Source organism: Lampris incognitus, chromosome 3 (genome assembly GCF_029633865.1).
Source record: "Lampris incognitus isolate fLamInc1 chromosome 3, fLamInc1.hap2, whole genome shotgun sequence".
NCBI classification, from domain to species: domain Eukaryota; kingdom Metazoa; phylum Chordata; class Actinopteri; order Lampriformes; family Lampridae; genus Lampris; species Lampris incognitus.
This window is the reverse complement of record NC_079213.1, coordinates 16,985,358-17,129,536: the sequence shown is the minus strand read 5'-3', so window position 1 is coordinate 17,129,536 and position 144,179 is coordinate 16,985,358. Positions and strand designations below refer to the sequence as shown.

At 42.8% G+C, this 144,179-nt stretch overlaps 3 protein-coding genes across 3 annotated transcripts in view; 1 reads left to right on the top strand and 2 right to left on the bottom strand.

Annotated features, from left to right (window-relative positions):
• The first annotated feature begins 25,420 nt into the window (after positions 1-25,420).
• Positions 25,421-132,523, top strand: ccdc146 (coiled-coil domain containing 146). The gene is made up of 25 exons (XM_056276674.1): positions 25,421-25,557; positions 37,880-38,090; positions 64,349-64,431; positions 65,205-65,420; positions 68,573-68,630; positions 71,952-72,037; positions 72,924-73,017; positions 73,230-73,303; positions 73,407-73,476; positions 74,190-74,362; positions 77,969-78,196; positions 78,582-78,671; positions 79,699-79,795; positions 89,215-89,307; positions 89,631-89,789; positions 90,513-90,601; positions 91,380-91,544; positions 92,148-92,223; positions 93,858-94,006; positions 94,199-94,427; positions 114,811-114,939; positions 121,239-121,376; positions 124,111-124,236; positions 125,688-125,804; positions 132,338-132,523. The coding sequence occupies exons 1-25, from the start codon at positions 25,421-25,423 to the stop codon at positions 132,521-132,523; spliced, it is 3,273 nt and encodes a 1,090-aa protein (XP_056132649.1).
• fgl2a (fibrinogen-like 2a) lies at positions 40,193-52,290 on the bottom strand. The gene is made up of 5 exons (XM_056277518.1): positions 51,451-52,290; positions 50,265-50,469; positions 43,076-43,295; positions 42,150-42,320; positions 40,193-41,226 (listed from the first exon to the last, which is right to left on the bottom strand). The coding sequence occupies exons 1-5, from the start codon at positions 52,039-52,041 to the stop codon at positions 40,911-40,913; spliced, it is 1,503 nt and encodes a 500-aa protein (XP_056133493.1). The 5' UTR covers positions 52,042-52,290; the 3' UTR covers positions 40,193-40,910.
• A 9,288-nt stretch (positions 132,524-141,811) lies between the features above and the next one.
• Positions 141,812-144,179, bottom strand: part of gsap (gamma-secretase activating protein) — a 58,906-nt gene continuing 56,538 nt past the window's right edge. Inside the window, exons 32-33 of the mRNA XM_056277517.1 lie at positions 143,217-143,316; positions 141,812-142,525 (exon numbers count right to left, since the gene is read on the bottom strand). Coding sequence (XP_056133492.1) covers positions 142,425-142,525; positions 143,217-143,316 — 201 coding nt within the window. The 3' untranslated portion in view covers positions 141,812-142,424. The remainder of the gene's footprint in view (positions 142,526-143,216; positions 143,317-144,179) is intronic.

Sequence of the window (144,179 nt, the reverse complement as noted above, 5' to 3'; positions counted from 1 at the left end):
GTAATTTGGGTTTTGGGAGGGTTATCCTTGAGGATTGAACAAAAAAACCATCCTCGCTACATGTAAACAGCTCCAGCCTGTCTTTGACCACAGCAAGAGAAAATCGCTCAGAAATATGCTGCGGATATTGCATAGCTTGCAATAAAACCAAATGTTGAGCACTTCAAGATAGCGCCGCCGTCCATGGAAAATTACAGTCTTTCTCAGTGGTTTGTACTTTCAACATAATAAGAAATATAAAAACAAAATAAAGGAACCTAGTATTTTGGGACTCTGGTTTTAGTGTACTGGGAGGAGTGTGTCTGGATGGTAGTTCAAATCTCTGATGCGGTTAAGTAACTGTGTAGAGGAAGTGGGAGAGTATTGCTTGCCTCTCGCCGATCAACTATTGCATTGGTGCGCTTAGGCAATGCATTAATCCTAGCTTCCCACATAGAGCTGCTCATTAGCACACATTATAACACCATGGCTCCGTTTACACCTGACTTTAAAACTGCATTTCCTATCAGGATGATGTCTACATATGATTGAGATGCATTACATTCACATCTGGCAATGTCTCCACTGTCCATACTGAGATACGTCTGGGCTCTCCTGCACATAATGCAGATAACCATCAGTTACTTCCTCACCAAATTTCTTTCTTTTTTTCTCCTTTTTTTTAACTGCATTCGCTAAGTCTACCATACTGTAGCCATGGAGTCAACATTGTGGGGGGACCAAATTTGTCAGGGGGGGACACACACACAGCGCAAAAACTCCATCCATCCATCCATCCATTATCTGAACCACTTATCCTGCTCTCAGGGTCGTGGGGATGCTAGAGCCTATTCCAGCAGTCATTGGGCAGCAGGCGGGGAGACACCCTGGACAGGCCGCCAGGCCATCACAGGACAAAAACTCCAAAAAATTCCAAATTTGAAAACTCATTTCCTGCCATTCTAATAATTTGAAAATTCACTAACACACGGGATGAACTATTGTATTACATTGCTCTGTTTTTTTTTCTTTTAGATTTTCTTATTTTATTGTATGTTAGACTGTTGTGACGTCATTATTCTTTCTTAACCATCAATAAAGTAAAATATTATTTGAGCCGTGCCGAGTCAAACCATGCTGCGTTGATTTGCATCACCATTACCAGTTTAAACATGCTGAGTTGTGCAGAGTCGCGCCTGAGATGGACCATCTCCAGGCATGGACAGATTAATGCATGGGCCGACGGGGCCCGGGCCCAAGGGCCCCGCCCTTCTGGGGGCCCCCAAGATTAGCGAAATTACGTCCTCTGAAATCCGCCCAATGATTACCCCTTCTATAAATAATCATTACCTTCCCAAACGTTTTTATCGCACTGAAACTGTTGCTGACTTTACCCGTCACGAATTGTGAAGGTGAACGTTCCTTTTCGCGATTAGCGCATATAAAAAACGAACTAAGATCAAAAGTGGGCCAAAAGAGGCTGAAAGCATTGTCAGTTATGGCTATCGAATCAGACCTATTGAGATCCATGGATTTTAATGATGTCGTCGAGGACTTTTCCAGGAGAAAGTCAGGGAGGAAGACTGCCTGAGACAAGGAGATAATGCTTAAAGCCTTGTAAGACCACGGGGGTTTCTTACTTAATGCTGTGTCTGCTGATTTGGCGTTTGGAGATGTAACTTAAAGGCCGGCTCAGGCAGGCTAGGTAACCATCTTCGCCGTGAGATGATAATTGGGTTGTCTATCGGTCCTATATCGTGTTATCTTGTGCGCTCGTGTTTGCCGCAGTTATGGGCACTATTTGTTGCTGTTGTATCACGAAAAATCACTGTCACATCCTGATTGGCTTGCTGATAACTTTTTTATTTACTTTATTATTCACGCGTTTTCCAATATTGATACCAAAGCGTGTATTCCGATTCTTTTCGGTGCTTGTATAAATTGTTGGCACGTGTGAGGTGTGTAAAATGCTTTTTATAATCTTGTAACCTTACTGGTTATGCTAAGCTAATTAATTCCTACTCAATATGGGCGCAGCCATATTTAATGTTTATGTCAGTAGCCTATACTGTAGTTTGTTACACGGCTTTGTTGAATACTCGATTCTGATTGGTCAATTACGACATTCAGCGGAGTGTTATTTCTTGATAGACACCGCTGCTAGGTATAACAGACCGTTGCTATGTGTAGAACGTAGAAATCTAACGTAATCTGGATGAATGGAAGCAATAGCCTACAATAATTTTTAAATCAATAAAAACATTTTTTGTTATAGTTTGTGGCAAATTATTGATTTATTTAGTAAGTAGCTGTGTAACAAGCAGGATAATGTACAGCAAGCTGGTTATTATTACGAAATAAACCCTGTCGGGGTTTATTTTGTAATAATAATCGGCTCACTGTACATTATCCCTTGCATATTCAATGCATTCTGGGAGGTAACGTTAACATGACGTTTGCGCGCCTTAGCAGTTAGTGCTGGTGACGGGTGAAATAATAATAACAACAACAATAATAATAATAATAATTAATAATAATGTAACGTTTTGTAGGTCCTTTAATAATATCACATGCGTTGCGTTGTTTCCGGTGATTACTGTAAATCACATGACTAATCAAAACTGCTTGGTGAAATTGCATTCAGACTCTCTAGTGTTGTTATAGGGGGTCCTCGTGAATTATTGTGCCCCGGGCCCCAGATTGGTTTAATCCGTCCCTGTCTCCAGGGTCAGGTCAAAGCGCGCCACACTTGCCTCCAAGCGGGCTGTGGTGATGTCAGGAGGGCTTTATCCATTCAAAGACTCTTCTAGATAAATTTCGTCATCCCATCTCCATTTTTCAAGCAATAAGTGGTAGATGCCAAGCAAAAATCATAAGAACCACAGGTGCCAATTTACATGTTTTTGTCCGTGGGTACCTAAATTAAGTGAAACTACCAAGGGGATGGTTGTCACAAAATCACTTTTATTGTGCTTGCTTTAGTAATTACCATGATGTAAGCTTACTAAGCTGCTGTCTGTCGAATGTAGACACAAACCGCAAGGAATTGTGACATTGCTCTGCTACACATAATACCAGGCTACACACTATACCAGCACACAGTCTTGAGGGGGTAGTATTTACATACACATTGGCCACAACATAATCATCAGCGGTCACTCGGGGTCGAGTATGACCGTCCTCCCTCTGGATCCCTCTGGGTCCTCATGTGGGTGTAGAGGCCGATCCTGGAGCTGCGTAATGGGGGGATGCCTGCATGTGAAAGCTTTTTATGTGGAGTCGCTGATGCACCTGCAGGCACCACATGGTCCTTGGCAGGGGGTGGCCAGAGTCCAGTGGCATGGAGAACCAAGAAGATTGGGGACCACTCTATGTTGCAGCCTTCGTCTGCCTTCACTGCCATTGTGACCTGGCGACATCTTCCCACCAGTTCCACTGCTGAGGTCTTTATTGGATCGTGCTTTGTCTGGAACCTCCTCCTTGATGTGTCCGCCTTGGGAGACCCTACCATGAGCCAAACTCCAGACGGCATAGCTCTTGGGGTCATTGATACACACAAGCTTCTCCACCATGGCAAGGTGGCGATCCAGAAGAAGAGCCACAGCATAATACTACATTGCTCGCATGTATAATACAACTGCCTAACTAAGCAAAAGAAAAAAAAACCCTACATAAATACCATACCTTGGTATTCATCATGTAGTATTTACATACACATTGGTCACATTCACAGCTTAACACTACGTCATGTGTGTAATAATGAATAGATGCATTTTTTTAAGTTATCATTCTTATTTATTTAATAGTTGATTTTTTGATTGGCCTTCCCCGTGGGTGCTCAAGTATCAGACCACCCACGGGATCACCGCTGATGGTAACAATAGCCTGAAATCCATGATAATAAGAATCAGAATTATCTTTATTTGGCCATGTATATTTGCACATACATGGAATTTGACTCCAGTTTAGTGGCTCTCAATTTACATACATAGAACAGCACAACAATCTTCAGGAAAATGTACAAGGAATGACATATATGCGTGAAACAGGATGGCTATAGTGCAATGGTACAGATTGCAAAGATGCTGGAAATATACTATGTTGTTTTTTTTTTTTAATTTTCCCCCTTTTTCTCCCCAATGTATCTGGCCAACCCCGCTCTTCTTTTTTTTTTTCTGAGTCGTCCCAGTCACTGCTCCGTCCCCTCTCTGCCGATCCGAGGGGCAACCCAACCGACCAGAGGAGGCGCTAGTGCAGCAACCAGGACAAATACCCACATCCGACTTCCCACCCGTGGACACGGCCAGTTGTGTCTGTAGGGGTGCCCGACCAAGCCGGAGGTAACAAGGGGATTCGACCTTGGCGATCCCAGCTGGAAATATATGTTAGCAGGTTATTTATGAACATGAGGTTGGTGGATATGACAGAATAAACATGTGTGCTTACAATATACATTTTATACAGCATGCTTAGATTTATTATGACAATGTTAAGCATTCATCAGAGTGACAGCCTGCTGAAAGACACTGTTCTTGTTATCTGGTTGTTTTGGCCTACAGTGGTCTGTAGCGCCTACCAGAGGGGATGAGTTTGAACAGGTTGTGAACAGGGTGTGATGGGTCCGCAGTGATGTTCCCTGCCCGTTTCCTGACTCTGGAGATGTAGAAGTCCTGAATGGGGGGCAGGTTGGCACCTATGATTTTCTCTGCAGTCCTGACTGTCCACTATAGTTTGTTCCTCTCCTGTTTGGTGGCTGATCCAAACCAGGCTGTGATGGATGTGCAGAGGACAGACTGGATTATTTCAGAGTAGAACTAAATCAGTGTTCCTGACGCAGGTTGAACTTCCTGAGCTGATGGAGAAAGTACATCCTCTCCTGGGCCTTTTTGATGGTTGTGTCTGTGTTGGCCCGCCTTAGGTCCTGGGAGATTGTGGATCCCCAGAACCTGACGGCTTCTACAGCAGACGCAGTGCTGATGAGTATAGTGAGGGGGCAGTGTTGGCAGGCTCCTCCTGAGGTCCACTGTCATCGCCACAGTTTTGAGCGTGTTCAGCTCCAGGTTGTTACGACCGCACCAGAGGGCCAGCTGTTCAACTGTATGCAGACACATCATCATCCCGGATGAGGCCGATGATCGTAGTGTCGTCTGAAAACTTTGGGAGTTTACACGTGTATGGAAAAGTGGCTTTGGTGGCTGGGGAGAAGGAGATTCAGGGTAAGGGTTCTGTCTCAGGTGATGGTTTGCCCGAGCTGACTATGGTTGAGAGAATGGAGACAAACGGTGCTAGATGGATTGATTACGTACAGTGCATCCGGAAAGTATTCACACCCCTTCACTTTCCCCACATTTTGTTATGTTACAGCCTTATTACAAAATGGATTAAATTCCTTTTTGCATTATTTCAGTTTTTTATTTTTAATAAATTTGCAAAAATTTCTACAAAACCTTTTTCACTTTGTCATTATGGGGTATTGTGTGTAGATTAATGAGAAAAAAAAGGGATTTAATCCATTTTGGAATAAGGCTGTAACATAACAAAATGTGGGGAAAGTGAAGGGGTGTGAATACTTTCCGGATGCACTGTATAAGTAGGCTTGCAAGATGATTAAAGGAGTAATTGAGGTGTGGTCCTGTTGTTGAACCTTAGTTAACAAGTTAACTTCATTTATATCAAGAAACACTGACTGATCTCTTGTACTACTGTATACTTCTATCATCTGACTGGCACTCATTTTCTCACAGCTCTCAACTTACATTTCTTCTATAGTGAATCGGCCAGTGGTTTGGGCTACTTTTCTAACAGACCAGACCTAGGTTACATCACATGACAACATCGGAACATGCCCACAGCCTCAACAGTTGGTCACAAAACATAGGCTAGAAAGACAACAGCCACACTCGAAACACAAAACGCAAATGCCTACTGCATTTTAAAACGTCATGGAGGCAACATTACTATGATAAAACACCATAATACAACACCTTGTTCAACACCTTGCAAAAGTACAATTGAAACACCACAGGCCTAAATAAAATGACAATCGATACCACACTAGATACAGCATACAGGATGCAAGTACATAGCACATATGACACACATTGCCTATATTGTAGGCTAGCCTATCCTACATCATGCAAGTCAATCTGATAACAAGCATGAAACCGTCCAGATCCATGGCCCAGTGTGGATTGATACATCCAGCGCTTTACCAGTGCCCCATTCATAGGATCAGTGGTTGTGTCAGGAATGGCATCCGACATAAAATTTTGCCAAATCAGTTTGCAGATTGACAAAACCATTTGGATCGGTTGAGGCTCCATACCGGATCGGTCAAGGCCTGGGTTGACAATGGCCGCCATTGGTGCTGTGCCCTCACAGGGTACTGATGGAAACTGTAAAATGAGAAATAGAATAAGCTGAAAGAAGAATATTTGTATTTTGAGGGATTTAAAAATATATATTGTTAATATATCAAAGGCATTAGCCTTTGCTATATTAACAATATCATGTAACAATATCACGTCATCACGTTACGTCACCACTTGAATGCACCACCACGCATGGGCGGCCATAGCAGGAATAGACACAGCATTGTGATTATTATCGTGGAGACAAATGTTCAGGATTTGAAATGTAATGAGCGAATAAACACAACATTTGCATATTTTTACTATTATTAATTTCAAGAGCCTTAATGTCCAAAACAATAAAACTATAACCCATGACACAAAAATTGATGATGTTTAAAAGCTCCCCCTAAATTTCTCAAAGTAGGCTTTCAGATTCAGACAACCTTATTTATCCCAGAAGGGCAATTCAATTCCACAATCTACCCAGACCATACACAAACTCACAGACAAGTGGCAATCATCCGTATGTCAGAGACAATAGACAGATCAGTACATGGGCAAGAGATGCACACTGTCACCCTCGTGTGGCCTTACATGCAGACTCACATGAGGACCAGGCAAAGGTCAAAAATAAGTTAAAACAATAGAATAAATACATAAATAAATGAAGCATTCTAAGATGCATTGCACGTTACATTCCACCACTACATTCAGGGAACATAAAGGCCCACAAGCCATGTGAAAAACAAACAAGGTATAAACCAACTACTGTGGTTTAAACCAGTATAAAGCATTTATTTAAAACGATTACTCTCTGCATTTAACAGTCTGATAGCAGAAGAAATGGAGGACCTAGAATAGTGATTCGTTTTCCTAGGGGGCGCTACATAGCACCGGCCTGAGGGCATTACAGTGAATTCACTGGACAGGACATGGTCAGATTGGTTAATAATTCCTTTTGCTTTCTGGGACACACGTTTCTCCCAGAGGGTGTGCAAGTCTCTCTGCTGGACTCCGATTATTTTGAAGCAGACCTTAACGATACTGTTTAGGCTATTCCTGTACTTCAAAGTCAACCCGTTAAACCAACAAATAGAGGAAAAAGTTAAGACTTTCAATAAATGACTGGTAAAAAAACAAACATAAGATGGTGTTACAGACATTAAAGGAGTTGAGCTTCTGCAGTAAGTGAATTCTTTGTTGTCCACACTTGACATTTAAATCTGTGTTCACATCGAACTTGAGTTGGGAGTCGAACATGATTCCCAAGTACTTACAAGTGTCAACAATTAGAACATCCTCACCATATATATAGTGCTAGCTTTGGGTTTGTCACTGTTCTTCCTAAAATCAATGATAAGTTCCTTAGTTTTTGACACATTAAGGTCAAGGAAGTTATCATCGTACCAATCAACAAAGGCAGGTAGGGCACAACTGTGATCTAACTCCGAGCCCTGGAGAAGAGACAAAAGTGCGGTATCGTCAGAGAATTTCACCAGATAGCTACCCTCTTTAGAAGACCTGCAGCTGTCTGTATACAAAATAAAAAACGGGGGAAGAACGCATTCCTGGGGTGAGCCGCTGTTTGAGACCAGGACGTTGGACATAACTCCATTAACTAAAACCTGCTGGGTTCTGTCTGTTAAAAAGTTTAAAAGCAACATTAAAAGCTGATCAGGTGAATTAAAATAAGAAGCAATAAAGATGTGTGGTTACATCTTGTTAAAAGCTGAAGAGAAGTCAGCAAATAAAAGTGTCACGTGAGAATCGGGTTTCTCCAGGTGTTTATATACTTTGTCAAGGATAAAGAATTTTGCATCCTCCACACCCTTGCCAGCTTGATAAGCAAACTGCAAGGGGTCTAGTTTGCCATCAACTAGGGTGACAACCTCACCTTTTAAAATGTTCTCAAAGTTTTTCATTGCAAGTGATGTAAGTGCAACAGTTCTGAACTCATTTAGTTCCCTGGAATTGTTTGATTTCGGAATAGAGATTATAGTGGAAGTTTTCCAGATTGAAGGTAACTGGCAACAGTCAGCACACATCTGAAAGAGTTTAGTGATGATCTCACTGAGCTGGTCAGCGCAGTAGTGCAGAGTGCGCCCACAGATGGCATTGGGACCAGAAGCCTTCCTTAAGTTCATTTTCTTAAATAAGGCTGTGACACGTTCTTGAGATATCACAATATTATTCAGAGGTACAAGGGACTCCTTCAACCTGGAAACATGAGTAAAATCAGACCTTTTGAAGCGAGAGAGAAACAAATTAAAAGTGTTTGACAGATCAGCATCCTCCACTTCATTAACACTGAAAAGTTGCTTGGTCTCATTTGCATATTGGTTAAATGGAGGCATTGATTAGATCCCTCCCTTGCCAGGCTGCTCTAAGGTCGCCACTGCTGTATTGCATTTCTATTTTTTCCTATACCTCATTTTGGCCTGAGCTATTTCATTCCTTACTTCTCTGGAGACGGCCTTTTTCTCGATAGGATCGCCGATGTAAAAGATCCTTTTTCTTTCATGAGCTCCCCTTTTCAGGGGAGCTGAGCTCCCCTTAGCTCCCCTGTAATTCGAACCCAGCGTTAACGTTACCTTTTCATTCATGTTCTGGCTGAAGTGAAGAGTTATTATTGGTACGGTGTTACAATAATAAATGTCCCATCAACAACTGATGGAACATTAATGGATCCTTACTTTACTCAAAGCTAGCGAGTGTAATATGTTCAGAAAGTATGGGCTGTTAGCTAGCTAATGCATGGATTGTATGGGGAGTACGTCTATGTTCCCTCAGCCCTATGTTCCCATTTTATTGAACTTACTTAAACTTAACTAACCTATCTTAACCTGACTTAACCTCAACCTCTACCTAACCCTAAACTTAAGCCAATGCTTACCTTAACCTAACCTTAACCAATAGCTAACCTATTTGATAGCTAACCAACAGGGCTGAGGGAACATTGGGCTGAACCCAAATGGATGCTAGCTAGCTAACGTTCTGACAGAAATTTAGCATAACATGCATAACATTGTGAGACAATAACCATTCATAAAATTTTATTTTTCATGACACTTTACAAAAGCTATCACAATCGACAGTGATATAGCCTACATAACACTCATATTACATTCTAGTTTTCCATTTTTTAATGCATATGAAAGTAATGAAATAGAGAGACAGTACAGTGTTGGACATTGATTGTACCTACCAACATCAGTCGAGCAACGGCTTCGGCAGGGGTACGACAACACTACTTGGAAAATCACACGCAGAACTGCAGTACACCATAATACTAGAACAGGTTGTAATAATAATGGCAATTTGTTAAGTTTAGTTATGATTACATTTGCTAATGATAATTTTGGATGGTGGTGCATGGCTGCCTGTCATAGCATAGCATTTTTTTAATTATTTTTTTATATCAATATATTGGGGGGTACATTATGAGCATATTTGAATATGAGGGAGGGGGGATGTGTGCCCCCCTCCTCAATATATATTATAATTATGGCCCTGGGGTTGTTAAATGTAACTGCTTTCACCCCAGTTCTCAGTGCAACCACTGTTTTAAGGACTATTTGGACACAAAAACATTGTATTTTTTGATGTACCAAGTCAATTTTATTTGTATAGCCCAATATTACCACTGTTCACTAGTTTCTTGCCACTTGTCTACCTGTTTTTGAATGCACATGCCAGTGAACATGCATTTCCTCTAATGCAGATTTTAAATGTGGATAGAAAAAGCTATTTGCATTTACTGTACCCTTTATTAAAATGTCCCAATAAGTCAGTCTGCTACCAGTTTCCGTGGTGGTTTTAGACAATCAAGTTGATATTATAGTATATTTAGAATTGATTTACTCCTGTACTTTTCTGTGGTTTACTGCTATCCTACTACAATCTGATAACTTGACACACACATTAATACCAAGTATAAAGGGGTCTTGTGGTTGTTATGGTCAGTTTTGGCTGTGTGTAACTTAGTCAACATCCCCCCTTAAATACCATATGATAAAACTGTTTCTTGTTGCTGAGGAAAGCAAGGGTACATGCAACAAACTGATTTAGATGCAAGAGTAAAGTGGTGTGGATGAAAATGGCAAAAACATAAAAGGCATTACGATGGGCACCTTTATCACAGATGTGTCTCCGAATTTGACCCCCCAACGCCTTCACAAGGGTCAACTGTATATTCTCACATTTCACAACCAAGTCCTTGATCTATACTCTGTCAAGATCAGTCAGATATTTAGTCGCTTACATTACCATGGCATTGTTCCTGCACTTGGACTTTTCTCATCCGGTAATCTCCAACTTCATTTACAATCTCAGCAACAAATAGATAACTGCAGGGCTGGGCTGGAACAGGCTACATACAGGGTTGATTTCATTAGACGTGTTATCTGGGTCCTATTGGATCAGTAGCACCTTGAGGGATATACCTCAGAGTAACTAAACAATATTACCCCGAGTCCTGTTGAAACATCTCATAATGTCTGACCTCATTTAATAACACTTTATGCTCTCTGGGTGGCAACGCGGCCAAACATACTATCACCATGACACACCGATGCAGACGGCTGCACCCACAACATGGCTCTCCAGCAGGAAACACCAGATAACTTGTTTTAGTTTAATGATAGCCTATTATAGGCTCTCCAAAATATGAAATGGCTCTGATTCCCTCAAAGGTTTTTTTTTACAATCCTCTATTAAAAATGACACGAGGCTTTCTCTGTTTGCCAGATGTGTGTGTGTGTGTGAGAGAGAGAGAGAGAGAGAGAGAGAGAGAGAGAGAGAGAGAGAGAGAGAGAGAGAGAGAGAGAGAGAGAGAGAGAGAATGTGTGTGTCTGTGTTTTGGTGGGCCCATACTTGTAAGAGCACTGAGAAAGAGGGGAGATTGAGGAAGCAGAGATGAAAAATAAGACGAATACAGACACAGGGACACAGGTAGAGACAGATACAGAGGTAGAGAGACAGACACAGTTGTAAAGACACAGACAGGTAGAGAGAGATACACACACAGGGTGAGAGAAGGAGACAGGCAGTGCTAAAGAGAGATAGAGGAACGGTAAGAAGACAGACATAGATTGGGACAGGTAGAGAGAGAGAAATGTACATATAGAGGCCGGGAGAGAGAGAGAGAGAGAGAGAGAGAGAGAGATGTTGGAGAGAGACAAACAGGAAGAGGGGAGATGGCTCATCTTGTAAATGTTCTTCGGCCTCCAACCAGACACGGCAGCGATCCCTGAGGAAGTGGCTCATCGGTGGATGATTGTGGTTAGGATGAAAGGGGAAAGAGCTTCGGAGTCCCTGGACAATCCCTCCCTGGCTCTGTGGTGGGTTGTAGGTTGAGATTTGTATGTAACAGACATCAACACACACACGCTCAAGAGTACACATACACGCAGGCACACACACACACACACACACACACACACACACAATGCATACTCATAAGTACTTGTGCAGACACACATGTACATGCACAGGAACTCTCAAGTAACACACACAAATGTACATAAACATATACACATGCACACACATAAGTATATAAAAACATACAAAAACGGAACACACTCTTACGCTGCGTACATGTATGTAAATGAGGGGCTATCTTATGGGTATGGCTAACAGATGGAGTTAATTGCTTCCATCCGGTTTAGCAGACATGCCATACAACTTCCAGGGAAAATTATATTATACTGCACTAACACACATAACAGAGGAGAGCTTTCCACCTTGTCTCCCTCTTCTTTCTTTCTTTGTTTTTCTTGAATTTATTTGTGATCTTTTCCATTTGTTTCTCCCTTTCTTTTTCTCACTCTTCTCTCTCTCTCTCTCACTCTCTCATCAATTTCCACTTTTCTCTCTGCCCTCACTTCATCTAGTCAATGATGTGACCATGCTTGCAAAACGTCATTGAAAACAGTTTCTAGAAGCTATTTCAAAAAGCTTAAGCCTCGAAATTGCTTTGCAAAACCTAAGCTAACCCCCCCACCCCCCCACACACACGCGCTCCCCGAGACACCTAAATACCCCCTTCTCTCCATACATTCCACTGTTTGTCATAAAAAAGGTTTTACCCTCAAGGACAGGTTAGCTGCAGATGTTTCAAGAAGGTTAACCCTCCTCGGACCTGATGAAACACGAGTAGAAAGTATGCCTGGCACAGCAAGGGTTTTGGGAATACCCCTGTTTAATTTTATGTGTTTTATTTTGGAATCACTGTCTATCTTGTTTATGTACAATCCTCTTTTATCTCTGTGAATATCTGACAGTGGCAAAAGTCAGCAATGGATGTTTCTGCACACCCTGTGCATATTGTGAGTCTGATAATGCCAATGGCCAACGATGCATATTTTGCTCTTTGTAAAGTAAAGAGCTATTTCTAACCTGTAGAAACTCCATCAGCATCATGAGATGCCCCATGTCTAATTTTTTCATTTTCTTTCACTTTGTATTTAATTACTTTTAGTACTCGTGTCTTTTTACTGTTTTTCATTTTTTTTGTTCACCACTCTACACTCCCATTGTGTCCACAACAATCTAGCTTTCTTACATTCGTCCTAATCATTCATCTCATTTTTCTTCACCTTATCTTCTGATTAGTTCATTATGAGTTTTCACACGAGGATGATGAAGCATGGTGCACACAGTGCAGCTAACTCTGTTGGGCCACCCAGACACTGTCTCACACCATTGCCATGACAACGACTGGCTCAGATTTGGAGAGGAGGATCAAATTGAATGATGTTTATGTAGCTTGACTCTTGTCTCAGTGAGTCAAGACTTGATTGCTAATCATTAATAACTGGATTTAGTGTGTTTTGCTTTTCGCTGTAAATCTCTACATGGATAAAATTCAAAAACTAGATGAGGTTTTTCAGCTTGCCCTGGTCTGTTTATTTGGGTTCTCAAGAGGGCTGCACCATGGTCCTTTCCATGTTATTTTCTTTTGCCCTTAAATTCTTGACCCAGGGTCCATGAAATAAAAAATACAGTTGTGTGTGTGTGTGTGTGTGGGGGGGGGTTGTTGGTGTGGGGGGGCATACTGTTACTTCTACTCTCCCTCTGTTTTACTACCTCCCATAATTCCCCCTCTCTTCCCTACCCTCTCACATAAACCTCTCTCTTTCTGTCTCTGCAACATTAAATATTGTCTTTCACTCTCCCTCTTTATCCCTCTCTCATGTCTTTCTGCATTTGTTTTAGGAGCTAGGGACAAGAGAGTGCAGGTAGGTTTATCCTAATGCTTACTGACTTTTGTAGGTTGTCCTGGGATTAATTCCACCTCAAAGGTCACATGAGGTCACACAACTGCAATCAGTTATTCTTCTCCACAAACCAGGGCAGGGGTATTCTCAAGGGTTTTGTTTTTTTTGGAGGGGGGGGGTTGCTAAACATGGAATATGATGGAGTGAAGATGAAATCAGAAATGTATTTATTTAACTGTAGCTTTTTTCACATAATCATTTATGGTTTATATCAAGTTATAGCATTATATATATATATGTATGTATATATATATATATATATATATATATATATATATATATATATATATATATATATATATATATATATATATATATAACTTTGATAAAAGAAACACTCAACGGTAGGGAAAATGCTCAACAAATAAGGAGCAAAATAATCCAGCAATTAAATTCTTTATGAGACAGTACAAGCCTGTTTCATGTCATAAGCAGCTGATGATTGCTTATGGCATGAAACAGGCTTGTACTGTCTCACGAAGAATTTCACCGACTCGCTGGATTTTATGTGTGTGTGTGTATGTATATGAATATGTATATGTATGTATATGTATATATAAGAGAGCGAGAGAGGCCCTGTGATGGACTGGCGGCCTGTACAGGGTGTCTCCCTGCCTGCCGCCCAATGACTGCTGGGATAGGCTCCAGCATCCCATGACCCCGGCTGGGATAATGGAGACATATATATATATATATATATATATATATATCAACATGGATCCATTATCCATGTTGATAGTCCGCTCCTCACTAGTTGAGCACTCACAACACGATTGACGGTTTTGGAAAAAAACAATACATATCTCAACCGATACAGGAAAATTTTTTTTAATGCCTAGCAGTACAGGCCTGTTTCGTGCGTCGTACACTCATCAGCTGCTTATATATATATATATACGTATAAGCAGCTAGTGGGTCAATGCTCAAACATCAATAGAAGGAAGATACTGCCACGGCTTGAGATGGAGAGGCTCCAACAAGTTGACTATACCATTTAGCACCCTGAATGGCCACCCAGTAGCCAGGAGATAGATGAGGACAGACCCCAACCATTTGAAATAATCCTACCAGCCATGACAGCTGAAACTACTGAGGTTCAAATGAGAGTCATAGCCAGTAAAGACAGTCAACCCCCGGGCACGGCTTCCACGACTCTGACAAAGTACAATCACAAAGCCTGCTTGCGGATGTGAACACAGCCCTATGCAACATCTTAACTGTCACCATAACAGAGACCAGTGAGCTTGTATATGCCACTGCAACCATAATCCTGGTGATGCTTGGGTACAGGATTAAGAACACAGGTCACCAACAGTACCCTCCATGGAAGAGAAGGCTGGAAGCCAAGATCAAAGCAGCAAGGAGAGATGTTAGCCAGTTAACAGAGATGCAGAAAAGTGTGATGAAAGACAGGCCCTGGTTGAAGAAGTACAGTGAGATGTCCATAAGTGAGGCCCTGGAAACTGTCAAACAAAGGCCCATAGCTCTGGCTGCCAGGCTGAAGAAATATACTACACTCTTTGCCACAACTTTTTATTAAATAAAACTAATTTCATTAAATAAAAATTGAAGCTTTTGATTTTCATCTTACACTGCAATGTAAATTTTACTCTTTTGTTATTTAAATGTCTTTTTATTTCCTTATGTTGCTTCTCGTAATGCCTTTTATGTTTTATGCAAAGCACTTTGAATTGTCTTGATGCTGAAATGTGCTAATAAATTTGCCTTGCCTTAAATTTGCCTTGCTTGCCTTACCTAGAGAAGCAAAAGCCAAAAGATTAAATGGCCTGTTCCTCAAAGAACCATCCAAAGTGTATTCCCAGCTGTACAGTAACAAGGAAAAATCATCAGACCCAACCAGAGCAGAGACCAAGCGATACTGGAAGGACATACGAGAAAAGGAGGCATCACACAACACCAATGCCTAATGGCTGTTGAGCCTAAGAGCAGATCACAGCAATATCCCAGAACAAGAACCAGTTATCATCACAGTGGCCGACATCCAACGATGAGTCTCAAACATGAAGAGTTGGACTGCACCAGACCCAGGCCCTGACATGATTGATACCTACTGGTTGAAGAAGCTAACGGCACTCCATGAACGCCTGATGACACAAATGAACCAGCTGCTAACATTGGGTCTCACCCTGACTGGCTAACACAGGGGAGAACAACTGATCATGAAGGATCCCCACAAGGGTACAACACCTTTAAACTACCGGCCGATAACCTGTTCTTGAAATTCAGAAAAGAATTAGGAACAACACCAGATGGTCAAAACATCAGCTACTTATTGATACAGCAGTCACCCAAGACTCTTAAGACCAGACAGACCAACCTGAGTAGAGTCTGGATTGACGACAAGAAAGCCTACAATTCAATGCCCCACACCTGGTTACTGAAGTGCTTGGCACTATACAAAGCCAACAGGACAATAATAGCCTTCATCAAGAACTCAATGTTGCAATGGAAAACAACACTAAAGGCTAACTCAAAGACAATCACACAGGTAACCATCAAAGTGCTATATAAATGCAATCCATCCATCTATCCATTCATATACCAGGGTGATGCACTATCCCCATTCTGTGTCGGCCTGAACCCCTCAATCAGATCATCACAAAGAGTGGATATGGATCCAGGTTCAGATGTAGAGTTACTATCAGCCACCTGTATGACATCAAGCTGTATGCTAGGAATGAGCGAGACATTGACTCGCTGAGCCACCTCACCAGGATCTACAGTGACGACATCGGGATGTCATTCGGATTGGACAAGTGCGGTCGAATGGTGGCAAAAAGAGGAAAAGTGGTGAGCACTGAAGGGGTTGAATTACCAGATGTCAGGATAACAGACATACAGGACAGTTACAAGTACTTGGGTATTCCACCGGCAATGGAAACCATGAGGAGGCAGCAAGGAGGTCAGCTATAGCCAAATACCTCCAAAGAGTGAGGCAGGTCCTGAGGAGCCAGCTCAATGGGAAGAATAAGAGCCAAGCCATCAACACATATGCCCTACCAGTCATCATATACCCAGCTGGAATAATAAGCTGGCCAAAGAAGGAGATAAAGGCTACAGATATCAGGACATGGAAACTTCTCACAATGCACAGGGAGTTCCACCTGAAGTCCAGCACCCTGAGACTCGACAATAAGCAAAGAGATGGGGACTGAGGGTTAGTGAGTGTCACGGCCACTATCCAGGATGAAACAAGGAACATCCATGAGTACATCATAAAAGAGGGCTCCCAAGGATGAACTACTGAGTGAGTACCTGAGGCAGCAGAAGATAAGAGAGTGCGGAGGAAGTAGAAGAGGAGGTATCATGGAAGATCAAGTCCCCCCATGGGATGTACCATTGGCAGATAAAAGATGTAGCTGATATAGAGAAATCCTACCAGTGGCTAGAAAAGGCTGGACTGAAGGACAGCATAGAGGCTCTGATAATAGCAGCACAAGAACAGGCACTCAGGACCAGATCAATTGAGGCGGGTCTACCACACCAGACAAGACCCAAGATGCAGGCTGTGCAAAGACGTCCCTGTGGCAGTCCAGCACATAGTAGCAGGGTATAAAATGCTAGCTGGTGTAGCGCTATCTATCCCTTTTAACTGTCAAGGACAACGCTCCTGAGTTCTCTATACAACTCGGTATCCAATAAACTATTGAAGTATGTTAACTTCGCTTCTTATGTGTTTAAAGTATGTTCTAAAGGCTCTAAATGCCTTACAGTGTCATCAGGTAACTCCAACTAAAAAGTTGACTCCCTCTTTAAGGCGTTTAAATATGGCATATGACCCCTTTAAGGCAATCTAACATGGTCTAGACATCTCTGGGTGTCACTAGGTTACTTCCAGTAAAGGTGGACTAGCCCTTTAAGGTTGTCTCAACATGTCACTTACCATAGCCTAGACACCACAGGAATAAACACACATGAATAATCCACACCCACACAGGTACATAGAATTATATATACAAATGTATTATGAGTAATTATTATTGGAATGAATGAAAGTAATAAGCCTCAATGGCTGACAAGCATCAGCATTCATATACACACAAATTAATCAGACCAACACATTAGCATACAGCTCAACAACCCTATAACTAAGCCGGCAATAAAAATAAAAGAAAGTCAACCCCCAGTTGCAGGCCTGTTTCTTTATCGGGTACGTTGGGACCCTAAACAGCCCTCTTCGCTCCCCTTGGAAGCCCGCACATCCAACTTGTACTCACAAAGAATGCTCCTCTTCGTCTCGCGCTTCCCACCGCAGCAGAACGTCAGGCCGGCAGCCATCCTAGCTAACTGGCTAGTTAGCCGTTAGCACCATCTCACGGTCGAACCGTGCGCTCGCCTCGGCAGCACAACACGGCAACAGACGACTCCTTCTGCGTTCCTCGATGGTCGCATGAACACAACACTACACTGTAACTGATAACGTTACTTCGCTAAACTAGAAGACGGCCCGACTCACTGTGGGGAGAGCCCCTTACCGCATCCACTCCATTCGCCCGTCTGGCTGTGCTAGCAACGAACACCGACTGGCTAGCTCGCTCCGTAACGTCGCTGGGTCCACATATGGGACTGAAGAGTAGTCAGTTTGTCTCCCAATCTACACAAACAGTTCCCGGCATGGGTCTCGGTCAGACACCCGCACACATCACTGTTCACTAAACTTCAATTACATTTCTCTCACCGCAAAATAGCATATAACAACTCGACATTAAACTGCTCCGTTGCTCACACCAGGGACGAGTGACCTCTTTCTCCCAGTCCAGTCTGCTCGTGCTGACGTTTTCCGCTGCCCTCTCAACCAATCACATTCAAGGTAAGGTATTCTCTCCACAGCCAACCAATCACAACAATGGTAAGTTTCAACACTAAAAGTAAATGCATTTCACATTGGTAAACAACTGTTTTGCAGAACAATATCAACAATATAATATATTCATATTCAACAGGTTAACAAAATAACAAACATAGGCCAAACTCTTATCTAATAGTGCAATATAATATATCTAAGGCCTATAATTTAACCACAGGGTTACACTGGGAAAGCATACACTGAAAGGCATACCCAAGTGGCTGGGAGAGTATACAGGAATATATGTACTGAATACAGACTGGAAGTCCCCAAGTCCAAATGGGAGACATCGCCAAAGGTGGTTGAGAATGATAGAGCTAAGATCCTGTGGGATTTCAAGTTCCAGACTGACAAGCAGGTGCTGGCTAACCAACCAGACATTGTGGTGGTCGACAAGAAACAGAAGACAGCAGTAGCGATCGATATAGCAATCCCGAGTGATGGCAACAACAGGAAGAAAGAGCCTGAGAAGCTAGAGAAACGAAAGAAGAACTAGATCAGATGTGGAAGGTGAAATCCACAGCAGTCCCAATTGTAATTGGAGCACTAGGGACTGTGACCCCCAAACTGGGAGAGTGGCTCCAGCAGTTTCCAGGAACAACATCTGAGGTCTCTGTCCAGAAGAGTGCAGTCCTAGGAACAGCTAATATACTGTGCAGAACCCTCAAACTCCCAGGTCTGTGGTAGATTACCCTAGCTTGAGGAAGGCACATACCACCCGAATAATGGTGTGAGGGACACTTATAGATAGATAGATAGATAGCGGTGTTTGGTTTTTTTTTTTTTTTTTTGGTTTTTTCGGGAAACCGTCAGTGGTGTTGATAAAAGTGCTCAACAAATGAGGAGTGGAATATTAAGATTCTTATGAATAAAATATGTTGTTATATGTCACCATAAATTGCTGTATATATTAATTTTTTTTCTTTGCTTGTTGTAAAGATACTATTCCTGTAGAATTTGATATGTGGATTTAAAATTGGCTTTGAGGAGCTCCCTTAGCCTATGATGACTTAAAATACAGGTGTGATTTGGTGTGATTTGCTCTTTTCTAACCAAACTGTAAATATTAAGAGCCCCTCGAGGCCTGAAAATACCTATAAAACTATTTCCTAGCTGTCAAATACCAGCAGTTGTTGCCATGAAAAATATCAGACCATGAATTTCAAAATGAAAACAAACCCTGACTCCAGTATCACTGTGAACAAATCCAGCATTTCAATATGGACTGTCCAACCATGATTGAAAAATTTGGGCATTTATTGTGAAAGGTCGTGAATAAACATGGTCTACGCCTTTTAATTTCAAAGTGTGCTTGACTGTTCTTCTGAGACAAAAAACACTTGTGGGACCGTTCAGATTCCACTTTTTTTTCATCTTTCAAACTATACCTCACAGAGGGGTCAGAGAAAAAAGTTTGCTCTTCCTTTAGTCTCATTGGATTTCACTAGGAAAGTTGTCAAAACCTACAAGACAAAAAAAGAAAAAGACCTTTCATACATGGAGACCAGATTAAAGCTTGCAAGTAGAGCTGGGCACCGACTTAATGACCATGTTCCCTTTGTACCGACCACATCAGAAGGAGAGATGAAAGAAGGCTCCTCTGAAACTCTGTTGACTTCTTCTAGGACTTCTTGTCCTTCACAGCAGGATAAACATATAAACCAAACAGACACAGTGGGGAGGATTACTCCATGCCCCCTTACGTTAAGAAGTCTTCTGCACTCACTTTCAGTTCTTGCAGCATAGAACGGATAATTTAAATTTCCAGCCTCAATTATTGGCTCATCTGGCTCAAATCATGACATCTTTTGCTTTTGTATTTCTTGTGATATCGTTTGATTCCTTATAAGTCCTGACCTGAATGATGAAGAGTATGAAAAACATGACTCCGAGCAGCAGGTTTGCCGCGGCGGCATACTTCAAGAATCAAAGACTCTCGGTGTGTGGCCTCTGCCAAGAAATGTGCCTCTACCTCCTACTTCACCCATGCACGTGTGTGCCTGCAGACAAATACACACACACAAAGACACACACACATGCACGCACACACACATATGCACAGATGGACCAAGTCTTGTTTCTTGTACAGTGTACCACGATGTAATAATGATAAGATAATGATGAGAAGAGTACCATGATGTAAAAAACAAACGAATTGGTCTGACAGGTTTGTGTCACCCAACAAGTCACATCAAATCAACATTTCAGCAGCCCTGCAACTTGTCAGTCTGTGCCACAATCTGTTATGTTACTAGGTACTTCATGGTACGACACCATGCATTGTTATACGACATGCTACAAATAGACACATTGTTACTTAATGCAAAATGGTTCGAGAAAAACCTTCATCCTTTGTCCATCATCTTAACTTGATTCAGTTCAGCGTCATGCAGAGCTGGAGCCTATTACATTGGGCATTGGAAGGAAGGCTGGACAACACCCTGTACTGGTCACAAGTCCATCGCAAGGCCCACACATATAGTCTTCCACACACCATTCATACCTGTGCACAACTTGGACTCTCCAGTTCACGTAACATGACTGCTTTTGAACTGTGGAATAAAAATCCACATGAACATGGGGAGAACCTGCACACTCTAAATAGAGAGAGGTCTGAGTCGAACCCTCATGCTGTGATGCAACGGTGTTGACCACTTAGCCACCATGCTGCATTAGATAGATAGATAGATAGATAGATAGATAGATAGATAGATAGATAGATAGATAGATAGATAGATAGATAGATAGATAGATCAGCCCTTTTGAAGTGGACATAAACAGTAGCCATATGCTCATATATTTGTGTTGACCCATTTGAACCAAAAATCCAATGATTGCAAATTCTCTTTTTATAGGATCGTGTGATTATGCCCTCCAAATGTGTTAAATGATTACTGAAGGCAAAGGCAGTGAATTAAATTGCTGTATATGAAAACAGGTGTTATCCAGATTGTATGCTATTTGAAGACTCCTGAAAGATCAGTGAGTGTTCAGACAAGTCAAGATATCCATCGGAAGGCATGCACAGCTGTTTCTGTCTTGCGTGTTTAGATCTGGTTGCAGGTTTCTTGATGCTCTTACTGGATTTTCAATAATAAACAAAAAAACAAAGAAAACAGCTGACCAGCATGTCAAACTTCTGTTTCAGACGGAAGCAAGTTTATTTGTGAGGAATATAAGTGGTGAGTCATTAAAATGGAGGGGGCCGATAAAACTGGATTAACGGATTTTTCCTATGGCCCTGTGGTCTTTCATTATCTGCCCAGTGACACATCTTGGCACAGAGTCCTGGAGTCGTTGCATAGCATTTATGCACACTCTATGAAGATCCACGTAGAGCCCACACTGAGCCCTAAGACAGCTGCAATAAACTAGTATAGTAATGACAATGATAGTTGTAAAAATAATCACTTTGATATAATGGCCTGCTAGAATGCCAAACAAAATGACAACATTATAAAAAGTATAGACGAAAGTAAATTTGGGGGAAAAATATAACATTTAAGCTATGATAAGTGTTAGTTCTTAGAAGAAAGCAAAAGAAGTAGCTATGCCTATTTTCTCAGGTTTTCCCCAGGCCAAGGCCTGAGCTGCAAAAGGTTGATCATTTTTTGACTTTAAACTGGATTTGGGAACTGTCATAAGTGTGAAGTCTGTCGATATACAGCAAAGATGAACTGGAAGTGTACGTATATCTGATTTAATTGCATTCTTAGCTAGTTGCAGATGATGCAGAGGTTTTTGATTAAGGTTGGTGTATAGAGTTATGATAGTAAATGCAAGAAGATCTAAAGGCACAAAGTAGAGGCAGAAATGTCTTTATGCATGCTCAATAATCCAGGTAAGGAAATCACAGACAGATGAATGAGTTCATCTGGACACAACGTTTCGTGAGAGAAATGTTTCATCACTCATCCAAGTGACTCATCTCAATTGACTGCAGATATCCCCCCAACCTTATAAACAATGCAGTGGCATAACGACCAAAACAATTGGTTTCATATGCAAATAGGCGTGTCTATTAACTAGAGTTACAATGGCCATGTGTACTATTCACAGGTGCTTGGGGAATAGTTTCAATCACAGCATTCTAACATGGTGACAGATGTTCTCTTGCCCACCCCCCTCCGTTCAGGGACAGTGGTTCCTTCTTCACATAGATGGCCTCTTTGACTACCTGTTCAAACCAGCATTACTCCCTATCAAGGATGTGCGCATCCTCATCCTTGAAAGAGTGTCCACTGGCCTGTAGATGGGTGTAGACCGTGGAGACCTGGCCTGACGTGTTAGCTCTTTTGTTTTGTGCCATTCTCTTGTCCAGCGTCTATTTGGTTTCCCCAATGTATAAGTCAAGGCAATCTTCGCGGCACTTAACAGCATACACTATATTGCTCTGTTTGTGCTGGGGCACCCGATGCTTGGGGTGGACCAATTCCTGGTGCAGAATTTGTTTTGGGGTTTGAAAGCAACCGAGACCTGAACTGAGTGTCCTGACGCATTTGATTAGAGATTTTATAGATGTTTCTTGATAAGATATTTCTTCTTTGTTTCTTCTTTTTTATTTTAAACTAGCTTTAGAGATTCCAACCACATTTTTAGCAAGTTTTTGGACATTTTGTTTAAGGAAAAAAAATCTTAACAGCAACAACATATGTCCAAAAACACCTCTTGAAAAAACACCTGGAGGAGGAGATGAAAGGCCTGCCGCTGGCCATCAGTGAGGAACAGAGGCAGACAGCTCTGAGGAAAAAGTGGGTGTATGACAAAAGAAAACTGGAAAGAAAGATTGCTATCTTGCAAATGCAGGTAGGAAAAGTAAACTTACAATCATCCATATACACACCCACATACATCCTTACACAGAGTCATATATACCCATATACATATGTCCACCCAAACACATGCAGTTACACACTCATAGGCACATATTTGTAACTTCGCAGCTAGCAGAACCTAGGTTTGGCTTTCCTGCTAAAAACAGGTTATTTGTTTAACTTTGCTGCTTTATATGTGCTAGACCTGATGGGTGTAACTTGAGAAGTTGAGTCATTGTAATTCTCTGCCATGTTACATTTAATTTAGTTCTGTGTAGAACAACATTTTTGAATCCATTGCACATTAACTTGCAAGGCTTATTACTGGGCAGATCATAATGTCGTGTGTGTGTGTGTGTGTGTGTGTGTGTGTGTGTGTGTGTGTGTGTGTGTGTGTGTGTGTGTGTGTGTGTGATCTCCTGGATCACCACCTTGCCATGGTGGAGAACCTTGCATGTACTAATGATCCAAAGATCTATGCCATCTGGAACTTGGCTCCTGGTAGGGTCACCCAAGGCAGATAGGTGAAGGGGGAGCTTCCAGATGAAGCAGGATCAAACAAGGTGGATGCAGCCTTCATCCAAGGCGGTGGTCTCCAATAGTCTTGGTTCTCCATGACATTGGACTCTGGCCACCCCCTGCCAAGGACCATGTGGTGGCTGCAGGTGCATCCGCCTCTCCACATAAAAAGCTGTAATGCAAAAGCATCCTCCTGCAAAGGAATCAACCCATAAACATGCTGGGTCAAAGCCCTGTGGTGATCAGGAAGAGGTGATTGGGGCAGGAAGTCTGGCAGCCCCTAGCCACAACCTGGCACCAAGTGGTGGGCGTATGATCAGTAGCTAAGCCCTGGCACTGAGGCAGAGGGGCTTCTTGACTACTGCACCCATGACTGAGCAGCCCTATTTAGGATCCACTCTGCTGACCTCAATTTGGTAGGGGGCTAGACCTCGTGGACCACCGCATGCAGTGGGATCACTACTATGTGGTCAGAAACATAAACTCGTAAGAGCATGAAACATATGACCCCTCACAGACAATCAATCCAGCAGTTGACCTGAATGGTGTACTGCCATCATCGCCTGGGAGCTGAGGAGATTCAGGATTGATATCGCTGCACTCTCTGAAACCCGACTGGCCAGCCAAGGGCAGCTAGAAGAGTAGAAGGATGGTTACACCTTTTTCTGGAAAGGAAAAGCAGCTGATGAGCAGAGGAGCCACAGGGTTGGCTTTGCCATCAAAAACAGCCTCATTTGCCACCTTGCTGAGCTTCCTCTGGGCATCAATGAATGCCTGATGACAGTACGACTGGCACTTGTAAATAACCAAAGCATCACCGTCATCAGTGCATACACTCCAACACTTGACTCACAAGGTGAAGTAAAGGAGACCTTCTTTACCGACCTTGACAATGTTCTCAACAAAGTCCCCAAGGAGGATAAGCACCTCATTGACTACATTATCGTCTGTCAAAGAGACCGGCAAGAGGCACTTACACCAGAGTGATGATCAGTGCAGATGACCGCTGGACTGACCATCACCTTATCCACTCCATCCCATCCATCCATCTTCACTGGAAAAGTAAGGTGCAGAAAAGGCAGAGCTGTCCAAAGCCCAACCTTGAATGACTGATACATTCTCTCATCAACAGTTCCAGGCCATGCTCAGTACATCAATGTCAAAGCAGTATCCAGATTATATTGAAAGCCATTGGGATATGCTCCAGACTGCAGTCACTGGCACCTGTAAAACCACTCTTGGACTTAAGATGAAGAACCACAAAGATTGGTTTGATGAGAATCACCTGGAAAACCAATGGTTAATCAACATTAAGAGGCAAGCCTTTACCATCTGATAGAATAATACTAACTGCCAAAATAAACGAGTTGCCCATGCAAGAGCAAGGTCAGCCATCCAAAGCCGGGTCAGGGAATTGAAGAACCAGTGGTGGAAAAAGAAGGCCCTTGAGATCCTACATTTTGCAGACTCTGGAGATACCAGAGGCTTCTTTGATGCTACTAAAGCAATAAGCGGTCCAAAGATGGGCACACACTGCTGAGAGACAGGTCAATCAAAACGAGGTAGAAAGTGCACTACCAAGACCTTTTAAACCAGGACTCTAGCCCTAAGATGGATGCTGTTCAACAATTCCCTCAACAACCCAAAGAGGAGGACATGGCAGCACCACCTAGTCCCAGAGAAGGCCAGGATGCCATCAGGAAGATGAAAATCAACAAAGCTGCTGGTCTTGACGGAACTCGGCAGAAGTACTGAGGGCAGGTGGACCTAGACTGCTCAGACATATCCATACCCTGCTACTTAAAATATGGGAAAAAGAGGAAATCCCAGGGTGACTGGGTAGCATAGTGGTGTATTCCAGTGCCTACCAACACAGGGATCGCCGGATTAAATCCCAGTGTTACCTTCATCAGCTTGGTCGATTGTCTCTACAGACACAATTGGCTGTGTCTGCAGGTGGGAAGCCAAGTGTGGGTGTGTGTCCTGGTCACTGCACTAATGTCGGTCGGGGCGCCTGCTCGGAGGGGAACTGGGGGGAATAGCATGATCCTCCTACGCACTATGTCCCCCGGGTGAAACTCCTCACTGTCAGGTGAAAAGAAGTAGCTGGCAACTCCACATGTATTGGAGGAGGCGTGTGGTAGATTGCAGCCCTTTCCGGATTGGCAGAGAGGGTGGAGCAGCAACTCGGACGGCGTGGAAGAGTAGGGTAATTGGCCAGATACAACTGGGGGAAAAAATTAAATAAAACGATTTTAAAAAGAGGAAATCCTTGCGCAACTTTGGGGTTGTCTCTCTCTTTAAGAAAGGGGACAAAGCTGAGTGCAGAAACTACCATGGCATTTTCCAGCTTTCCACTGCAGGGAAACTCTGGCTAGGGTCTTGGCCAACAGTCTCCCCCAATATCAGAGAAAATTCTGCTGGAGTCCCAGAACGGTTTTCATCCTAACAGAGGCGCCATGGACATGATTTCTACAACTCGTCAACTCCAAGAAAAAGCCCAGGAACAGAATCAACCATTTTACATGGCATTTACATGCATTTACAGATTTAACTAAGCTTTTTATTCTGTAAACCGCCAGGCCCTCTGGCTAGTTCAAAAATAGGCTGCCCTGACAAAAAAATCAGAGTACTATGACTACTACATTACAATATGTCATCTAGAGTACTCAGCATTTATGAAGATGAGACAGAGTCCTTTAAGTTCCACACATGAGTTAAACAAGGCGGTGTCATTGCCCAAACCCTGTTCTCTCTCTTTATTACTACCATTCTCCACCTCACAGGACCCAATCTGCCTCAAGGAGTTGAAATCATGTACAGAACCAATGGGAATCTTCTGATCATTAACAAATTCAGGGCTAAAAGTAAAACCAACCACCACATCCATCATTGAGCTGCAGTACACTGATGACAACACCTTAGTGTCCCTCATAGAAGAGGAACTAAAGAGCATACTGGATGCTTTTGCAAAGGCATACAAGCAGCTTGACCAGGCCATTAACATTAAAAGACCCATATCCCCTCTCTGTAGACAACACCAGACTCAAAAATGCGGAACAGTTCCCATATCTTGGCAGCCGTCTCTCCTCCAAAACCAACGTTGACATTGAAATACACCATCATCTCAGTTGTGCCAGCCGGGCCTTCTCAAAATTGAGAAAAAGGGGTTTTGAAAACTGCAACCTTCAGGCCAGAACCAAAATTCTGGTGTACAAAGCGGTAGTGTGCCCACCGTACTGTATGGATCAGAAACATGGACCACATATAGCAGGTACCTGAAAGCACTCAAGGCATACCATCAGCGATACCTCAGGAAGATCCTTAAGATCAGCTGGTAGGGATAAGCGCACCAACCTCAGCGTGCTCGAGGAGGCTAACATGCCTACTATAACTGCCACCATCGCACAACGTCAGCTGAGATGGACTGGCCATGTCCTCCGCACATGCAGTGCTGCTTGAAAGTATGTGAACCCCTTGAGCAGTTTAGATTTTTCTGTTATTTTACCATGATTTTCTTATTCTATCATCACCAGTTTTTATGTATGAAATGTCAGATATATGTTTATCAGTTGCAGGTACTTGTTTAGTGGGACTTGTTTAAGTAGCCCAAAAACTACATGAAACATGGAATTAGTGTATGTGCAAAAGTAAGTGAACCCCCAGCTGCATTGGTTAAGTCAAGCAGGTAACAGACTCAGATGAAACACATTTGGGTGCTTAATTAATCATTTAAGCAGACCAATGACATGAGACATCCTTGGGAAAGGGTTTGGCCTGCACTAATTAAAAGAGAGGAAACCAACCAAACCACTGTGGTCCCATACAAATCAACAATGCCGAGAGCAAAGGAGATATCCGAGGACATGAAGAAGAGGGTAGTGATAGCCCATCAGTCTGGGGAGGGATATAAGACCATCTCCAAAAGATTCCAGCTCCATCCATCCACTGTAAGACAAATAATTTACAAATGGAGGGCCTTCAACATGACAGCAACTCTGCCTAGAAGTGGACGCCCATCAAAACTATCACCCAGAAGCACCAGAAAAATAATAAATCAGGTAAAGGCCAACCCACACATCACCTCTAGAGAGTTGCAGACCTCTCTGGTAGCATCTGGGACAAATGTGCATGCGTCTACAATCAGACGAAAATTGAATAGCCATGACATTCATGGGAGGGTTGCTAGAAGGAAGCCTCTGCTCTCAAAAAAGAACAAAGCTGCCCATTTCAACTTTGCCAGAGAGCACTTGGAGAAACCAGAGGCCTTCTGGAAGTCCATTCTCTGGACAGACGAGTCCAAAATAGAATTATTTGGTCACAATCAAAACCAACATGTTTGGAGAAAAGCCAACACTGCATATGAAGAAAAGAACCTCCTCCCAACAGTGAAGCATGGTGGTGCAAATGTGAAGGTCTGGGGCTGCTTTTCTGCTTCTGGACCTGGACGACTCCATATTATCCAAGGAACCATGAATTCTCCGGCATATCAACAAATTCTTGACCAGAATCTCCTGCCATCAGTCAGGGAGTTGAAGCTGGGACGAAAATGGATTATGCAACAAGACAATGACCCAAAGCATTCCAGCAAAACTACAAAGGAATGGCTTCAGAGAAAGAGGATTCGTACTCTGGATTGGCCCAGTCAAAGTCCGGATCTTAATCCAATTGAAATGTTGTGGCGAGACCTGAAGAAGTTGGTACATACCAGATGTCCCTCCAACCTCTCTCGACTGGCTGAGTTCTGCAAGGAGGAGTGGGCAAAAATCCCCATAAGCAGATGCGAGAGACTGGTTAGTGGTTACAGAAGACGTTTGGTTGAAGTAATGGCTGCAAAAGGAGGAGCCACAAGCTACTAATACAAGGGTTCACATACTTTTGCACATGTTAAATTTTCAGTTTTTGTGAAATAAACCACCTTTGTTGAATTAAATAATGAAAATATATCGCTTTTTGTGTGTGTGTCCATTATTTGGAAGGTGTGCTTTACAAATTGGGATTTTGATGTATATGTAATAAGCTTATTTTAATGTTTTTTACAAAAGCAGTGACCATGTCTGGAGGGTTCACAAACTTTCAAGCAGCACTGTATATAACTCTCACCTCCCGAAACAAGTCCTTTACTCTCGCCTTGTGACAGAACGCCATGCCCCAGAAAGACAAAAGAAACGATATAAAGATAACATCAAGGCCCACATCAAAAGGTTTAGCATCGACTTCAATACTTGGAAAAAGCAGCAAAGAACAGGGAGACCTCGAGACTGGCTGTCCATGAGAGTGTTGCGCGCTACAACCATGGCCTCCACTGTGATGCTGAAAACAAGCACAGACTCAGTAAAGAGGGAGTTACCAGAAAGGCCCAAACCACATCCTCAACCCCTCCTTCACACCCTTGCCCACATTGCCCCAAAATATGTGGCTCTGGGATAGGCCTCTACACTCACCTAAAGACCCAGAAGGACCCAGAAGGAGGACAGTTATACTTGACCCCAAGTGACCACGGATGATGATGGTGTGTGTGTGGTGTGTGTTTCTTTGTGTGTGTGTGAGAGTGAGAGAGTGTGTGCCTTAGTGTCTGTATGCATGTATATGTGCAATATATGCATAGTGTATATATGAATATTTTTTGTCTAAAGTATATGTTTGTGTACACTCTCGTGCAAGGACATAGATCTTGTAATAAGTGTGTGTGTGTGTGTGTGTGTGTGTGTGTGTGTGTGTGCACCAGCAGGGTTTGAGTGTTAAAGAAAAGGATCCCAACACCAAGGCTGATATAAAAACAGAGTTATCCAGATGAGGGCCCTTTATAATTACCCCCCATTTCCAGATTTTCTTTTGTTTTCACTACAGTGGGGCAGTAAAAACAAAGATCTGGACACTGCAAGAAGAGAACACAATCATTTTTTCCAAAGACTTGTTTCCCTTACTGTTCAATGGGTGTGTGTAATGTGGGTGTGTGTCCTGGTCGTTGCACTAGCGCCCCCTCTGGTTCGTCAGGGTGCCTTTTCGGGGGAGGGAGAGGAAACTGGGGGGAATAGCGTGATCCTCCCACACGCTACGTCACCCTGGTGAAACTCCTCACTGTCAGGTGAAAAGAACCAGCTGGCGACTCCACATGTAGGAGGCATGTGGTAGTCTGCAGCACCTCCCCGGATTGGCAGAGGGAGCGGAGCAGTGATCAGGATGGCTCAGAAAATAGGGTAATTGGCCAAGTACAATTGGGGAGTAAAGGGGGGAGGAGAGTTACATACAAGAAAACACAGCTGAATAACACATGGAACTTATGGTTGTTCTTTATCCCCTTGGTACACATTTACAAAGAGAGGACATAAATCCACTGAAATGAGGAAGCTCAGTTTTTGTTCATTGTGACAGAACACTGAATCAGAAATCAGATTTCTGTCTGACCCGCTCTGAACTCAACAGGTTCGAGCCTCGTCGAATGCCAGTATAAATAAGAAAGACATATCAAAACATCCCCTTCTGAAATACAAATTGACCCGGCACCTCACAATCAGGAGTGAAAAGTAAATGCACTGCAAATTGTAAATAAGATAAGAAATAAAGGGCAGTGAGTCATAATGAGGGGTGTTACCTCATTTCACATGACCCTCACCCACATACATCTACACCCACCTACTCTCAAACCTTAACCGTTCTGTAACTAAGCATTTCATCAATGTATTCACCCCCACTGTAGTTGTGAGTTTTTTTTGTTGTATAACTAATCCAGCAAGCCTCATCAGCATCTGTTGTGCATTGTCAAGTTTCACAGTGGGCAACTGTAGCGGAATGAATTGGAACTGGATCTGGTGCCATAAATTTTTGGTTGGGCTGTCAGTGGGAGATAATGAAACGGACCAGATTCAAAGCCTGTCTCCCATTCTCTTGCTGTAACTTACTGACTTGCTTACTGAGAGAGCAAGAGCTTACTCAGTACTTTTGACAGATGTTTGTCAATTCCAGCTTGGCTCTAGGTTATTGCGAAGAAATTCAAGAGATTATCACTTAATCATGAGCACACTTCATCATCACCTTACATGATAGCAATGGTAAACACAACAAAAGGTCCCTGGAGAAAAGTTAAACTCTTGGGTTATTTTTACTTTCTAACTTTCATCGTCCTTCCATGTATTCTCACATACATATGCAAGCTTGAGTTTTACCCCTTCAGAAAGCTATAAATAAACTGGGGCTTATTTTGATCGCCAAAGATGGTAATGATTGGAGGGTATATTTTCATAAGAAAATACAACCAGGGCTTGCCAGGATCTTGCATATCCAGATCATTGGAGCGAATTCAAGGTTAATTTTCAGAGCTTTCCGCTGCCAACAACAACCATGATCCCCAAAAGAACTAGTGAATGATTTGTTTTGGTTAAACAAAGGGTGGCAAAGCTAAGTCTGCAAAATGGTTAAGTTTTCTCAGTAACAACACAACAATCAGGTTCCCTTGACACCAACAGAATTTTTCGGTGACCACTCACTAGGGGCGGGGTCGTGTTTTAGACCTCTGGGTGGGACCTGATTTAATTCAGAAGAAGTGGGTCTGCCAGGTTCTGTAGAGCATTTCTCTCATGTTAGCTCATCGGTTATTTTCATCCACAAATAGTGATGGGGCACTACCACTTGAACCTTGTCATGGTTATTTTTTGTAGGAAAAACTGTTGCGCCTATGACATTTACCCAAAAGGTTGTACTTGAAAATGGAAGAGCACGTCCACATTAGTGCATCCGAGGGTCTCTGTGGAGAGGGACATGGAAAATAGTCCGTTGGCTTTATTTTGAGTTACAGGATGAAATAAAAGGCCAAAATTGCTACCCTTTGTTGAGAAACACAATGTACCACTGATTATGAGGTATAGTTTATGCATACAAGAGATGGTATCCAGTTTGATAACCTTTGAATTTTTTCCTGTTGAGTCATTTCAGAGTTACGATCTTGTTTTGAATTACCATACAGTCAAAGACCACTGAATTTTGCCTTTTCCTATCATTGTAATATTGTATTTGACAGCTGTCACCCACGTGACCTCATTTATCAAAGACAGGACAGACCATACTCATCTGTCCAAAAGAAAAATAGAGACCATCAGACTTCAGCCTGACATCAAAAACTTCTTCTTTCTTTTTTTTTCTTCTTTTTTTTTGGCGTACAGTTCATATTATGACATGGATGAATTCAAGTAAACGTTCGCATCACATGAGAAGATCAGGTAGTTTGGTTTGAGCAAAACAGTTTGAACTGGATTTGAATTTGTGAATTTCTTCTGGGTGCTCCGCTCCGGTTTCCTCCCACAGTCCAAAGACATGAAGGTCAAGTGAATCGGCCGTACTAAATTGTCCCTTAGTGTGAATGTGTCGGCCCTGTGATGGACTGGTGGCCTGTCTAGGGTGTCTTCCTGCCTGCTGCCCAATGACTGCTGGGATAGGCTCCAGTGTCTCGCGACCCTTATTAGGATAAGCGGCTTGGATAATGGATGGAATGGAGGACAGACCAAACCAGTCATAATGCATTGTGCAAAATCCCACACCATATGATGGGTAAGTCAGCCAATCACTTCATAAACTGACTTTTCAGTCAGACATTTTCAGACAGGATAAGAACTAGAATCAGTTGACACCCGATTTGGCTTGGTTTGAATACACTAGAAATTAGGTGGGTGTGTAAGCATGCTGGATACTTGCAGCAGAGTGCAAATGTCTATTGTGGTGCATTAGCACTGTGAGATATCGGTTTAAGAGAGAGTGAGAGATGACAGGTTGCAGTGCAGTTATTGAGGGCAGCGGCTTGGGGGGGGGGTAAAGAGGCTATTCTCATACCTTCTCAATTGAAAGGTTAAAATAGCTTGCGACAAAGGTGAGAGCGGTCAGTCATAGAGGTCCTTTTGGAAACATTTCACTTTTCATTTTGGAAAACGAGTACCTTCTTCTTTTGGCTTGTTCCCTGTTTTTCAGGGGTCACCACAGCGGATTTTATAGTTTCCGTTGGTACCATGTGAGGACACAGCACCAATGGTGGCCATTGTTAACTCAGGCCTTGGCCGATCCAGTATGGTTTTGTCAATCCGTATACTGATTTGGCAAAATTTTACGCTAGATGCCCTTCCTGACACAACCACCAACCCTATGAACGGGGGCACAGGTAAGATGCTGAATGCCATCCCAGTATTCATGGACTTGCGTCCATGCCTGTCGCCTAAATTTGGAAAAATTGGAAAATGGGTGTCATTTTGTTAAAACACCCAGCTTGGTGATGAGTGTATGATCAGGTATTCCTGTGAAATTTTTTGTCAACAATCACTATTGTTAGTGCAAAAGAGGTCTGCAATATATACTATGTTTGTACCCCAAAAAAAATGCACAAATATACATGACCAATAGAAACACATACTATAAATGTACGTGTATTGTGTTGTTTCTCTTTGCAACATGCACTGTAGTTGTGTCTCTCAGACGTGTTTATGTAAGCGTGCACATGTCACCCTGGCACACAGACAAACAGACACTCACACAGACACACATATATGTATATGCTATGCATGGCATGCCAGTTTATACATGTTCCATGTGCTTAACCATATGTTGCTGGGAATGTTTGTCGACGAGGATCAAGTAACATGGAAAACACTCTTTTGAAGAGAAGGCTTATTGTAACCGAGCCAGTAAAACTGGAGTAAATTAGGAGGAAAACATAGACTCAAGCTGTCTCCAACAACTCAACTCATGGCGGACATGCCAGTGAAATTTCTACACATCAAAAGAACCAAAGGTTCTTACTCTGATTTACGTTGATATCTCATGAAAGCTGGGCAAAACTTTTCGGGACCAAAGTCAAATCCCCAAGTCTACTTTTGATAATCAATGCTGACCTAAATGACTTGACCTCTACCACTCACTACAGCCAGATTGAATCACACACAAACGGGTAGAGGTCTTGCAAAAGAGGAGATCTCTCTTTCTACACACTAAACACACTAGCACAAGTATGCACACACACACACACACACACACACACACACACACACACACACACACACACACACACACACACACACACACACACACACACTGCTGAGATAACACATCCTTGCAGCTGTTGCAAGGAGTCGATGACAGGATGTGCCAGCATCCCAAAACACACTGTGGGAAAGAAAGAGAGGAGAAAGGCAATCTTGCATCACCATCATTTTTCACTCTTGTTTTGGGGCTAGGAATGATCAAAACCAGAATGCAACTTCATTTTTAATGCTCCCATTTCTCTATCTTCACAATGAACATCATCAACCAACTGGGTTTCATCGACCGCTTGTGAGGCCATGTGGAGACATTCGAACAGATATGGCGCCATCTTGTGGACATTTATGGCAAGTGTAACTTTCCTGAGAGACTTCGGAAATTGTATTTTATGGATTTGTTGTTTACAAACTGGAGAATACTGTTTGCTAAGACGTCGAGTTAACGGGTGAAACAAATTAGTAACCAAAATAACGAATATTTCAGAAAACGGTAATCAGCTTGGTTAGCTTGTCGTTGTCATGGTAACCACACCAAGTTACTCAAGGGACACGAGAGCAGTTGTGATTTGATTTAGCGTCAGTTAAATATCAATTTAAGTTATACGAACGACAGTCGTTCATTACATAGGAAGAATTGTTTTATTTTATTTTGTTTTGCGTCTTTTTAGGGTATACGGTGACCGTTGCGGTTCCTCATACACGGGTATGAGGAATTATTCTCAAACTTAAAGAAGGTGCTGTCGGCTACAAATATTAAAAGGTACGGTTTTTGACGCGTTGCTTTAGGGCTAACGCTAGCATTCTCTATCGCGCTAGCGTAAACATAAGCTAACCTAGCGTTAATTCCGAATTGGGTATCTGTATTCAGCTCAAGTCGAGAATTGGCGTACTTTCCAAATTCTGATATCAACGAATGGCATTTTCGCTTACTAAAACCGAATTTGTGATATCGATAAATACATATCTTGTGTCAACAGCTGAGTTCTGAATTGAACTTTTGATATCAAGATTATAATTTCTGATATCAACAATTGATGTTTACTACTTGAAACTAAAATAGAGTTATAACTAGTTGTATGTCATTCACTTTTAACGTCTGATATTAAAAATGCATATTTTCATTATTGAAAATTGAATTCGATGCCCGAAAAGAGATTAACAGATAAAATGACAAGCCATGGTAACGATACCAACAGTCTGACTAACTAGCTACTCGTGGACAGCTTGACAGCGCTTTTATCTTTAAAAATAGAACGACCGGATGGGCCATCAAAATGACGGCCGGTTTTTAAACTCTACATTCTATCAAGATCAATACCCAATTGAGATATTAATGCATTGAAAATGTTAGTATGTCTGTTAGGAAACGACTGACACCAAAATTAACATTTTAACAACTTTGATACTATTTTTCAAACAATTTAAAATGGCAGCTGTCCAACGCCTGTAATACCGCAACGCCTCGGTGGTAGTCATTGTGCGTCTGAAACGGCGTCTGTGAGCAGACACGTTGGCAATAATCAAAAATCAAGATTAGGTTAGTACGCTGCACTGGAGAACGCCAGCGTGTTTCTAGGACAGAGCAATGAACTCCGCGAAGGAAATGATGCGACCAATACATGTCGTAAATAGTGACATGACGCGCACGATAATGTGCATATTACGCGCCGTCATATTGACGGCTCTTGGTCGTTTTAGGTAGATCTTATCATAACTTTTTGTGTGTAATTGATCTAAAACTCATTTTAATGCAAATATATGCAATTTTAGGAGCACCCACGGAGCGCAGGTCTGTATCCCCCCCCCAAAAAAAAGTTAAACTTTGAAAATACAAAGCCGTCAATATGACGCCCTTGGTCGAGTTCAAGTTCAACTTCATTGTCATGTGTATTGGAATACAATGAGATTATTATGCTCTGGCTCTCTGCCTGAACACAAAGGACACCCCCCCCCCACCCACCCCAAAAAAATAATAATACAGACCTACATAGACTATGTACACAGAATTCATACTGTAACGTGCATGGATAAGAAGACACGATGGCCGCTGGCAGGTGGGTCTGACCCTTTAGTCGAGCGGTGAGCGATGTCTCCTGCGGTGCGGGCGATACGGGTGCGCTTCCCGGCCGCGGCAGTTCCCCCGAATTCGCTACATTGGTGTCAGAAGTGGGATGGAGCGACCGTAAGGCCATCGGAAGCGTACGCGCCCTGAGGCGTGAAGGAGCTGATATGCTTAAACGCGGGGACGCGTTAACTTAAGGAGGGGGGGTAGTGTAACGTGCATGGATAAGAAGACACGCTGGCCGTGACCTTACGGATCTGACCCTTTAGTCGAGCGGTTAGCGATGTCTCCTGCGGTGCGGGCGATACGGGTTCGCTTCCCGGCCGCGGCAGTTCCCCCGAATTCGCTACATTTGCATTATATATCACAGAAAGTTGTACCAGTTCATCTGGACACGTTTATTGAGAGAAACGTTTCATCACTCATCGAAGTGACCTCTTCAGTCTCAACTGACCTCAGGTATCCCCACCCTTATGAACAATACAGTGGCATAATGACCAAAAACAGTGATCGGTTTAATATGCAAACTGCCGTGACCATTAACTAGAGTTACAACGGCCATGTGTAGTATTGTTTCAATAGTTGCAATCACAGAATTGTAACATAGTGACAGATGTACTCTTAGCCCCTCCTCGTTTCAGGGATGTTCGTTCCCTCTTCACATAGATGGCCTCTTTGACTCCCCGTTCCAACCAGCGTTCCTCCTTATCAACTATGTGCAAATCCTCATACTTGAAAGAGTGGTCACTGACCTGTAGATGGGTGTAGACTGTGGAGTCTTGGCCTGATGCGTTAGCTATTCTCTTGACCAGCATCTGTTTGCTTTCCCCAGTGTAGCAGTCACGGCAATCCTCCCGGCATTTAACAGTGTACAACTATATTGCTCTGTTTGTGCCAGGGGACCCGATCCTTGGGGTGGACCAATTTCTGGTACAACGTGTTTTAGGGTTTGAAAGCAACTGAGACGGTATGTTTGGAAAATACGCATCTAAACTGTTCTGACACTCCCGCTACATACAGAATCACCACTGGCTTACGCTTAGTTGTCCTCCTTGCTTCAGTCGGCTGGTGCACAGTTTGAGTGTCTTCCTGGCTTTGACAAAAGCCCAGTTAGGGCCAGGGCCTCTTTAATGTGGGATTTCTTTCTTCTCCAGCCGCTGTGTCGGTGAGGACGTTGTCAGCTCGGTGGTACAGTGTCCTGATGACTCCTAGTTTGTGCTCCAGTGGATGATGACAGTCAAACCTTAAGTACTGATCAGAATGTGTTGATTTACAGTAAACATCAATAATCAAATGTCCCCCATCACCAATTGCAATTTCAAAGTCTAAGAAGGTTAATCTGTCATTTTTCACATTCTCCCTAGTGAACTTGATATGGTTGTCCAGAGAGTTAATGTGGTCGGTGAAATGTGGTACGTCCTGAGATTTAATTTTAACCTAGGTGTTGTCCACAAATCTGAGCCAGTCGGTCGTTATGCCACTGTATTGTTTATAAGGGTGAGGATATCTGCAGTCAGTTGAGACTGAAGAAGTCACTTAGATGAGTGGTGAAACATTTCTCTCAATAAACGTTGTGTCTAGATGAACTGATTTAACTTTCTGTGATTTCCTTACCTGGATTATTGAGCATACATAAAGACATACATTATATACACAATATTGAAAAGTACACGATAATGCTACAATTCAATATGCATATGGGTGCATCAGCTGTTCAGCAACCTGGCTGCATGTGGAAAGAGACTATTACTGAGACAGGTGGTATGTGATTTGATGCTCCGGTAATATTTTTTAGATGGAAGGAGTGAGAAAAGAACATGAGCGGGCTGCGCAGTCCTGGGCAGTCAGGTTGCCAAACCACACTGTGATACATACAGCCTGTCAAGACATTATCTTTCAGTCTGATGTGTGTTTGTGAACTCTCTTTTTCTGTCTGTCTTCCACACTGCGCTGTGTGTCTTTGAGTCTATGTTTATTTTGTATCTCCAGGATGAGCCAGTCTGAGAAGCATAAGAGCAGAGGGTCTCCCAGTGGAGGAGGCCATGGGGAGGAGGTGGGAGATGAGGAGGAGCAAGGAGTGATGGAGAACGGCACACCTCTAATGGCCCCGGCACTGGAGGCTTCGCTGATATTGGAGAAACCCTCCACCAGTACAGATAGCCCTCTCTCAGCTTGCCCAGCCTTTCAGTGCCTAGATGAGGTGAGATTTTACAAGCTTTAAGCACAACTCGGGAAGGTGAGGTTAAAACCACTTCCTGAGCACTGGGCCTTCCTGTGAAGATAGGAGTTTCAAGAGTTTCTTATACTTTGAACATCCCCCTACATTAAGGATGAGGAAGTAGCATGAAAGCACCCCTCATCAGAAATATAGTATTGTACAGCGGCCAACGTGTCTACTTATCCATGCACATTACAGTATATTCTTGGAAAAGATGCAGCCGCAATTTAGTGTTTGGCAATATCTTTTGCATTGTCAGAACAATATAGGTGGTAATATAGAAGCTCAGCAAGTTGGAGAAGCCCTACAAGTTGCCACATAGAGTAAGACATTGTATAGTCAAGGCTCTTGAAGAAACTTGAGAAAAACATTACATATATAGCAGAGGGACGATTTGGTAGGTCTGAGTATATTGTTTTTGTTTTTTGGGGTTTTTTTTCTTTGTCCAGAGTAAAAATACAAGTGTATTTAAAGAGAAAGTCAGCTACCATTTCATCCTTATTATTATATTTTAATACCAAATTGATTTTTAAAAAATTAGTTTCTTAATAATTGTGGCAAGGCTGTCAATGTTTCTGGTATAGCAGACTCATTTGATAATGTTGACCAAGACCTTGCCGAAGTTACATTTGAACCTCTTTGGATCTTTAAGGATAAAGCAAGCACAGACCCATGGTCATGCACTATGGGGTGTATGAAAATTCTCACCTTCCATGTTCAGAAGTTGCTTTCCAACCTGATCAGAACCTTCACAGCCTTCTTATGGCTCTGTACTGTGTATCTCTGTCTCTCCTTTCTTATGGACTTCAAATATAGCAACCAAGTGAGGCAGAGTAGATGTAGCTTCTTAAACCATGTTAATCCATGTTTTATGTTATTTTATGTTGCAACAAAATCAGCTCACAGATGCTAAGCAGTATCAAAGCTTAGCAATCGTCACAAGTCTGTTTAGCTCTACCTGTAACAATATGATATGATGTAGAAAGGATTCATAAACAGCCATGTGGTTGAAACTTTATTCATGTTTTGATATAAAAAGTAAATTCATCTCTCTTTTTTGGCATGCCAGTTGAAGATGAATGATAGAAAAGCTTGACTATGTACACACACAAAGCTCTAAATGTACACGCAATATTATTAAGGATCTAACTACTACACATTCGTCATCATTTCTCAAATATCTCAACTATCAACAATCATAAGTTTGTGTGAGCCCATATATTAGTAATATAAAAGCTATCATACTGCCCAACAAAAATGAAATAAATACTGTACATGTCCTTTATTTGAAAACCATCCTTTCCATTCTTTGAAGATGTGTAGATGGAAGAGGTGATGCTATACCGTACTTTAACATCAGGTAGCAGTATTGTGTAAGTGTAATATCAGAGAACAATTTGGCATCAGGGAACTGGTGGGTCATACAGCAAAATATGCAGTTCTTCAGTTAACCCAAAGTTATGTACAGGGCACAAGTTTGAATATTGCAGCAGTGTTAGGGGTCCACAAATTCTCTCCATGGTTGTTATAACTTTAGGACTCCTAGACAGCTGGTTGAAGAATTTATAACATCTTTCCATTATAATGTAACATGTGGTATTAGTGGTCAGCATTTTAAGTAGAATTTGGTTAGTCTGCAAAATCAATCAGTAGGTCAAAGTGCAGACCCAAACCCTTGGCAGACCCAATAGATATCTATCCAATCTAAGTAACTGTTAATGATCAAGATATCTAATTGATATTTATTTATAATAGAAATCTTAACTCTGCCGGCATGTGAACATTGGGGTGTTGGGCTACATGTAGTGTATTTAAAATTTCCTCTGTACCTTGGGCTGAGGGTTTATTTCCTGAAGCAGTTTGAATCTGATTCAAATACACAGTGAAACATTCTCAAGTTGCTGGAGATTGTGGTGTGTCTTAAAAGTTTTTTTTTTTTTTTTTTGCAATTCTATTGGTATGGTTAGCCAACATATAGTTACCTTTTTACAATATCTTGAGAAAATTCCCCAACTTATAATTCTTGAAAAAAGGTGGAAGTATCTCAGTCCATTGCAAGACCCTCTCCTTCCTATGTTTAAAGGTTGTTTTTTTTTTGCATGGGGTATAAGCACGTTCACAGATTCCAACAGAAGCTGAAATTATCTCATAAACTCTCACAAACCTCACTTCAGTGGCTGCCATTTATCACGAGATCGCTTAGAGCAGTAAAAATGATAGGTCATTAGATTTTAGCACTACTGCGTGCTGTTCTTTTCTCTCAGTTGTGTCACGGATGTATGTGAGAGCTTGTGACATGAAGCAGTGGGATAGAAAGTGCAGAAATGACAATGAAATAGTTAAAAATCTCACATTGTAACCTTCTGCATGATGTCAACACACATGGAGTCTGTTTATTTTTTCTTCTTTTTTCTTCTTTTTGTATTAGCTCATTACTATCCATGGTCCATAGTCTCTAATTTTCCTTATCTTTTAGTTAAACATTTTGATGGCCAAATTTACTATACTGATAAACGAAATAGCTTTCTTGTTTTTTTTGTTTTTCACAGTTTATATTACTACAGTATCTGCACTGTCTTTGGGGCTTTTAATCTTTTTTCAGTTTGAGTACATGTATGCATGTGTATGCTCATCCGTGCATGTGTGGGTGCACATATGCATGCTTGACTGCGTACGTTTTAATGAAAGTCTATGCTTATTTGTTGGTTTGTTGTCCATCTGTACTTTTGTGTCCATGTTCATTTGTCTGTCAGTCCATCTGTCTATCTGCCATTTTCTCTCCATTCATTTCTCCCAGTCCTCTTAAGGAGCGTAGTTCTTGGGCCTTATCATCATCTTGACTGTCTTGAAAGCTTGCCTGTAGTTGGTAGGGTAGTACTCCGTGGACATGTTGTGCCAGGTCCCCCAAAAGATTCCGTTCCTCACTCCCTTGTACCTCTTGTGATAGTATTTCCCGTTAAGATTGGCGGACATGCAGGCGTCAAACCACCAGCCGGAACTGTAGTAGGAGCCACAGTTTCCAGAGGGGTACATATCGTTGTCGCGGTCAGGTGTTGAGAAAAACTTCTGATCATGGTTGAAATGCTTGTTAAAGCTGATGGCGTTCCCAGCAGTACCACTGCAATGATGATAAACACACTTTAATATGAGTATCAAAATATTTTAGGGGAGATTGTCAAAGTATGACCAAAGTATAGCCCACTAGAGCAGTATAAAGTACGTAGTATATTACGATACATCGGATTTTGCCCATACACTTTAATGCTGAAGTTGTTATTTTATTACCATACTAGTAGCAGACCAAATTTCTCTGTTTTGAATTTGGTTCAATAAAAATTTTGTGCTGCTTGAATGTGGGGTGAAAACCTAATTTACGAACATCTTGATGCATGCTCAATAATCCAGGTAAAGAAATCACAGAAAGTTGAATTAGTTCATCTGGACACAACAATTAGTGGGAGAAATGTTTCATCACTCATCTAAGTAACCTCTTCAGTCTTAACTGACTGCAGGTATCCCCACCCTTATAACAATATAGTGGTATGATGACCGGAAACAACGATTGGTTTCATATGCAAATTGACGTGACCAATAACTAGAGTTACAATGGCCACATGTACTATTCACAGAGGATTGGGGAATAGTTGCAATCACAGGACTGTAAGATGGCGACAGATGTACTCTTAAGAGTTAAGAGTACATAGGAGTACTTAAGAATACATCTGTCTGATCATTGGTTCAGTCATTATGCGACTGTGCTGTTTATAAGGGTGGGGATACCTGCCATCATTTGAGACTGAAGAAGTTACTTAGATGAATGATGAAACGTTTCTCCCAATAAACGTTGTGTCCAGATGAACTGATTCAACTTTCTCTAATTTCCAAACCATCTTTATTCAGTGCATTCACTTGTGCTTATTTTCACTGATAGAAATGTGACCAAACTCAGACCTGCCTTCAAGAGTCATGTCTGTGCTGAAATATTTTTTTTACTAAAGGAAAATTGGATCAAGTCTGCAAAACAAAAAACGGTTTTCGTACCTGTATCCACTGACAGACAGACGGTATCGCAGGAACTCGTTGGCCACATAGAACTGGTCATATTTTGCATACTCCCTGACACCCTCAAAGTCCTCCAACTCGATACGCAGGACCATGTCTTTGGACTTTGTCAGCAGATGAATGTGATCATTACCTAGCCAGAACTCCCCCCTGCAGGAGACAAAGAGAATGCGCATTAGAGGGAGGGTATAGGAGTAGGGATAGGAAGTGAAGGAAATGTATGGAAAGAGAGATCATAAAAAAGCATTGTACTATATACTTGGACTTGATTAGTAAGTGGATGCGGTTGTTACCCAGCCAGGATTCGTTTATTGCTTTAGAGGAGGAGAAGATTGGGGATGGAGGTGAAGGGGAAGAGTTGAATGTAAGGCAGTAGAAGAGATGAGGTTTGTGTGTGTGTGTGGGGGGGGGGTTCTGATGTAGTTTTTCTCTGTGATTAGTTTGGAAATTGTTATTGGCAGTATAGAACCCAGCCCTTTTGGGGCATAGGATGCAAAAGAGGAATGAGCTGAAATTTGGATCCAGCTGTAATACTGGCACTTTGCTAAAACAACATGTCAAGAGATAATGTCCACATGCAAGACTGCCTATGGTATAACTTCTTGGCAGCCTAATTAAAATTCTACCCCTTCCTACTTTGCTGGTATTTGAACCTGCAACCCCACAGACTTGATAGGAAACTTTTGTCAGGTCACAATGGTTTGCACATAACAGCATTTACCAGACTGCTTTTACACTTATAAGACTTTTTTTATTTGTTCCTGCAAAGTTTGGTCGGTTACCAAAATGGCATAGGCAAACTTTTAGATTTACCTGAGGTTAATTAACCTTGCTCTGCACCTTAAGTCCTTGATACCTATTCAATAGACCTAACAAGGAAGGATTTGAACCTACAACCATCTTACCTGAAGTTCCCGAAGCCTTTCTTATACTCTGCCCAGGTACGGTTGAAGCTGACTGAACCGTTAAGTCGTTGCTGTATGACGGTCCAACCGCCTCCAAATGACTCCATGTCACAGAAGACCTCGAAGGTCCCATTACGGGGATCCGGAGTCACGCGGTACACGCCATTCCTCCTCTCCTCCAATACATTGTACTCCGAACAGTCCCTAGGGGCTAAGATGACTGAAGGGGGACAGAGAGCAACAGAGAAGAGAAAAGAGATGGCTATGATTTAAAGAGAATGTGCACTCAGTGAAATATTTATTTTTTCCGCTGTACTCTGGTGTATTTCTTTTCTCCACAAGCATGTTGTAATTCAAACAGTCCCTGGGAATAAAATAGATAAGATTAGAAGAAAAGAAAGGAGGAGATGATTTAAATGGCTTTATAAACTGGTAGCCAATGTAAAAGTCACCATTCATACATTTATCCAGCAAGCAGACGGCTGTTTCTTAAATATTGTACAGTTTATCCCAATTTTTATACTAAGACACACGTCAGTAGTAGGGGTATAGCGATTTCGATTCTAAATCTAAAATCGATCAAAATTAGCTTTCGATTTCGGCCTTTGAAATCAAAAGCAGGATTGGCCATTCTTCCAGTATTTTTATTTCTTTCCACCCTGCCTACTTGTGCACGTCTAGCGCATGTCTGGTGAAAAAAAACAACACTTCAAACAAAGACGACACTGCATAGCTTACCAGTAGCCTGCAGCTGCACTTTTCCAGACACCTCGGCCACTGTCGAGAGATGATGGAGAAACACTTTGCAGGTGAAGAAACTCAAGCTGTTGTTGTAAAGTACCCTTCTGCCATCTAGTGACTCATATATTTGCTGTTTTGTTGACAGTTTGTTCCCAGTTGATTGGTGAAATAAATTATTGTTATTACATTTTAAATAAATTATTCGAATTTGATCATATGGCCTTACTAGTGTGGTACATTTAAAAAAATTATATATATAGTATATTATATGGTGGTTATATCACACTTGATACCACGTAGCCCATCGTTTTAAAGAAGAATTTGAAAATGTAAATGACAGTTGTCAGGACATAAAACCAATGATCTGTTGATCTTTACAAATCAAGACTCGACAGTCTAACAATGGCATAGCCATCAGCACTGAAAAAAAAGTTTAAATTGAAAATCGAATAAAATTGAATCGTGAATTTGGAGACTCCTGACACCCCTAGTTAGTAGTGTCTCTCAGCCAGCCAAATACAAAACCATCACTTGTAACTTTTGATGAATGAACAGAGAGTAAAACTCTCAGTAACTCCATTTTAGTTTGGTCCCCAACAGTTGCTGTTATGGGTGGAACCACAACACAGTCGAGGTTCTGCAAGCAAGCAGAACCAGAGGGATTTCTAGACTAATTACATCCATACCACTCAATGACAGCAATGGTCAGGAATAATCCTTTCGTATTCTCTTAACCCTATTTTTCTGCTCCTGATACGTTGTACAAACAGTTCCCCAGTGCTGGAGAAAGGGAGCAACAGGGAGAGGAGAGAGAGAGACAGAAGATTGGGGGAATACCGCTGATTTTGATGTTTGCACGCATTGTCCTGGGTGTTCCCTGCTTCTCCAGCAAATTGGCTGAAGCGCATTAAAATAAAGAAAGATGTGCAGTATAAATGTTAAATGAATACTTTTGGGGGGGGGGTTCCACCTTTTTTCTCCCCAATTGCACCAATAACCCCACTCTCCGAGCTATCCCGGTCGCTGTTCCACCCCCATGCCAATCTGGGGAGGGCTGCAGACTACCACATGCCTCCTCCGATACATGTGGAGTCGCCAGCCACTTCTTTTCACCTGACAGTGAGGAGTTTCAGCAGGGGGATGTAGCGCATGGGAGGATCACGCTATTCCCCCCAGTGCCCTCAAACAGGTGCCCCGACCAACCAGAGGAGGCGCTAGTGCAGTGACCAGGACACATACCCACATCCAGCTTCTCACCCGCAGACATGGCCAATTGTGTCTGTAGGGACGCCCGACCAAGCCGGAGGTAACCCGGGGATTCGAACTGGCGATCCCCATGTTGGTAGGCAACGGAATACCCAGATGCCCAAATGAATACATTTTTAACATTAGTAGCCTATGTTATCATTGAACGAGAGAGAGAGAGGGATAGCAGTTAAGCTGGAAAGAAAGAAGGAAGCAAGGAAAGGAGAAGGAATGAGAGAGAGAGGGAGGTAGTGAAAGGATGAAGGCAGCCTTCAGAGGATGAAAGCCAGTGACCTCCCTGTGTTTGCCACAGGCCCACTTTACACAACCCTACTGCTTTCATAGAGTTCCCTTCACCTGCCCACTTTTTTCTCTAACTTCTGCTTCTGTCCCCTGTGTCGCACCACAGGACACTATATACAGCTGTGCTCCCTATTAGCTTGACCAAGATTGTGGTCCAAAAGCCCCCTGTCACTCAGCTTTTGGGAAATGAAAGGGACAGACTTGTCAAAACGTGGGAAAGTGTGAAATGGGATTAGAGAAGTATAGCCACTCTGTGGTAGTCTTGTACTGTAGGCCTAAATCATCCTGACACACAGCGCAGAGTGTGGGGCGCCCCCTACTGAGTGTTTTAGCCAAAGGACGCACCTTCGTGTGGACTAAAATTTAATCAAACAGTTAAATATGTAGTCTGCTCAATAGTTTAGAAGGTCATAACAGCACAGGGTTAAGGGGTATTTAGTATCATTTTTTGGTTTTCTGTGACTGTGAAGACAGGGAAGGGCTGTATAAACGAAATAGTAGTGCTGAAATTGATTGGAGTAATTCACACTGTCATGGTACAGCCTAGTACTTGTAAACCAAAGTTAAATTTAGCCCCCTCCACAGTGATAACATAAGTGGAAAAATACTTTCACTGAACAGCATTGGCAAAGTGGAGGGAAAAAAATCACTCATGGTGTATAGCAAAATGCCTAGAATAAAAGCCTTTGGTATTTATCTTTTCATTACTGCTGTTTAGAGCCCTTGTTTGCACTAGTTTTTAACATTTTTTACTTGCATGGTTTCAAAATAGCTGCACATGGCAGTACTGACATCAAATGAAGGCAAATAGTGAACTGGAAAGAATCCAATGACAAAAGCCAGCACCTCACCAATTAAAAAAAAGTGTCAAGACTGCTTACATCTTGCACTTAAAAATAATGATTTTTCAACACAAGGACAGGTTGACTTGTTTCCCAACAGTTGGTGTTGTGTTTCTTATTTGGTGTTGTGCTGCATTTCGCCATTAGACATTTTTAACTTGTTTGAGCTTCAGTACTCCTGAAAATGTGTTTTTGTTGAGGCACACTTTTTCTTCTCAAATGCAGAACTGGGACTACTCCATGCGGATTGCGATGTGGGAGAGAGAATGTCAAATGTATTTTTGTCACATTAACATTTATGTCTGTAGAATAAATGTTAAGCACTGATACAAGTCTTTCACTGTCTCCTTTACTGTGACTTTCTTAACTCTCTATGTTCTTCTGAAATGTACTATAGTGTGTCTTCCCCCCTCATCCCTCCCTTTGCTTTTCCCATCACTTTAACTGGACAACTGTCCTATCAGTATGTCCAGATAGCCAAGAGCCATCTCATCCCACTGGAATGGACACTTTGTCTGACCTAAATAACTAATAAGAGCCTCTCACTTACTGAATGGATGACTACCTGTTGTAACAACATGGCTAGATGGTGCCCTGGCTGGTATGATGACAGTGGCTAGTAGGTTGCTCAGTTGGCTGACTGGTTGACAGACAGAATGACAAGCTAATTCAGTAGCTGTTTACTTTGTTTTTTTAGCTGACCAACTGGCTATTTAGTTTACTTGATGACCAATTGGTTGGAAAGATGATAGGTCTGTGAATCAGTTTACAGACTGATTTGTTGACAGCCGCTTGACCTGACAGACTGACTAACTGACTGACTAGGGTTGTGACTTGTTGACTGTCTACCAAGCACTTGCTTGACTGACTGACTGACTGACTGGCTAACTGATTGGCTGGGTCATTAATTGGCCGACTGTCAGTTTAGCAGGCAGAGAGTGATGATTGGCAGCAAAGGAAAAAGCCCCGATGTTATTAAGGGAAAATGCCTTTTGAGAGGCAACACTCATCTCACAAGAGCACCTGCCACAGAGGGAAATAGGTTTCCGAAATGATGGTCGGAATTGTTCCTATCATAACACCCTAGATAGAAATTTGGTTTTTGTTTTGACGGAAACATGCTCTCATTGAAGAGCAGCACCCTTCCTTTAGGAAGTTGTGTGCTTCCATATTGCAGTTAAGCAGTTCCTGAAATGTCAGGGTGTAAAAGTGAAGAGTACTCGTACTCTAGAGCACTTATTATGTATCACTGAAGTAATGTTGCTAAACTGTAACATTTATTGTTGGCCATTCACCTCACAGCCATGATAAGGTTTTCTGGCAGCAGAAACTGATGTTTTTGCCCACAGCAGAGATGGCAATTGGTAAAAGGGACAAAATCAATATTAAAAACGTAGTGAGCAGTAAGGAACTGAAGTGTCAGGAAATATACCATTAGTCTTAGCTGGTGGCTGAATTCCCTTCTCTACAACTCATTGAAATGTCCCCTGTGAACCATGGCCTATAGAAGCAGTTTTATCAGCTGCATATTATTATTCACCAGTTGTATGTTTTGTCCATTAGCTCTAGGTTTAAAACTTGAGCCATACAATAGATGTTATATATGAAGTAATAATCTGGTAAATCCTCTTAAGATTTAAGAACCGAATGTCCTTAAATGCCTTTTGAATTCAAAGGAAGACAACACTGTTTGTTTGGACCGTGGGCTGTAGCTTAATGAGCTGTGCCTCCTGTTTCAAAGATTGTACACATGTGACAAGCTGTTAGAAATGTTTGGTTGCCAGTGATCCAGCTCCGCAGCCTATATCTAGATAGAAGCGTAGCCAGTGGAGGACTGACAGCAATACTAAAGCACAATCACAACAAAAACAGAGCTCTATGTATGTGTGTGTGTAGTATGTATGTATGTATGTGTGTATTATGTATGTATATATGTCTATTTATCTATCTATAGACTGACAGATAGATGGACACATCTGTTCATAAAGGTGTGTGCATTTTTCTTTTTCTTCTCCTTTCATATTGTCTGCTAGTTGTTCAATCACAACAATTACAAAATGGTTCATGACCAGTGAACCACAGTGGTGTGTTCTCCTTTTCCTTTGCGTCTGTCTCCATGGCAATGATAGCACAGTGTTAGACAGATTCTTTTGGACTCACTTCGCAGGTACCACCAGGCATGGTTTTCTAAACTCTTGTCAAAATGGTTTGATCTTGCACTCAGTAATACAGATGGGTGCACATACGTAAGCGAGGACATTCTGACCCTGTGTTCCATCTTTGACTAATGTGAGCAAGGCCTCCTACATTGCAACATCTTGTGTTGTTGGCAAGACTTAATGAGAGTTAGTTGTTTCACGCTGGAGCGCACACTTCGAAGTGCAACGTCCAGCGGAAGAGAGTGGTAGGGAGGTCGGGAACTCAGAGAGTGGTGCAGGGGGGTTGCATAGACAGATTAGAGACAGACGTTCATAGAGAGAGACATACACAGCACGGGAGGGGAAAAGTAGTGGTGTGAGAATAACAGTGAAGGAGAGGAGGTAAAAAGACAGGAGAAAGAGAGAGAGAGCAAGCATGATAGAGGTAGAAAAAGCATGAGTAAGAGAAACAGACAGAGATGAAAGCAAAGGGGGAGAGAGGAGTAAAGGAGAGTTTGAAGGATTATAAAAGGAAGTTTTAAGGGAGAGGGGAAAAACAGAAGGAGAGAGAAAATGCTGGGATCCCCGTCACACCACTGTCCCCGCTAATCGACTTAGAAATAAGCCTCACACTCACTTCTGTTTTTCACAGAAAAGCGTCAGTATCATCCCCAGCTCCCATTTGCTCACAATATCAGGGAATTATTCAGTCTCACTTGCAGAAGGGGGGAGCCTGTATGTCTCGTTTTTCAACAGTTTTCCTTACCCTTATTAACTTCCACTTCCATCTGAAGAGGAATGTTTGTTAGGCCAGGTTAGTTTGCATTCCCCAGCTGGTATGTTTCTCGGATTCTTCATCATGAAAATCCACTCTCCGTGACTTAGTCTCTGGAGTTCTTCTTCACTGTGTTGATGTCTTTAGGCTCACATTAAAAGAATTCACACTATTTCCAGTAGTCCAGAAACTGAGGGTTCTATACCTTCTATACATGTCTCTATCTGTCTCTTTCTCTATCTCTCTCTTGTTTTCTCTCTCGCTCTTTCCCTTTCAGTTCCTTAAACTTGAGTTTATCCACATGGAGACTAATGGAATGTCAGGACACTCGAATCAGTTATGTAAGAGGTAATTTGTTATCTCAATTTGACCCTGGCTATTGCATTGCTTCACTCATGCGTAGTATGACCTAAGTGTGAAGCAATTTTGTCTTCTGTTTTTGCCTTTTTTGTCTAGATTTAGGCAAATAGATTTTAGCCTTGACTGGATGTTAGTAAACCATATTAACTTTTTTATTTTGTTGAGCCAAACAGTAGTGACTGAATAGCTGCTGAGAGCAAGAGAAGAAAATTGTATCATGAAGATAAAGGAAACCCCAGCATTCAGTCTTTCCTTAGTGGTGGTGGCTCTGTAATGGTAATGAGCTGCTTTTGCTCGCAAGGTTTTATGTTCCTTCTCTTTCTAGACCACTAGATCAATTCTAAACCCCCCCCCCCGACAAAGAAATACTCAGCATGGTTCATATCTGGTAATCGAGGTGGATCATGTGACAAACCGCTGTGTTTTGTTGATAAGGTCATTGTCAACCTTGAAGACGCTGTATCCATCAAAACAGAAAGGCATTGCAGAGTGAAGGTGACACCGAGAGAGGGAGTGTTTGCAGGGAATTGAATTTGCTACACCTTCAAGATTATTAAATTCATTCTATACCAAAAATGCATCTAATATAAGCCCAACCATCAGAAAGCTTTACTTCATGCTGGGGTTTAGCTTGTCTTTTCTGCCTTCATATTTCAAATAGAATGGAATCGAAGATGCTACACTCAGCAGAGCGTGATTTGCACCAGACTATATTAAAAAACAGAGATGATGGTAACAGAAGGGAGAATGCCTGGAAACCAATATCAAACAAAAATCAGCCTTACATTGAGGAGTGTTCTGTAAAGCACACTGGGTGTTGCAGGCGGAGCTGAGCTTGTTGACCACTCCAGTGATGTTCTCTACCCTGCTGTCTACAATGGCCTGTACATTGTCCATGTTAAGCAGATTCAAGCCCTCCAGGCGACCCTGCAGGGTGGAAATCTGGTTGCGAGCATTTCGCAGGCTGGCCGACATGCGATTCATCTTCACCTGTGTAGGGACACAGAAGGGCAAGATGTTGTTTTTTTTCCGCCACACACTTGTGACAAAAGATTTGCCCAATTCACCTGCCAATTTAACTGTTAATCAATTCAAGTTGAATTTTACAATTAAAAACCAATCCTCAAATTATTGGTGGCTGCCTGCCTGCCTCCCCAACCTTCTTGTGATTCTAGGAATTTTTCCTAGTTAATTTCTACCAGATATGACTTAGCATGGGTAAAGTTTGTTTGATTCAGTTATTTCAAGACTTGATTTGTGTGTGTGTGTGTGTGTGTGTGTGTGTGTGTGTGTGTGTGTGTGTGTGTGTGTGTGTGTGTGTGTGTGTGTGTGTGTGTGTGTGTGTGTGTGTGTGATTCTGTTGTGTAGATGTTTCAGATATTTGTAATAGTTTCAATTGAATTATGTATTTTCAGTTTTGTCCCCATGATTTTATGACAAGGTTGGAAGGTTGGTAGTGAGTAGTGATAATGGCTTGTTAGAAATTTTACATGATAGTAACATAGTCACAAATTTGCTGCAGTACCACCATTACACAGTCTACACAGATATGTGTAGACTGTGTCAAGTCTGATGTTTGGGTTTAAAAACATTTTGCAATGTCAAATGTTGACTTGTTGCTCCCCGTTTTTCTTTTTACTCATCAAAAAATTTATAAAATTAAATCTAAAACTATTGATGCCTTCACTTTTACCTTACAAAGCAGGCTCTTATCTCAGGTCAAAACCAGTCATATATGTAAATATTATCCTCGATATTGAGCTACACTTATACAATCTGAATCGATCTAAATCGAATTTAGTCTCAGAGAAAACAATTCAGGATGGCACCTTTTGTCACTAAAATATGTTGGACTAAAAGGTGCAGTCCAATAGTAGTTACATTAAAAGGTGCAAGAAAGTCCAATTTGTTTAAACCTACATAAGTGTCTGGGTTGCAATACATCAAATGATTCTCAACTATGCCTCTTACCTGCATATCCTGCATGGAGCTGGGGCTCTGATTAATTTTTCCGTTAGTTGTACCTAGCACTGGACCCGCATCAGCCCCTGCAGTCATCATCCCATCGCCTCTTTCCTCTCGGCTGGAGTCAACCTCCTGGTTCATCTCTAGTTCAGGTCCCAGTATTTCACTGCTGTCCCTTTGGACCTGGATCTGTCCCTGGTCAGCTTGCTGCTGACCAATTCCCCCAGAACCCCGTCCCCCACGACACTCCAGGCACCCACTCTTTAGCTTGTTAACTGTCTCCTTCAGGCTTTGCAGCTCCTTCATTGTCTTCTCCAGCAGCCTGAATTGCTTGGGCAGCTGGATGGTCATGGGAGGCAGAGTGACCTGGTAAGGACAGTCTTCACCCTCCTCTGTCCCGGGCCCAGAACCCCCACACTGGCCTGAGGGTCTCAGTTTCACAGAGCAAGCTCCAGATTCGGATCCAGAGGTGTATGGTCCTTTAGCATCCCATCGCAGGTGTGAGTTGATGGGAAAGTCTGCTGATCGACTGGTGCACAGGACCACGGTTGCTGTGAGTAGGAAAATGGCACAAAAGCACAAAGCGATGGTCCTCATTTTTTGTATATGTGGTGTTTGAGGGAGAACTATGTGTGTGTGTTTGTGTGTGGTGAAGTGAAATGAAGAGCTTTAAAACTGCCTCAGATATGTTGTCAGAGAGTGTGCGATCACCTAAGGGAGTGTGTGTTCGTGTGTGCTGCTGCAGTTGCAGAGTGTATGTGAGTATGACTGAGTTTGTTAATGTGTATCGAGTATGCAGTCGGTGGATGTGTGTGTATGTATGAGTGCAGCCTGCAAGAGAGCGAGCATGCAAGGGAACTGCTGTTGCCTCAGATAGCTGTGTCATTAATATAAGGATGGAGAGAGGGAGGGAGGAAGGAAGAGAGAAAGAACAAGAGCGAGGGAGGGCTCTGAGTTAGAAAGGTTGGGAGGGGCAGCGCTGGATTGCGTAATGCTAAACACTATTAGGGGAAGTATTGTGAAAAATTAGAGATATAGAAAGAGGTGAGAAGTGAAAAGAGAGGAAAAGAGGTAGAAAGAAAGCAAGAGAGGGAAGGTTTAAGGGAGGGAGGAAGGGAGGGACATGGAGAGCGAGAGGTTGACACAGTCGGCAGGTCTTTTGACTTGTTCTGCCTGCTGCCTGCAGTCAATGCGTGGTGTTGTCCAGCCCAACTTTAAAAGCTCGCATTCCCCTGAAAAGAGAAATGACTCAGTACACAGGAACTATCTACTCTCCTGACGTTATAAGGTTGCTGTTTTTTTCTCTTCATGCTTTTCAAGTGTGCTCACTGAATTAAGATTCCAAAGCTTTGCCGAAAACACTTGCGCTCAAAAAGGGATACATGAGATTAGATCCACCTGTCACAGTCAAAGTTAGATCAGGAGGATGTACAGTAGGTGGAGCATCCATTTCAGTTGATAGGAAATAAGTTGCTTTTCTGGACTTTTCTTTCTAACCAGTTACTTTCTCCAAGGCTTGGCTGGAAATTTGTTGGTGTTCTTTACATTTAGTAAAATGCTAAAATGTAAACTTTTTTTTTTGATTGACCTAGTACCAAGTGAACTGCAGTATATTAATTTAAATTGGATTTGACCTTATTATGTTTTTTTTTTATTATTCACCCTTTTTCTCCCCAATTGTGTCTGGCCAATTACCCCACTCTTCCGAGCCTTCCCAGTCACTGCTCCACCTCCTCTGCCAATTCATGGAGGGCTGCAAACTACCACATGCCTCCTCTGATACATGTGGAGTCGCCAGCCGCTTCTTTTCACCTGACAGTGAGGAGTTTCAGCAGGGGAGGACGTAGCGCATGGGAGGATCATGCTATTCCCCCCAGTTCCCCCTCCCGAACAGGCACCCCAACCAACCAGAGGAGGCGCTAGTGCAGTGACCAGGACACATACCCACATCCGACTTCTCACCCGCAGACACGGCCTAATTGTGTCTGTAGGGACGCCCGACCAAGCCAGAGGTAACACGGGGATTCGAACCGGCAATCCCTGTGTTGGTAGGCAACGGAATAGACCGCTACCCAGATGCCCCCTTATTATAATGTTTAACCATAACTTTCACACCTTTGACGTGTGACATGCAATGGCTGCCACTATTACTACAACTCCCTGTGGTTTCCATATACATTTTGTACTTATACTGCCAGCTGTGACACATAATGGAGCCTTTCTAAATAAACTGACTTGTTATTGTGTACAATTGGCATGTGGTCTTTGTTGAAGTGGTTTTTAGATTTTCATTTTTTAAATTGCGCTCATTCTTTCCTACACACATTGCTCATGCAATTAGCCATTTGGTGGACAAGTTTATATAATGATTAAGCCATATAAGCTATTCGAGTTGTTTATTACGCCATCCAAACTCTCCCTACTACTACTACTACTTTCGGCTGCTCCCGTTAGGGGTCGCCACAGCGGATCATCCGTTTCCATTTCTTCCTGTCTTCTGCGTCTTCCTCTGTCACACCAGCCACCTGCATGTCTTCCCTCCCCACATCCATAAACCTCCTCTTTGGCCTTCCTCTTCTCCTCTTCCCTGGCAGCTCCATATTCAGCATCCTTCTCCCAATATACTCAGCATCTCTCCTCCACACATGTCCAAGCCATCTCAATCTTGCCTCTCTTGCTTTGTCTCCAAACCGTCCAACCTGAGCGGTCCCTCTAATATAATTGTTCCTAATCCTGTCCTTCTTCGTTACTCCCAGTGAAAATCTTAGCATCTTCAACTCTGCCACCTCCAGCTCCGCCTCCTGTCTTTTCGTCAGTGCCACTGTCTCCAAACCATATAACATAGCTGGTCTCACAACCATCTTGTAAACTTTCCCTTTAACTCTTGCTGGTACCCTTCTGTCGCAAATCACTCCTGACACACTTCTCCACCCACTCCAACCTGCCTGCACTCTCTTTTTCACCTCTCTACTGCACTCCCCGTTACTTTGGACAGTTGACCCCAAGTATTTAAACTCAGATGTCTTTGTCACCTCCACTCCTTGCATCCTGACCATTCCACTGTCCTCTCTCTCATTCACGCATAGGTATTCCGTCTTGCTCCTACTGACTTTCATTCCTCTTCTCTCTAGTGCATACCTCCACCTCTCCAGGCTCTCCTCAACCTGCACCCTACTCTCACAATGTCATCCGCGAACATCATCGTCCATGGAGACTCCTGCCTGATCTTGTCCGTCAACCTGTCCATCACCATTGCAAACAAGAAAGGGCTAAGAGCCGATCCTTGATGTAATCCCACCTCCACCTTGAACCCATCCGTCATTCCAACCGCACACCTCACCATTGTCACACTTCCCTCATACGTATCCTGCACCACTCCTACATACTTCTCTGCAACTCCTGACTTCCTCATACAATACCACACCTCCTCTCTCGGTACTCTGTCATAAGCTTTCTCTAAATCTACAAAGACACAATGCAACTCTTTCTGGCCTTCTCTATACTTCTCAATCAACATTCTCAAAGCAAACATCGCATCTGTGGTGCTCTTTCGTGGCATGAAACCATACTGCTGCTCGCTGATCGTCACCTCTCCTCTTAACCTAGCTTCTATTACTCTTTCCCAAATCTTCATGCTGTGGCTGATCAACTTTATACCTCTGTAGTTGTTACAGTTCTGCACATCGCCCTTGTTCTTGAAAATCGGTACCAGTATGCTTCTTCTCCACTCCTCAGGCATCCTCTCACTTTCCAGGATTGTGTTAAACAATCTAGTTAGAAACTCCACTGCCATCTCTCCTAAACATCTCCATGCCTCCACAGGTATGTCATCAGGACCAACTGCCTTTCCATTCTTCATCCTCTTCATAGCTGCCCTCACTTCCTCCTTGCTAATCCGCTGAACTTCCTGATTCACTATCCCTACATCATCCAACCTTCTCTCTCTCTCATTTTCTTCATTCATCAGCCCCTCAAAGTATTCCTTCCACCTTCTTAGCACTCTCTCCTCGCTTGTCAGCACATTTCCATCTCTATCCTTGATCGCCCTAACTTGCTGCACATCCTTTGCAGCTTGGTCCCTCTGTCTAGCCAATCGGTACAAGTCCTTTTCTCCTTCCTTAGTGTCTAATCTGTCATACAACTCACCATACGCCTCTTCCTTTGCCTTTGCCACCTCTCTCTTTGCTTTACGCTGCATCTCCTTGTACTCCTGTCTACTTTCTTCATCTCTCTGACTATCCCACTTCTTCTTTGCCAACCTTTTCCTCTGTATAATTTGCTGTACTTCCTCATCCCACCACCAAGTCTCCTTGTCTTCCTTCCTCTGTCCTGATGACACACCAAGTACCTTCCTAGCTGTCTCCCTCACTATTTCTGCAGTGGTTTTCCAGCCATCTGGCAACTCTTCACTACCACCCAGTGCCTGTCTTAACTCCTGCCTGAACTCCACACAACAGTCTTCCTTCTTCAACTTCCACCATTTGATCTTCGGCTGTGCCATCCAAACTCTCCCTATTCTTCCTAATTTTGGGTCCTGACCCGATCTCTGAAAAACACTTTTTTTTTTACAAACTAGGCTACAATCCAATCAGCTTGGCTCTGTTTTTTTTTTTTTTACTTAACCAGAGTGTTAGAAGTAGTGTGACACACGCTGGTCCTATTATTAGTTACTATTTAATCTTCCCTGTCCCTGTCTTCCCCATCTACTGTTTAATTTCTCCAGAATTGACAGAGTATTGAGTAATGGATCCAGTGGCTCTCAGCCTGAGTAGAAAAACATTTCAGTGAACCAAATATCACTGCACACTGCACAGTCAATCTGGTTGCAAGTCCAACCCAAAGTCAAACACAGCTGAGTGGATATCAGGACATAAAGATATAGAAACATACAAAGAGGCAGTTGATTTGGCAAAGGGATGTTCCTTTTAATAAAGATAAACACAACAAAAAATTCAGAGATCATAACTGAACAAGAAACCTTGTTGCTCTATGGATCTTAACCTGGGAGGTTTGAATCCATCCACCGTGAAGGACTGCACTGTAAAGCGTGTTGTTCCGCCTCACAGTGTTACAGCTTCTTATTACTCAAAGCACATAAAGAACATACCTGCCGCACTACACAGTGGTATTACTGGCAGGTTTTACAAAGCAGTTCTGCTCTGCAGTACAGATTGTGCCAGCGTTTTGTCTGTTTGGTTTGTTCCGTATAGCTCTTTCAGTGATTGACTATCTCGCTTCAAAGATGGTAAACCACATGTGAGCCCCTATGCAGCTGCCCTATAAAACCTCACAAACTCTGTGCTATAGATAAGTCCTGGCACCAGAAATAGAGATAGTCCAAAACCACTTTAAGCTACTTCTCTCAGATAGATGGCCACAGTTCAGCCTGAATGCCTGTCACTTTGCAGATATGTTGTTGATGGTCATGGAAACATGATAGAGCCCTGTTTGGATCAGTGGGCTCCTCATATTTTTTCTCCCCAATTGCATCTGGCCAATTAACTCACTTTTCTGAGCCGTCCTGGCTGCTGCTCCACCCTCTCTGCCAATTGAGGGAAGGCTGCAGACTACCACATGCTTCCTCCAATACTTGAGGAGTCACCAGCCGCTTCTTTTCACCTGACAGTGAGGAGTTTTGCCAGGGGGGCGGAGCACGTGGGAGGATCACGCTATTCTCCCCAGCCCCCCCCCCAACACACACACACCAGGCAATTTAAAAAAAAAAAGTCAGCTTGGACCAGATGGCCAAAATAGCTATTTAAAAGGTCATAGAAGGATTAGAAGGATTTATCTAACACGTGTTTTATTGATAGGGGTGTGACTAAGGATGGTTACTACTGTACAACAAAGAAACATTTTCAAAGTCTGTGTACATTAATTAAGGTCCAAAACTACAAGGATGTAATGGGAACAGGGTTTTGCAGTGATTACACTGGTTCTTCTGGGCAAGCAGCCACCCTGCTGAAGTGTCTCTGAGCAAGTCGCCAACTACCTAACAACTCCAGGTGCACTTTTGTAACTCTCCTTGTGCTCTGTCTCCCTTGGCAGGGCAGAAACAAACATTTTCTCGCCTGGAATCATTAAACAACCACTTACTTATTAATGACATTGCTACAATGCCCATATCTGTCCACTGTGTACTTGCAAGCACATTTGGTAAGAGATAGGTAAACTAATGAACGACATCTACAAACATAATCAGCCAAGCCTAAATGCCAGCTCAATTTTTCCCTGTGCTAGAAGTCAGGAGATATCCCTGTGCGTGTGTGTGTGTGTGTGTGTGTGTGTGTGTGTCTTTGTGTGTGTCTGTCTACACATGCAGGTGCATGCATTTAGTGTTTTTTTTTAATATATATAATTTGGTCATATCTTTGCCCGTCTGTACATGGCCATGCACATGTGTGTGTCTCTGTGTTTGTATGTGCGTTCTTTTCAGTCCCATTAGTCTCCCTTCTGCGAAGTATGACCTCAGATATCCTTAGTTTCTGGAGCTCTTTGATACAGCCCAGGCCATTCCTCATTACTTCAGCCCTACCAACCTGGCAGTGGAGATAAGAGGTGAACAGCACATGTCCTCTACTCTATCACCGTTATGAGCACAAAGGTACCAAACAGCAGCCAGAGGTGTAACAACTACTCTTGGAGATAATTCTCCCTCTTTTTGCCATGCCCTGGGACAATAACATCTGACAGGTGGACTGATATCTGTTTCTCCTGTTTTGCTTTGTTTTTTCATTCTTCTTCTTCTACTACTTTTTTTTCTTTTTCTCCTTTTCAAAATGTAAAACCCATGCGATGCGTCCCTCTTGATTTATCTGAAGCATTTGGGGTTTGGGGTCAGTTTTAACCTACAGTGTGGAGTTGGAGTTGGCTGCTGCATTGTAACATAATCGCTGTGTCATATATATGATAAAAAAATGCACTTGAACTTCCATTTATTTGTCTCTAAAAAAGGTTAGATGAAATATTTTTTTAGTGAGGCTAGATGATGCATATTCGGTGTTGTTTTTGTTTTCTATTTTCCATTAGGGACTTTTGAAGCTAGATGGATATAGAGGAAAAAGTAACATGGTTGTTGTTGAGCTCTTGAAGTATTTATTCCTTTCCTACAAGCCTGTATTAGCTAGGGCAGTGGTTTAAAAAAAAGTGGCTCAAAGTGTCCAGATAACAGCTGCATCCAAAAAAAAGGGGGGGGGGAGAAAATTCCCTGGTGTATGCAACAGAAACTGGGGATGAAAAGCTCAGTTGCCAAAAATTCTGATTCTCCTCCTCCTTCTCCTCCTCCTCCTCCTCTTCTTCTTCTTCTTCTTCTTCTTCTTCTTCTTCCATCTCTTCCTGTCCTCTGCATCTTCCTCTGTCACGCCAACCATCTGCATATCCTCCCTCACCACATCCATAAGCCTCCTGTTTGGTCTTCCTCTTTTCCTCTTGCCTGGCTGCTCCATCTCCAGCATCCTTCTCCCAATAGATCCAGCATCATTCCTCCACTCATGTCCAAAACATCTCAATGTCGCCTCTCTTGCTTTAGCTCCAAACTGTTCAACCTGAGCTGTCCCTCTAATATACTTATTCCTAATCATGTCCTTCTTCGTCACTCCCAACAAAAATCTTAGCATCTTCAACTCTGATAATTCCAGCTCTGCCTCCTGTGTTTTTGTCAGTGCCACCATCTCCAAACCATATAACATAGCTGGTATCACTACCATCTTGTAAACCTTCCCTTTCACTCTTGCTGGTACCCTTCTATCACAAATTACTCCTGACACTCTTCTCCACCCACTCCACCCTGCCTGCACTCTCTTCTTCACCTCTCCTCCACACTCTGCTATTTTGAGCAGTTGACCCCAAGTATTTAAACTCATCCACCTTTACCACCTCTATTCCTTGCATCCTCACGATCTCACTGTCCTCCCTCTCATTCTCGCATATGTATTCTGTCTTGCTCCTACTGACTTTCATTCCTCTTCTCTCCGGTGCATACCGCCTCCTCTCCAAGCTGTCCTCAACCTGCTCCCTACTCTTATTACAGATCACAATAGTGTTACGTGCATGGATAAGTAGACACGTTGGCCGCTGGCTGAAGGATCTGACCCTTTAGTCGAGCGGTTAGCGATGTCTCTCTCCCATGGCGCAGTAGATACAAGTTCGCGTCCTGGCCGCAGCAGTTCCTGTGGTTGCCCCCCCCGAATTCGCTACATTGGTGTCAGAAGTGGGATGGTGAGACCATAAGGCCATTGGAAGCGTATGCGCCCAGAGGCGTGAAGGAGCTGATATGCTTAAGTGCGGGGACACGCTTCCCGAAGGAGGGGGGTAGTGTAACGGGCATGGATAAGTAGACACGTTGGCCGCTGGCTGACGGGTCTGACCCTTTAGTCGAGCGGTCAGCGATGTCTTCCGTGGTGCGGGCGATACAGGTATGCGTCCCGGCCGCAGCAGTTCCTGTGGTTGCCCCCCCCCCCCCAAATTCGCTGCAATATCATCTGCGAACATCATAGTCCACAGACACTCCTGCCTGATCTCGTCCATCAATGGGTCCATTAACATTGCAAAAACAGAAAGGGCTCAGAGCCGATCCTTGACGTAATCCCACCCCCATCTTAAACCCATCCGTCACTCCTACCGCACACCTCAACACTGTCACATTGCCCTCATACATATCCTGTGCCACTCTTACATACTTCTCTGCCACTCCCAACTTCCTCATACAATACAACACCTCCTCTCTCAGCACACTATCATATGCTTTCTCTAAATCCACAAAGACACAATGTAGCTCCTTCTGACCTTCTCCATACCTCTCCATCAACACTCTCAAAGCAAACATTGCATCTGTAGTGCTCTTTCCTGGCGTGAAACCATACTGCTGCTCACTAATTATCACCTCTCCTCTTAAACTAGCTTCCACCATTCTTTCCCATATCGTGATGCTGTGGCTGATCAACTTTATGCCTCTGTAGTTATTACAGCTCTGCACATTACCTTTGTGCTTGAAAATCAGTACCAGTACACTTCTTCTCCACTCCTAAGGCAACCTTTCGCTTCCAATATTGTGTGAAACAATCTAATTAAAAACTCCACCGCCGTCTCTCCTAAACATCTCCATGCCTCCACAGGTATGTCATCTGGACCAGCCGCCTTTCCACTCTTCATCCTCTTCATAGCTGCCCTCACTTCATCCTTGCTAATCCACCGCACTTCCTGATTCATTATCCCATCATCTTCCGACCTCTCTCTCATTTTCTTCATTCATCAGCCCCTCAAAGTACTCCCTCCACCTTCTCAACATTCTCCTCACTTGTCAGTACATTTCAAACTCTATCCTTCATCACCCTAACCTGATGCACATCCTTCCCAGCTCACTCCCTCCATCTAGCCAATCAGTACAAGTCCTTTTCTCCTTCCTTAGTGTCCAACCTCTCATACAACTCGCCATACACCTTTTCCTTTGCCTTCGCCACCTCTCTCTTCACCTTACACCATATCTTCTTGTACTCCTGTCTACATTCTTCATCTGTCTAACTATCTCACTTCTTCTTCACCAAGCTCTTCCTCTGTATACTTTCCTATACTTCCTCATCGCAACACCAAGTCTCCTTGTCTTCCTTCCTCTGTCCAGATGACACAAGTACCTTCCTAGCTGTCTCCCTCACCATTTCTGCTGTAGTTGCCCAGCCATCTGGCAACTCTTCACTACCACCCAATGTCTGTCTTAGCTCCTCCATGAACTCCACACAACAGTCTTCCTTCTTCAACTTCCATCACTTGATCCTTGGCTCTGCCTTCACTCTCTTCCTCTTCTTTATCCCCAGTCATTTTACAGACCCCCATCTGATGCTGCCCAGCTAAGTTCTCCCCTGTCACCACCTTGCAGTATCCAATCTCCTTCAGATTGCACCTCCTGCTTAAGATATAGTTCACCTGTGTGGACCTTCCTCCACTCTTATGTCACCCTGTGTTCCTCCCTCTTCTTGAAATACGTATTCACCACAGCCATTTCCATCCTTTTTGCAAAATCCCCCACCATCTGTCCTTCTAAATTCCTCTCCTTGACCCCATACCTACCCATTACCTCCTCATCACCGCTGTTCCCTCCAGCAACATGCCCATTTACATCCGCTCCAATCACCACTCTCTCTTCCTTGGGTACACTCTCCACCACTTCAACCAACTCGCTCCGGAATTCTTCCTTCTCTTACTTCTCACGCCCAACTTTCGGGGCATATGCGCTGACAACATTCATCATCACACCTTCGATTTCCAGCTTTATACTCATTCATCACTCTGTCCGGCACTCTCTTCACCTCCAACACACTCTTGACATACTCGTCTTTCAGGATTACCTCTACCCCATTTTTCCTCTCATCCACACCATGGCAGAAGTGTTTGAACCCACCTCCAATGCTCCTGGCCTTACTCTCCTTCCACTTGGTCTCTTGCACCCACGGTATCTCTACCTTCCTTCTCTCCATCATATCAGCCAGCTCTCTCCCTTTACCTATCATAGTGCCAACATTCAAAGTTCTATCACCTTCACACTCCGACCCTTCCTCCTCTCCCACTTCCTCTGGACATACCTTCCCCCTCTCCTTCACCCAACAGTAGCATAGTTTCCCCTGGCACTCTGCTGGCCAACAGTATGATCCGCATATTTGATTTGGCAGAGGTTTTACACCGGATGCTCTTCCTGACACAACCCCTCCCCATTTATTTGGGCTTGCAACCGGCACTAAGAATGCACTGGCTTGTGCATCCCCAGTGGCTGGGTTATTGCACGTTTCACTAATATCATTGTTTTTTGCTAGCTTCAGGTTATAATACCAGCTTAGAAATAGTGAATGTTGTGTGTGGAAACTTATGGTTCTTTAACATTCGGAAAAAACTACAACCTATTACTCTGGTGTTTTATCTTTTTATGTGATTGTGTGGGTTTGTTAGCCAAACATGGCTCGCACATTTTTATATTCATCCAAGGTGTAACTTTGCTTGGTTATATCAGGCACAGCTCCCTGATATCCAGGGAATTTGTCTGTATGAGCCTCCACTGAGATGGCCATTTTGTCATGCTTGGCATGTATCTGTGTATCGTTCGATCATTTCATATCCGATTTAAAATCCAAAATCAGAAAACCAATAATAACCCGTTATTTCATTGTTTGTTTACAAATCCAAAATAAAAAATCAATAATGGGTTTTTTTTCTTTTTGTAATTTTGCTTTGTTCTGAGTTCAAAATAGAACGTAAGAAAATGGAATATTTGTTGTCTGCGATTTTGTCATTTAACATTTCCGATTTGTTGCAACCAGGAAGTTATTGACTGTTTTTTGTTTTTTTTTGCGCGCCTGGACAGATGTGAGTAGCTGCCCCAAGTCATTCAGTCATTCCACTTTCTCTGGTAGCTACTGAACTTGAGGGAGTTATAAACTGTGGTAAAGTGAGCCGCCAAGTGCAAAACCATGGTCCAGCCAGGCGTTGTTTGAATTTCATTGCAAAATTAGTGCTATTGTGGCAAGGATGCTTTCTGAGCGAGGCAAAGTTCCTGAAAAATACATATACGGGGTTTCTTTCATGTTCTTTCTGTGTACTTTCATGAACACAATGCTGACATCAGTTTGCATTGTTTTTTTTCCTCATGTTTGACCTGTTGTAAGTTTTATTTTGCCCATAGGTTATCAGATAATTCCTAGAGATTGCGGTTCCTTATCTCTCTAACAGTATTAAACCGGAGCCATCCCACGGTACCGGTTTGTGGAAATTGCAAAATAAAATAACCTCTTAGCTCTATAGGCAGTCTGGTGTGTTTGTTACACTATTTTTTGAATATTGTCTTACCATCATCTTTGTAAATCATTTGATGGGCTAAGAGCACATTAATATTGTGACGAGCTGGCATGAAAGAAGGAGGCAAGAGGCAGGGATCTTGTTTTAACGACAGCTCCTGTGTCCCATACACCGCACGACCCCAGAAGTGCTCTTTTATTTTGCCCCCAAAATGGTTGCCAAACAATGGCTTCCCCCCCAAGGTCACTATTAAAAACGTCAGTCTTAGTCACGGTCCTACAGTCAGTCAGTCAATAAACTGGTCATCTACCCAGTCCGAGTCAAACCCCCAAACAAACACAATAACCAAAACATGAACTAAAACACAATTTTAACCCGAACATTAACAGTCCCATGAGCTCCTATGCCTCCCTAGTGCAGAGCCGCCATCAGTCAGAAAACCCGCCTCCTCCAGTCGCTACAATACATTGTGGTTGGATGATGGATAAAAGGGTGTTCAAGCTGTGGAAACTACTTGTATAGCACTGTTTTCTAAATGGTATGATTTCACAATGCTATGAGAATTAATTTATATGTAAATGATCAAATTTGCAAGTAATGTGACACGACCAAGTATAGTATATTTCTGATTTTGGATTTGTAAACAAACAATGATCAGCAATAATTTGTAAACAAACAATAAACAGCCCATTATTGGTTTTCTGATTTTGGATTTGTAAACGAACAATGAAATAGCAGGTCATTATTGGTTTTCTGATTTTGGATTCTAAATCTGATATGAAATGATTGAATGATACACAGATAATACTGTTTGCCATTAAAAAAATGGTTTCAGTTTACAATGAACTTCAGCCGCAACTAAAATGTAACTTGACTTTGAAGTAACTTGTGACCTAGTCTCAGTAGGGACAATTAGAGACCACTCACTGTAGTATGAAAGCTATACATTCACAGCAAATACAGTGTGCAGGCCCTTTTCAACTGTCCCTGTTTTGTACTACCTCACCCCTACCAAGCGCAAGATCCCATTTTCCTAACAATTCAAACCATTTCCTGTTCTGGCAAAGACATTGCAAGGATGTTGTCCTTATGTTAAGTAATATTCATTTTCTCTTTCTCTCCTAAGCTTTTCACCTCAGGCAGAATTTGTAGGAACAAAATGGCCTCACTGAAGGCCAGCTACAAGCTGCTCCATGACACTCTGAGAAGGTAAGTTTTCTTTTTTTAACTTCAAAGAACAAAAGCCATTTTCTTACTCATATTTGATTAGAGATTTACACACAAAACACTTGCAGATACACACAGGGAACATTAGGATAGTCTCTGTTCGTGGGACTATCTGCAAATATAGCAGTTTCCTAGAACAACCTGGGAAGTAAGGTCAGGTCCACTTTTTTCTTAACTTCACTTTACAACAGTTAGAGACATCTTGTTTGAGCGGTTTTATTTTCAGCATAATTATATGACCAAAGACACAGAAATGTGGTCTTGAAGCACATGATACTTGGTGCCATATTGTTTAACACACTGTTACAGCATCTGGGTCAGCTCCTTTTATGTATGTTTTTACATTAAAAAACTGATTGAAAACGGGCTGAGATGTTGACATGGCCAGATGAACAGAAAGATGGCGCAGAAATCTAGGTGTTTTAATTGCATGAGGCTGACATAGATTATAATGTCTATGATTAGGGCAATCGAACCACATTTTTTTTCTTGTAGTCAGGGAGTTGCTATAATCAGAATAAAATCATATTACTGCAATTTATATAACTTTAACAAGCAGTTAAAAAGTGTTACTAGTATTTTGCATGCTTTCTGTCCTGTCAATATTCATTGTAAGTCTAAATATTACATGTCATTGTACCTCTGTCAAGACCTCTCAAGATTTAATGGCAAACCACATGCTAAAAATTGCTGTGCTCTCTTTGATCTAAATCTGCAATCATATTCTAGTCGAACATAATATATGTATTCAACAGTATGCAAGAGTCAGAGATCAAGTTCTTGGAGGAGGCTAAGTCTTGTCAGACAAAGCTGGAAGAGCTGCAGGCTGAGATGGACAAGGCAGAGGAGGAGATCACTTCTGAGGTGCCTGAAACTGAGGTTACCCGACTGAGGAAACAGCTTCTCCAGGTGTACAATTACCTGAAATCAGCTGAAGCCAAAGGAGACGAGATGCAGTATGAACTGGAGTGGTGAGGAATATGTACACGCAGATGCATGCACGCATGGATAACCTTATAAACATCAAGATCACTTAGAAGGATTATGGTAGTATTTCAGGTATTCTTGTTGATATGTCTGGTCAAATGTGAGTCTTGAATTGATTCTAGAGACCTGTGATCAGCCACTTGCAGTTTGACATATAGGCAGCCAGTGATAAGGACTGCAGCCATACCAGCACAAATACAGATGCACAACAAATGACGTGCCCTATTGAGCTGGGAGAGCTACTCACAGGACAGAGGGGAGAGCAACTCTGTGTTCACAACTGTGGTGGTGAGATGAAAGTGAGATGAAAGGATTAATTCATGATGACACACACACACACACACACACACACACACACACACACACACACACACACACACACACACACACACAACAAGGTGCCAGAGTAGTGTAGTAGATGCAGGAGGCAGCTTCCTCCCAAGTTGTTCAATGACCTGATGGCCTGAGAGAGATGGAGGGACATACTGAAGGTAGAATCTGTCTCCCAACCTCTTTGTCTTTCTTTTTTCTTTCTCGTTTTCTTTGTCTTTCTTTCTTTCTTTCTTTCTTTCTTTCTTTCTTTCTTTCTTTCTTTCTTTCTTTCTTTCTTTCTTTCTTTCTTTCTTTCTTTCTTTCTTTCTTTCTTTCTTTCTTTCTTTCTCTCATAAAGAAATAGATCCATCCACAAAGTATTAGCCCTGAAAAGGTGTTGTGAGCCACCATACTGCCAATCTGCCCAAAATCACTTTTACCTATGTCATCGAAGCATTGAAGTGTCACTTGTTCTAAATGCTTTTTCATATGCGTTCTTGACCTGCCAAGCTACATTGTTGGGGAATTTTTCATAGAGCATAACATGAATACCATATTCAAGTGTTTTCATGTCAGCTAGAAAAGGTTTACATGTCTGAGCTCTCTGCACTAAATATTATTTGACCTCAGTCCTCTAGTCTTTTTCTACATTTCCCTCTCATTTTGTCTTCTCTCCTGCCTCTTCTCCCCACCCCCTTTTCTCCTCGGTTCAGTTCCATTTTTCTTCTACTCAGTTACACCTCTATCTCTTCCTCTTGTCCCTCAACACTCCCTTACTTGTGTCCAAGTGGTTAGACACACCCAGTGAAAGGGAGAAGGCTCACAATGTTGTCTCTCTCTCCATTTTTTGCATGCACTCTAAGGGTTCACTACAACATTTTTAAGCAACCTCATAACACTCAGTAATAAACAATGTCTCTCCAGTTTCTCACTGGTCAGGGGTCACCTCTGGGCCTCAGGAAAAACAGCAGATAAGAGAGAAACGCAGGGAGACAGATGATGAGGCGTGAACAGTGCTACTTATTTACCCCAGAGCTTAGTAGCATTTTCAACATTTCTACAGACTTCTCTTCCCCTTATCAGTACTGAATTAAATTTGACTCAGGATCGTCTCAGTATAGGGCGACATCATAGCACATAGACTCACCACCACATTGCTGAGATATTATCTGTGGGATACAGTGATTTTTATGCAGAGCACACATACTGAGGCTGAGAGTTGTAGGCCTTGCAGTAATTGAAATATTAAATGAAAACCACTTACAGAGCAATCTCAAAGGATGCAGTAATAAACAGAACTGTCTCTCATCATATATTAAATCATGAGCATGCATATTATTTGTGACAGTTAGCTTTTGGCGGTGGCCAACACTCTCTGTCCTCTCTTTTTTCCTCCTCTTGCTCTTCTCCTCTCTCGTCCTCTCTCCTACTCCCCTCCAGCTGTATATTTTCTCCTTTTCCTTCTTTTCCTTTTATACTCTTACAGTAGATTCTCTTTCCACCTTATCTCCCTCCTCTCTCCTCTCTTGTCCACTTGGCCTGTGAGCCAGCAGCGTGCATATGATGGGCAGATGCTCACCACCCAAATATGCCCTTTAAAAAAAAAAAGCTGTTGTTTCTTCCATCCTCAGCCAAACAGATACACCGGAATTCAACACTTTTCCCCAGCCACATACTATATTAGCACTGATGTGATTTTTTCGTATATATCAGACTTTATCCAGTATATCAGCCTCTGAGGGACCTTAATATACTGTATTGTGGTGGACACGTATTGGGGACAGAATTCAACCCAGGAACTAAGGGTTAAGTCATGGTTGCCCTGGCAGGTTAACGCAGGGTTAAGTTATGGTTGTCCAGCCAGTTTTCTGGTTATTCTTGCCACCTCCGCTCAGTCGAGCTGGGTTTGGTTGTCTCTCTGATTTACCGTGGATTAAAGAAAGTTGCCTACACGGCTAAAGTGTGAACCTACGGTCTTCTCCGTTCCTTCGGCTCTACAGTATTATACTTGCTGAGATGTACATCTGTACACTATATGCTACCATAGAGTAGTCTGTCCCAAGAAAAGAATCCTCTAAAATGGTTTCATATTAACTTTAATCAACCAAAAATGTTCTGCCATAGGTAGATGAAAAATTTATGAATTCTTGTTTTATATGTAACTTTTTACTCTCCCAAAGCTATATCTGTGTGTCTGTATGTATAAGGATAGCTTTTTTTTATGGTGGTTATATTAGAAGTTTAAGGAAAAAAGTAGTCATAGTAAAAAGACCTTGATATTTTAATCACGCAGCACCACCCATCCAACCAAGACTGACTTTCATTAAGAGCTTGACATTTTTCTTAGAGCATCTTGGATGGTGACAAGCAACTTTACTTCCTTCCCAGCCCTGCAAGCCTGTTTTAGATAGTGTAGATTTCGAGTTTTATTTCCTAATGATAGAATCTTTACCATGTAATTTCAATATCAAGTTTAAACTCTGTGGTGTCTGCGTCCCCCACTCTGATATTTTTTGAATCGTGTCAAATAAGAACATGCTTTCATTCTTTTCAGTTGAATGCTTAAACTGAGAAATCAGCCTCATGTTCCTCTTTGCAGTGTGTTTCTCTTCCTGCAGGAGAAGTAATTAAAACGGTGTACTGAGTTGTTTTTTTTAACATACATCGTTCCTCATTTTTTGTGGCTTTTGAATTTATTTTATTTTTCTGTTCCAATCTTAACTTCTGTGCCTCCTCTTTTCATCATTTCTACCTCTGCTTCTCCCCCTACTCTTACTCTTTCTCCTCCTCTGTCCTCCTTTTCTCTTCTCTCCCCTGCTAACAGTCTCCAGGAAGAGAAGTTGTGCTTGGAGAAAGAGCTCAAGACACTGCCCAAAGCTGCTGTAAGTTCCTCACTGCAACTTTTTGATTCAGAGATGGCTATTAATACTGTCATCCAGCAGTGGTCTCCGACCTGACATCACAATGAGACTGTAAGGCTCCAGTCTTGATCCTTAAAAGGGAATGCCTCCTATTAAGTTTGCTATGGGCCTATTTGTGTCAAAACAATCTCGGAACCCAGAGGCAGCTCTGGGGACAACAGCCAATATTTCGGGGCTTCTGGTTTCCTATGAAGACTTCCTCTTCCATGTGTCCATCATTGTTTACAGTCGGATTAGCAACTTGAGGCACAAGAATGGAGTTGAGAGACGAAGTCTATGACCAGATTGTTTCACAAGTAGTCCCTCCACACAATACACAAACATCAATACTTTTTATAGGTGCTTTAGGTCCAAACAACATTTCAGCCAATGCATTCCACCTCTTTCGCTCCTCACACAGACTGTTAGCAACAGGCAACCAAAGCATGTTCCTGTAGAAATTACTGCCTACTCAAATGTGACTGATCAATACTACTTGGACTAAAAAAGAAACGGAAACCAGAACACTTCAGATACCAAAATTTGTCTCATGACTACAGATTTTATATATATAGTATATATGTATCTGTGTGTGTGTGGATAGATAGATAGATAGATAGATAGATAGATAGATAGATAGATAGATAGATAGATAGATAGATAGATAGATAGATAGATAGATAGATAGATAGATAGATAGATAGATAGATAGATAGATAGATAGATAGATAGACAGATAGATAGATAGATAGATAGATAGATAGATAGATAGATAGATAGATAGATAGATAGATAGATAGATAGATAGATAGATAGATAGATAGATAGATAGATAGATAGATAGATAGATAGATAGATAGATAGAGATTCATGTCAGAGTGAAGCTAAACTGCTTAGAGCATCTTTAAATCTTTATTTAATATGATACAAAGATGACATCAGTTCGATCAACTTCTTAAAACTGAATTTCTTAAGATCTATCTACTTAGCATTTGTTAAATTTGTTAATTGATTTACCCATCCTTAATTTTTCACTGTGCTTGTATGTCTGTGGATGTATGTATATTGTATAATGTAAGAAGTTTGTTAGGAAATACAATTTTAGGACAGACATTGTCAAACTCCTAAACATTATCATGCCTCCACAGGTATGGCGATGTTTAGGGGTTTGGACAATGATGTTTGCGGATGACATTGTGATTTATTGCAAGAGTAGGGTGCAGGTTGAGGAGAGCCTGGAGAGGTGGAGGTATGCACCGGAGAGAAGAGGAATGAAAGTCAGTAGGAGCAAGACAGAATACATATGCATGAATGAGAGAGAGGAAAGCAGAATGGTGAGGATGCAAGGAGTAGAGGTGACAAAGGCATACGAGTTTAAATACTTGGGATCAACTGTCTAAAATAACAGGGAGTGCAGAAGAAAGGTGAAGAAGAGAATGCAGGCAGGAGTGATTTGCGACAGAAGGGTACCAGCAAGAGTTAAAGGGAATGTTTACAAGATGATTGTGAGACCAGCTATGTTATATGGTTTGGAGACAGTGGCACTGATGAAAAGACAGGAGGCAGAGCGGGAGGTGGCAGAGTTGAAGATGCTAAGATTTTTCATTGGGAGTGACGAAGAAGGGCAGGATTAGCAACGAGTGTATTAGAGGGACTGCTCAAGTTGGATGGTTTGGAGACAAAGCAAGAGAGGCAAGATTGAGATGGCTTGGACATGTGTGGAGGAGAGATGCTGGGTATATTGGGAGAAGGATGCTGAATATGGAGCTGCCAGGGAAGAGGAAAAGAGGAAGGCCAAAGAGGAGGTTTATGGATGTGGGGAGGGAAGACATGCAGGTGGCTGGTGTGACAGAGGACGATGCAGAAGACAGGAAGAAATGGAAACGGATGATCCTCTGTGGCGACCCCTAAAGGGAGCAACCAAAAGTAGTAGTAGTAGATTATCAAACTGTGAAGTTAGAGTTGCATGTATACCAGAAACACATTACAATAGGAGAGTTTTACTTTGCATGAAAAGAAGTTGAAAGTAACACAAAACATTAATATGGTATATTTCACATCATATTTAAATGTCATTACACCATATTGCAAAGGCTGTGTGGGATTTTGCCCACGCAGGCTTGTGCCACTGTCCTTATGAAATATGTTTATTAACCAATCTACCTGATACAGCATCACACAAATTTGGTGTTTACCCACTGATAAATGTGAGAATTTTTGGATTATTAGGATTCTGAGAGTTAAGTTCCTAAATTTATTGAAGTAATCTGTCACATGAAAGATGTCACAGCTTAAAGTATGACATTTACTCGAATGGGCCACATTCAGTGGTACCTCAGAGAGTAGTTATACTTTCTTATAGACACACAAACACAGTTACACACTTGTCAAATGTGACTAACAGGAATGTATCTCATCACAGAATCTTCATAACATTTAAATCCATATGTACGGTAGATACCAACAATAATGGAAAACAAAATTGGATTTGATTTACAGTAAATGACAAATCTTAATCAGTTTCAGTTTGAAAGTATTATTCATGCTAAACTGATAGCAGGTGTTTTTTTTGTAGTTTATTCCTCTCAAGACTTGATGATGTGAAAGATTAATCAAGTTAAAATCCAATCCCAAAGTTTTCTCATAAAGTAATGTGATGCAGCTCAAGGATATATTTTGCTGGATTAGGCTGCAAAGCATCTTCTCTCCTCCCTCCAATTATAAAGAGGTTAAGAAATTTTTACTTTGATTTTAACATAAGACAATATAAAATCATGTCTTATGGCTTTTGGACTACAGCTTGACTTGAACATAAAAATGTCAGACCCTCTAGACCAGAATACGAAAGATCTGTAGAGATCTGATTCGTCTTGAGCTCAATTCTACAGAATCTGACCGACTTGCTCTTGATAAATTTAAATAATAATATTTTCTAAAGTAACTATAGATTTGAACCTGAACCCTACCAGATATGACAAAAGAGTAGAAATTGTGGTCAATTTATTCCCTGGGTCCATCCATATCCCATTATGTTGGCACATAAATAATTGAGCTACTATACTTTTTATGATGGTACTCTTATAACACAAATTGTACAGGCCACAATTTAACATCTGACTGTCAGACTACACACTTCTGGAAAAAAAAGAAAAGAAAGAAGAATGTAGAAATTGGGTAAGGAATAAGAACCATGGCAGAGCAACGTAATCTGAAGAAAGTAATGTCAACGAAATTCTAATCACAGTCTGAGAAGCACTATACTGAATGTGATTGAATATTTATAGCTTTGGTGGGTGTTTCCAGGAGCTGGATGACAGCTGGGTGACAGACCTGAGGAACAGAAGTGAGGACCTGAAGAAAGAGGTGGCTGAGAGGCAGTTAGAAATCAGGTAGTTCTCTGATATTATCGTAATTGTTGCCGTTATAAAGCCCAGTAATCAAAAATTCATTTGCTTACTAATCATCTGGTCTTTCTACTGTCTTCCTCTCTTCTTGAAAGCAGGACACAACTTTTCTATCTTGTTTCATGTTACGTATGTAGGCTTTTTATACAGACTTTGTACCAAATATCCTATGGGCCAATTTTTGTTGCTGAAAAAATCCAGATGACATTCAGAGTCACAGTGAAGAAAGCAGCCTCAGATGCTATTGCTGTATAATGCACAATTTGTGCATATGATTTTACCCTTGCTTGCTCTATGAGATAGCATCCATACCTGTTTAAACATAAATATTGCCCTGAGAGGAAATGCTTAAAATATATATGATTTTATTTTCATTCTTCATTTCATTGGGTGGCATGGTGGCACAATGATTAGCGCTGTCACCTCACGGCAAGAAGGTCCTGGGTTCGTTAGGGTTAATACTCCTCTCTGTGCCCCTGACCAAGGCATGGCAAGATGAACTGGAGTTGGTCCCCGGGTGCTGCACGATGGCTGCCCACCACTCCTAGCTACACAGCTGGGATGGGTTAAATGCAGAGCATGAATTTCCCCACAGGGGATTAATAAAGTAGTAAAAAAAAAAAGAAAGTTCTTAACCAGTTGCTGCAGGTATTGATTTCCCACATTCCATTTTTCTGTCACACTTCTTTTGTTTATTAATTTCAAATTATTTTCAATAGCATGACTGTTAAATGAACAAGGTTTATGAGGAATTACTCAGTATATATTTGTATGAGTGTCAGTTTGTGTTTTTCCACATTAACACTCTTTTTGTCTCGAGCTCACTCTTCCACACCCTATCCTTCCCTATTTCTCACACTCCCCTCTGTAGGAGTCTAAAAGAGCGTAGAGAAACCCATATTATGCAGATACAGAGAGAACAGAAAGAGCTGGAAGAAACGAAGAAAATCATAGAGATCAAACAGGTGTGTGTACGTGCGTGTGTGTGTGTGTGTGTGTGTGTGCTTGTGCACATGCACATCCTGACTATTGTAGCCTGCATCTCTAGCAATACAGTGTACTGAAATAGGTCACTGTTTGTATCCAAATGAATGTAATCTTATGTGTGTGTGTGTGTGTGTGTGTGTGTGTGTGTGTGTGTGTGTGTGTGTGTGTGTGTTTGTTGTTTTTTTTCCAGTCTGAGATTGCCCAGAACCTCACCATACATGCCCCTCTTGTCAAAGAGAATGACAGATTAAGCCATGAGAAGGCGTAAGTGAAGTGTACAACAGCAGTGATTTGGTAAAAATCGGTCAATATTCCTTCAACAATTGTATCAAAGGCTTAAACAGAGTCATGGGCCTTTTTCTGCTAGGTCTTCTACATCAGTGGTTCCCAACCCGGGGTCCGCGCACCCCTTAGGGGGGCACCTGAGAGCCCAGGGGGTGCGTGAGGCTTTGTCTGCTCTGGGGGGGGGGCCGCCAAAGATCACAGGGGGTGCGCGAGGCTTTTTTGCTCTGAGGTTGTCAAAGTGCACATGTTAAATAAAAGCATAACAATTCACCTACTGGATAATTTATTTCATACAAAAGTCTGTCCATAAAAATAATTAAAAAGATACATCCCCCCCCCCGTAATATGTAATTGGGCTACACCTAGTAACCACACCTCTGTGACCCGTCAGTCTGCGCTATCAAACTGAGCGGGCAGTGTTGTCAGCTCACTGTATGAATGAAACAACATGGCTGAGAAACGTAAAAGTGGAGATGACTAAGTGGCAAGAAAGAAAGTAAGGCTTTATTTCAACACCTACCTTAACTTTGGTTTTATGGAAGGACAGGACAAGTCTCAGCCAGAATTTGTCATGTGTGTTTTTAGAAACTAGCTGATGACAGCATGAAGCCAAGCAAAATGAAATGACACCAAGAGACAAAACATCAAGAGACTATTGGCGAAAGTCAGGAATGTTTTAAGAGGAAAAAGCAGGTGGCGCTATCAAGAAGATCCGCCGACGTCAGAAAAGCATTTGAACAAGCAGGCAGTGATTTGCACAGAGCCACGGAGGCATCATTTGAGTGTTGGCTATTAATTACCAAGGTTAAAAAGCCACACACCATTGGAGAACAGCTTATCAAACCCTCCTGTCTGAACATTGTAGAGGCTGTGTGGCCCACACGCGGTTGATGAAGTGAAAACCGACCCACTCTCTGACCACACCGTCAAAGACAGAATTAATAAAATGGCTGGAGATTGTCAGAACAAGCTGCACAAGAAGCTTAGGAATGTTCCCGTTGCCATTCAGTTGGAGGAAATGACAACAGTGCCAGACGAGTCCGTGCACATCGTTTATGTTCAATATGTTGACGGTGATGACTTGAAACAAGACATTGTTATGTCTACCGATCTAACCAAAACATCAGGCCAGGATATTTTATGGCTGTGGACCCCTGTATCTCATCCAACAATCTGCCCTACGAGAACCTTGTTGCATGCTGCACAGGTGGGGCCGCAGCTATGATGAGCTTGCAGACCTTCAAGCCGCCTCGCTGTCAAAGAAATATTTCCAGGAGAACAGATACAAAAAGTTTTGGATAGTCAAAGGACATGCTGTTGTACCCAGACTGGCCAAGCACACAGTTACAAGGGTTATTCTCCCATTCAGCACTACTTTTCTGTCTGAGACAGCCTTCAGTGCCTTTGTAACAATAAAAACAAAAGCCCACAACAGACTCCATTTACACCAGGACTGTAGGCCGGCTGCCACAAGCATCGCACCTGACATTCCATCCCTGGTCAAAGGCATGCAAGCCCAAGGTGGCCATTAGTTTCAGAATGAACAGGATGGCACAGACTCAGTAAAAAAAAAAAAATGCAAGCAAGAAGTTATTGTTATTGTGTGTGTCAAAATAACACACACTGCCTGCCAAAAAAACCCCAGTGTTATTAGTTTATAAATGAACAGGACGGTAGACTCAGTACAAAATTTTACTGTTCAAGCCAAAATAATACATAGGCCTACTGTCTGTCAAAAAACAGTGTTCACAGCTTTACATGATGTGCATGTGGATGTCAGATGTCAGATTACAACAGTACTAATATGTTGATGTTTCAATGAGCCCGAGTCAGATGACAACAGGCCTACTCTGTTGGGTTGTTAAAAGAAAAAAAAATGTGGAAAAAGCTATAATTGATGTTAATTTTTTGCAAATATTTGGAATGAATCACTTTTCTCTTGGTGTGTGTGTACGGGTGGGGGGGGGCTCAACTTTTCTTAGAAATAAGTAGGGGGGGCTCCAAGGAAAAAAGGTTGGGGACCACTGTTCTACATGATAGAAATAGTCCTATTTTACTGTGTTAGGAATCCCTTGGGAAGACTATACCCTGAGCATACAGAATACCGGCAAAATCTTTCTCAATTGATTTGCCCCCTTTTTGTACAAGTACACGTCTCAATTGTCTTGAGGCGAAAAAGTCCTCCTTTAATATCTCTCCCCGTCATATGCATTTCCCCTTCATAAATTAAATTAATTTAATTGGTGGAATAAAAGAGAGATCATCGCTTTCACCTGGTCTTTTTTTATGCTAAGTGCACATTTTACTAATGATATGAACTCAGTTTAGATAGACCCTGTTTTGACCATGATTAATAAGGTTTATATGGTTATGCTATGAAATTATCTCAAGAAAGTGGCAAATACATTCACATTCTCACATCACCCAAAGTTAGGGTACGTTCATGCTTAAAATACAAGATGAACAAATGTCTTACTTTATAAAACAGATGCAAATTAGTTTTGTGTATGTTTCTGAAAGTACATTGTTTTTTTCTAATTAAAATGCAACATGCACACTATACCTTAGCAAAGTTGAAACTACCATCACCATACTGTTCTTAAGGTCATGGTATCCCTGTCCCTTGCTTGCGTCTTGCAAATTAAACATTTGGCACCTCTTAAAAGTTGCTTCCTTTTCGTAACCTGCACATTTACAGTTACATTTGCTTGCTGTTTGGTAGTGACCATTGGTCATGGTCATATACGTATGCTTGTGCTACGTTCTTCATATGCTTTTGCAACTCTGTACTAACAAAATGTGATGCACAACTGAATAACCAATATCTCTACCCTTGCCAATTTAAAAAAAAAAATCAGCCAAAAGTTGCAACAAAAGGTTGCTTGATGTTACCTCTGGCTTGTTCGGGCGTCCCTACAGACACAATTGGCCATGTCTGCAGGTGGGAAGCCGGATGTGGGTATGTGTCCTGGTCGCTGCACTAGTGCCTCCTCTGGTCGGTCGGGGCGCCTGTTCGGGGGGGAGGGGGAACTGTGGGGAAATAGCGTGATCCTCCCACGCACTATGTCCCCCTGGCGAAACTCCTCACTGTCAGGTGAAAAAAAGTGGCTGGTGACTCCACATGTAGTCTTCAGCCCTCCCTGGATTGGCAGAGGGGGTGGAGCAGCGACCGGGACGGCTCGGAAGAGTGTAATTGGCCAAGTACAGTCGGGGAGGAAAAGGGGCGAAAAAAATAAAAAAAAAATTTAAAAAAGGAAAGAAAAGAAAAAAAGGTTGCTTGAACAATGGTTAAACCAACGTGAGGCAGGAAAGTAACATGATTTAGGTCATCATCTGTAATTGAGTGCTCCATAGTGCACCCACACAGGGATAAAACGTGCCATCTATCCTTCATCAAAGATAACGCTTGTGATATTTTCACTGGACCCATCGTGCAATAAATACTGGTAAGAACAACCAGTTATAATGCTGTGGAGACCTGTTCTCGCTATAATTCCTTCAGGTCAATGTTAAAAATTCACAGCATTTAGAGATGTTTACCATCAATATTTATTTTAACAGGGAAAAACACATTGAGATTTTACATCTCATTTCTCAACTTGTCTGCCCTGGCCAGACCCTGTTGGTGCCTGTCTCCAAGCCCTTCATAAGAACTTTGAATTAGGGTGATCAGTGTCTCTAGTTTCAAGTCAGACTGCAGAGATTTTATAACTTGCAGGAGCACAGTGCATGTAGGCTCTCCTGCCTACATCCATTCACACATGAGGAACAGAGCTACTAAAACAGGTCCTGTAAGAACAGGCTGTCATTTTCAATTTTTCCTAAGCTGCAACATTTTTCCCAAGATGTAAAGTTAAAAATGAAAGGGAAACAATCCCAGAATTGAAACGTGAATGCCAATGAAGATGTCTACACATGCTCAATGATGAGTGAGTGAGAGCTTATATCTGTTATCAAACCTCAGCACGCCATGGTAGACAGAGTGTTAACATATGCAGTCACTGTGCAGACACATTCATGTATATTATGTCACCATGATCAGGCAGGGGTAAGAAAGTAACAGCAACCAATCTTGCTAAAGCGCAAAAGGAGAAACAAGATCCATCCATTATCCAAACCACTTATCTGCTCTCAGGGTCGTGGGGATGATGGACCCTATCCCAGCAGTCATTGTGCCTGAAATAGAAGCCTTACTTTATTTTTGATTTTTTTTTCCACAGGATATTCAACGTGATGTTTAAAAGACAGCCTGTCATTAGTCAAGCTTTCCTTTATTTAGTTGTGTCAAACTCGTGTACAATTCAACAGAAGGACCGATTCTGCGCCAGAGAGCAGTGCGAGTTTTTGTCCCACCTGTCTGATATTTTATTCAAGCTGATGTTTTGTGTGCCAGTGAAGCTGTGGAACTGTGTGTCTCAGCCACATGAACATCTGTGATTGGAAATTCAGAGAGCAGTTTTGAATTTGGGCTTCCACCCTGTCTTAGTCCAACTGTTTAATATGTAGAAGATAGATGCTCATTTCGTTATTGATAAGGCATGCAGGCCTACAGTTCAGCACTGAATATTTTCAGGGATCTGTCAATTACTGACTCCTTTGCACTCCATCTCAGTCCGTGCTACCCTGTTTATTTATTCATCTCAGAAATGCAGCAGAGAAGACAGCAGCACTTGACAAGGAAATCTCAGAGATGAAGAGGCACCTGAAAGAGGCGGATGAGCATAACTTCACTCTGGAGGAGGAGAGGAGGGAGCAGGTGAAGGTGATGGAGGGGCGCAGAGCCAAAGTGGAGGCCGTGGAGAAGGAGCACAGAATGTTGCTGAAGGAGAAAGAACTCCTTAAGGAGAGGCAGACTGAACTGCTGGGGCACAGGTATTACACACCAGATACAATGACAGCTGGCTGGGGATGGCTTTCCATTGCTTCAGTGATGTGGTTCAAAGGTGAATAAGCTGGTGTTAATGTAAATGTGAAGAATACTATGGTGTTTGATTGAACAAATGTTTTTGTATTTCATTGTACTTCATTCATGCACGTGATTACGTCTTTTTTCCATGACTGTCATTTCCACAATGGCACTTGTGTATAAGTTCATTTTGATTACACAACAACATGTTTTATCTCTAAATAGTGTGTGTGTGTGTGTGTGTGTGTGTGTGTGTGTGTGTGTGTGTGTGTGTGTGTGTGTGTGTGTGTGTGTGTGTGTGTGTGTGTGTGTGTGTGTGTGTGTGTGTGTGTGTGTGTGTGACCTCACCAGGGCTGTGCTGGATATGAAATTGGAAGACACTGAGGCCGACAACAAGTTCCTGTATAAGAAAACACGTGCGCAGCTCAAAAACAGAGACAGGTATTCTGTCTTACCCACATCTGACTTCAGAATGATGATGATAATTTAAACACCTCTGAGCAATGTTGGAATGCTTTTGGTTTTAAAGAGCTCTTCAGCTTAAAGTTATTGGTACTATGTTACCGCCAGCATGACTAATTTGCATTCCATAAAACAGCTTGTGGCAATACTTCGATTTAGTTTAATACACCATCTGTAATAACTTTTCTTGAGATAAATAAATACATTAAGATTTGTTACGTATACCTCAATAAATATTGATGGGATTCACCATCGCCCTTATCATATGGTCTAATTAAGAGTATATTGACAGAAGCAGAGCATAGTCATGTAATTGATTTCTTCATTTTCAAACACCTGCTTCTCTTCAGCTGCATTCCAGAAAGGCTGGATAATCTTCCTACTTTTTCGTGCATACATTTCAAAGAACAAAGTATGTTTTAGTGAACACGAGTCACTAAGAAACTTAAAGGAAAATTTCACCCTAGGGTTTTGTGTATGTGCAGTCAGTACTGATGTGTAATGCAGTGGATTGAAGCGATAAAATCCTCACATGTTTTTCATGTGCTATATTGATGGAGAAATAGGTGTTCTCCTACTCTCAGAACCTACACTCACCAGAATGCATTGTATGTACGCTTCTGTATCATCGTCCATAAAATCCCATGTGCGAGTGTTGTGGTACGTCATTTCCATCATCGGAAATGTAGCTTAGCCGAGAGAACAAGGATGTGTTTTGAACAGTGCGTTTAGAGTAGATTAGAGTATTAGAAACACTGCTGGGCTGTATTTAGTTTTTCCTTTGTTGTGCCATCAGGATATGTCACTTGATGGCAAGAAAACTTCTAAAAAAAACTCATTTCTGCATGGAACAACTAGTGTTTTTCATGTGCTATCCCTTTCACAGATCGAGATAAGGTTGAAAAATCAGTGAATTTTCCTTTTAATTTTCTCACTTTGGGATGTGGAAGTATGGTCATGTAGTGATAGAGGATAAATATCTAAATCTGTCCAATTTTCTCCTCAGGCAGATGCAAGCCTTGAAGAAAATGAAGGTTGAATTGCAATTAGCCAATGAAAAGTGGGCTCAAACACAGTTAATCTGCAACAAGACTCAAACAGAGGTGGGACCCTGTCTCTCATTGACCTGCAGCTAGAACAGTGTACAGCAAACCTTAAAGAAAATGAGAAAATGTGGCAGTCTGGAATTTTCACACAAGAGAAAAAGGTTTTACTCCTTGAAATAACACTAAAACTTTTACTTGAGGGAATGTAATTGTGCTTCCCAGAGATTAGGTTCCTGATCATCCTGGCAGGAAGCGTTGGTAACTATTGAAGCCTTGTGGATTTTTGATAGTATAAGTGGATATTGATGGTGCTGTGAACAAGGAAAGTGCTAGCTGGGAGCCATGATGGATTAAATTTTAAACTGGAGGTGGCCATTTGCATTCACAGATGTAGATTCATTCATACGTTTCACTGGACAAGGAATATAAAAACTAGATTGGTGCATGTTGTCCTCTACTGAGATGCCTGTAGACAAAATGACACACATGTTTTAGTTAACAGAAGGATGGAGAGAGATAGGAAATGTGTCAGCACATATCTTAAAACCATACAAATATTAAAGGAACTGAAAGTCACATGAGGGGGTTCACATAAATTAGGAAAGAATGAAAACAAAGCACCTGAAAAATATGACTCATTTAATTCCACTGATGTGCCAGTAACAGTAACTTTCATTCAGATGAGTATGACAAAGAAGCCGAACCAGATGAGGCCATATCCAATGTCATTGATTATAATGATGTTTTAACGGCCTTTACCACAAGAATGTCAACTTTGGCTAAGCCAGGATTGAATTAATGGCTTTAATATTCATTCAGACAATGTGCAGTCTTATACAGCCTACACATTTATTTCTCAGAAGGAGGGCTACTGAGTGCCAGAGACAATGGAGACATTCGATACATAGTAGAACAATGTAGAACTAACCATGTATATATTACAAACCCCAGTTCCAATGAAGTTGGGATGTTGTGTAAAACGTGAATAAAAACAGAATACAATGACTTGCAAATCCTTTTCGACCTATATTCAATTGAATACACTACAAAGACAAGATATTTAATGTTTAAACTGATAAACTTTATTGTTTTTTGCAAATATTCACTCATTTTGAATTTGATGCCTGCAACACGTTCCAAAGAAGCTGGGACAGGGGCAACAAAAGACTGGGAAAGTTGAGGAATGCTCAAAAAACACCTGTTTAGAACATTCCACAGGTGAACAGCTTAATTGGAAACAGGTGAGTGTCATGATTGGGTATAAAAGGAGCATCCCCGAAAGGCTCAGTCGTTCACAAGCAAGGATGGGGCGAGGTTCACCACTTTGTGAACAACTGTGTGAGCAAATAGTCCAAGAACAACGTTTCTCAATGTACAATTGCAAGGAATTTAGGGATTTCATCATCTACAGTCCATGATATCATCAAAAGATTCAGAGAATCTGGAGAAATCTCTGCACGTAAACGGCAAGGCCGAAAACCAACATTGAATGCCCGTGACCTTCGATCCCTCAGGCAGCACTGCATTAAAAACTGACATCATTCTGTAAAGGATATTACCACGTGGGCTCAGGAACACTTGGGAAAACCACTGTCAGTTAACACAGTTCGTCGCTACATCTACAAGTGCAAGTTAAAACTCTACCATGCAAAGCGAAAGCCATATATCAACAACACCCAGAAACGCCGCCGGCTTCTCTGGGCCCGAGCTCATCTGAGATGGACTGGCACAAAGTGAAAAAGTGTGCTGTGGTCTGACGAGTCCACATTTCAAATTGTTTTTGGAAATCATGGACGTCGTGTCCTCCGGGCTAAAGAGGAAAAGGACCATCCAGACTGTTATCAGCGCAAAGTTCAAAAGCCAGCATCTGTGATGGTATGGGGGTGTGTTAGTGCCCATGGCATGGGTAACTTGCACATCTGTGAAGGCACCATTAATGCTGAAAGGTACATACAGGTTTTGGAGCAACATATGCTGCCATCCAAGCGATGTCTTTTTCAGGGACATCCCTACTTATTTCAGCAAGACAATGCCAAGCCACCTTCTGCACGTGTTACAACAGTGTGGCTTCGTAGTAAAAGAGTGCAGGTACTAGACTGGCCTGCCTGCAGTCCAGACCTGTCTCCCATTGAAAATGTGTGGCGCATTATGAAGCACAAAATATGACAACGGAGACCCCAGACTGTTGAGCAACTGAAGTCGTACATCAAGCAAGAATGGGAAAGAATTCCACTTACAAAGCTTCAACAATTAGTGTCCTCAGTTCCCAAATGCTTATTGAGTCTTGTTAAAAGGAAAGGTGATGTAACAGTGGTAAACATGCCCCTGTCCCAGCTTTTGTCACAACCCCTCTCCCTTGACGCCTGCTCACACCTCCTCCTCCTTCACTCTGGCACACCTGTCCATGGTTTCAATCAACACACCTGCTGGCCATCAAGCAATCACCCTCACCTTTAAGAAGCCTCCACTGTGGACCAGTCTTTGCTGGAACGTAGCCATTCATGGGTTGTTGCCTAAAGGTTATTGCACGTCCAGTCCTAGCCTGCATTCTCTGATGTTCATAGTTTTTGCATTTTTGCCTGCCTGTCTGATTTTTTTTGCTCTCTGCTCTCCGGGACTTCAGCCTGCCAGTCTCCCTGCCACTGAGCCAACTCCTGCTGTACTCCTGGGATCTGCCACTTCTATAAAGACTTGATTTCTTCCTTACCCGGTTGTCCTGTCTACTTTTGGATCTTTCCAGATACGTGACAGTACGTTCCAGTCACTATGGACCCAGCAGACCATTCCACCACAGACCTGGCCACGGTCTGCCAGGCTGTAGCCAACCAGGAATCGGTCCTCATCCAGCACCGCCAGGGGCTACAGGGGATGGTTGACGCCCTCCGTGAGCTCAGCTTAAGGATCTCTGAAATCCAGACCCAGCTTGGTGTATCCGCTAGCCCGGGTCCCGCCCCTCCAGCTACGCCACCCTCAGCGCCATCAACTTCGGCTAAGGAACCATGGGTTGCCCCGCCCGATAAGTATGATGGAGATTTTGGACTTTGTCGCCCCTTTTTGATGCAGCGTGAGATTGTGTTTAACCAGCAGCCCCAGTCATATTCCACGGATAGAGCCAAAGTCGCTTACATCATGGGTCTTCTCCGGGGAAGCGCTCTGGCTTGGGCTACAGCGGTGTGGGAGATGCGAGCCTCCACTTCCTCACCCTACGCTGAGTTCACCACTGCTTTTAGCCAGGTTTTTGATCATCCCGTGCGGGGAAAGGATGCTTCAAAAAGACTTATCTATCAGCGGAGGGTGGCTGGAACAACGAGTCCCTCCAGGCTGGGTTTGCCAACGGTCTAAGCGAATCCATAAAGGACGAATTGGTTTCCTACCCCGAGCCTGGAGGGTTGGAGGAATTGGTTACCCTGGCCATTCGTGTGGACAACCATCTCCGGGAGCGGAGGAGAGAGAGAGGACGCGCCGCTTTCCTGGTCACAACAACTTTCCACGGGCCACACCTCCAAACTCTGGGAGCTGAGCTCGCTCGACTGAGGCTGACGTCCTCCGAGAAAGCCCGAGGCGTGATTCTTCCCCAGCTTCGGAGCCGATGCAACTCGGCCACTTCCGGCTTGACCCGGAGGCGCGTCAACGCCGCATCACCAAGAACAGCTGCTTGTATTGTGGTCAGCCTGGTCACTTTCTCGTCTCCTGCCCTCACCGTCCGTCAAAACTAGCAGGCTCACGAGGGAGGGGGAGGATCTTTGCGAGCCCAACTGTCTGCCCTCTGTCTCCTCGTCCACGTACCCAGTTGCAAGCTACCATCAGTTTTAAAGGTCAGTCCACTAAACTTTTGGCTTTCATTGGCTCTGGAGCTGTTGAAAGTTTTTTTTTTTTTGGATGCAAAGGTTGTGAAGCAGTTGGGTCTTGCCACTGTGAATCTGGACCAGCCTCTTGAAGCTAATGCCCTGGATGGACATCTTCTGGCCCGGATAACCTCTAAGACCAAGCCTGTGCACCTCCTGTTGTCGGGAAACCATCAAGAGGAGTTAAGTTTTTTTTGGTTATCAATTCTCCATTTGTTCCCATTATACTTGGTCATCCCTGGCTTGTTAAGCATAGTCCCCATATTGACTGGTCATCGGCCAGAATTTCAAGTTGAGTCCCGTCTGTCATGCCAAATGCCTCCAGTCTGCTCTGCCTCAGTCTGTCAGGTGTCAAGCCCTGAGACCTCTGACCTGTCACTGGTGCCTCCTGAATACCATGACCTCCAAGCTGTGTTCAGCAAGCTCTCTCCCTGCCTCCTCATCGCGCTATTGACCTGCTGCCGGGCACTCCCCACCCCAGCAGCCGTCTATATAGCCTCTCCAAGCCTGAGCGGGAATCCATGGAGAAGTACATCAAGGACTCCTTGGCTGCTGGTCTTATTCGCCCTTCATCATCACCTTTTGGTGCGGGGTTCTTTTTTGTGGCCAAGAAAGACAAGACTCTCCGGCCATGTGTTGACTATAGAGGCCTCAATAACATCACCGTCAAGAATAAGTACCCTCTGCCCCTCATGACTTCTGCTTTTGATTCTCTCCAGGGAGCCACAGTGTTCACTAAACTAGACCTCCGCAATGCTTACCACCTGGTTCGAGATGGAGATGAATGGAAGACTGCCTTCAACACCCCCCTGGGGCATTTTGAATATCTGGTGATGTTGTTTGGTCTCACTAATGCCCCAGCTATCTTCCAGAGTCTGGTCAATGACATCCTACGTGACATGTTGGATCGTTTTGTTTACCTGGATGATATCCTGGTTTTTTGTTTTTTTTTTTGTTCCCCAAGAGACCTGTCAGAGCATGTCATGCACGTCCTTCAACGGCTTCTGGAGAACCGCCTTTTCGTAAAAGCAGGGAAGTGCAAATTCCATGCTCCTTCAGTCACCTTCCTGGGCTAAATCATGGCCGATGGGCAGGTGAGAATGGACCCCGCCAAGGTAAGAGCGGTTCTTGGGTAGCCAAGCCCGACCAGGTTTCTCGGTTTTGCCAACTTCTACAGACGGTTCATCCGCAATTACAGCCGTGTTGCGGCCCCACTAACTGCTCTTACCTCCACCTCCAGACAGTTCCTGTGGACCCCTGTAGCAGAGGCAACTTTCCAAGCCCTCAAGCACCGCTTCACCACAGCTCCTATCCTCCTACAGCCAGACCCAACCAAGCAGTTCGTTGTGGAAGTGGACGCCTCTGAGATTGGGGTGGGGGCGGTCCTTTCTCAGCGATCCTTCCTGTCTCATGGTCTCTCCCCAGCTGAAAGGAACTACGATGTGGGGAATCGTGAAATTGGCACTGGAGGAATGGTGACATTTTCTGGAGGGGTCTGAGCTTGCTTTTATAGTGTGGACTGACCATAAGAACCTGGAATACATCCAGTCAGCAAAGCGACTCAACGCGCGCCAAGCCTGGTGGGCGCTCTTTTTTTTAGTCGTTTTAATTTTTCTTTGACTTACAGACCTGGCTCCAGGAATGCCAAGCCCGATGCTCTGTCTCGTGTGCATGGGAAGGAGTCTGAGCCCAAGCTCCAACCTGACACCATCGTTCCCTCTACCTGTGTGGCTGTCACCTGGAACATTGAAAGGGAGGTCATAGCAGCACAACAGACTCAGCCCGACCCAGGTAACGGTCCCCCTGGGTGCTTGTTTGTTCCAGATGCGGTTAAATCTAGTGTTGCAGTGGCCTCACCTGGAGTAACCTGTACCCTAGCCTTCCTCCGTAGGCGGTTCTGGTGGCCTTCCATGAAGGAGGATACTAGGTCTTTTGTTTCTGCCTGACCTGTTTGTGCCCAGAATAAGCCCTCCACTCGGGCCAGTGCCAGTCTGCTGCGGACCCTGCCTGTTCCACACTGTCCCTGGTCGCATCTGTCCTTTGGATTTCATCTCTGGTCTGCCCGCCTCCGACGGTAATACCCTTGTACTGACTGTTGTTGATTGCTTCAGTAAATTTGTTCATTTTTTGCCCTTGTCTAAACTGCCTTCGGCCCAAGAGACTGCGGATCTGCTGGTCAGGGAGGTTTTCCGGGTCCACAGTCTTCCCCGTGATATAGTGTCTGACCGTGGTCCCCAGTTCACTTCTGCTGTCTGGAAGGCTTTCTGCTCTGCCATCAGTGCCACTGTCTTCAGGGTTCCATCCTCAGACCAACGGCCAGGCCGAGAGGGCCAACCAGGTATTAGAGACTGTTCTCTGGTGTCTGCCAACCCATCCTCTTGGTCCTCTCAACTTCCCTGGGTAGAATACGCCCATAACACATTGCCATCATCTGCTACTTGGTTGTCCCCTTTTGAATGCCTTTACGGCTATCAGCCTCCCCTTTTTCCTTCTCTGGTTGAGGACATTCCGTCTGTCCAGGCCCATGTCCGACGGTGCCGTAGGACCTGGCGGCGAGCCCGTGCTGCACTGCTCAGGCCCTCCGGCCGTTACCAGCGCTTGGCTGATCGTCATCGACCCCCTGCTCCGGACAACTCCCCCGGTGACCAGGTATGGCTCTCTACCAAGGACCTACCTTTGAAATCGGATGCTAAAAAACTGTCCCCCAGGTATATTGGTCCCTTTTCCATTGTCAAAGTCATTAACCCCTCGGTGGTCCGTCTGAAGCTGCCCCACACTCTCCCGATCAATCCTTCCTTCCATGTGTCCTGTCTCTACTTGCTCCAGCCCCCCCACCTCATCGTATGATCGACGATCATCCTGCTTACACTATTCGTCATCTCCTGGACTCTCGCCGTCGCGGCCTGCAGTATCTCATTGACTGGGAGGGATAGGACCCGGAGGTGTTGGGTCCCTCGTCGCCTTGTCCTGGATGCAACCCTCGTCCGGGACTTCCACAGCACGCACCCTGACAGGCCTGGTGGGTCGCCCGGTGGCACCCCTCGGGGGGGGGGGGGGGGGGGTTACTGTCACAACCCCTGTTCCTTGACGCCTGCTCACTCCTCCTCATCCTTCACTCTGGCACACCTGTCCATGGTTTCAATCAACACACCTGCTGGCCATCAAGCAATCACCCTCACCTTTAAGAAGCCTCCACTGTGGACCAGTCTTTGCTGGAACATAGCCATTCATGGGTTGTTGCCTAAAGGTTATTGCACGTCCAGTCCTAGCCTGCATTCTCTGATGTTCATAGTTTTTGCATTTTTGCCTGCCTGTCTGATTTTTTTTTTTGTTTTTTTTTTTGCTCTCCGGGACTTCAGCCTGCCAGTCTCCCCTGCCACTGAGCCAACTCCTTCTGTACTCCTGGGATCTGCCACTTCTATAAAGACTTGATTTCTTCCTTACCTGGTTGTCCTGTCTGCTTTTGTCTTTCCAGATACGTGACAGCTTTTTTTGGAATGTGTTGCAGGCATCAAATTCAAAATGAGTGAATATTTGCAAAAAAACAAAGTTTATCAGTTTGAACATTAAATATCTTGTCTTTGTAGTGTATTCAATTGAATATAGGTCGAAAATGATTTGCAAATAATTGTGTTCTGTTTTTAGTTATGTTTTACACAACATCCCAACTTCGCTGGAATTGGGGTTTGTGTGTGTATATATATATATATGGCCGCATTATAACACTTTGTTCTGCGCAAAGGATTATGGGTGTGGGAATTGTTATGACTTATGTTGTATTTTAACATGTTCTGTTCATGATGAGATGTGTTTGTTTTTTTGCACTTTTTATTTTTAACAGCATTTAAAATACAAAGTACAGAACAAGAGGTCTTGTTTGTTATCATCCAACACGAAAAACCGGTACAGGTCATCACACAGGGATTTCAGCAACGTTGCCTAATGAGAAAGGAGAAAAAAAAAAACCTATTCAAGTAGCAATCCCATTTTTTCCAGTATTTTACCCCTTTGTCTTTCTGTAGATGAAGAGCAAAAGTCATCTTTCCCATGGAGCATATATGATTGACAGTTCCAGTAAAAAGGTCCATATTTGGAGGATTTCTTTGCAGCCAACATTTGGTGACAGCTTTTTTAGATGCTACTAGGAAATTTTTCAGGAGAAAGGCATTCCCTTTACATAAGTTTTTAGGGGCAACTCCAAGATACAGAGAGGAAAAAAGACACATCAATATTAAAGCCCAGGATCCTAGATATCAAATGTCCTACTTTTACTCAAAAAGGTTGAATATGTGGACACAACCAAAATATGTGGCCATGGTCCACTTGCATTGATCCACACTCTCTCCAGCAAGGGTTCTGGGTCCCAGAAAGCTTGGATTTCTGCTTTGGTGTTATAAAAAAACCCTGTCAAGGCCTTCTAGCAGAAGTCTCTCTAGATCTTGTTTGGGGATTTGACTCAGACTAAGTAGGAGACTGTTTACTGACTGACTGACCTTAGGGCCATGACTTAGACTAACGTCGCTGGTGTGACCTCGGCGGGGGGTGGGAGGGATCATTGTGTTGTGTTGTTAAAAGGGCATTCTTGGGGCCATGCAGTGTATGGGGCACAGGAATTGCCATAACAACTGAGCTCTCTGCCTCACGCCTTCTTCTACGCTAGCTTGCCTTATTGACTGACATTCTTACCTCTTGAAATTCCTACTTTTAGATATGTGGTTATACCATAGCATGCCTAGACGAGGCAGCTTGGGCTCTCCTATCGAAAGGAGCAAGCAGGCAGCCTATTTGCATTTGTTTTGTATTAGTTTCATTGGAGCGCTTTAGTGTCACAGTATCTTCGTGCTGTTCCAGAGGCCTTTGGGGATTAGTGTCGTACAGTACTTGTAATTTCACAACTCATGCTTTTTTTCCCCCTTTTTCTCCCCAATTGTACTTGGCCAATTACCCCACTCTTCCGAGACATCCTGGTTGCTGCGCCACCTCCTCTGCCGATCCGGGGAGGGCTGCAGACTACCACATGTCTCCTCCAATACATGTAGAGTCACCAGCCGCTTCTTTTCACCTGACAGTAATGAGTTTCGCCAGAGGGATGTAGCATGCGGGAGGATCACACTATTCCCCCCAGTTCCCCCTCCCCCCTGAACAGGCACCCCAACCGACCAGAGGAGGCGCTAGTGCAGCAACCAGGACACATACCCGCACCTGGCTTCCCACCCGCAGACATGGCCAATTGTGTCTGTAGGAACACCTGACCAAGCTGGAGGTAACATGGGGATTTGAACCGGCGATCCCCGTGTTGGTAGACAACGGAATAGACCACTACGCTAGACGGACACCACCAAAATTCATGTTTAATTTGTATTGTCTCCATATGGATTGATTTTTTTGTAATCTTTGCACAAGATTTTCTCAGTTTCATTTTCAGTAAATTAGTAGTTTCTTATTATTTTCAAACATTTTACATTTTAGACTTTGAGCTTTGACCAAAGACTGACTAGCATTGATAGTAGTACATTCAATACAAAATAATTAACTGATTTATGAGCATGAGCACCACTGCAGAAAAGATAATGGTCTCTGTTTGTCAGGATATAATGTATCGTGTGTGTATGTCATATGTAAAATTTCCAGAGCGATGCTCTTCCTCAAAGAGAAGCCTTTTTTGAGAGGAGGAGGGAGCTTCAGAAAGATATAGATGCTCTCAGAACCAGGCTTACACAACAGGTGAGACTAAATATGCACATGCACACATGCATGTGTACTTATTTACAGTATAAACTGTGAGCTTCACTGTGTATGTTTTACATTTTGGCACCATAGTGTGAGCACCTAAATGGATTTGCACATAGTTTTGTGTGTGTGTGTGTGTGTGTGTGTGTGTGTGTGTGTGTGTGTGTGTGTGTGTGTGTGTGTGTGTGTGTGTGTGTGTACATGTGGTTTGTTTACAAATAGCTCACATGCACTTCTGAACTATGTATACATCAGAGTGTGCACGTCTATGTGCTCCTGCATTTAGCCCAGTCCCACTGTTAGTATGTGTTCCATAGCAGCCAGCGCTGGCTGAAGAGGAGGGGCGCTGGAGTGAAAAGCAAGAGCTGCTGAGGAAGGCCGAATGCGTCAGAGAGGAACTTCACAGCCTCCACTGTCTGACGAGGATCAAAGCTGACGAGATGCATCAGAAACACTGCGACATGCTCAGGGTTGAGGTATACACACATGCACATACGGTACACACACACACATCATACATATAGGAAGGAATGCGTAGACATAGGAATCAAAAAATGAAAGTACTACTGATAAACACCGAGTGATCCTGCTAAGCACTACCCCCTATCTAGTTGGGGGTGTGTTGATTTGTAACATTAGCTGTACTGACTAGTTGGAATGAAAACCTACAAAGTCTTGGGCCTGGATAGTACATGGTTTGGAACCACAATCCAAGAGGATCCATTTATGTTATTTGTCTCTCATGGAACCTCACTTTACTTGAGGCCCTGTCCAAACTGGAAGAGTTTAACTTGACAGATCGACACACAAACAAGTATATGTCTTCCTAACTGTATGAATTCATGGGAACTATGCAAATCCAGTGTTATACGGATAAGATCACTTTTGACACTTTCACCACTATGTACCTTTTGTCCCTATTACCATGTCTGGGCCTCACCAATTTCTATCCATCCATCCATCCATCCATTATCTAAGCCTCTTATCCCAATTGGGGTCGCGGGATGCTGGAAGCTATCCCTGCAGTCATTGGGCGGCAGGTGGGGAGACACCCTGGACAGGCCGCCAGTCCATCACAGGGCCGACACATTCACACCTAGGGACAATTTAGTATGGCCAATTCACCTGAAAACCAAGCAGACATGGGGAGAACATGCAAACTACAATTTCAAATCCTGAAAATATTCCTCTGTCAACAGAAAATGTATAACCGTATCAAGCAGGAACTGAAAGAGAAAGACCTGATTATCAACGAGTATAAGAACTGCAACACTTCACTTCAAAACAGGTAGTTTGGATGTGTTGGTATGTAAATGTGTGCATGCCAAAACTCATTTAAAAGGTCCCTTTGGACTTGATGTAAACCTACATTAAACAACATTTTATATCTGTGAATGTTCTCATTCATCCAGGTCATGGTTATCCAAAGGAGTTGAATCAAGTGCAGCTGGACTTGGTATAGCCGTGAAGACGTTTCGCCTCTCATCCAAGAGGCTTCCTCAGTTCATGCCTTTCTGACTAGACCAAGCTAGTCTGACTGGCTGGTGATGAGACTCAGTATTTATCCTCTAGGAGTCGTTGTCCGAGCTATTGATATGCGTGGCTCTTTGCTTCAATAGCTCTGACAACGACTCCTAGAGGATAAATTCGGAGTCTCATCACCAGCCAGTCAGACTAGCTTGGTCTAGTCAGAAAGGCACGAACTGAGGAAGCCTCTTGGATGAGAGGCGAAATGTCTTCACGGATATATACCAAGTCCAGTTGCACTTGATTCAACTCCTTTGGATAACATTTTATATCATATTTTATCTTAAAAATAATACTTCGTGTATGGGTGCATTTCCAGCAGGGCTCTCAATCTTGTGCTTATTTGGTTGCCACTTATATTTGCTCTCTCACCAGACTGTCACTGTATGCAAAGGTCTACAGTGGAATAGAAAGCATCAACGGTTATGGGAAAAGCTACTAAGACTTACTAATAAGTAGTGTAGGGGGACATACAGTTGTACTTAAGACTAATCCTCTTAATTGATCTGATTCCTTCCCTCTGTCCCTCCCTCCTCCAGGGTTTCACGCTTTGCTAATGTTTCCAGTGTGATGAAGAAGGAAAAGGATAGGTGTGTCAGCCTGAAACAGGTTGCTTTGCATCAGATTGCCAAGATGACGGAGAGTCTTAAGGTCTTGGAGAACAATAACCACAGGCTGCGCAAAAGTAACATAAAAAGAGACAGGTGTGTGTGCATGGGTTTTCAAAAAGACAAATTCCATAAAAAACACCACAGAGTTGTGTCAGACTGTAATTGTTTTGCTGCTAAAATTATTGAAGTTCCTGTTCACATTTTGAAAGCCAGTCTGTTGAGACAGATTTTCCCTACATACCCTGTTGAGGGTTGCCAGGATGAAGAGCTCTATTTCCAATGACCAATCAAGAGGGAAAAGGGTTTCATTTGGCATAGCGTTGCATGTGTTCACTTGAACATTTGCTACATGAACACTGAAAATAGCAAGTATTCAATTTGAACACTTGTTAAACTGGGTGATTGTAAAAAAAGAAAAAGATAAATCAGCAGCTTCTACCTGGGTTGTAGGGGATTGTATGTTTATGGTACGCACAACGAAATGGCTTTCGATTACACATGTGAAAGGCATCCATTTTATAGTCATCTGAAAAATCATAGCCTTCCTCCAAAAAAGCTTCATGTTGTAAAAAGAATTTTTTTTTTATATTTGTGTTGTAAATTTTTTTTTTTTTCTCTATTTGTGTTGTAAAAAGATTTTTTTTTCTCTATTTGTGTATGTGTTCATGTGTGTGTGATTGGGCCCGTCCATCCCAGACTGCTTGCATTGGCCCGTATGAAACACTCCCACAGCTGCCAACTGAGAGACTGCCTACGCAATGATGTTTCCAAAGTACCCAAAAGCATGCACACACACACACATACACACACACACACACACGCACACACACACACACACACACACACACACACACTGGACAGTCTTTCACGTTTGAAAGTGTATATGTCTGATCCGTCATCCAATCCTTGAGCTTTATTACCCAGATCATTGTATAAAAGCATAGTAAGACAAAATGTCAAGTTCTTATGCTTCCTATGCAAGTGGCAATGGATTTGGTTTTACTTAAAATAAAAAGAATATAAATAGAATAAAATTTAAATATAGAAACAAAATTATATTTTTTCCCCAAAATGTTCTGTTTAAACTAATTGTAAGGTGCGTCACATGATGCAGTCTAGGTAATGATGTCCTTTGGTTTGACATTTAGAGAAGGCTTACTCAAAGAGATTCCCTAAAGTGGGTGCAGATATAAGCACTATGCATAGCCAGATCTTGTGAGAAGTGGTGGTACAAGATAACGTCCTAGTACTCCACAGAGCAAAACATAGAATTACAAGTGCTGCGTACCAGGTATCTATGTGTACGGCTCCACTTTAAGTACAATGTCTAAAAAGAAAAAAAAACACACTTACAAATGACCATTCAACTTACACACACCACCAGCTGTATTAGTTGACTGTTAGGGGTGGAAGGCACGAGAAGGACTTATCCAGTGTGTTGTTATAATCTTCCTTTAAAAATGTAAGAAAAAGGTGTCCGCGGTAGCATAGCGATTTATTCCATTGCCTGCCAACATGAGGATCCCGATTCGAATCACCATGTTGCCTCCAGCTTGGTTGGGCGTCCCTACAGACACAATTGGCCGTGTCTGCAGGTGAGAAGCCAGATGTGGGTATGTGCCCTGGTCGCTGCACTGGCAGCTCCCGTGGTTGGTCGGGGTGCCTATTCAGGGGGGAGGGGGAACTGGGGGTAATAGCGTGATCCTCCCACGTGCTACATCCCCCTGGCGAAACTCCTCACTGTCAGATGAAAAGAAGCAGCTGACAACTCCACATGTATCGGAGGAGGCATGTGGTAGTCTGCAGCCCTCCCTGGGTCAGCAGAGGGGGTGGAGCAGCAACCGGGACAGCACGGAAGAGTCGGGTAATTGGCCAGGTACAATTGGGGCGAAAAGGGGGAGGGGAATCCACACAAAAAAAGTAAGAAAAATAAAACAGGAAAAGTATATTAGCACTATTGCAAGTCAAATATCAAAGGTGAAAGCTATAATGGTGTCACACAACGGCTTTTTGACAAATGAGCCCCACTTGGTTACTGGACTTTGCTTACATTTTTAGTTTTGGTGTGTTATCAGGGCGTGTGTGTGTTTGAGTTGAGCGATGGATGGAGGGGTTGTGAGAGCGTGAGAAGACCTCACCAATATCAGGTACTGTCACACTCTCACGACCCCTCCACTCATCCCGCTCAACTCAAACACACACACACACACCCTGGTAACAGACCAAAACTAAAAACGTAAGCAAAGTCCAGTAACCAAGTGGGTCTCATTTGCCTGGATATGACTGTTTGATGCTATTATACTAGATTCTACCTTTAAATTTGTCATTACAGTCTTAAGAAATGTAAACAAAAAAGGACAAAACAGAGAAAATACCTTTGCTTACCTATGCCATATTGTCTATCAGGTGACATGGAAGCTTCTGGAAATGGGCCAGCAGTGTGAGGAGCAGAAACTGGAATTGGTGAACCTCACACAAATGATTGACAGCCAGGAGCAGGCACAGCTGGAAAGAACCAAAAGCTATGATACAGCCATACAGAGACGCAATGACCTGTTAGTTTATTTGTTCATCTAACGTTGCAGAAACTTTGATTGTCATATTCATAAATATCTATAAACAAATTGAATGTGTCAAATTCTCATTTCATCAAAAACCATATAAATTATGTTCTTTCTTGGATTTATACTATGTAGTTGATTGTTTGCATGTGTGTGTGCGTGTCTGTTTACTGCCCTCTCCTACAGTGGTGTTCAACTACTAGAATGTGAGGAGGAGACTTGCATCTTGTATGACAAGGTGAACATCCTAGAGGCATTAGCTGCCAAAGGCAGCATGGCACTGGAGGCCCTGGAGGAGGAGACGAAAGGCCTGCAGCTGGACGTCAGAGAGGAACAGAGACAGACAGAGCTGACGAAAAAGACGGTGTCCGACAAAAGAAAACTGGAAAGACAGATTGTTACCTTGCAAATACAGGTAGGAAAATGAAACATGCAAACATCCATGCGTACACCCACAAACACTTCCTTACACAGTCCCATATATCCATATACTTATGGCCACCCAAACACATGCAGTTACACACTCATAGGCACACATTTGTAACTTCCCATCTAACAGAACCTAGATTTGCATTTCCTGATAAAAACTGGTTATTTATATAACTTTTCTGCCATAAAGGAGCTAGACCTGGTGAGTGTAACATGAGAAGTTGAAGCATTGTAATTCTCTGCCATGTTACAGTTAATTTAGTTCTGTGTAGAACAACATTTTTGTTTGCACTGCACATGAACTTGCAGGAGTAATTACTGGGCAGATTGTAACATCAAATGTGTGCCTGTGTGTGTGCATCTGTGTGTGTGTGTGCGCGAAACACATCACGTATCATTATCACATATCAATATGTGATGGTGATAATCAATGACTCACTGACTATCCAACTATGACCATGTATGAACCTGCTGGTTTTAGAAGTATGCTACTCCCTTCCGCCCTACCCCACCCACACATACACCCACACACACACACACACACACACACACACACACACACACACACACACACACACACACACTATTACCATCACCCACCTTTCAGTGTTTATACCATTCATATCAGCCTCTGCATTCCTACTCTCTAAACATTTGCATTCCATGTTAAAGAGTTAATAAACATGGAACTAACTCTCCTCCCCTAATTCCATCCTTTCTTCCCATCCTTCTGCGTTCCCCTCCTCTCCTATTGTCTCTCCCTCCTCTCTTTTCTAATACACTTTCATTTTCATGCCCCATTTTCTCCTCTCCTCGTTTATCTCATCTCCCCTCCTTTCATCAATTCTTGCCAACAGTCTTTTGTTTTCTGATCAGTTATGTGAGCTGTCTCGTGTGTGCACATTTCAAACCTGCCCTACTCCCCGGTCTTCATTTCACTCTGTGTTTGGGTGTGTCTGTTTTTTGACACTCGCTGCTCAAGGTATCCAAGCCCTCTCGTATATCATCCAAGCCATTTTCCCACTGTCTTTTAGTTTGTCATCTGTGTGTGTGTGTGTGTGTGTGTGTGTGTGTGTGTGTGTGTGTGTGTGTGTGTGTGTGTGTGTGTGTGTGTGTGTGTGTGTGTGTGTGTGTGTGTGTGTGTGTGTGTGTGTGTATACACGTATGTGAGCATGTGTGTGTCTGTACATGTCGTTCTCAAGTGATACAAAACTTGTCTCTGCCACCAAAGTTTTGAACCCCAACATTTTAACCGACTGTCATCCAGTTCTAGGTATGTCTGTGTCCTGTCTGCCTGTCTCTCTGTTAATCCCAGGAAGTTGAACCAGTTCATCTGGACACAATGGTGAGATGAACTGATTCAACTTTCTGGGATGTCCTTGCCTGGATTACTGAGCATGCATCAAGACATCTCTCTGTTAATCTCTCCTCCCAGCACTCACTATTGGACTAATCGATTCCCTGCTCTTACTTTGATGTACTCATCAAAGAGGTCAGTCCACTCTGTGCCTAACTGTAGTCCACTAACTTCCTGTTTCTACTGCAGCGGTCATACCAGTTTCCTGTTTGTTGGTGTGTGCTATTGATAGTGGCATATTTTTCGTGATGCCTGCAAAATTTATCATGAATAAATGTCAATGACATGCACAGAATTGTCGACAAACTTTTATCTGCACCTACCAGCAAATGGGTGAAAAGTTTCAAGTTGTACATATCAAGTTACGTCCTTAATTACGTAACTTGATATGTACAACTTGTTATGCGCAGAGTTGATTCATAGCCCCTTTTCCAAAGCTGAGCTGTCATTGTGCTTTGTTGAAACAGACTGACCATTCTAGAATGTTCCCAGCCCGGTGGACAGAGTTAAAATTTAAAGAGAGACAGAGGAAGATAGAGACATTGAGAGGGAGAGGAGAGAGAAAGAATCGCACTGAGAGAGCCAAGGTTGTACAACCAAATATAGACAGAGGTTCACGCTGAGAGAAACTGGCATGAATGACACAAACACGTCTGCGCACAGTCACGTGTGAGAGTGACAGAGTGGGCCACAGGCATACATCTAAAACACCCACACATGAGTTTCCTACATCAGCACTGTGGGACTGGGTGTGTTGGTGTACTGGATCTGACTGGCTGGCTTGGACTTGCTTCCGGGCCCAGCATCTCTCATCTGAGGTTTCTGGTAACTTGGCTGAATGCACAGACTTCATTGGAACAGACTTCATCGAAAACTCCCTACTTCCCTTTCTCTGTAAAAGTGCTGTTTATCAACCCTTACATAATTTCTCTTTCTTTTTTTTGAACGCTGTTCCTGTTCTCTCTTTTCTCCCTGTATATCTCCACTATCTCATCCCTTCTTTAACTCTGTCCTTCCACCCCTTGCATACTGTTCCCTTCATTCTGTTTGGCCCCCCTAGTAGTTTTTTTTTGTATCCTCAGAAATGATGTTGCAAGTGTTACTGTAAACTCCTTCTCCTTAGCAACTTCCCTGTTTTTCACTTTCATTGTCATGTTTGTTTCTCTTTTCTCCATTCGTACTCCACTTCTCTTTTCCTCTTCTGCCTGTTCCTGTGTCTGTCCCTCTCTGCATTAATTATTTTTCCCTTCCCTCCTGCTCTACCATCCTCATTCAAACTGGGATGGGATTTTTCGGAACGCTTTTGTCAGTTTTGTTGGACACACAACTCCTATAAATTGCCAAGCATTAATGGGCATGTTCTTTATTGATGTGTCCGTCCACCTGTCCAGCCCACCATCCATCCATCTGGCCATCCGTCCATTCCACCATTCATCTGTCCATCCATCTGGCCATCCGTCTCTTCCTTCACTCATTCATCTGGCCATCCAGCCATCTGACATCCATTCACCAATCCAACCATTAATGTAACCGTCCGTGTTTCTCAGCCCTACTGCCTGTATGCGGGACTGCCAAGTCATCTGTTACATTGCAGCCACCTCACCCCAGGGGAGCAGAAAGTGAATCACTGGCATATCTTGGGCTTATTGCACAAGGCTTGCTAGCTCAATTCATTCTTGGTGCAAATTCATTCTCTATGCGAATTCAATCTCTATGCAACTCCCCTGTCGACAATTTATCATATATATTGTGTATTTGTATTCATTTGAGACCAGTTTATCCGTTTTCTGCACACAGACTCCCCATTTTGATGGGAAGTCTTGACAAAGACAGATCAGGCCATCTGTGAGACTATTGAAATTCGATATACTCTGAGGCTTTCATTTGCTCAGAGGAATTTTAATTGCCGCAGAATAAACAGCGATTGGTGTAGGATTCTGAATATACTTCTTGTTTATCACTTGCTAGAGGGTTTGTTTCAAGGAAGCACACACAAGTGTTCATTCACACACATGGCTACACACACATTAGTGTACACACACAAATATGGATCTCGTTTTTTTCTGAGGGGAAAGTTGTCTTATTATTGCAGCAAAATCTGTTTAGCATGAATACTCTAATGCCGGCTATTCCAGCCATTCTCCCATCATACACACAAAACCATGCACCGACTATTTACCCTATATAATACGCAGGTAAACATACACAAGTATACACATATATATACACTCAAACAAGAAGTCATGTCGTGAGGTTTTTAACAGAGTGGAGACACTAGCATGCTGCACTGTCCCTTTAGCAGTGAGTTATATTGTTTTTGTGTGACTCTTGTTACATCCTGGCCCAACCTGTCTGGGACTGATTAACATGGGGAGTCCCGCCAGACTTTGAGTGTGTTTGAGTGAGAGAGGGAGGTATGTGTGTGTGTGTGTGTGTGTGTGTGTGTGTGTGTGTGTGTGTGTGTGTGTCTGTGTGAAAGAGAGGGTGACAGAGAGACTACATCATCACATTAACTATAGAAGGTAGAGAGAGAGGTAGTCAGGCATGTTAAGAGTGAAGCAAGCAGGTGGACTATCATTTGACCTGAGTGTAACATTCACAGGTGGATGTGTGTACCTCCTCAAATGCCCACTTCTCACATATTCACCTTGAACAACACACAACGTACTTGATGCATCAACTCTTAAATCTGACCTTTTATAAAATGCCTTCCAGTGAAATTGCCAAGGATAATCAAGGATCATGGCTTTTTCTCTTCTTCATTTTTTAAAGAAATAGAACCAGGCCAAATGTAGAGGACTGCACAATCAATGTAGTGCTATATCGCACATGACTAGATTGCTAAAGATTAAAAATTAGCTTCTGTTTTGTTTATGATACATTGCTGTGGAGTTTGTCCTCAGAGATTATGCTGTTCAGATCACTGGTGTGGTTAATTGAAGCCATTACATTTTGTGTTTACTTGGAGCTAGATTGAAATTATGTTACTTGTATGTAAATTCTATGTAAATTATATTCAGTTTGGTTGCTGCCGTGTGTGCAGTGGTTTAAATCACCCCCGAGCAAAGAAACAACTGCTGTATGACTGTCACAGAGAATGCTTGAGAAAAAGTTGAGAAGGTAAATTAATAAATGGATGAGAAGAAAACAGTGAGAGAGAGACAGCAGTAGGCAGACTCGTGCAAAGAGAAAGGTGGACAGAGAAACAAAGATGGGCAGGCAGGCAGGCAGACAGACAGAGAGGCTGATCTGAAAATGGATGAATACAGAAGGAAAGATAGACATCAATGCAAAAGAAGGAGAGAGAGTAAAACTTCAGGGTCAGAAGAAGGAAAAATTGATTAAATAGTAGAGAGGGTAAAGGGAAGGTGAAAGAGATGGCTATACCTCATCCATCATGCCTTTTTTAAACGGCTTAGGGTAGGTTACATGTGAGGGGGGAGCACATTCAAATCAATCAGATTGCTGAGGCAGTAAAGGTGGGGCTGAACCCACTGTTCTGTTTGTCTGTTTGTCTGAAGCTCTGTCTGCCTCTTTCTGTCTCTAGCAGTCTGTTGCTTTCTCACAGTCTGTCCCTTTTTCAAGTTCCCTCCGTCTTACTCTCCCTTCTCCTTTTACACTCACTTCTCTTTGTAACTTCTCTCTTTATCTTTCCCCGCCTGTAAGATTATCTGCCATGATCTCTACTCCAGCTCTGTTTCTCAAGCCCAGGCCTTCTTTGCTCTATTTTCTGCCTCTCTTTCTCTCTCCAGCTCCCTCTGTTGCTCTATCTCTCCTTCTTTTACTCTCTCAGACCTATGATCTACACTCACTGGCCACTTTATTAGGTACACCTTGCTAGTACCGGGTTGGACCCCCTTTTGCCTTCAGAACTGCCTTAATCCTTCGTGGCATAGATTCAACAAGGTACTGGAAACATTCCTCAGAGTTTGGTCCACATTGACATGATAGCATCACGCAGTTGCTGCAGATTTGTCGGCTGCACATCCATGATGCGAATCTCCCAGTCCACCACATCCCAAAGGTGCTCTATTGGATTGAGATCTGGTGACTGTGGAGGCCATTTGAGTACAGTGAACTCATTGTCATGTTCAAGAAACCAGTCTGAGATGATTTGAGCTTTATGACATGGCGCGTTATCCTGCTGGAAGTAGCCATCAGAAGATGGGAACACTGTGCTCATAAAGGGATGGACATGGTCAGCAACAATACTCAGGTAGGCTGTGGCGTTGACACGATGCTCAATTGGTACTAAGGGGCCCAAAGTGTGCCAAGAAAATATCCCCCACACCATTACCCCACCACCACCAGCCTGAACCGTTGATACAAGGCAGGATGGATCCATGCTTTCATGTTGTTGACGCCAAATTCTGACCCTACCACCCGAATGTCGCAGCAGAAATCGAGACTCATCAGACCAGGCAACGTTTTTCCAATCTTCTATTGTCCAATTTTGGTGAGCCTGTGTGAATTGTAGCCTCAGTTTCCTGTTCTTAGCTGACAGGAGTGGCACCCGGTGTGGTCTTCTGCTGCTGTAGCCCATCTGCCTCAAGGTTCGATGTGTTGTGCGTTCAGAGATGCTCTTCTGCATACCTCGGTTGTAATGAGTGGTTATTTGAGTTACTGTTGCCTTTCTATCAGCTCGAACCAGTCTGGCCATTCTCCTCTGACCTCTGGCATCAACAAGGCATTTTCGCCCACAGAACTGCCGCTCACTGGATATTTTCTCTTTTTCGGACCATTCTCTGTAAACCCTAGAGATGGTTGTGCGTGAAAATCCCAGTAGATCAGCAGTTTCTGAAATACTCAGACCAGCCCGTCTGGCACCAACAACCATGCCACGTTCAAAGTCACTTAAATCACCTTTCTTCCCCATTCTGATGCTCGGTTTGAACTGCAGCAGATCGTCTTGACCATGTCTACATGCCTAAATGCATTGAGTTGCTGCCATGTGATTGGCTGATAAGAAATTTGCGTTAACGAGCAGTTGGACAGGTGTGCCTAATAAAGTGGCCGGTGAGTGTATGTGATCAATGTGAGCAGCCCATCAAGTCAAATTTATTGTGTGCACAGGTTTACTTGGCCAGTAAGACTAATCCTAACTCTGATGTACAGGACACGTTTGGAATTGCAGCATGCCATATCTTGTACATACAGTACAGAAGACTATACAAATCTATACTCAACAAAACTAGCGGAGTGCACTCAGTGGAGTGCAGATCTCTGCCAGGTGTACCTTTTTCCCCTTCTTCGGTGTTTGAACTTGGTGACAAACCCTTTTTTCACCTACCGAGAGAAGGGAAATAGATGCACACACGGACAGACAAACCAGTGTTTTTACTGCCATGATAAGACTTTTGTGCAGCGCCCAAGTTGATTGAATGAGAAATATGGAAAACCCAATAGTTAATATGCAGTGCTCAAGCTAAAGAGTCTACCTAATAAAAACGTTTTGCCTGTCAGTCTGTGGATGTGCAGCCTCCTAGATGGAGCCTTGCGCAAATGCAACCAAGTCTAATATTAAATGACAGAGATCAGGTTATCATTACATTACATTACAGTCATTTAGCCGACGCTTTTATCCAAAGCGACTTACAATAAGTGCATTTAACGTAGGAAATCAGGAGAACTACTAGTCATCAGAGGTCATAAGTGCATCTAAACAAGCATCTAAGAGCAAACCCAGTGCTTAAGTAAAAGTGCAAGAAAGACATTTTTTTTAAAATGAGTGAATACAATAAGTGCTAAAAACAAGTAACAGGGTAGTAGTTCTTAAAAAGGTGAGTTTTCAACCTGCGCCGAAAGATGAGCAGCGACTCCGCTGTGCTGACATCAGTGGGGAGTTCATTCCACCACTGTGGGACCAGGACAGAAAAAGCTGTGACCGGGTCGATCGGCAGCAACGGCCTCTGAGCGACGGGGCAACCAGGCGTCCCAAGGCAGCAGAGCGAAGTGGTCAGGCATGGGTGTAGGGCTTGACCATGGCCTGGAGATAGGAAGGAGCTGTTCCTTTCACTGCCCTGTAGGCTAGCACCAGAGTCTTAAACTGGATGCGAGCAGCTACTGGGAGCCAGTGTAGGGACACGAGAAGGGGCTTTGAACATAATTTCCAAGCCCTTATTAAAAGGCTTCAAATGTGTTTAACCATTGCAGCTTTCATGATATAAAATGAATCAAGAAGAATGGCCGCTCTGCTGATTGACTTTCACACACACACACACACACACACACACACACACATGCTTGTGCGATCAGACATATAATCCCCCCCAGGCTACCACCTGGCGGAGATAAATATAAATGCAGTGCTCAAACACTTCAAAGATTTCATTGATTAGAATTTCATAAATTAAACTTGATCAACTTAAATAGATGCATTATACACTCTCTGTTGGTTTCATTAGTTTTTGAGATACAGAAATAGCTCTACAGGCAACAAATACCCTCAAAACAAGTTATGGTCATGGGACAGAATTCACACCTTAGTATCTGGTGTGACCACCATTTTCCTGGTGCAGCATAGCACACCTCCTTCTAATAAAGTTGATCAGAGTGTCGATTTAGATCTGTGGCATGTCATCGTACTCTTCTACAACAGCTCTGTCAAGTTCTCAGGTCATGGTTGGAACCAGAATACACTTTCATATGCGCTGTTCCAGAGCATCCCAAAGATGCTCAATGGGTGACATATCTGGTGAGTGTTCAAGCCATGGAAGAACTGGGACATTTTGTGCTGCCAAAAATTATGCAGAGATGCACTGTCTTGGTGAAATATGAGGTTTTGGTGGCAGATGAATGGCACGACAATGGGCCTCAGGATCTCATCACAGTATCTCTTTGCATTCAAATTGCCATCGATAAAATGTACTTGTGTTCATTGTCCATAGGATATGCAAACCAATAACATAAGCCCACCACCACCATTGGCCACTTTATTTACAACGTTGACATCAGCGAATTTCTCACCCACACGATGCCATACGTCTGCCATCTCCCTGGTACAGCTGAAACTGGGATTCATCTGTGAAGAGGACTTTTCTCCAGTGTGTCAGTGTCCATTGAAAATGAACTCTTGCCCAGGCATGTCAGACTGCAGTCAAATCAATACTGCGGTAAGGACATCGAGCACACAGATGAGGTTCTCTGAGATGATTTCTAGCAGTTTTTGCTGTACTCAGCTGTATTAGCTGGATGTAGCAGTTCTGGTCTGGGGTGGTCACACATGGTCGGTGGTTGTGTGGGTGGTTGGACAAATCGCTAAAAGCTTTGTAAGGCAAGGCAAATTTATTTGTATGGCACATTTCTGCAACAAGGCAATTCAAAGTGCTTGGGACCGGCACTAAGCATGCACTGGCTTGTGCATCCTCAGTGGCTGGGTTGCACTGTTCCAATATGCCAGTAAGAATTTTATGATTTTTTTTATTGCAGAGGCATTCCATCCTTTCCAAAAGCTCTGGTAGCCTGCTTGAAGGACTGAATGAACCGTTCAGGAAGTCCATTTGTAGCAGGATGAAAGGGAGCAGAAAGTGATGTGCTTTATGCTGTTTTTCCTGATGAAAAATTGGAACTCCTCTGAAGTGAATTGACTCCTGTTATCACTGACTATTTGTTCTGGTAGTCCTGTATGGGAGAACAGGCTGCGAAGGAGGTCAATGATCTTTGTGGAGGTTGCTGTTTTGGTACAAAATACCTCCAGCCACTTGGAGTGGGTATCAACCACCACCAGATACATTTTGCCAAGGAAAGGTCCAGCATAATCAATGTGAACATGCTGCCATGGTATAGTGGGCCACTCCCATGTGTGTAAAGGTGCAGTCAGTGGTTGCTTTTGTATCTGTTGACATCCGCTGCATGTCCTGGCCAAGTCTTCCAGTTGTTGATCAATGCTGAGCTACCAGACATAGCTGCGAGCCAGACTCTTCATCTTTACAACCCCCAAGTGCCCTTTGTGGAGTACTTCCAGCACCTTGGAGCGAAGCTTGGGAGGAACGACAACCCTCGTGCCCCACATGACACAGCCCTGGCTCACTGAAAACTGGTCACGCCGAGCAGAGTAAGCTGGTAGCAGTGGGTCACCTTTGGTCGGCCAGCCTTTCACCGTCAGCTCACACCTTAGACAAAGTGGAGTCCCGACCTGCCTCTTTGGATTTCAGCACTAGTGACAGGTAATGGCTCCATCTGAGACACGTGGAACATGTTCACTGGCTCCTTTGCTTCCTCTGGATTGGATACCTCTAGCAGGATTGTGACAGACCATCACTGTTTCCATGTTGTTTCGCTCCCCTGAACTCAATGGTGTATGTATGTATACCAAGGAACAATGCCCATGGCTGCAAGCATGCAGCAGCCATGGATGGAACACACTTTTGTGGATTAAAGCTCAACACAAGGGGCTGGTGATCAGTGAGTAAGGTTAAGTGTTTCCCATAAAGGTACTGATTAAACTTTTTAACTCCCCATACCAGGCTTAGGCCCTCTCTGTCTATTTGTGCATAGTTACGCTCTGCTGGTGTTAAAGACCTAGATGCAAAAGCGATTGGATGCTCTGTGCCATCAGGCATCTGGTGAGACAACACTGCTCCGATTCCATATGGTGAAGCGTCACAGGCAAGTGTGAAAGATAAATTGGGGGTAAATGAGTGAGAACACTGTCCCAATGTGACCAGTAACTTTGCCTCTTTGAACGCATGTTCACAGTCTTTGGACCAGCCCCATTTGCTTTCCTGCTGTAGCAAACTGTTCAAAGGGTGTAGAACAGTGGAGAGGTTTGGTAAAAACCTGTGGTAATAGTGTACCAGGCCCAGAAAATAGTGCAACAGGGATACATTCTGTGGCTTTGGTACTTTCAGAACTGTCTCAATTTTGTCTTTGGATTTATGCAATCCCTGTTTGTCGATTGTGTGGCTACAGTACTCAGTAGAGTCACATTTGCTTTTGTTTGCGCTTAGTCCAAACTCAGCTAATCTGGTTAGAACCTTCTCAAGGGTTTGCGAGGTGTTCCTCATCATTAGCTCCAGTGACTGTGATATCATCAAGATAGCACTGTGTGCCAGGAAGGCCCTGTAGAACTTGATCCATTGTCCTCTGCCATATTGCTGGTGCAGATGCGACCCTGAAGACCAGGCAATTGTATTTGAACAAACCCTTATTAGTATAGATTGTGAGATACTTCCTGGATGACTCTTCCATTTCCATCTGGAGATATGCTTGTGCCAGATCAATCTTGGAGAACCGCTGATCACATGCTAATGATGTGAAGATGTCCTCTATGCATGGTAAGGGGTACTGCTCTGCATGCAGCACAGGGTTCACTGTCACCTTGAAGTTGCCACAGATGCGTATATCGCCATTAGTTTTCACTGTGGGCATTATGGGAGTTGCCCAGTCAGACCAGTGTACTTTTGAAAGGATACCTTCATTTTCCAACCATTGGAGCTCTGCCTCCAGCTTGAGACAGAGGGCATACAGTACCTGACAAGCCTTATGAAACATAGGTGTGGCATCCTCCTCCAGTACAATATGTGCCTTCAGATGCTTCAGGGTACCAATGCCCTCCTGCAAAACTTTTGCTGACTGAGAGAGCAGGTGATTCAGTCATTCAGTTGTAGAGCGGTGGCTCTGTCTCACTGTGTCTTGCATGGCTTTGATGGATTTCCAGTTAAGTTGCACATTTCTCAGCCACTCCCGTCCAAACAAGGGTGCACCTCCCCGTCGAATGACATAAAGAGACAACACGTGCTTTTCCCTCATATTTGACATTGACTGTGAGTTTTCTCACTGGAGCTATTTACTCACCTGTGTATGTTTTTAACATCACATGGGTCTGTCATGGTTGTGTGGTCTGGGTCAGTTATGCTCACCTGTCCCCCATTACATGATTGGCTTGCCATGTCTGTTTCTGCACCTGTGTTGCCCTCTTGATACCCATTCCCTTGTTTGGCTTGCCATTTCGGTTGCTACCTCTGATTGCCCCATTTACCTGATTGCCCCTGATTACCCCTGCTTTACTCACCTGTTCTCCTTTCCCTGATTGGCTTTTCTGTTCCTGCCCTGCCCTGCTCATCTGCGCCCAATTTCCCTGACTGGCTCCCCAACGTTATGTATCCCCCCTGTTTTCCCTGGCTCATTGTCAGTTCGTCAAACGTCATATGTTGACTCTTGGTTGCCGGATGCTTCATGGTTTGTCCTAAGTCTTCCTTGCCATCTATAGCTTCTGTCCCTTTTTATGTAAGTAGTTTGTGTGAATATAACATTGTTCCAGCCCAGTCCATCTCCGCTGTCTGCATTTGGGTCCTTAACTCCTGCTCCCGACGTGATAGGGTAGGCTGCAGCCTCAGCGTTAAGTGAGAAAAATACTCATTGAAAAGTGTCAGGAGTGATTTGCGACAGAAGGGTACCAGAAAGAGTTAAAGGGGAGGTTTACAAGATGGTTGTGAGACCAGCTATGTTATATGGTTTGGAGACAGTGGCACTGACGAAAAGACAGGGGGCAGAGCTGGAGGCGGCAGAGTTGAAGATGCTAAGATTTTCACTGGGAGTGATGAAGGACAGCATTTGGAACGATTATATTAGAGGGACCGCTAAAGTTGGATGGTTTGGAGACAAAGCAAGAGAGGCAAGATTGAGATGGGTTGGGCATGTGTGGAGGAGAGATGCTGGGTATATTGGGAGAAGGATGCTGAATATGGAGCTGCCAGGGGACAGGAAATGAGGAGGTTTATGGGTGTGGTGAGTGAAGAAATGCAGGTGGCTAGTATGACAAAGGACGATGCAAAAACATACTTATTTAAAGATTATATCTGAATTTGATTTGGGTCCACTTTGATTTGCTTTTTAAACAAAAAAATTTGCTTTTTCATCTGCCCAACTCTGCAGTTTTCAGGTTCAGTCACCTCTCTTTCCCCACGTGTTGATTTGCGTTTTACATGATTTTTAACTGCTTTTAACTTACAGCACTTTGAGGTTTGTTGTTAATGAAAAGTGCCTCCTGAAAGACGTCTTGTTATTGTCATGTCAAGTCCATTTTATTTGTATTGCCCATCCATCCATCCATCCATCCATCCATCCATCCATTATCCAAACCGCTTTTCCTGCTCTCAGAGTCGCAGGGATGCTGGAGCCTTTCCCAGCAGTCATTGGACAGCAGGCAGGGAGACACCCTGAACAGGCCACCAGGCCATCACAGGGCAAAACTTTGATAGCCAGGGGGCTTTACAGAAACACAAAATCCTGTCCTTAGACACTTGCATCGAATACAATTAAGAATGAGGAACAACTCCCTAAAAAAAATTTAAAAAAAACCTTTAACAGGGAGAAAAAAAATAGGAAGAAAACTCAGGGAGAGCAACAGAGGAGGGACCTCTCTCCCAAGATGGACAGCGTGCAATGGGTGTTATGTTTACACAATTTACAAAATACAAAATTGAAAAAGGATAACAGAATTATGGAATTACAAAATGGAATTTTCACTTTTATTTGTTAGTTGTAATAGTAATATGATGGAGATGCCAAACTACAGTACACATGTCTGTATATCTGCTGTGTTAGAAACCTTGTGCCATCCAAATTTTAGGTAATGCATTACCTCGTTTACATCATCAATAGTGGCTAATGCACCTATTCTCCTCTGCCTGATTTACATTTTGCATTTTGACCAGGTGTGTGTCAGCATATCCATTTTCTTCAACAGGTATGAACCAGGCCTTACTTTTCATGCCTGTCATTTACCTCACATTTTGCTCACTTCAAAATCTGTCTTTTTTTCCACGTGCCTCTGTGACTTTAGCCTTGTTGAAATTAAACAGTCTGGTCAGTCACATGACAACCCTACCATTAAGTTTAAACTCAGTTCATATGACAGAGGGGAAGCGTCTCTTACCAAGACGTTGTGCTGAATATTCTGTTATCTAAACCTCATGTTTTTTCTGTATCTAAAAGCTGAAGATTGAACTGTGCCATGGAGGGAGAGCAAATAGGAATCATCACTTTGTTCCACATTGTCTTTCATGTCTGCTTGCCCCCTTAACACAAAAAAACCTACACACTGACTTAACATGGACACGTTGACATACACCCACACATGTATAAGCACAAACACCTACACACTGCATGGTTGGATGAAGAGAAGCTGCTCATCAGCTTGGTCATCTCGGGTCAGACCTCATGTCTCCACTGTTTTTCCACTCTGCTTTTTTCCTTTCTCTTCACCTGTCTTTTTTTCCACCACTGTCTGATCTTTCTACTTGCTTGTTTTCATCTCCTCTCTCTTTCTCAGGCGCCTAGTGTGCCTGCCTGTCGCCTTGTCTCATGGATTCTGCCTTCTTTAGTTCCTTCTTTCATCATCTTTTATCTTCCTTCCTAATTATTGTTCACTTGGCTTTTATTCTGCCACTCTCATCTCTCTTTATTTAATTTGATTAATTCTTTTTTTTAATTATTTATCGGGAATTGGTCATGATATTGACTCCCGCTAAATGAATAAACTACTTATATGCCACTCCCTGTGCTGGTGGAGAGGAAACCTGTCTCATTCGTTGTATAGTTGTTGCTCTCTTTTCTTTCTCTCTATCATTGACACCAAGTGTGCAAAATATTGGGAATCCTGGCTTTCTGAGTTAAACTGACCAAGTGAATCCAAATTAAATCTTTGATCTTTATCAATTCTTCTTTTAAATCTACCCCAGCCCTGATGGAAATCTCGACATTTTTAATGCCCTCTTACTTTCATTGTCTCTGAGGGGCAGCAGAATGGCCTTGTAGTTAGAGAATCTACTCCCTAACAAATGTTACAAGCATCTTGAGTTCAAGCCCTGTAGTAGCCAATAAATTGCCATTGACAACCATGTCAATGACATTTTTTTTTCATATCACCTTATAAGTCATGACAGATGAGTGGTGTGAACACTTAAAAGTAAAATGTGCGTTATCCCTACTCCGTTTTGTATGTGTTTTTCTTGTCCTGTGACTCCTCCCTGTCCAGTGTTAAAATTTGTTTCCTTTCTGGTTCTTGGTGCTCACCTCACCTTTCTTTTCCTGCTGGGATGTCACAAAATAAAACCCCAACCCCTTTGAGGGATCCAGTGGCAGTTTTAAATTTTGGTTTTCTCTTATCAGGCTTTGCCAGGCACTTGTCAATTTGCAGCAAACAATTTCTATATGGGCAATATGGTCAGCCGTGAAATGTCTTAATAAGCATTTTCAAAACCCCTAGTGCAGCAGCTATCCTAAATTCCTGTTGGGTACAGCACTGGCAAACTCTGCGTTATATTTAAAGTGGCCCTATTTTGTTCAGTTCTCAACTCTTTATTTTTTTTATTCTGGGGCTCCACTAGGGTAGCTTTGTATGATTCACAGTTCAAAAATGTTTTTATTTATCTTATCCTGACCCTTATGCAGCCCCTCAGTTCATCCTTTGTCTGTTACAAGCCATTTTAGCTCTCTCTAAGGGCTGCCCTCCCTAAAAGCCCTCTTTTTCTGATTGGCCAATTTCTGGAAGCCTACCCAAGGGGGCAACACCCAGTGCTTGTGAGCACCACCTCATCCTCTTGCCGGTGTAGCGGTCCCGAAAGCAAACTGTTGACCTATTAAGTAACACAATTTCTCATTCTTGATTGGGAATGGCAACTTCTCAAATCCATCCGTACATGTTTGAGCCCGAATCTGATCTGGAATATGAGTGAACAGCACAAACATCTGCAGCAACAAAGATTACATCAGGATGTCTCATTGGTAAATATTATGCTTATTGTGTGATGTAACAGTGGATTGTCTTTTAATCACAAGCCGTATATAAAGTTTTATATATAATATATATATATATATAGAGAGAGAGAGAGAGAGAGAGAGAGAGAGAGAGAGAGAGAGAGAGAGAGAGAGAGAGAGAGAGAGAGAGAGAGAGAGAGAGAGAGAGAGAGAGAGAGAGAGAGAGAGAGAGAGAGAGAGAGAGAGAGAGAGAGAGAGAGAGCGAGCGAGAAAATGTCTATTACATCTAGTACATTAGCAGGCATTTTTGCCCGTTAATAGATGTGTATGAGCTAAAATACCAACTGAAGTGGGAAAACATCTTCCATCAGGAAATAATAAAGATACATATGTAAAGGTTACGTAAGGTTCTTCTGTTGCCAAGTGACTGTGTAGTATCTCCCTGCACCATCAGTTACTTGTATGCTATAAGCCTATAGTACTACTCAAGGAGACTTTTATGAGAATGTGTACATTTACCAAGAAGGCTGTAGTTTGACAGGCTTTTGGCTTGGAATACCTTCGCTTTAGCGTAACTGCTTTTGGTATTAGAACAATTATAGTTGATTCATTGGAAAAACATGCATGCGTCATCTTTCCCTCATTGTCATTGAGGGTTTTACCATGTTTGAAATGTTATTTTGGATGAATCAATGGACAGATATCTACTTGATATCTTGAAGCTAAGAGAATAATGAAATTTTTTTCTCTACAGCTTGTCCATAAATATGCCATTTCACTGTTTAAAAAAAAATGACATGACATATTTTGTATAATTATTAATCCAGTTACACAAACGGAAATTTCTGTGTTGCCTCCTGACTGAATTTTCTATTTTCTAAATTTTGGATTTATTTTTTCCACATAAGGTTGTAAGAAGAATGAACCTAGTGCTAAATACTCCGACATGCCTGACTGATCACTCGGGCCTTCAAACAACCTGCTTAAATTTATACACCCTACAAAATACAGCATATGGACCTCTTTGGAAGAGAACAGAGGAAGAGTAAGTTTTTCATCCTGTTATCAATGTTGTATAACATGGAATGATTGTTTCTCCAATATGTACAAACAGATGATCCTCGATTTCAAAACAACAAATCACTCAAATCAGAAAGTGTTTTATTATGAGAAAGTGCACACTGTGTTCATAATAATATTGAAAAAAAGATACAAACAAATGTCATCAATATTCCCTGGGATTCACAAGACTATATACAAAGTCATTAATTTCTGCATTCCTTCACTGTATTCAGCAGAACGTATGCAATACAGAAAATGCAGCTGACAAGCCATAGTGATTATTTTCTGTAATGATGATGTCTTCTCTCTCTTTCAGATATTACAGGTACCTTGGATACCACAGTTTTGTAAATTGGTGTTGGGGATATTTTGGAAGATAGGTCAGGGTCATCAGTGCGTTGTGTGTTGTTGGCCGGATACGCCAGGAATTTCCTGATCCTGCTGGCAAATGTTGGGTTCTGGCCGCCCCTTGACTGAAATGTGACACATGTCTGGTGAGGACCTTCTCCTTTGAGGGTCTCTCAAGCTGTGCACACAGGTCTTCTGGGATGGGGATTTGTTTGAGTTCCTCTATGTATCTGATGGGGTCCTCAAAAAGAAGCCTCATCAAGTCACTCACATATTCTGCAAAATATAATATTTGAATTGTAAATACATGTTTTACTGATACCACTAAAGTTTGAAGATAAGAGAAGTTTACGGTACTTTAAATGATAAAGTTTTGTAGAGTTCCTCCTTTTTGCATATAAATTATAATGTATGCCAAACGATATTTTCGTCATAGCTAAATGTTAGACTGGTTCTTTTACATTTGTATACTTTATTGTTTATACTAAAAGCTCTGTTTTTAACTTACTGAATGTAGGCTCTGTCTTAATAGGCTTTGCTGTACATTATCCTGTAGAGACTGCAGGTTCAGGGTCAGTTTGGCATCCCGTTTCTCTGTACTGTGTTGTTACATGGGATGTGGGGGTCTATTGTGATGTACTATAATCGGGAAAAGACAATGAAAATAATAAATATAGTCATAAAAAATAATGGTGTGTTTGCTATGAACAACTTGCTGGTCCACATAAAACAACAGTGTTCATATGTAACATAAGGCGTAAAAACATACATGTTTTGTTATTGCCCTGCATCATTAGTTACAGAACATTTTTAAAGCATAGTTAACCAAAGAACAAGGTAATTGTGGTTTTAATCCTTTCATTCCTACATGAAAAAATAATGCAGACAATGGAACAAAGGCTTTCTACCTTTATTTCCTCGCCATCCCCCATTGTTCTGTTAGCAAGTTAACACTGGTGAAATGTAGCCTTGGCAGTTATGAAAATAACACCATGATTTTGAGTGTACATGGCTGAAATAAAGGCATACTATATCTGACTGCTTGTTGCACAGCTGTATTATGTGCAGATCACCATTAAATAACCTAAATGAATTTAGCTTCATTGTGTAAAACCATTGTCTGCACTGAAACTGTATTCACAAGCCATTCACATGACTCTTTCATTGACAATGAACAGCTCCGCCATGTTGAAGGACAGCTAGACCTTGGCAACCACTCTTTACACTGAAGTTCTCATTGTTAATCTGTGTTTACGAGAACAAATTTTTAAGCGAAAATCAGACAGATCTCATGCAGTTCCACGATGACTTCGATCAAGAATTATGTACAAGCTTTAGATGGAAAAACCAAGGAGAGATGTATGGAAAAACTTGCACCTATTGATATGTTAAGACCAATATGTTAAATGTACAAAACAAAAGCAGTTTCTCTCCCTCTTGTACTAATTATATTCAAACCATGTAATTTTAAGATTTAGCTTACAACTGCTGATGATTGACACACAATTGAAAAATGTCTAATCAAATTGAAATGTCTTATAACAGTTTTATACAATTAATAATATATAACTTGAAAGTTTTATCAGTCTAAAGGAACTACTGAGTCACAAACATTTCTTGAATGTGTTTTTGTCGAAATGTTGCACTGCTGTGGGCTGGGGAAAGCTGCATTTTGTTTCATTTCATGTGTACAAGCACATGAGGTGAAATGACAAAAGTGTTCCTGATTCTTGATTTGTCAATGCACAAGAAACCAAGGCAATTTTATCCACTGTTGTCATACCAGGACTATCCTTATTATTGAGGTAGTCTGTTGGTAAAATTCCTTGTAAAATTGTAAATTTTCTCTCTGTACTAGGCCAACAACATGCTCCACATGGATGCGAACAGATGCAATTTTTCTTGTTGCCTCAATTTCTAAAGGACCAAGCTGCTTTTCCCCTTTTGTAAAAGCAGGTATCTTAACTTCTGCATGATATTAATATGTCATCTGTAAGATCTTTCAGACTTATCCTCGATATCCATTGTCTTCTTCTTTCCTCTGACAACCTTTGAGTTTCTTCTTCTTGATGGCTGATTATCTTTGGAAAGCTAAAGTAGGACTTGTTCGGCTCTCCGTGAGCTCAACTGGCACAACCAAAAACAGCGCAGAAATTAACCATTGTGAAATATCGAACCACAATAGCTATTCTGTATGACTCAAACTTTGAAACAAATTCTGTTCTCTGTTTAGAAAACGTTTAGCATCACATAGTGAGAGCAACACAGTATCCTATGGATTTGGAGCAGTTGTCCTCCAACATGGCGGATGTGTTGCCGTGACGTAATATGAGACCAACCCATACACGACAAACATTTCCGTGATTTAATGTTACTTACAGCTTGCGTTTCTGACTTCTCAACACGGCCCTCTACAGAGGTAACAGCCCCGCTTTTTAGCACTAGCCTCGCCAAAAATCTAGCTTCATACTGGGCTGTTGAGTAACGAGTCCTCTGTGAAGTGGCTTGAACAAACAAACAAACACATTGGCATATGGCTGTTGTTGGCCTGAAAAAAGATACTGTATCCAATGTATGATACTTTCCTGTTTACAAAAGGCAAACAAATGGAACATCCAGCGTGGTACTGCACCTGGCTCAGGAAGCAGTCCTCGGTAAAATAAAGGGGACACAATAAGAGGTTGGGGATGTACTGCTGAGGAATAGTGGTAAAAAGGAATTTTAACCACTTTTCTTAATTTCGTCTTCCTTTTGAAGTCCAACTCTCTTCACACCAAAGAAAACAGCGTCTTCTCAACACGGCAATATGCACTAACCAAATTCTTTACGATGTTGTACCAAAATCTGTGACCCCCTCAGATTATGTGACCCTGCATGTACAATGAGCCATTTTAGTGACGATATGGCAGTTGGTCGGTAAAGATTAGGTATAAATCTAGAAATGGTTAGGTTTAGGCGTTAGGTTAGAGACATTTAAATTTAGATGTGGGTTTGGTGTGATGAAGATTAGGATTAACAGAGGCAGCCGAAATAGTTAATTTTTAACAGCAGGTTCACATAATCTGATCGGTCACAGATTTTGGTGTAACACTGGCCTCTGCTCGATCTAGCTTTGACTGCTCTACCTAGTTTTGACTGCTGTACCTAGCTTTGTTTGAGGGCAGTTCAGGAGTTTTGTTTTCTATCGGAGACAATAACCCCTTTGGTGTGGACTTTGGGCTTTGTAGCTGCAGACATTTTACATGCTCCTCCATGCAATATAACACACTAAAGGAAAGGGGAAAACACAAAAAGCATAATATGGGCCCTTTAATGCTTACCTTTTTTATTTTACTTTCTTGTTGTTTGCTTATTCATTGATAAGAATTTTGTTCAAAAGCCACAGGGGCGTCCGGTAGTGTAGCAGTCTATTCCGTTGCCTACCAACATGGGAATTGCCAGTTCGAATCCCTGTGTTACCTCTGGCTTGGTCGGGTGTCCCTACAGACACAATTGGCTGTGTCTGCGGGTGGGAAGCCGGATGTGGGTGTGTGTCCTGGTCGCTGCACTAGTGCCTCCTCTGGTCAGTCGGGGCGCCTGTTCAGGGGGAGGGGAAACTGGGGGGAATAGCATGATCCTCCCACGTGCTACTCCCCCTGGTGAAACTCCTCACTGTCAGGTGAAAAGAAGCAGCTGGTGACTCCACATTTATCGCAAGAGGCATGTGGTAGTCTGCAGCCCTCCCCGGATCGGCAGAGGGGGTGGAGCAGCAACCGGGACAGCTTGGAAGAGCGGGGTAATTGGCCAGATACAATTGGGGAGAAAAGGGGGAAAATTCCACAAAAAAAAGACACAGAGAATTGAACTCGGGTGCTTTCCTAATTTTCAGTATGAATTCTCTCTCTCTCTCTTTCTGTCTCAGCTATCAGAAGTTAAGGACCACAACCAGAAGATGGAGAAAGCTCTACAAGACCCCTGTTGTGAGAACAGAACCAGAGACCTAAAAGGCACAGACCCTACACATGAAGAACTCGTTAGGAAGATTAAAAAGGTACCACCCTGCAGTTTGCATGTGTGTATGTATTTGTACATGTGTGTGTATGGGGGTCCTCCCTATAGTCCCCGGGTCCTATATTCCCCGGGTCCTATGTTCCCCGCTTTGTATGAGACCGGGGAATATCGGACCTTTTTGTATACAGAGGGCCCTATATTCCCCACTTTTCCCCAAAAGGGTCCTATGTTCCCCGTTTTGTATGTGCAGGGGAACATAGGACCTTTCTTTATAAAATGGGTCCTATGTTCCCCGGGTGCCCTAGGGGAACATAGGACCCTTTTTATAAAGAAAGGTCCTATGTTCCCCGGTCAGCAGGTTTGACGCTGTTTGGCGCAAAAAGTGCATTTTCAATAATGCATTATTTAGGGCAGATTATTAAGAGGACAATGAATCATACGATTTCTATTTTTATATCACAAAAACGAATTCACAAAGTCCAGGTTGGCTAAAGTATGTGGAAACTTTCAGCACTAACCAATTTCAACTTATTAGGCTATAGCCTACACTACCGTTCAAAAGTTTGGGATCACCCAAACAATTTCGTGTTTTCCATGAAAAGTCACACTTATTCACCACCATATGTTGTGAAATGAATAGAAAATAGAGTCAAGACATTGACAAGGTTAGAAATAATGATTTGTATTTGAAATAAGATTTTTTTTACATCAAACTTTGCTTTCGTCAAAGAATCCTCCATTTGCAGCAATTACAGCATTGCAGACCTTTGGCATTCTAGCTGTTAATTTGTTGAGGTAATCTGGAGAAATTGCACCCCACGCTTCCAGAAGCAGCTCCCACAAGTTGGATTGGTTGGATGGGCACTTCTTTGAGCAGATTGAGTTTCTGGAGCATCACATTTGTGGGGTCAATTAAACGCTCAAAATGGCCAGAAAAAGAGAACTTTCATCTGAAACTCGACAGTCTATTCTTGTTCTTAGAAATGAAGGCTATTCCATGCGAGAAATTGCTAAGAAATTGAAGATTTCCTACACCGGTGTGTACTACTCCCTTCAGAGGACAGCACAAACAGGCTCTAACAGGTACTATTTAATGAAGATGCCAGTTGGGGACCTGTGAGGCGTCTGTTTCTCAAACTAGAGACTCTAATGTACTTATCTTCTTGCTCAGTTGTGCAACGCGGCCTCCCACTTCTTTTTCTACTCTGGTTAGAGCCTGTTTGTGCTGTCCTCTGAAGGGAGTAGTACACACCGGTGTAGGAAATCTTCAATTTCTTAGCAATTTCTCGCATGGAATAGCCTTCATTTCTAAGAACAAGAATAGACTGTCGAGTTTCAGATGAAAGTTCTCTTTTTCTGGCCATTTTGAGCGTTTAATTGACCCCACAAATGTGATGCTCCAGAAACTCAATCTGCTCAAAGAAGTGCCCATCCAACCAATCCAACTTGTGGGAGCTGCTTCTGGAAGCGTGGGGTGCAATTTCTCCAGATTACCTCAACAAATTAACAGCTAGAATGCCAAAGGTCTGCAATGCTGTAATTGCTGCAAATGGAGGATTCTTTGACGAAAGCGAAGTTTGATGTAAAAAAAATCTTATTTCAAATACAAATCATTATTTCTAACCTTGTCAATGTCTTGACTCTATTTTCTATTCATTTCACAACATATGGTGGTGAATAAGTGTGACTTTTCATGGAAAACACAAAATTGTTTGGGTGATCCCAAACTTTTGAACGGTAGTGTATATTTGGGCGCATAACCCACCCCGGTAGTTCTCTGATATTTATGCGTGAAATGTGTCACTTATCGAGGAAAATGCGCCTCGCCGAGTAGGTGAGCTGGCTCGTCTGTGTCTGAATGTAATATAGTAAGCCTATGCTCCTTGGGCAATTGTACCCGGGCATAGCTCAGTCGGTAGAGCTCTCGCCTATGGATCGCAAGGTTGTGAGTTCGATCCCGGGTGCCGCCAACTCAGCGTATGAGTAGCACATTGTGCGAGAAGTGCTGGGAGCTGAGGATAGGTGTTGTGTTCCGTCCTCAGCAGTCCATCTCCCAGAGGTCTAGTGCATTGTACCAGGGATAGACTCCTGCGAAAGCTAGCTGACATCGACAATAGGCCAATTCCGACCCACTTCTTCTATGTTCGCTAGAAAGCCGTCGTTCCCATCATAACCACACCAGCTTATTGGGAAAAGCATCTGACAGATATTAGATAGAAACCATCTGCTCAGTAAGGCCCTTTAAGCATCATAATTGTAATGATAATAATAATAATAATAATAGCCTAATAATAATGACAATAATAATGATGATGATGATGATGATGATGATAATAATAATAATAACAATATAGCCTTATATTAGAAATGCTAAAAATTGGATAATTGAAATATTTATAATTATAAAGTAGGCTAATATAGCATGGTAATAACAAAATAATAACAATATCTGCCTGGTCTCTTAAGATTCTAAGATGCTGTATGCTACAGAAATAACGGGACATAGGCCTAAGCTAATGAATACGCCTTTTTGACAAAATATGAATGAAAGGCTAATCAACAACGCTAAAGCTGAATCACAAAACACATATTGCTCGAAAAATAATTTATAAATAGCCAAATGCACACATGATTTCGAGTTTGGAAATATTTAAAACTTGTCGTGGATGTGTGGTCATCTGCACGCAAGTTTCCTGGCGTTCTAAACCACATGATCAAAATTCACCAATGTCTAAACCGCCTGCCAACTTGCAACAATTTGCAACAATCGGTTGTTATCGGTGATAACTCGTGGACTCACTGTCATGTGCTTACTAGCCTACAAGAAGACAAACAATGGCGATAGTTATGGATGGTGATCGAGGGGGCAAAGTGTTGGTAAATGAGAACTTCAGATATCAGAAGCACCGCACCAATCAAGACACCATTAGATGGAGGTGCTGGAGGTGGAACTGTAGAGTGCCACTGATCACAAATAGATTTGAAGTGGAGGACGTGGATGCTAACATTATTGTGCACGATGTTGGGGAACACGTGCATCCCCCTGACGGAGAAATGGTGCACCGTGCAGAATTCCGACAGGGGGTGATTGCAGAAGTTGCGAGGGAGCCAACAGTCCCAATCAGAAGGATCTATAATGCGCAAAGGGTCCTGCAGCATCGGCAACGTCAAATCCAAGGTGGCGGCGACAGACCACCACCACAAGGATTCCAGTCTGTAAGGACTGTTATGGCCAGAGCACGCGCAGCAGTCACGCCCCCGATTCCAGCTACACTTGAGGATGTCGTCATCGAAGGTGCATGGGCTGAAACATGGGACAGGGAACAGTTCCTCCTGCACCAAGACAACGAAGGGGCTATTGCTGTGTTTGCCACAGAGGGAAACATCAGACATCGAGGCTGTGGAACCATATATATGGATGCAACGTTCAGAACGTGCCCCCGCCCCTTCAGCCAAGTTTTTACAGTACTTGGAAACATGCATGGCTTCGTTATCCCTCTTGTGCATGCGCTGATGGGCCAGCGCACAATTGGGCACTACCGGCAGGTGCTCGATTGCATCAAACGGGAAACCAGGAGGATTACGCAGCACCACTGGGCACCTCAAAAGGTCATATGCGACTTTGAACAGGCGCTTATCAATGCGCTGGAAACAGAACTTCCAAGGGCACAAGTGAGTGGATGCTACTTCCATTTCAGTCTTGCCCTGTGGAAGAGGGTGCAAAGACTTGGACTGACTACTGCATGCCGGGATGACCTTCAGTTGGCAGCAGTCATCTGCAAGGTGATGGCACTCGGCCACCTACCACTGGACACAGTTCAAGGCAACTTCGCCCTGCTCGTTCACCACTCGTCCAGCGGGACCATCCAGAGCTGCATGACTTCCTGCAGTATGTCGGGAACACATACGTCCATGATGGAGCCCTCTTCCCACATCCAATGTGGAACGTCTATGCACGCAACATGGAGCAAAGGACCAACAACCACGGTGAGTGTAAGTGACTAAGACTTATTTTCTGATTTATTGAATAATCAGCGAACAGACTTTATTTTTGATGTGTGGCCCATAACACGCTTAACATTTTCATGCGACACCACAGAAGCGTGCAGGCTATGATAACGTAGGCCAATTGTATGATTATGGTTGTGTAAATTAGGCTATACTGTTTTTAGTCGATTATTTGTATCATTATTTAAAAAAATAATATAGCATCGGTGTAGGACTCACAGTCAACCAATGCTTTGGATACTCTTAAAGCTTGATGAATCTACATTGTTTCCATCAATTAGCTGTGGAATTCACCATAGGCTATGTGTTTAACTTTCATTTTAAAAATCTGTTTAATGCAATCCAGCATAATTTTTGGAGGTCTACATCACACAAAGGCCTACACTCCTAAAGCTGTATTATGCATTCATGTTTATCAAGCCACTGTCAACATGTTCAGCATATTCACATTTCTTTAACAGTTTACATGATTAACCTCTTGTTTTTGTTTTTGTAGCTTATCATCGCACTCTAAATGATGCGGTCCAAGTGCGCCACCCATCCCTTTGGAAGTTTCTGCGCCACATTGAGGACCAGCAAACCCTGGCAGAGGAAAGGCTGGAGATGGCGGAGCGAGGAGATGCTCCCCCAAGGCGGAAGCCCAAGTGGAGGAGGTTGGAGGCCCGTCTCCTGCGGCTCAAGGGTCAACTGGATGCTGGTCACAGAGATTTGGAATCATATTGGAGGGCTGCAAGCCACCACATTTTCACATAGGCTGAGTAGAGGTTTTAGCCCCTCTTTGTTGAGTTGCCTAATGGGCTAGGACTACTCATTTTGCTTTTTTGAAGAAGAAAAAAGCCTTAACTTTAGGCTAGTTAGGCCTTGGAGATTTTTGTTTTAGACCATGCCTTTTCTGGGGGGCTTCTGCCATAGACCAACCCTTTTTCAGCCAAGCTTTTACTAGAAGCATTTTGTTATTAATAGCCTATTATCAGTGTTACTATTGATAGTATTATGCCTGTAATTGTTATTTGTTATTAGGCCTCTTTTATAATTAGGCTATTATTATCATTATTATTATTATTAAAGAAGAACATCAAAGGATGTAAGGTAGCACTCATCAAATGAAAAAAAGACACAATTCTCTATTTTACCATTTCATTGTTTGGCATCAGTAAATAACTTGGCCGGGTGGTCTTCTTCAGAAACCTTAATGACTGATGCCAAACAATAAAATGGTGAAATAGAGGACTGCCTCTGTTATTTTTTTACCATTTGGTGAGTGTTACCTTACATCCTTTGATGTTCATCTTTGATTCATGTTTTTGGTTTAGCACCTCCACAAGCCTTTAGTTTTTTGAGAAGCACATATTATTATTATTAGGCAATTAGCCTATTGTGTAAGGTAGGCGGCCCCCGTTGATGGATACTTTGTGCTGGTCCTAAATTCCCAAGTCCTGGTCTAAGTTCTCTGCCTAAAAAGTTCATCATTAAAGTCTTTTTGAAAGAAAGTCTGCCAAGTGATTTAATATGGAAAACGAACTGCAAAGTAACAAGAAAGTGGCTGAAGTGTCCAGTGCTGTGCAAATTGAACTTTGAGCGAAGGTGGAAATGGCTAGGTTATACTGGTAGGCGGGCCTACTGCAAGACAAACTTGCGTTGATTGCCGACTGTCCATGCTGAGCCGGAGAGCCAACTAACTAGGCCTACTGCAGTAAATATCGGTAAGAAATAACAATAAAGCAAATTACAGCCTCCTCTATAGGCCGAATTTGGATACGCACTCAAGGTGGCCTGCGATATACAACAGCCAACAATGGTAATACGGCCTAATTTAATCAGCGGAGGAATAGATTGTCATAGCCTACATCTCAGCCATGACCCCAGTTTTTATTATTTTGGACCCGTTAAGGAAATAATTTGTAAAAAGGGTTCTAAGTTCCCCGGTTTGTTCCTCGATTGGCAATAGCGGGGAATATAAGACCCTTTATTTGGAAAAAGGTCCTATGTTCCCCTGGAAACAGCGGGGAATATAGGACCCTTTTTCCAAAAGAGGGTCCTATGTTCCCCGGTGTCTATTGCAACGGGGATTATAGGACCTTTTTAGGGGAAAACGGGGAATATGGGACCCTTTTTTTCCGGGGAATATAGGACCCGGGGACTATAGGCACGGCCCCTGTGTATGTGTACCAGGTTAAGGCCTACTAAATTTCTTTTCATTCATACCCCAGTACCTCTTTGACAAAAATAGGTTAGAAATTCTTAGCTCTGTGACACACAATGATTTTATGGACGCATGTGTGCATGCGTATGTGTCTTTGCAAATGTATGTGTGTGCGGGTTTGCATGCAGCTTGAGGTGTGTTTAGCAGAGCATGAGGAGCAACTGATAGAGAAGTGCCTTCATCTGGATCAAATGACTTGGCTCTCTAAGATAGTCGAAGAGCGGGTGGAGAATGGCCAGCTTGACAGACTGATGCTAGCTAAGAAGGTAGAGAGGATCTCAGACACACACACACACACACACACACACACACACACACACACACACACACACACACACACACACACACACACACACACACACACACACACACACACACACACACATTTTTGGAGTTACCAGACAATATATGTACACCTTACAGACATATGTGGGATAATGCACACAAGCATGCACATTCAAATATAGACAATACCATCCATCTATCCATTATCTAAACCGCTTATCCTACTCAGGGGCACGGGGATTTAAACACAGTCACACAAAGGGGTGCAGTGCTATGCTGCCCTATAAATTAGAAGAAAAATGTTGGCATACACACACATGTGCGTGCGCACACACACACAAACCAACCATCATGACTGGCGTCAATTGGGGTCGAGTATGACTGTCCTCCTTCTAGGTCTTTGTGGGTCTTCGGGTGGGTGTAGAGGCTGATCCTGGAGCTGCATAATTTGGGGCAATGTCGGCAAGGGTGTAAAGAAGTGGTTGAGGATGTGGTTTGGGCCTTTCTGGTAACTCGCTCCTTTCTGAGTCTGCCCTTGTTTTCAGTAGCACAGTGGAAGTCATAGTTGTAATGCTCAGCATATTGTTAACAGCAGGATGCCATTGGCGTCTGTGTTTCCAACTCCTTCCTTATCAATAATGCTTCTCCATAAGTTGGAATTTCATCCCACTCTGGCATTGAAATCTCCAAGCAGGGTTAGTTTATCCTCTTTGGGGACTTTCGTGAGAACATTGTCCAGGTCAGCATAGAAGGTCTCCTTTACGTCATCTTGTGAGTCAAGTGTTGGAGCGTATGCACTGATGAGAGTGATGATTTGGTTATTTACACGCGCCAGTCGTGTTGTCATCAGGTGTTCATTGATGCCCAAAGGAAGCCCAGCAAGGTGGCAGATGAGGCTGTTTTTGATGGCAAAGACCACACCATGGATCCTCGGCTCATCACCTGCTTTTCCTTTCCAGAAAAAAGGGTAACCCTTCTCCTCTTTCAGCTGCCCTTGGTTGGCCAGTCGGGTTTCAGAGAGTGCAGCAATATCAATTTGGAATCTTCTCAGCACGCGGGCAACGATGATAGTATGCCATTCAGGTTCATTGCTGGATTGATTGTCCATGAGGGGGTCGTATGTTCCAGACTCCAAAATATACGAGTTTCTGTTTCTGACCGCGTGGTGGTGATCCCTCTGGATGTGGTGGTCCAGACAAGGAAGTATGAGGGAGACTATGTTTAGGGCACCTTTTCTAACCCCCCTCCCCAACTGGGGTGATCAGAACGGATCCTAAATAGGGCTGCCCAGTCATGGGTGCAGCAGCCAAGAAGCCCCTCTGTCTCAGTCCCAGGGCTTAGCAACTGATCATGCACCCGCTGCCTGTGTGCCAGGTTGTGGCAAGGGAGCTGCCAGATTTCACTGTCCTGCCCCTGTCACCTTTTCCTGATTGCCACAGGGCTTTGACCCTGGATGTTTATGGGCTGATCCTTGTGGAAGGATGCCTGCACATGACAGCTTTTTATGTGGAGAGGCTGATGCGCCTGCAGCCACCACACGGCCCTTGGCAGGGGGTGGCCAGGGTTCAATGGTATGGAGAACCAAGACGATCAGGGACCATTCTCTGTTTCTGCCTTCACTGCCATTGTGATCTGAAGACATCTCCCACCAGTTCCGCCATTGAGGTCTTTGTTGGATCGTGTTTCGTCTGGATCCTCCCCCTTGACCTAGCTGCCTTGGGTGACCCTACCAGGAGCCAAACTCCAGACGGCATAGCTCTTGGGATCATTGGTACACGCAAGCTTCTCTGTCACGCAAGGTAGCGATCCAGGAGAAGACACTACACACACACATACACACACACACCTGCCACATACAGAGGCTCACTGCACATAAACAAAAGATTGTTCTTGTTAATTATTCTGCTGTTCATTCACACCCAACTTATTCTCTCTAGCTTTATTGCTCTCATGCACAAACACACACACTAGCATGCTGTTCGGGGAGCATTTTGACCCAATGTAAGGAACATGTAAAGCAGGCAGCACTGCCATTAAAGAGTTCCCCAAGCACTACCTATGCCATCGTTGTTTCATTTGTCCCTCTTTCTTTCACTCCCTCCCTTTATCTTCTCCTTCCTGTCTTACTTCATTTTTGCCCCCCTCTTTCTACTTGACTTTCTCCTTCGTGTCATTTCTCCTATTTCTGCCACATGCATCTCTTGCTTTCTCGCTCTCTTCCTCTTTTTTTCTACTTCTCACTCATTTACACACACACACACACACACACACACACACACACACACACACACACACACACACACACACACACACACACACACACACACACACACACACAGAGCAAATCCTTTCAGTATGCACAGGTTAGTGCAGCCTGTACAGCAAGGTTTAATAAACTGAACATTGTAACTGTGTATCAATTATACAATAATGTTTAATTTTACATTCTGTGCACTCAAGCGCTTTAAAGCCTCTCAGAACTATTGCAAAATATTAAATCACATGATGGTGCATGAAAGCAACTCTGTTTTTAGGACATATGTGTAGAAGAAACATGCATGTCCACGGCCATATATACACATCTAACTTAGTTACTGCAACTGTTTGTGTGTGTGTGTGTGTGTGTGTGTGTGTGTGTGTGTGTGTGTGTGTGTGTGTGTGTGTGTGTGTGTGTGTGTGTGTGTGTGTGTGTATGTGTTTGTCCTCTGCCTCCAGATAAATGAATCCCAGTATTGTATAAGAGATATTGATGAACAGATAATGTCCACTACTGTCGAGCTGTCCATGATGCAGGCTACTACCTGGCGTCTCAAGCAGGAGATGAGGGAGAAAGAACAACAGGTCAGACGGATGTCTCAGTCTCTGTGAGCTCAGTTTGGCAGTATACTTGCTGCAGAAAAAAAATGTGTTAGCAAAGTTGCACATGCACAGAGAAAAAGGTGCACTGGCTTCAGCTTCAGCTTTGGCTAGCCAATATAATCAAATTCTATGAACATCATTTGTCAGTGTTAGCTGTCTGCAGTTGGTTTTCAGTGAGATGTCGTTGGTTGTTTTGCCTCATGGCAAAATGCCTCCTTTTCATTTTCTGGTCAGTTGGCTCTGTTTACTCATGTTATGGTTATCTCTTTAAAATGAATTGCAGGGGTCTGCGGTGGTGTAGCGGTCTAAGCATCGGCTTTGTGTCGATGCAGTTGCCCACTGGGGACCGGGTTTCGCGCCCCAGTCTCGTCAGATCCGACTATGGCCGGGCTCGATGAAGCAGCAATAATTGGCAACGCTGTCTTTGGGAGGGGGGCAGAGTCGGTTTGTGTTCGTCACCTGAATGCGTCTCTGTGTGTGTCGGAAAAAGCAGTGGTTCGGCCCGGATTCGCCTTGTCACAAAAGTGGCGAGGCGTCTCCTCCGAGACTGCTGGCCAGAGAGATGCAGTTGGCGAACGCATGCAGTACGAGGGTGGGTGTTTGAACTAAAATAGGGAGTGATTGGCCACTTAATTGGGAGAAAAGGAAAAACCAGAAATAAATTTAAAGAATAAAAATAAAATGAATTGCTTCGGGGACTGTCAAAGGATTTCTGCACCTTTATGGCCTATCACACAGGGATTATAAAGACAACAAAACACTGTTAATTTTTATGTGCTCCCAGTAACACCAGGTGTCATTTGATGACCATTCCTAATGTACAGTGACTGTACCTACATTCGGTTGCATCGTGTTTGGCTGTGGTATGAGTTTGGATGAATTTACCTTGACTGTAAGTTTACCACTGCTTCCAAGCTCATACCTTGTAATCCAGAGATGGGATGTGCTGTATGTTCTTTGTCATATGCCATTCCATCAATCTTTCCCATTGTTCTTGTCACTCGCAACTGAATGCTATTTAAGGAAATATCCTAAAAACACACTAGCGTTGCAATATGTCACGTTTATTTTTGACAAAACCATCTTATTTGCACATTGATGAAACAAAGAACCAAAGATGATTTAAAAAGAGTTGCACAGGTAAGATCCATAAAGAAAGGATTTCCAAAAAAAAATTTCACATTCAAGTGAAAAAAGGAAGACACAAACATACAAATAAATACACAAAAAAAACAATATTACATTGAAAAACACCACAGGATGGAATGACAGAATCCAAACTCCAAATTTAAGGTATTTGGAATGTCCAGAATTGTAACTAAGCAAAGTGAAATGCAGAGGACTGAACTGGGAGAGTGTGGATTAAACTGAGTGGCTATGCATCTAAATCGAAGGTCAATCTGCTCACCCACCCCACCCCCCGTCTATTCCAGGTGGACAGTTGCCAGTGTCGGCTGGAGCAGGGCCTGTCCCCTTGCCCTGAGATAGAGGAGGAGTGGAAGAAAGTACTCCGGGACAAAAAGAGGAGGCAGAGGGACAAAGCAGAGAAAGTAAACATACACCTGCACACATGCGTATGCACACACACACACAAAGTAGACCAATGGACAGGGAGACCGATAAAAAGGTGTTACTCGAGCACACGCTTAGACACACAGGGAGGAAGCCTGGTCAGGGATTGATGGAGAGCCACTAAGGGACGAGATGAGAAGATGGAGTGACTTAAAAGAAGCAGAGGGGGTAAAACACAGCTCCCATGTACAAACAGACACACAGCACTACAAACACGCACACACAAACACAACCGATGGGCAAGAATTGATTAAGGTGCTTTGGGACAACAGACAGTGTGGGCAAGTGAGACAAAGAGCAGAGAGTTCTTTTCTCTCTCTCTCTCTCTCTCTCTCTCTCTCTCTCTCTCTCTCTCTCTCTCTCACACACACACACATACTGTCAATACTAAACCACAGGCTTGGACTCAAAATGCAGACTCAGTTGCAGTTCACAAAAATCAGTCCTTTTAATAAAAATGAGGTCAGTACACAGGTGATCAGATAGCAAGGCAACAGTGTCCAAATCGGCAGGCGAAAGGCAAGGTCAAAAAAGGCAAAAACAGGTCAAGAAACTATAGGGCTCAAGAAACTTACACAAGGGGAAAAATGCTGGAACACTGTCACAAGGAACAAGACGAACTGGCACAGAAGGAAGGGAACACTAAGACTATATACTCTAGAGCAGGGGAGACAATGAAACACAGGTGCAATACATTAGGGCAGGGCAGGTAATCACACAGGAGGGAGACACATAAGGGCAGGAAGTAAAGGACCTGAAATAAGACAAGAGGTGAGTATCAAAATAAAACAGGAAGTACAAGACAAAACACTGGGAGAAACAAAAGATAACTTAACTATCCAGACGGGGCGTGACACACACACACACACACACACACACACACACATCAGACAAGAATTAATTGAGGCCCTCAGGGACGAGAGGAAGAGATGGGCTAGACAAACTGCCCGTCTGGCTGTATACACAAGGAATGCTCACATTCTCCTCTCACATGTCCCCACAACAACTCACACAGCTGGATCAGTTGTGTCTGAAATCCATTCAATTGTCTGCATCCTGTTGTGTTGCTGATTTGTATTCTCCCTCCCAGTATCTGCTTTGAGCCCTTGGCCCAAAAGACACCCTGCTTCTTCTGTATGCAGGCTGCAACTTAATAACTTACCCAACCTGACTGAAAAATAGGCCAAGAGTTGTAGTGCAGGAAAATAGAAATAAACAAACAAATAAATAAAACCTTACAAATATTCTCTGGACTTTAACCCTGGTTGTTGGTTGCTTGTGGGGTTGGAAATGAAAAAAAATTAAGCTCATTTTGCCTTTGCCTTGCTCAAAATAACAGCATGAGTTGGATCCCTGAGATGTAAAAGGTATATTTTTACATTAAACATGAAAGATGCACTAGAGATTAGAGATATTTTTCTGATTTTGTCATATTTTTTTCTGAGACAGACACTGAAATTTGAGAGATACAATGAAATTATACTCTCAGTTCCTTCTTTTCTGCTCCCACCCTGTTGTTTGTTTGTTAGTGTGTTATGATATGATGCCATGCCAATGGATAAACAGTGTATATTTTAGAAAATAATAATCACTTTGATGTTTCTCTCAAAACAAGGATACTTGCTGAGCCATGAAGAAAATCAGGGAAGTGCATATGCACTACTGAGAGGTAGTGGGGCTGCACTGGGACAATGTGGTTTTCTATATAGAAAATATTAGACGGCACAGTGGTGCAGTGGTTAGCGCTGTCACCTCACAGCAAGAAGGTCCTGGGTTCGAACCCTGGGGTTGTCCAACCTTAGGGGTCATTCCAGGTCCTTTCTTGTGTGGAGTTTGCATGTTCTGCCTGTGTCTGCAGTGGGTTTTCTCCAGGTGCCCCCACCATCAAAAATGCATGCATGTTAGGGTTAATACTCCTGTCTGTGCCCCTGACCAAGGCATGGCAAGACAAACTGGTGTTGGTCCCTGGGTCCTGCACAGCAGCTGCCCACTCCTCCTAGCTACACAGCTAGGATGAATTAAATGCAGAGCAAAATTTCCCCACGGGGATCAATAAAGTATCTCAAATATTTCTATACTGAAAAGGAGAAAATTAACTTTTTCAGCCACAGCAGGTGTTCAAATCTAACATCCTCCTACCGTTTAAGTGCATTACATGCTAAGCTAATTTTTAGAATGGCAAAGACCTGTCAACTGATACTTATCTACCCAAGTAGAAAGAGTGTACTAGCCATAGCCAAAACCTGAAAGCATTTAGACAGAAATGTGTACAAAACTAAACAACTGGTCATTCTTGACTAGCTTAGGTTAATGTGTACTATCTCTTCACCAAGTAATCTACAATTTATTCCAAACTATACTATGAGCTCTCACTGAAAGCAGAAAGACTCAGAGCCTGAGGCACAATATTCTTTGTTCTGATGAAAGGCAAACCGAATTTCTTTGGCCATGCAAAATACCACATCTAGCACAAACTATGTCAGCTCATTACACTCTCAATGCCATCCCTGCTGTGAGACATGGTGGTGGAAGCATGATACTGAGCAGTCCTTTTCTGGCCTTTTCTGTGGCACAGACAGGGAGAATTATGATAGAACCAAATATGTGCATATTAAGTCAAGTCAAGTTTATTTGTACAGCCTAACATCACAAATTACCCTCAGGGGGCTTTACAGCAACACAACATCCTGTTCTTAGACCCTCGCGTCGAATGAGGAACAACTCCCTAAAAAAAAACCTTTAACAGGGAGAAAAATAGGAAGAAAGCTCAGGGAGAGAAGCAGAGGAGGGCTCTCTCTCCCAAAATGGACAGACGTGCAATGGATGTTGTGTTTATATAATTTGCAGAATACAGCGTTGAAAGAGAATAACATAATTATAATGGAATTATGGGGCGTCTGGGTAGCGTAGTGGTCTGTTCCGTCACCTACAAACACAGGGATCCCGGTTCGAATCCTCGCGTTTCCTCCAGCTTGGTTGGGCTTCCCTACAGACACAATTGGCCATGTCTGCGGATGGGAAGCTGGATTGTGGGCATGTGTCCTGGTCACTGCACTAGCACCTCCTCTGGTCGGTTGGGGCACCTGTTTGGGGGGGAGGGGGAACTGGAGGGGAATAGTGTGATCCTCCCACACGCTACAGACCCCTGGCAAATCTCCTCACTGTCAGGTGAAAAGAAGCAGCTGGTGACTCCACGTGTATCGGAGGAGTTATGTGGTAGTCTGCAGCCCTCCCCGGATCGCCAGAGCGGGTGGAGCACCGACCGGGATGGCTTGGAAGAGTGGGGTAATTGGCTGGATACAACTGGGGAGAAAAAGGGGGTGTGTGAATTATAAAATATATGAAGAATATGATGAGGAGGATGCCAATCAGTGTCCAGGTGCCACCAGAACAGCCCAGGACCTGAGCCACGTGACCATCATCACCATGTAGACAAAAAAAAAAACAACAACACATCAGTCACGTATCTGAGTGAGAGAAGGATATAACATTGAAACAGGATAACAAAATTATATGGATTTATAAGATATATAAAGAATGTGATGAGGAGGATGCCAAGCAGTGTCCAGGTGGTGACCACCATCACCCTGGAGACCTGGGAAAAGGATAAACGGCACGTGCACACAAGGGAGACTCACATCACACCATTCACATACACTGGAGAAGAAAAAAGAGAAGACATCATTCAGAGAGAGAGAGAAAAGAACAGTTTGCAATAATCTTTACTCTATAATCTCATTGGCAGAACGGTGTTTAGTAAATTAATTGAGACAGAAACTGACCCGCCATGCAGTACAGGTAGTGAAGCACTCAAAGGCAACTAATTGTAGGTTAACACAAAAAGATGAGTTTTAAGTTTGGATATAAAGGACTCAAGACTCTGATTGTCTGATGGCAGCAGGCAGGTTATTCCACAGGAACGGGGCTCGATAGGAAAAGGCCCTGCCACCAGCTGACTTCTTTTTAACTTTGGGTACACACAGGAACCCTGTATTTTGAGAGTGAAGAGCTCGAGATGGAATGTACAGTTTAAGGAGATCAGACAGGTATGATGGGGCAAGCCCATTTAGGCTTTTATAAGTCAGCAGAAGCACCTCGAAGTCTGATCTAACATGGATAGGAAGCCATTGAAGGGAGGCAAGAATTGTTGGAATATGGTCAAATATTCTAGTTTTTGTTAGGATTCTAGCTGCAGCATTCTGAACCATCTGAAGACTTTTAGTACCAGCATGTGGCAGAGCTGAAAACAGAACATTACAACAATCAAGTGTGGATGAAACAAATGCATGTATTAGTCTCCAGTGAGTCAAGTAAATTATTTATGAGACAGTACAAGCCTACCTGTTTCATGTTATAAGCAATCATTAGCTGTCAATACACACCATTATGTGTATTAGAGTCTCTGCGTCAGCCATGGATGGGAAAGACCAAATTTTAGCTATGTTATGTAAGTGAAAAAAAGGTTACTACAGTTAACGTGCTTCAAAGTATGAAAGACAAAGTTGGCCTAAATTCAACTCTAGAATGTATTCTGCGCAATAATAAAAAAAAGGTTCTTGACTGATCTTCTGTAGCCTCAGACCAGACTTTACTGTTGAACGTCTCTGGAATGACTTGAAGCTGTCCACAGTCACTCCCCTAGCCAAACTATCCAAAAATTCAAATACTTGCGACAAATATATATCCATGTGATGCCACAAAATGCAAAAAAAAAGATAAATAAATTAAATAAAAAGGGGGGGGGCATGTTTTCTGTAGTTTCTTTATTCATTCAGTGAGTCCTTGCACACCTGTCCTCGTCCATGCTGCAACAGGGCCAGATGCATAAGAACTCTGAAGGAACAGGCCTCTCTGATTCCTGTGCATTGCAGCAGTTTACCAGATCACATCTTGAGTTCTGACACAGTCTATTTTCAATCACAAAACTCAAAGCCCATCTCTGTCATTTATCTTATTTCAAGCCCCTTATCCTCACCCATCCTCACTATCACAGCCGCCTGGGATGTTGATTTTACAGAGCCATGCTTTACCATCTGTTATACTTTTTGTCTGTCTTGTGTTCTCATTTAATTTAATTTAGTATGCATCTATTTTTAATGACCTCTTATTTTAATCATTATAGAGTGCGGTTGATAAATGCACCTCAAAGTCCAGCAAGTACAAACAAAACCATTGGTAATGTTAATTGATTACTGGGCTCCCTGTAAATATCATTAAGTTACTGCAGTATGTTAAGTGTTGACAGGAAACCAGTTCAGTACATGTCAAATAGAAGTCAGTTGTTCCTGTTTCACAGTTTATTAGGCTGCATGTAAACACACATTGCCAGGTTACTGTAGTCTGTGTGAGGTCAGTGTATGTAGTATATGAAAAGTCCTGTATATATTTCATTACACTGGCTAGCACTTGGCTGCAAATACTGTAAATATAGTTAGTTGAAATACTCCAGTCTTTTCCATATATAGAGTTCCATATATTTCTAATGCATTTCTAATGCATTAGATTTTAACTCTTCAGTGTTACATACCATGCAACAGTTTTGCAACCTTAGAATGAGAAGGTTATACATACTGTCTGTTTCTACTTTTTGAGCTACTGATTATGAAAGTTTCCTGTGCATTTTACTATATAAAGTAGCAATAGTGAAATCCTTTTATAAGTCTTTTCCATGGATGTCTAGGTAGCGTAGCGGGCTATTCTGTTGCCTATCAACACAGGGATCGCCGGATCGAATCCCCGTGTTACCTCCGACTTGGTTGGGCGTCCCTGCAGACACAATCGGTCATGTCTGTGGGTAGGTGGGAAGCCAGATGTGGGTATGTGCCTGGTCGCTGCACTAGCGCCTCCTCTGGTCGGTCGGGGTACCTATTCACGGGGGAGGGGGACTAGTGGGAATAGCGTGATTCTCTCATGTGCTACGTCCCCCTGGTGAAACTCCTGACTGTCAAGTGAAAAGAAGCAGCTGGTGACTCCACATGTATCAGAGGAGACATGTGGTAGTCTGCAGCCCGCCCTGGATCAGCAGAGGGGGTGGAGCAGTGACTGGAACAGCTCGGAAGAGTGGGCTAATGGCTGGATACAATTGGGGAGAAAAGGGGGGGGAAATATAAAATAAATAAAATAAGTCTTTTCCTGGCTCGAACCCATTTAAAGATATTCTATCAATAAAATTTTAATCATACTGAAAACATGTCAATGGAGCTTTACTTATAACACAACTCTTGACTAAAAAAAATGCACTTTGTAATTCCAAGGTCAAACAGTCTCAACTGCTATGCCAGGGTACACTCACTGCTGAGCTCGGGTTTACCTGGATCCAGAGGAAATATGGGAAAACAAAATGCAATTTTCAACAGGAATTAGAATTAAAGTGAATTAAATTTTAATGAAACCATCTCATACATTTACAACAGTACATCACATATTTACAATGTATCTGTTGTCTCTGAATCTGTGTGTGTGCGTGTGTTTGTGTGTGTGTGTGTGTGTGTGTGTGTGTGTGTGTGTGTAGGAGAGGAGTCAGTTGGCTAAAGAAGAGGACAGCAGAGCCAAGTGCCGTCCCAGAGCGTACATACCCGAGGACGACGGACTGCCCCTGCCTAAACCCTACGGAGCACTGGCACCATTCAAACCCTTGGAGCCAGGCATCAACATCAGGCACATCCGTAAACCAAAGCTCAAACCTATAGAGCAATAGATACACATATCACTCAAGCATCAACACGGGCGGACACAAAAATGGACACATATAACTTAGACCTTTGATATCAACACTCAGAAATCATATCTGTCTTACCATAAACATAACTGGCTATTTACAAGGCTGTGATTTTAGCTATTTGGCCTGTGTGTGTGTGTGTGTGGGGGGGGGGTCTAGTTTCATAATTTGGAAGCAGGCAGTATGGCGTCATTTCAGTGTCATGCAGAAATATTTTGTTCTAAAACAAGAGGAATCACTTGGCAAAAGAAATGATTTATTTTATGATATATTAGTAAATTGGACATTAACAATAATTTGACAAAGTCAGGCTTTTAAAACACACATGACAATACTGTCACAGCAGGAATCCTTGGCAAAAATCTTCTATGCTTCCATTGGTCAGAGGTTACAGGATGCCGACAGCTTTCATCATTTTACAAAAATTAAAGTTGTGGATTTAACTTTCGGTTTAGACCTTGCAATCTGCCCCCAAGGTTCTTTTAAGTTGTCCCCAAATTAGTTTTGGACTTTTCAACCCCAGCTAAGGAATTCTCATTAAAATCAGCTCCATTCTCAACACATCTTTCAATGCTGTCCCTTCCAACTTTTTCTTTTGGTTTGTTTGTGTGTCTAGACAGTGAGGCATACCACCACTGTTTGTGCTGTAATATTGTACATCTGTTTGTGTGTGAGAGCAAGTGCTTGTGCGCAGCCTAATGGCAGAGTGTGCCGCTTCATCTGGTTGTGATTTCTAACTGTTTTTTACTGACAAGAGTTTGTTTATAGTTTCCCTGCAGCAATGCTGAACTGGGGAGGAGAGGAAATGGGGGAAGATTAGGGGGGAAACAAAATAAGATGGGGTTGGGGAAAAGGAGTAAGCCTGCAAACTCATTTCTTATGAAAAACTTGAACCAACCCCTCTCCAGTATCTTTCTCATTATCTCTGTTTTACTTCCATTACTGTTGGTCGTTCTTTGTTGGGAAACCACTTGGTTTATTTGGTGTTGCAGTATTTTTCTTGAGACACATGGATATTTCTACATAGTGTTTGTGTTTTACCCCTTGTACTTTTAAAGTTGGTGCTAACCAATCTGCCTCCCATAAGATGCTGTTGCTATGCCTGAGAACAATTCAAGACAAGTTGTGCTTGTAAAATGGGTTAGTTTAAACCTGCAACGTAACATCAACGTGGTCAGTGGACAAGCTAACTGTAGTTTACTTATCTTTGAATGGATGTCAGGCTTTTTGTTGATTATTTCTGTGTTATGTTGAAAATAAAGTTTACTGGAGGAAGTACTTCTTAAAGTCAGATTTGAGTCTATGCAAAGGAATTAAAAATACTTAGTCCTCCATTCACTCAAGCTAACCTAAATCTGTTTCACAGCATTGCCAACAATACCTTTTTTTTTTAATTGGATTTTCCCCTCTTTTTCTCCCCAATTGTACTTGGCCTACCCTATTTTCCGAGCCATCCCGTCACTGTTCCAACCCCTCTGCCGATCCAGAGAGGGCTGCAGACTACGACATGCCTCCTCCGATACATGTGGAGTCACCAGCCGCTTCTTTTCACCTGACAGTGAGGAGTTTCGCCAGGGGGATGTAGCGCGTGGGAGGATCACACTATCCCCCCCCCCAGTTCCCCCTCCCCCCGAACAGGCACCCTGACCGACCAGAGGAGGCGCTAGTACAGCGAACAGGACACATACCCACATCCAGCTTCCCATCCGCAGACACGGCCAATTGTGTCTTCTGTAGGGACGCCCGACCAAGCCGGAGGTAACCCGAGGATTCAAACCGGCGATCCTTGTGTTGGTAGACAATGGAATAGACCGCTACGCTACCCGGACACCCCAACAATACCTTTCTGTAACCATTCCTCTTTCTTTTAGCTTGTTTTTTTTACTAATCAAGCTTAACCATAATATTGTACATTGCATCCAAGCTGCTCCTTGTTAGCGGGGTTTTGGGGCTCAATATTGAGAAAATGGTTGCCGAGGGGTCCTCCCTATGTTCCCCGGGTCCTATAGTCCCCGGGTCCTATGTTTCCCGCTTTGTATGAGACCGGGGAATATCGGACCTTTTTGTATACAGAGGGCCCTATATTCCCCACTTTTCCCCAAAAGGGTCCTATGTTCCCCGTTTTGTATGTGCAGGGGAACATAGGACCTTTCTTTATAAAAAGGGTCCTATGTTCCCCTAGGGCACCCGGGGAACATAGGACCCTTTTTATAAAGAAAGGTCCTATGTTCCCCGGTCAGCAGGTTTGACGCTGTTTGGCGCAAAAAGTGCATTTTCAATAATGCATTATTTAGGGCAGATTATTAAGAAGACAATGAATCATACGATTTCTATTTTTATATCACAAAAACGAATTCACAAAGTCCAGGTTGGCTAAAGTATGTGGAAACTTTAGACACTACACCAATTTCAATTTATTAGGCTATAGCTTACATTTGGGCGCATAACCCACCGCGGTAGTTCTCTGATATTTATGCGCGAAATGTGTCACTTACCGAGGAAAATGCGCCTCGCCGAGTAGGTGAGCTGGCTCGTCTGTGTCTGAATGTAATATAGTAAGCCTATGTTCCTTGAGCAACTGTACCCGGGCATAGCTCAGTCGGTAGAGCTCTCGCCTATGGATCGCAAGGTCGTGAGTTCGATCCCGGGTGCCGCCAACTCAGCGTATGAGTAGCACATTGTGCGAGAAGTGCTGGGAGCTGAGGATAGGTGTTGTGTTCCGTCCTCAGCAGTCCATCTCCCAGAGGTCTAGTGCATTGTACCAGGGATAGACTCCTGCAAAAGCTGGCTGATACCGACAAGAGGCCAATTCCGACCCACTTCTTCTATGTTCCCTAGAAAGCCGTCGTTCCCATTATAACCACACCAGCTTATTGGGAAAAGCATCTGACAGATATTAGATAGAAACCATCTGCTCAGTAAGGCCCTTTAAGCATCATAATTGTAATGATAATAATAATAACATAATAATAATAATTGTCATGTACCGGTTCTGCATGTAAGGGCACCCGTATGTATGTGACGTCACCTGTTGACGTGGGAGAAGCGCGAGGAATATTGTTCGGGCAGTCTTGCAATACGGTGGAATAAAGCAAGCCACGTTAGGCATTGTGTAATAACGGTGTGCCTGATCATTTATAATCAATGACACCTAAATAAGCATATAGGTGGGAATAACGGATCAGAACAATAATAATGATAATAATAATAGCGTAATAATAATGATGATGATGATGATGATGATGATGATAATAATAATAATAATAAGGATAATAATAACAATATAGCCTTATATTAGAAATGCTAAAAATCGGATAATTGAAATATTTATAATTATAAAGTAGGCTAATAAGGCATGGTAATAACAATAAAATAATAACAATATCTGCCTGGTCTCTTAAGATTCTAAGATGCTGTATGCTACAGAAATAACGGGACATGGGCCTAGGCTAATGAATACGCCTTTTTGACAAAATATGAATGAAAGGCTAATCAACAACGCTAAAGCTGAATCACAAAACACATATTGCTCGAAAAATAATTTATAAATAGCCAAATGCACACATGATTTCGAGTTTGGAAATATTTAAGACTTGTCGTGGATGTGTGGTCATCTGCACGCAAGTTTCCTGGCGTTCTAAACCACATGATCAAAATTCACCAATGTCTAAACCGCCCGCCAACTTGCAACAATTTGCAACAATCGGTTGTTATCGGTGATAACTCGTGGACTCACTGTCATGTGCTTACTAGCCTACAAGAAGACAAACAATGGCGATAGTTATGGATGGTGATCGAGGGGGCAAAGTGTTGGTACATGAGAACTTCAGATATCAGAAGCACCGCACCAATCAAGACACCATTAGATGGAGGTGCTGGAGGTGGAACTGTAGAGTGCCACTGATCACAAATAGATTTGAAGTGGAGGACGTGGATGCTAACATTATTGTGCACGATGTTGGGGAACACGTGCATCCCCCTGACGGAGAAATGGTGCACCGTGCAGAATTCCGACAGGGGGTGATTGCAGAAGTTGCGAGGGAGCCAACAGTCCCAATCAGAAGGATCTATAATGCGCAAAGGGTCCTGCAGCGTCGGCAATGTCAAATCCAGGGTTTTAGCCCCTCTTTGTTGAGTAGCCTAATGGACTAGGACTACTCATTTTGATTTTTTGAAGAAGAAAAAAGCCTTAACGTTAGGCTAGTTAGGCCTTGGAGATTTTTGTTTTAGACCATGCCTTTTCTGGGGGGCTTCTGCCATAGACCAACCCTTTTTCAGCCAAGCTTTTACTAGAAGCATTTTGTTATTAATAGCCTATTATCAGCATTACTATTGATAGTATTGTGCCTGTAATTGTTATTTGTTATTAGGCCTCTTTTATAATTAGGCTATTATTATTATTATCATTATTAGGCTGTTATTATTATTATGTATTATTATTATTATTGGTATTATTACTATTACTATTATTATTATTATTATTAAAGAAGAACATCAAAGGATGTAAGGTAACACTCATCAAATGAAAAAAAAAGACACAATTCTCTATTTTACCATTTCATTGTTTGGCATCAGTCATTAACTTGGCCGGGTGGTCTTCTTCAGAAACCTTAATGACTGATGCCAGACAATAAAATGGTGAAATAGAGGACTGCCTCTGTTATTTTCTTACCATTTGGTGAGTGTTACCTTACATCCTTTGATGTTCGTCTTTGATTCATGTTTTTGGTTTAGCACCTCCACAAGCCTTTAGTTTTTTGAGAAGCACATATTATTATTATTGGGCAATTAGCCTATTGTGTAAGGTAGGCGGCCCCCGTTGATGGATACTTTGTGCTGGTCCTAAATTTCAAGTCCTGGTCTAAGTTCTCTGCCTAAAAAGTTCATCATTAAAGTCTTTTTGAAAGAAAGTCTGCCAAGTGATTTAATATGGAAAACGAACTGCAAAGTAACAAGAAGGTGGCTGAAGTGTCCAGTGCTGTGCAAATTGAACTTTGAGCGAAGGTGGAAATGGCTAGGTTATACTGGTAGGCGGGCCTACTGCAAGACAAACTTGCGTTGGTTGCCGACTGTCCATGCTGAGCCGGAGAGCCAACTAACTAGGCCTACTGCATTAAATATTGGTAAGAAATAACAATAAAGCAAATTACAGCCTCCTCTATAGGCCGAATTTGGATACACACTCAAGGTGGCCTGCGATATACAACAGCCAACAATGGTAATACGGCCTAATTTAATCAGCGGAGGAATAGATTGTCGTAGCCTACATCTCAGCCTTGACCCCAGTTTTTATTATTTTGGACCCGTTAAGGAAATTAATTTGCAAAAAGGGTTCTAAGTTCCCCGGTTTGTTCCTCGATTGGCAATAGCGGGGAATATAGGACCCTTTATTTGGAAAAAGGTCCTATGTTCCCCTGGAAACAGCGGGGAATATAGGACCCTTTTTCCAAAAGAGGGTCCTATGTTCCCCGGTGTCTATTGCAACGGGGATTATAGGACCTTTTTAGGGGAAAACGGGGAATATGGGACCCTTTTTTTTCGAAAGGGTCCTATGTTCCCCGATCGGGGAACATAGGACCCGGGGAATATAGGACCCGGGGACTATAGGCACGGCCCCGTTGCCGAGCAGCCATTGGTAGATTGCTGTGTCAATCACTAAATTAAATGGTCAGTTAATCAATTGATGTGAATTTAAGCTCATTTAAGCTGCCTCACAGTACCTGCCAAACTCCTGGAATGTTAAATGTTAAAATATTGAGGGCAAGAGAGGAGAAGCGGAGTCACGATGGGAAAGGAGATGATAGGGGGGAGTGAACACAACCGTAAAGAGGGATTGAAGGGGAATATGGGTAAGATTACAAATTAGAGATGGCAGGTGAGGGAGGTGGGAGGAAGAGTAAAAAGCAGAGGGGTTTAAGAGGTTACGATTTCTCACAGGCGTAGACAAATGACAAAAGTAACTTCCTGTGAAGGTTTGTGCAGGATTTACTGGAAATCCTGTATCTGCTGATCTTAGGGCAGAAGGGGAACTGGCCTGGTGTCAGGCATGTGAATACTGAATGCAGTTTTCACTGAAGCACTGTAAAGATTATATGCATTACAGATGGGTGTCATTTCTTGGTATGCCAAGTACAGTTTAGGTGTCGACTTCCTGAATATGGAAGGACGAGAACCAATGTACATTTGTGTGTAGCTGCCCGTTAACTAATGCATGCATGTGTGTGTCGGGGTGATCCTGCCGACTGAGTGATTTTGTGTGCGCGCACAAAATCCACCCAGTGTGATGAGTGTGTGATCAGGCTAATTGTGATAGCTGTCAGCTTGAGTTAGCCCCTGACTGTTTATGCTTATTAGCCAACTGCGGGACATAATACTGACTGCATAACACAGTCTTAAGGCTACAGCAGGGTGGGGAGAGTACAATTTGTTCATATTTAAATGGGAAATTCCACAAGGGTTGTATCAAAAATTAATTTAAACATAGTTCTATATAAAGTCAGGGTTATAGTTAAGAATCAGTTGGGAATTTAAGTGCAAAGTCAAGGTTTGGGGAAATTAATGGGAGTCATGTGAAAGTTGTCCAACAGAGTGAGTGCGCCTGATCGAAAATACGTTTTTGAGTCCGGTTGAACTCAGGCGAGTTTGTCGGAAACACTGACATCAGATATTCTGCGGAACCCTCTGACTGCTCATTTCCCCCACTTCCTTGACGCTGGACCAGCGCTAACCAATCCCGTCTGTATGGCTTTTGAAACCACATATCGTTTTACTTCACCCTTGGTTTATGAATCTTTAACCTTGGCCAACTCTTGGTTGTGTCATCTCTAATTTTAAATCAGTGCTAAATAGGTTTGCTCCAACCATTTTTAAAATGTACACTGTAAAAAGTGTGACTGTCAAGAAGTGTTACAGTACAGTTATTACTTGAAAATACTGTTATCTTTGGTTTAGGAAAATTATTGCAAATGAAAGAAAAAACCTATAAACGGACATAATTCAAAAGATGCCAAAAAACATCTATTTTTGGAGGATTATATGTTCCAAAAGAAATTTATTCTTATTCTATTATATATAGAGAGATTTATTTATTTATTTTTATCTCTCCCCGCTTTCTCCCCAATTCCGGGGAGGGCTGCTGACTACTACATGCCTCTTCCAATAAATGTGGAGTCACCAGCTGCTTCTTTTCACCTGACAGTGAGGAGTTTTGCCAGGGGAGTGTAGCACGTGGGAGAATCACGCTATTCCCCCCAGTTCCCCCTTTCCCCCGAACAGGCGCCCCGACGTACCAGAGGACGCGTTAGTGCAGTGACCAGAACACATACCCACATCCGGCTTCCCACCTGCAGACACAGCCATTGTGTCTGTAGGGCTGCCCGACCAATCCGGACGTAACAAGGGGATTCAAACTGGCGATAACGGATTCCGTAGATGCCACCCGGATGCCCAGAGAGATTTTTTTGAAACAAAAGGTAATATTTATAAAGTCTTTGGAGCTACAGCTTACTGGCTTTAAATGCTTGTGTATTGATAGTTTTTGTATAGGAACAAAGGGGGAAAAAAACAACTCAGAAGACAAGAAAATAAATCTTTATTTACATCCAATCATAGCAAAGACTGCCGTTAAGTAAAAAGATTTTTAAAAAAACTCCCTTTTTTCAGAGTGTAGTATGATTATAATGTATTATTAATTAATGTATTAGCCACTATGGCCCTTAACACTCTTACATTGTTTGTCCACTAACAGAACAGAGACCCCTTGGTTCCTGTCTAGATTCAAACTGGTCTGGTACCAGCCAGCATAACTGCACGCAACCAATGGACTAGATCTTTGCTATTGCATTGTATGACTTCAACACAAACTCAACTGGTAGCTTTAAACTCTGACACCCCCCCCTTTTTTTCCTCCCCAGTTGTATTTGGCCAATTACCCCACTCTTCCGAGCCGTCCCGGTTGCTGCTCCACCCACTCTGCCAATTCAGGGAGGGCTGCAGACTACCACACACCTCCCCCGATACATGTAGAATTGCCAGCCGCTTCTTTTCACCTGACAGTGAGGAGTTTCGCCAGCGGGGTGTAGCGCATGGGAGGGTCACGTTATTCCCCTCAGTCCCCACCCCCCGAACAGGCACCTCGACCAACCAGAGGAGGCGCTAGTGCAGCAACCAGGACATATACCCACATCCGGCTTCCCACCCACCCACAGACATGACCAATTGTGTCTGCAGGGACGCTCGACCAAGACGGAGGTAACACAGGGATTCGAACCGACAATCCCTGTGTTGGCAGGCAACGGAATAGACTGCCATGCCACCCAGACGCCCAACTCTGACATTTTTACCAAATGAGTAAGTGTAACCAATTTATCCAACTGTGCTTCACAAAACATGCATAAGTAATGCTCTAATGGTGAGTTAGTGCAGGAAACAACGCCCAGACCCTAGCACTCATGACTAATGTCATGACACTAAAAAGACCATGTATGAAGAAACACATCATCACACACTTCCACAAAGGTTCTCCTTACAATAAGAGCTTGCTCATGTGGATAAGTTGGCAGTGAACAAGTATGTTGGCAGCCCTAAAAGTAAAACCAGCTGTCTGTGTGTGTGCGTACGTGCATGTGTTGTGCATTCGAACAGACTGAGCAGTGTAATATAAGTCAGGTGAGCTATTTTCTTCAGATTCATCATATTTATAGATTTGGCTACACTGCTGCCGACAACAGGGATCATCTAAAGATTGATGAGATGTAGTGATTTTAAACTAGCATCCTGACACATCATGAGCACTAGTCTTTCTGAATGAACTCACATCAGAGCAAAGTAAAGAATTTTACACATAATTTGCTAGAACCAATTAAGTGGATCTACCACTTAGTGTCAGACGGCACAAACTCTTTGATTTTTGATTGATTTTTATACTGTACTGTTTCCAGTGTACTGTGATATTTGTCATACTATATAGATAACATAGTACACATCACCAGAAGCAACTGAGGGTGAACACGTGTGTGTGTGTGTGTGTGTGTGTGTGTGTGTGTGTGTGTGTGTGTGTGTGTGTGTGTGTGTGTGTGCCAAATAGATTTTTATTGAGAAAATATATATAAATTAAGAAAAACCTGATGTGTATCACATGATACCCATTATCCCTTTTATAATTTCAGGCATTTATATTTCAGCTTAATCCGTGTCATATATCAGATGCTATGATCCTTCAAGCGCCATGGCACTGTTTATGTTACAGTAATTTAACCCTGTCATATGTTTCCCGCGCAGCCACATTTTACGAGGAGGCAGATAGAGAAAGAGGGGTGGAAACTTTTTTTTTTTCTAAAGCAGTATTAGGGTGGTGGCTGGTTTATATTTCCCAATCCCTACTACAACGAAAGCAAACAACTGATGAGGTCATCATAAGCCAACGTTGGTGGACATCTCAGCACTTTTGCAGGCACACAGGATGACCTTGATTATGCAATATGACTAAACTATTTCAACATCAACCCAGTGTTCACTCATCCTCAGCTTAGTCCTTTTCTCTTCGTTCTGCCTTTACCGTTTCCCGTTCTCCCCCATCAATTGATACCGTCTGCTACACAATGCTCTCTATCACCTATCCATCCATCCATCCATCCATCCTCCTACCTTGCAGAATGGGGCTTATTTATGAATTATCTTCCTCTCATTCATCTTGGGTCCCTCTGTTTGTCCTTTCGTTATTGCACCCAAACGTCCTTCCATCACCCAGCCATCCATTACTTTTCCTCAAAGCCCAGGGAAATGAGCCTGAGCATGCTCTCAAAAGAACTCACAGCACCCACACATCCGTCAATCAATATATCAGCTTCCCCCCTCCGTCCCTCTCTCCCTTTTATTCCCTTCATTTGTTGTCACAGCCCAAGAGGATGAGTGTCTGTTTAAGAGCAGTCTCCTCCACAAACTTGGCATCCACATTCTCCTGCTCCTCGAATGGGTTCAGAGCTGGAATCCAGAGAGATAAATGATTGAGAAAGAGAGAGTTACAATTTGTTAGGCTGTAAAATAACGGAAACAAACATACACCACACCCAATCGGACACACACACACACACACACACACACACACACACACACACACACACACACACACACACACACACACACACACACACACACACACACATAGATACACTGCTTTGCTTTGTTTTTGAGTGGAACACAGAAGTGATTCACAATGCACGCATGTATTTAATTCTGCTAAGCAGAAGACACACGCGTGCACACACGTTCCTGCTAAAGATAAGCACACACATCAACAGAGATAAAGTGCTCTTTAGGTGGAAGATACTAAAATTTGCATAGCTGGAAGAATAGTGATTTTTTTTTTATGTACTTGTTGGACATTTTTTTTACAAAGCAAAAAAAATATCTGAACACTTCTTTGGTCTGTCTGAGGAAAATTAAATACTGAAGTGATCACTATTATGATTTTTTTGTTTGTGGTGCAGCTGTTCTCGAGCGCTAATGTTGGCGTTATTTGATCATCTATCTCACTGAGTCGAGCATGCACTTCATTTCACTACACCTGACCCATATACATTTTACTCTTATTAGGTTCCTGCACTGGTCCACACACACACACACACACACACACACACACACACACACACACACACAAACATGCTTACTTTACCTTGCTCCTCCACATTGGAGAGTATTTTTGCCAAGTAGGTAAGAGGCAGAAACTCAGATCTAAAGCTGCCCGGCTTGTCTCTGCCTGTGAAAGCAGATCCCTATAGAAGAGAGAGACACACCACACAAAAAACCTAACACTTTGGATTCAGAAAGTGACTAAAATGGAGTCAAACCATATCTTCACACCACAGTTCAGTCTGGAAACACTAACACTAACCCAGCCGAAGAGACACCCGCTGGTTTCCCCAGTTTCATTATTTAGTTAGCGTGCAGCTGCTTCTTTATTGGAGGTCACTGACAGTGTTTACGCAGATTAATATTGTTCTTTAGGCTGACCACGTTGTCACATTAGTATAACATGGAGGCAAATGTAAACCCATAATCAGAAACTCTTTAGAGGAAGTAACCAACAATCCCAGAAAGTTGAATCAGTTCATCTGGAACCACCATTTAGTGGGACAAACAATTCATCAGTCATCTAAGTGACTTTGTCAATCTCAGCTGAGTGCAGGTATCCCCCAAATTTATAAACGGTACGGTTGCATAACGACCAAAGCAAACAATGGGTTTCATATGTAAATTGACATGGCCATGTGTACTATTCACAGAGCATTGCAACTATTCCCAAATCCTCTGTGAATAGTACACATGGCCATTGTAACTAGTTAATGGTCACATCAATTTGCATATGAAATCAGTCATTGGTTTCAGTCGTTATGCAAGCTGGGAAGCTGTGTCTTCAGTCCACGTACTTTACATACATATGCATATGCATATATATGGGTGTGCTATGGGTTCCCCAGTCTCACCTGTAGAGGCCAACTTGTATATGGAGGAAGTGGAAAAGAGGGCTCTGATGTCCTATCAAGGGACACCACCTAGCCATTTGTTCAGATTTGTGGATGACACCCGGGTTAAAATTAATATTAACTCTGTGGACAACCACATCAAGTTCACCAGG

Bases quoted from the DNA above. Each gene is read 5' to 3' on its own strand.
- ccdc146 (XM_056276674.1), top strand. From the start codon at position 25,421: ATGGATGCTGTTCAACAATTCCCTCAACAACCCAAAGAGGAGGACATG. The intron at 65,421-68,572 runs GTGAGGAATATG...CCCTGCTAACAG, and splicing joins ATGCAGTATGAACTGGAGTG to TCTCCAGGAAGAGAAGTTGT. The intron at 90,602-91,379 runs GTAGTTTGGATG...TCCCTCCTCCAG, and splicing joins AACACTTCACTTCAAAACAG to GGTTTCACGCTTTGCTAATG.
- fgl2a (XM_056277518.1), bottom strand. From the start codon at position 52,041: ATGAGGACCATCGCTTTGTGCTTTTGTGCCATTTTCCTACTCACAGCA. The intron at 50,470-51,450 runs GTAAGAGGCATA...GTCCCTACACAG, and splicing joins GCTCCATGCAGGATATGCAG to GTGAAGATGAATCGCATGTC. The intron at 41,227-42,149 runs GTACGAAAACCG...TCATCATTGCAG, and splicing joins CTGTCTGTCAGTGGATACAG to TGGTACTGCTGGGAACGCCA.